Source organism: Mus caroli, unplaced genomic scaffold, assembly GCF_978045245.1.
Source record: "Mus caroli unplaced genomic scaffold, Mus_caroli_1 scaffold_1, whole genome shotgun sequence".
NCBI classification, from domain to species: domain Eukaryota; kingdom Metazoa; phylum Chordata; class Mammalia; order Rodentia; family Muridae; genus Mus; species Mus caroli.
In genome coordinates this window covers 132,460,253-132,603,488 of record NW_028227256.1, presented here as the reverse complement: position 1 = coordinate 132,603,488, position 143,236 = coordinate 132,460,253, and the positions used below count along the sequence as shown (strand labels likewise).

Here is a 143,236-nt window from a genome sequence, read left to right as displayed (position 1 = left end):
CAATTTTAGGATTCTGGACTTTGCCCCATAGGTTTGCTTCCTACTTCCAAAACATTTTGAGTCCCTTAGTAAAGCCGTTCCCTAGACCATGTTTCTCAGGCTGGGAGCAGCAGGAGCCTAGAGAGTTAAAGAGTAGTCATGGGGTGGCAAGGGGTTTAGGGAGGTGAGATCTTCATGGGCACTGTGTACCTGATCTGTTTACAACTTGCTGTTAATAGATGCCATTAATCATAGCCAACTGCAGCTGGCTCAGCCTGGGGAAGAGCAGCAGCCTGCCATCTTTGAGAGGGACGGGCAAGAAGGAATATGGAGGAGGGGACAGGATCCTACAGTTACCACGACACAGGAAAACCAGTCCCAGAGGGACATGGCATGAGGACACATGTATGTTAGTGTCTTGTTCAGCCCAGCCAGCCCTCCACTAAATGTCCCAGCATGAATGAGATGCGAACACAACATCTGTTAAACATTATGTGCTTAGTGGGTGCCTTTATTTTCCTTTGTTAAAAGGTATTTATTGGCTTAATTTTTTGCATACTTTTAAGAAGTTACAGGGCTTTAGTCTGTATGAATGAGGCCCTAGGCTTGATTCCTATCATTGCAAATGAAAAAAAAAAAAAAAAACCTAGGTGCTAGAGAGATGGCCCAACAGTTAAAAGTGCATACTATTCTTTAAGAGGATTCACATTTGATTTGATTTCTAGCATCCATGACAAGTTGCTCACAACCATCTGTAATCCAGTTCCAGGAGGTCCAGCACTTTGGTCTCCATGGACACCTGCACTCACGTACACATGTGCCTCACTATATCTATAATTAAAAATGAGTGAAATTCTTTTTAAAAATAAATAGAAAAAATAAATAAATAGAGCCTGGAATTTGGAAGACCCTACTCTAAATATCAAGGGACTGTGAGGAGAGTTCGCTAGTCTCAATTGCTAGTTACACAGAGGAATCATAATGTGATTTTTTTCCCATATCAGTACAAGCTGTCACTGGGTACTCAGAGAGGTCTTTCCTGGTAAGGGGACAGTGTGATATGAATAGCCAGGTCACTGGGCTCAAGATATAAGTCCCATGTCCAAGATCATACATCTCTTTCTGTGACCTCTGATGGTGTCTGTATTTCTCCAAGTCTTAGACATTCATAGCACCTACCACTGAGATCCTAGATCCTTCTTGGGTCTATTAGGGTCAGGACCAGGATTCTGGTGGGACTAGATTTCTTTTTTTTTTTTTTTAAAGATTTATTTATTTATTATATGTAAGTACACTGTAGCTGTCTTCAGACACTCCAGAAGAGGGCGCCAGATCTCGTTATGGATGGTTGTGAGCCACCATGTGGTTGCTGGGATTTGAACTCTGGACCTTCGGAAGAGCAGTCGGGTGCTCTTACCCACTGAGCCATCTCTCCAGCCCGGGACTAGATTTCTAATACTCCAAAAACTATTAAATATCTAAATATCTGTTTAGTACTGATTATTAACTTAAAGAGATCTAGAACCACAGGAAACAAACCTTCAACATGTCTGTGAGGGATTTTCTAAGTCAATTGAGATGGGAAGACCCAGGATAACTGTGGGTATCACTGTCCTATGGCCCAGGGTCCAGGAGAAAGAGAGCTGGACGTTGGCTCTTCATCTCTTTCTGCTTCTTGGCTGCAGATATAATGTGATTACTTATGTCACGCCTGATGCCGTGACCCCTGCATGATGGATGTGTCCTGTGAGCCAAGGTGACCCTTCCTTCCTTACATTGCTTCTATCAGATATTCTGCTACAGCAACAGGAAAAATAGCTAATAACCAGAGTGAGGTTGTGGCTGGGACAAATCTGACCATGTTAGAACTGGTTTCTGGGAAGAATGTGGGGGGCAGGGGGTGGGGAATGAAACTTGGAGCTGGAAAAGCATTAGAGTACCACCCGCTGAGCTTAGTAAGTCATTCTGATGGGAGTTTGGAAGGCCAGGGTGTTAGAAGAGGTATTCAGTGTGTGTGTGTATGGTGGGGGTGGGTGGGTGGAGGGGTGTTCATGAGGTTTCAAAGGGAAAGAGGAAATGTTGGGAACTGGACCACAGGCCATTTATGTGGCAAAGAACCTGTCTATATCTGCCCGTGTCCTGAGAACTTGACTAGGGCAGAATTTTAAAGTAATCAGCTAGTTGGTTTGTCAGAGGAACTCTCAAGAGAAGATAGCAATAGCATGCCGCAGTGGCATGGTTGTTGTTCACTGCGTTTACACAGGCCTACAGGTAGAGAGGAGTAAAGATGGCAGGAAGAGTAGGGAAGCGAGATATGAGGAATGTGCCCGTTGGCGATGAGAGGGTGGAATTTAACATTGTGGACAAGCCTGATGCTGAGGAAGAAGCTATACTTGCTAAGGAAACTAGCCGTGGTATGAAGCCAGGAAGATGAGGCTTAAGTTAGACTAGAGATGGCAGGATGTTGGAGATGACAGGACCATGGGATGTCTGCCAAAAAAAGCCGAAGGCATGAAGTAACACCGACCTAAGAAATAGGATATCTGTGTGCCCGAAAGGGAGTTGAAATTTTACTAAAGCCCTTTGGAATCTTTTCTCTCTTCCTCTTTGTTTGTTTGTTTGTTTGTTTGTTTCTAGACTTTCACTTTGTAGCTCTGGCTATCCTGGAGCTCACTATGTAGACTAGGTTGGTCTTGAACTCACAGAAATCCACTTGAGTGCTGAGATTAAAGATGTTCTCGAGGATGCTGGGCCTTTTAGAATCTAGATGATCATTCCATTAGGAACCCCAGATAATGGACAGGATTCCATGTTTGACTTGCTGATATTTCTTGTCATGGATTCCTCTCTTCAGAAGTGGGAATTTTACTGTGTGCTGGTACAGAGACTCGTGGTTAAGAGATTGCCTGAGTCTTAAAAAGGATTCTTCACTTTCACATTTGAACACTATTAGAACTGTTAATGATGGATAGTGCTTTCAGAGTGTGGTGGTTTGAATAGGAATGGCTCCAGAGACTTAATGCTAAATGCTTGGCCCAGAGTGAGTGATACTATTAGGAGATGTGGCCTTGTTGGAGGAAGTGTGGCCTGGTTGGAGTAGGTGTGACCTGATTGGGCTGAAGGGGCTGGCTTTGAAGTCTCAGAAGCTCAGGCCTGCCTAGTGGCTCACAATTCACTTCTGCTGCCTGCAGATCAAGATGTAGAGACCTCTTAGCTCCTTCTCCAGCACTATGTCTGCCTGTACACTGCCATGTTTCCCACCATGGCAATAATGAACTTATCCTCTGAAACTGTAAGCCAGCCCCAATGAAATGCTTTCCATTTAAGAATTGCTATGTTCAAGGTGTCTCTTGTAACAGCCATAGAAACCCAAAGTAAGACACAGAGGACTCAAGTTTGGATCCCAGCACTCATGCTGGGTGAGCCATGACTTCCTGTAACTCTAGTTGTGGGAGATCTTCTTCTGGCTTCTGCAGGTACCTGCTCACAGATGGCAGACCCTCATATACACATATACAAGCACGTTTTTTAAAAACTCACAAAAGGACTGTGAGTGTTTATGAAGTTGGGCTGAATGCATTATAAGATGCCCATGAGCCTATGGGGACAAGGGGTGGAAGGTTATAACTTAAAAGTGATGTTTTGATGTCAAGTTGACAAGGAGTGGACTTATGGTTAATATCGATTATCAACTTGACAGAGTCTACAATTATCCGCCTGTGAGAGTTAGTTAAGGTTTGAAGACCCACCCTTGAGGTGGGTGGCACCATTTCATGGACTTGGGTCCTCGAATATAAAACAGGAGAAAGCAAGCAAAGCTTTGGCGTCCAGTGCTCTGCTTTCTGAGTGAGATGTGTGTGACCAGCTGTGTCGCACCTCAGCCGCCACAATTTCCCTGTCATGATGGACGATACCCTTGTAGTATGAGTCAAAATAAACCTTTCCTTCCTTAAGCTGCTTTTGTCAAGTATTTCCTCACATCAAGAAGAAAAGAAACTAATAAAGCCTAGTGTTAAGGAGATGGTAGGAAAAGACCCAAGATCTCAGGGTATTCTACCATCCACACTCAGGGTGTACTTCAGGCAAACTGCAAGCTATTGGTATCTGCCACTTGTTGGAAGTCACGGGGAATTGTGTTGTTTTGTTAAATAGCTATCTTTCTTTTCTATTTGTTCTTGTAGTGTTGGGAATTGAACCTAGGCCCCTTTGTACACTAGACAAGCATTCCGTCACAGAGCATTTATTTATTCTTGACTCCAGAGCAAGAGCAAGAGCAAGTGAGTATCAGTCAAGAGAAAGGACTTAACAACTTGGATGTGCTTAGCAGCCACTGTGTATCTAGAACTAAGCAGCTACCAGTCACTCCTTTATGAATTACACAAATATCCACCCATTTAGAATCCTCCAAACCCCATGAAACAAATATTATTATGCCCTGTTTTATATGCATTAATTACATACTTTCTCCATTGCTGTGATAAAATACCAAAAACAACTTAAGGTAGAGAGGTTTTATTTTGGTTCAAATTTCAAGGACTCAGCCCATTATGCTGGAAAAGTCATGACAACAAGTGCATGATACAGATGGTTACATTGTATCCAAAGTGAGTAAGAAGAGAGCAATTAATTCGCAGCTAGCATTTCCCTTTTTATACAGTCCAGGACTCAAGCCTAGGGAATGGCACTGCCCATGTTTAGAATAGGTCTTCCCACTTGAATTAGCCTAATCAAGATCATCTCTCACAGGCATGCCTCGAAGCTGGCCTCTTAGAAGCTTGTCCTCTACATCTTGTCAAGTTCATAAGCGGTATCAACCATCATAACTATAAAAAGTGATGTGCCCAGAATTTAAATTGCATGGCAAAAGTCATAGAGCAAGTATGTGGCAGAGCTGGCTTTCCAGTCTAGACTCCACAGTCCACTCTCAGAGCCACCTAGAACGAATGGGTCTGGAGCTTTCTACTCTAGGTGTGTGCAGCCCTGTTACAGAGGCCCTTGCAGTTGATCACAAATAGACTCTCTCTCCTTGGGGGATTCTGCCTTGTCAGACTCCACTTGTTTCTCTTTCTACCATCTAACAGTCTTGCCCATGTTCCCTGGTTGAATTTGGTTGTTGCACCAGGAGAGACTTGTACCAACTCTGTAGGATTAGGAGTGCTGAGTACATAGCTAGTAGGAAAATAAAAAAAGTAATATTTGGCAGGGCCTCTCTTCTTCACAGGTCACGACGGAATGTGGAGTCTTCTTGCTGGCCTCCCTGACCTTAGTACTTCTCGTCACCTGACACTTCTTGCTCATAATCTTTTGTCAGACCTTTCAAGTGATCCTTGCATCATCCAGTGTCAACTCACACAGAGCCAGGAGTTAAGAGTCCAGGTCTCACTGTTCTTCAGAATGCCCTCTTGGACTCCCAGTGGACAGCTTTCCTTTATAAAGGGGATTTGGCACAGGCAGTAAGTAAGGTGTTTGCTGCACTTGTATGAACATGTGGGTTTGATCCCTAGTAAAGGAGCCAGGCGTATTGGCTCACACCTGTAATCCCCAAGCTGGAGCAGGGGTTGGAGGCTCCAGGAGGTTCTCTGGGCTTGCTGGTCAGCCAATCTAGCTAAATCAGTGAGCTCCAGGTTCAGTGAGAGATCCCGTTTCCAAAATTAATGTGGCTATCAATTGAAGAACACTCTTAACACCAACCTCTGGCACCTGCATGGGCACACAAGGTAAATCTCCCCAGAAGGTTCCTCGTGTTTCCTGCCCATGTGTTTCAGGGTTGACAGTTCATGAGGTCAGGACATTTGGTAAGATGGAGTTTCTGAGGCAGATTTTCAGGGATTTGTTGGGGACACATACAAGGATTTAAAACACACAGTTTATCTAGCCCAGAGTTCTGCAAACATCTATGAAGCATCAGAGAGTGAATATTGTATGCAGACCATACAATTGGGTTTTGCAATTGTGATGGAACATTTTGTACAGTTGGAGGATGAACTACAAGAACCATACTTCTAGTTTTGAGTAAGTTTAGTAAGTATATAGCAAACCAAAGTAAAAAATAAGAGATAGAGATAGATGATAGATAGATATGATAGATAAGTAGATAGATAAATAGACAGATGGATAGATAAGTGATAGGTGTGTGTGTGAGAGAGAGAGAGAGAGAGAGAGAGAGAGCAAAACTTCTTCAAATCAATCACTCAAAATATCCAGCTGAAATCAAAAGAGAAATCCCTCCAAGTCAATCAGATGGAATTCCCAGGCAGTCCAGAGTGTCCCCAGGGATGAGGCTTCCAAAAAAAAAAAAAAAAAAAAAAGAACAAAGAGCAACAGACAGAGATAACATCATCAAATTGTCCATCCTTAAACATCCAGCAGAAACCAACTAGAAAGTTGAGGCAGTCCTGATTGATCGCTCTCTTCATGGCTCTTCATGGCTCAATCAGCAGTTTTATATCATGGGAGAAACAATAGTAACCTCTGTTGGGAATAGTTTACATTATAGATGCTTTCAAGGGGCACAATGCTCTTGGATTAACTTGGTGTTCTCTTCCTTCCTGTCACTGTTTGAGGGGCATCCCCAGACTTGGTGCTGAAGTATCAGAATATATATCAGAATCAGTTTCTCAATGAGATCAAACAACAATTTATGAATATAATACACATTACACAGAAACTCGGCTATAGATGATGTGAAAATGGCATAATTGGTCTGTGAGCCGTAGTTTGCTGCTCCCTGATAGAAGGTAATTCGGAGTAGGAACTGTGTGGGCACTTTAGCTGGCTTCAGTGGGGCGCCAACAATTTCTGTGTATGATGCTAGCTGGATAAGGTGCATCCTGGACGTGTACCAACAGGGAATACTGCCTCTCCTACACACCAGAGACCATGAGTAGACAGAAACCGAGGGCTAGGATACTGTCTCAAGAGTAAGGATCCCTGTAATGTTTAGGCAGCTATTTCCCACCCACCCACCCCCCAGCCCCTGCCCCGACCTATTTTTAGACAGCTGCCTCCCTAGGGAAGGAGTTCCATGTTCTGTGTTGGAGCTCACAATGTCACTATACCTTTTCTGATGTACCCAGGAAAAAAGTGCCTAGTAAGCCCTCACTAGCCAGTGTGTGGCTGCTGGGAGCTCATTGTCTGGGGAAGTTCCTGCTGGAGAGGAGCCTTGAGGGATCATCTCGAATAGGCTAGACTTGCTTTGATTCCTTTGGGACACTCTGAAGCATCTACATCTCCTTCTCTTCCAACCTCAGCCCTTAGTCTAACCTTTTTCTTTTCTCTTCTTTTCATTTCCTTTCTTTTCTTTTCTTTTTTCTTTTTTCTTTTTTTAAATCCCTCCAGTTCCTCCAGGAAGCTTCCCAGATTGCTCCCTTTCTGAAGTCTTGACTAGGGTCACTGTGTCTGTTCCCATCAGATCTTCCAAGTCCTTTACCACTGTCATTGTCACACCCTTGGAATCACTGTCTCCTCTTGATTCTTGCTTGCTTCCTTGCTTTTTTTTTTTTTTTTAAGGTGCATTGGTGTTTTGCTTGCATGTCTGTTTGAGGGTATCAGATTCCCTGGAAGTGGAGTTACTGATAGTTGTAAGCTGCCACATGGGTGCTAGAAATTGAACCAGGAGCCTCTAAAGAGCAGCCAATGTTCTTTACCTGAGTCATCTCTCCAGCCTTCACTGTCTCCTCTAAATATTCTCCAGGAGAGCAAATTGGACCCTAACCCCCTAAACCGTGTGAGGACAAGGACACCAGCCCTTAGCACAATACATGCCATATGGTAGTTGCTCCGTATTGTTTATTAAATTGTGTCAGTAGGTGAGTAACTGTTCCCGTAAATATCATAGCAATGTCTCCATTATGCTCCCTACAATGCCTCTAAGAAATATGAAGAAGCAGAGTCCCATTCTTGTCATAGAACTAAACTCTCCCTTCTATCATTGGAAACAACTTCTGGTTCTCTCTGAAAGGGGTGAGGACTCACTGTGTCCTTCAGATGGCTCCAATTGTAGTTAGAGTTAAGAGTTTCATGCTTTGTCAACTTAAAGGAAGCCTTCAGCCTCACCTCCTACCATTGGGGAGGACATGGGCCAAGGTTGTACTCTAGAAGCTCTGGTGACATCCCTGGGACATAGCAATGTCTCCTACAAGGCAGGAAGAACTTTCCAGATAAGGTCATATAAACCTATCAAATGCTCCTAGAATAAGGGAGGGACAGAGGTGTCTATTGTAGAGCCTAGGACATAGGTGGAAGGTGACATTGAGGACATGGTGCCCCATCATGTCTCTGCTTAATAACCACCTAGGGAGGGGTAGAAAGGGGGAGAGGTGTGTCTCCAGTCTGCTCTGACTACCTCTCACAAAGCCTATCTCTCGTCTCTTTGCAAACTAGCCCTGATCTCTTTTTACCTCCTCTTTCTTAGGCCTACCACAAGTGGCCATAAGTGCAAGCCTTGCACAGTATCAGGCTGGCTGCTAGGCATTACAGCCTTTGGTGAGACGACCTTTGATGGATTCTTGGGGGCGACCACAATGAACCATCTTGGCAGCTCAGCCAGACTACAGTTATGAGCAAAGCGAGCCTTGGTTACAAGCAAAGCATGTTTATCGATATTAAAATTGCTTGCAAACAAACACAGCATTCTCGTTCTGTCCTCAAACCTCTGCCTCCTTGATCAGCCCTTGGGACAGGGGCTTGATTTTTTTTTTTCCAGGTTTCCTTTCTCTCCAGAGTCTCCACAACTCCATATAAGAATCCCCTTCCCCCACACCCTGATGATCCCAGCTTCTTCTCTCTCCTCTCCTTACAGGTCATCCCTAGCAGAAGAGCTGAGCAGTCAACTCAGCACCCAGACAGCTCATTCATGGCCACAGTCAGAGGTGCTAAATCTGTAGTAGTCAGTCAATGGCAGCTGCTCCAGGCCTGATCCGTCCGCAGGGTAGGTGTGTCTCAAGTTCTGAGATCAACTTTGCTGGGCAATGAGCTTAGCCCCAGCACCTGTGGTGCGGGGTGTCCAGGCTTACTACCCTGCCCACCCCTTGCTGTGCCTCAGTGCTATCATTTGGTAAACATGTGATATGCTTAATCTGCTCTGATCTCTGCCCTTAAGGATCACATTCCCTGGAGCAGCCCTCAAGTCTGAGTAATTCTTGGGCAGCACCCAGGCTGAGGCACTGTGGGGCACAGCAGAGAGAGAAGACCTCATCCTTTCCTTGGGAATCTCATGGGGATCAGGATGAGTATGTGTGGGTGGCAAGATGTGCAACCAGCGCTTGCCAGTGCTCATAGGATGCTTGGGAGGCTGGAGGTGGACTGAAGAGGGAGACAAGGCACAGGGACCTGGACCTTGCAGTTTCTAATAGACAGGCTTTCACCAAGCTTTGAAAAATGAAACTTGGCAGAAGAAAAGATGGAAATTCAGGGCTCACACATGGCTGAGTGGTAGGAAGGGGGTACTCTGTCAGAAGGACTAGAATGCAGTACTTATAGGTTAGGCTGGAGTAAAACTCAACAGTACCAGGGTTTTCTCTCTTTAGCTCAGATAATGAACAAAAGTGATGATGATTAGGCTCTGAGGAATTCTAGTTATATTTTAAGCATTATTATTATTATTATTATTATTATTCTCTTTCTTATTAGCTATTTTCTTTATTTACATTTTAAATGTTATCCCCTGCCCTCATTTTCCCTCTGAAGACCCCTACTCCTTGCCCCATACCCCAGCTCACCAACACACCCACTCCCACTTCCTGGCCCTGGCATTCTCCTATACTGGGGTATAGAGCCTTCATAGGACCAAGGGCCTCTCCTCCCATTGATGTCCCACAAGGCCATTCTCTGCTACATATGCAGCTGGAGCCATGGATTCCTCCATGTGTACTCTTTGGTTGGTGGTTTAGTCCCTGGGAGCTCTGGGGGTACTGGTTAGTTCATATTGTTGTTCCTCCTATGGGGCTGCACACACACCCCTTCAGCTTCTTGGGTACTTTCTCTAGTTCCTCCACTGGGGACCCTGTGTTCAGTCCAATGGTTGGCTTCGAGCCTCCATTTCTGTTTTTGTCAGGCACTGGTAGAGCCTCTTAGGAGACAGCTATGACAGGCTTCTGTCAGCAAGCACTCGTTAGCATCCACAATAGTGTCTGGGTTTGATGACTGGGTATGGGATGGATCCCTAGATGGGGCAGAACACATGGTATGTACTCACTGATAAGTGGATATTAGTTCAGAAGCTTGGAATATGCAAGATTCAATTCACAGACCATATGAAGCTCAAGAAGAAGGAAGACCAAAGTGTGGATACTTCGGTCCTTCTTAGATGGGGGAACAAAATACCCATGGAAGAAGTTACATAAACAAAGTTTGGAGCAGAGACTGAAGGAATGACCATCCAGAGGCTGCCCTTCCACCCCCTGGCATCCATCCCATTATTATTCTCTTAAGATTAAATCTCCATGTAGCCCCAAAGCCAAAAAGGTTGCCACGCACACATTTGTGTGTTTGTGTGTGTGTGTGTGCAAGCACACACATGCACATATGTTCATACCTACACATATCGAACAAAGTGTGGGGTTTTTTTGCATGAGTGAGCCAATGATAGCAGAGTAAACTGTAGCTGAGGCATGAGTGAGCACAACTGTGACACCATGAGCACCTTGGAGTCCTCGACCAGGACAGGAATCTAAAGTGACCGCCATGGCTAAGGATCACTAGCTGTTTGGGTTTGGGTTGGGTTGTTTGTTTGTTTTTTGAGACTGGGTTTCTTTGTGTAGTCCTGGCTGTCCTGGAACTCACTCTGTAGACCAAGGCTATCTTTGAACTCTGCCTTTGAAGATCTGTCTACCTCTCCCTCCAGAGTGCTGGGCTTAAAGGCATGTGCCCCCAACCCTAACCCCTCTTCTCTTCTACCAGCTCTCCATCCCCCAACAGGATTCCTAGTTTTGAAGGAAGAATCTATGGCATGTCTTTCAGACAGGGAAACAGCTCCACTTTCTCGCCCCTTTCTGTGGCTCCCTTGCTTCTCCTCCTGCAGACCCCAGCCACAGTCTTCTCTTGGTTCTCTCAGAAGCACACTCATGTCTGCAGCATGCCTCCCCTTACCAGCTTTCTTCACCCTTGCTCTCACCCGCGCCACTTCGACCCTGGTATCACTACCCTCACGTAGCCATTTCTTTCCTATCCAAGAACTGCCAAGCTACCAACAGAAAGCTGGCATGGAACCTGGATCCTTAGCACCTAGAAAAGAACACATGCCTTCAACTGCACAGCTTTCAGAGGTCCTGATGCAGCCAGTGAGCCAGTGAGCCCACGTGGCTCATCTCAGTGGGGAGCATCTCCACCAACGCTAGCCATGGAAAAAGCTGAGGCTCCATTTCCTCATCTCTGGGCCTCAACCTTGTGACTACTACCCCATCATGCTCTACCACACCCATCAGTGGCACTCTCATCTCCCCTCCCCTCTGCTTCTGTCTCTACGGTTCTCTCACTCTCTGACACCTTTGTCCAGTGGCTGCATCCCCCATGCAGCTGACTGTAGCTGACCTGCATGGCTGTGGAGTCAGACCAATTGGGCTGAAAAGGAGGGTGGAGAAGAGGCCGTTGGTATGGAGACCATTGGTACAACTTGCCAAGAAGCTCCCCAGATACATCATCTTCCTTCACTACGGTGCTGAATTAGACTCCGTGCAGGAAACTCATTGTCCAATATAATAAGCATGTGATGCTTGCCCCAGAGAACTCTTCATCAGTGGGTTAGACAGGCCCTACCAATCATTACTCCATTATAGAATGATAAGCTTGGTATGGCAGTAGATCCCATGGCCCATACACACATGCACCTCATGGCCTGCTCTTCACTTCTGCCCATGCTGTCCTCTCTCTTCTAGACGTTGTGGGCTGAAGATCTACCCTCCCTCTACTTCCCTCTACTTCCATCAAATTTTAGTCCAGAAGCCAGAAAGCTCCTTTAGTAATGTGGTATGTCTCATCATCCTCTGCCCAAAACCCTGCAGTGGCTTTCCATTCAGAGTCAAAGCCAAAGTCATTTCTTTATCAGACCCTATAGTCTAACATGGCTGCCATCCACTTGCCTCTCCCATGAAACCCACTTCCCCCACCCCCTCTGTTCAGTTAAGTCCTCCTCATCCATTCAAAGCTGGCAGGTAGTAAAGTGGAATTCAAATCTGAGGTCTATCCGGTCTAAGTGCCTACACCACTGATGTTGTCTCTTTCCAAGCAGGGCATTATCAATGTGTTTAAGTCATATGACTGGGAAATGTCAGAGACAAGTCTCGAACCCAGGTTCACACAATTGTAAACCGCTCATCATTTCTGGAGTTTCCTGACCATCCACAGTGTAGGTTAAGAAGTGATGTTGCTGCTAGTTCAAGGCACTTCGATCACAATAAGCTTTCTGCTATCTTAATTTCTACTTTGCTTGTGGTCTTAGTCTGTTTCAGCCAAAAGTTGGTTTAAACTGATCTCAGGAAGTCAGCCAGGAATGGAGAACTTCTTTCTTTAAATTCTCATGCCACCCAGGATATAAAGACCAGTTTCTTTGCTATGTAGTTCAGGCTAGCCTAGAACTCACTATATAGCCCAATTTGGTCGCACATTCATGATCTCTGTGAATATTTGTCGACAGGCAGGCTTGATTTAAAAAAATAAACATTTGAAGTTGTAGGGGTTTTGGTGTTTGTTTTGTTTCTCTGTGTTGAGGATCAACCTATCCCTGCTTCCTACAGTGAAGGTGCCAGGATAGAAGCTGAAGAAAGCCTTCATATAGCCATCTGTAGATGCTCCCTGAGGAGACAAAGAAAAGCCAGCAGATGAGATAACTCTTGGGGTAAACCCTGAGGCTTGGGGAATCAGCCCTCATTCCTGTGGGTCAGATCACACTCCACAGTGTGAGCAAATCGGCCTGAGAGTCCTGGGGAACTTCCTGTAGCACAACAGATGAGAAGTACAATCATTAACTCCAGGAGAGACACAACGGTGAACATAAGTTCTTCAGGCTCTCAGTTCTGTGAAGCCACCATGCTGGCACACTGCCAAGTGAGTCCTGATTAGTGGCACCAGTCAGTCACCAGGCACCAAAGTCCTTTTCCGCCATGGGCATTAATGAGATTCATCTGGCTCCTGTTGGTCTCCTGGGAACAGGCGACTAACACAGCAGGTTGATAGGTGGTTCCCAAGACCTACTCTCAGTTACCTGAGGAACTCCCTGGGTACTTCCCAGAATGAAAAGCTGGGAGGTGGGAGGAGGAGCGGTTCAGGAAAGTGGAGAAAGGGACCTAAGAGAGAGGAGCACACTGTGTGTCCGAAATCAACCGATGCAGGCTGGGCAGCTGGACAGTGCAGGAGGGAGGGGTATCACGTGCTAAACAAGGACTTCCTGCCATTGGCAACCAGCACTAACAGCAGTACGCTGCTGATAAAAGATGGTCAACCCCCCCACCCTGTTTCATTTTATACATCGTTGATCCACCCCCAGCAGTCCTGCATCACTAGTTGAGGCTCCTGCTACTCTCACTTCGCCTCATTCTCAATTCCCTACCTACAACATAGGGACACTCAGGGCACTTAAAAACCACACATACTTATTTACTTATTTATTACGTTGGGAGGTGTGGTTCAGCACTTGTGTGAGGTCAGAGGGCAACATGCAGGATTCTCTTCTTGCATCATGTGGGTTCTGGGGGATTTGAACTCAGGTCATTTGGCTTGGCAGCAATCACCTTTACCCCTGAGTCATTTTGCCAGCCAGCCCTCTGTAAGATACTTAGCTTCTGACCTTTAATAGCTTTCAGATCTACACGACCTTGTCATCGCTCACTTGGCTCTGAAAACAGGTCAAGCCTTCAACAGAATGTTGGGTTTGACTCCTGTAAAAGAGACCCAACATCCATTTTGAGTCTTGATTGAGAAATTAAATGAATGGTAATCAGTTATGATGAGGGCATATGCTAAGAATGAAAGAAAACACAGGAATTTTAAGAGCAAGACCTCCCAGAGCTGGCTCTTGCATCTTGCAGAGTCAAATGCCTTGCATATCCCCAAACGTACCCCACATTCTCATTCATACTTTATAGTGACTCACTAGCATTTGTGTTGGGGCAATTTAAATATTTGATGGACTTTAATTGATTTGCCTAGAAAATTCTGGTAACTTAATTGGCCCTGCCTTGTTTTTGCCAAACCACCACCAGTAGAAAGTCTGCTCTCTGCTGTGCCTCTCTGATTCTTCTGCTGCCAATCATCTCTCATCTCTATTCAGGAACTAGGAGGGATGGCTTCCATTGGGACCTATTGTTTTCTAGTAATTATAATTCCCATTTTCAAACACACACACACACACACACACACACACACAATGGAAACTTAATTAAGAGTTCTTTAGAAAGTCAGTCGTGTCAGATGGTATTTTGCTGGGGCAAACACATGAAGGAATGTTTTCCTGAAGCAGACACGGGTAAAAGGATGTTCTGCTAAAGCAAGCATGTGAAAGAACACAGGATGAAGGATTCTTCACTAATGACACCTATGTATTGGTTTGCCCTATATGCCCTGTTGAGCTTCATTTGTCATGACTTCATAGAAAGAAATGCACCAAAAAACTTCCGGTGGTAGGCTGGTAGCTTCTTGCTGCTTCCATAGCCTGGAGTTGATTGACAGAGTGATGCTAGCTGATACAGACTCACATGGAGTTTGGCTAAGAGATTCACATGCTGAGGCAAGACCAGTGGAGGACACGAGATGTTTGGAGCACATATAAATAGGACTCAGTGGACAGTGAGAGGGGCTTGCTTGTAGAGCTAACTCTGCAACACTTCTTGGTCTCCAGTCTTCCCTGACCTTAGTTTCATTAAGAGAGAACTTCTTCTAGTGTCCCTGGTGGTCCTAATCTTCCTGCTGACTCTTACCAATTCGCTGAGGCTTGTCTGTTCCTGCTGGGTCATGTCACTGCTGCTGCTATTCCAACACTACTGAACTGACTGCTGGTTTATCTGTAAAATGTTTGTGAGTGGACTGAGCTGCCGCTGCTGACTTGTGAACTGAACTGCTTATTTCCTGGCAACACAGATGGGCTTTGCTCCAAACAACAATTTCTAAACAGGTCCACTTCCCCCTTATCCTAATAACCTTTCTTTTCCACTACCTCTGGTAGGGAGTGGGCTAGACTGGAGGTTAAAGCATTTAAGAACCATTATTAAAAGTAGAGTTGAGAAAAGTTTAGGCCTATACACACACACACACACACACACACACACACACACACACACACACACACCAGTCTTGTTATACAGTGCTGTAATAGGTACCTTCTCCCCTTGAACATCACAGTTACAGGCAGGTCTCTAAGTGTCTCCAGACATAACAATCACAGAGTCACCATGCAGAAACTATTCTTTCATGCCAAGTTAGAGTCAGGAATGCCACAGAGACTGCTTGCTAGTGCCTTTGTTTTTGTTTTTGCTTCTGTTTTAACTCAATGCAAGCCAAAATCTTTTGGTTCTTACTTCTTAGGAAGTCAATTGAGGAATTGCCTCTATCAGATTGGCCTGTGGGTATGCCTCTGGGACATTTCCTTCATCAGTGATTGATTTTGGAGGGCCAGCCCACTGTGGGTGGTGCCACTCCTAGGCAGATGGGCCTAGGTTGTATAAGAAATCAGGCTGAGCAGGGCATGAAGAGCAAGCCAGTAAGCAGCATTCCCCCCTGATCTCTGCTTTGGTTCCTGCCTCCTGGTTCCTGTCTTGAGCTCTTGTCCTAGCTTAATAGTCATAACGGACTATGACTTTTAAACTGAATAAACCCTTTGTTCCTCCAGGTTGTTTTTGGTCAAGGTTAGATCAAAGCAGCAGAAACTCTCTAAGTTTCTGTTTTCTCCAAGAACTATTTTCAACTTAATGAACGAGACCCAATCCCTCTTGAATGGGCTTTTACTTTGAGGTGAGGAGAGAACCCATCAGCATGGGCCCACATTTGATTTTCTTACATGGATAAGATCATCAGAGTGGTAAGAGCCCTGTTACTTTGCATTGACTAGCAAAGTCTACACTAAAGCTCTGAAAATGAGTGGGATAAGCAGAGACAACATTGTGCAAGCATCTTTCCTCTAACCCACAGTGTAAAGAGAACAAAGGAAGGAGATAACAAGAGATCACAACATCAAATGCTTTAAGCATGCATGTTTAATGCATTTTAGTTTCCATCTTGGCTTCGGAGAGTAGCCATCAGAGTCAACCATAGCTGTAATGGATGCTTTCCTCTGGTGACCTGACAGCAGGATTGTGTCTCCTCCGACATCAAGTGTCTGTCTCTGACATCACACACGGCAATTAGAGGACTATCTTTTCAATCATGGAAGGGTCCTGCTGTCTTCCAGCTCTTGGGGGAGGATGCTGTCCCTGAATTTCTTAGTCAGGGGATTTAACTTCCAATGGCATAACTTCCCCCAAGTCTTTCCTAGCCAGCTCCCTGCTGAGTCCTCAGCCTAAGTGTGTCTCTGGTACCCAACCAACACTAGCCAGAGCTCCAGGGCCAAGCCACTGGACAGGGATAGGGTTTCAACCTGATCTTTACTACCAGTTGCCTGTGGCTGGTCTGCTGGGAATCTGGGAAGTTGGTGCCAGAGGAAAAACAGCTGATCCTATGGGAGAAGCCATGGAAGAGACTGGGGGATTGGGTCATGGACTCTCTCCCATGATCCTGGGTCCCACCAGGTCAGCAGGAGTGAAGGATCCAATGACAACACATGCCCTCTCTAGGCCTCAATATTCATGTCAGGTCTAACAGTCCACAAGCTCCATACCTCCCCTGCATGTGTATCCAGGCTTAAGTACAGGGGTTGGGAGTCCTTGTCCTTTTACCCTTGGTGCCCCCAGTCTGTTACAGAAGATGTTGCCTCTACCTTCAGGACTGTCAAGCCAATAGATGGAGACAGGACAACATACCTAGGGACTCTTTCTGAGACAGTATATTTTCTTTCTCTGCTTATGCACCTCTGTGGCTCCTCAGTCATTCTCAAATGAATACCAAATTCTACCATAAAGTGCAGAGGACACCTCTCAGCTTTCCTTATGAAGTCCCCAAGAGAGATGCAACATTGAGCTCTTTCCTATTGTGGAGGAAGAGAGCTTGAGGCTCCTATATGGTATCTGTTAAGCAAGTGGTTGACCAGAACTCTCTTCTTTATAAATAGAGCTCCTTTGTCCAGAATGGGACAAAGAAAGAGAACATAGCTTCTTTTCATCACTGGGGCTCTGGCCTATGAAAAGGCTCTGTTAGTGAAGATGTCTTAGGGGTACAGTCTTGTCCAAGGAAGGAGAGGTACTTTCTGTCCCTTGTGATATTCCCAGGACTGAGGGAGACAGAGCATGCCTCTAGGACCATTCTGAGACATGAAACTCAAGTGAATGGACACAGTCATGTGAAAATGTCACTTGATATGGGGATTACAGGGCAAGGACAGTTAGCCTTTCAGACAGGAGGGAGGATGAAGTCAGGAGACAGGTCAGCTTGTTGAGTTGGAGAAAGAGTCAGGCGAGGAGGGGTCCGTGGGCAGAAGGGCTTTGGATGCTATCAAAAGCTTGTATAGCCTTTCAGACAGGAGGGAGGATGAAGTCAGGATGCTATCAAAAGCTTATATTAGTTGTATGCTGGATTCTTGTGGTGGGGGCAGGAAGAGATATTTCTCTACAAACTTAGCCCTGGTGGAGTTTGTTTCTAATAGTCTGTCAGGCTGGTCTGCTGGACCAATTCCAGAGTCTCAACTCCCCCACTCTTTGTTTTGGTTGTTTTGTTTTATGTGTTTATTTTTTGAGACAGTGTCTCACTAATCCCAACTATCCTGGAACTCATTCTGTAGACTAAACTGGCTTGAACTTACAGAGATCCACCTGCCTCTTACTGCTGAGTGCTGAGATTAATGGTGTGAGCCATCGAGCCCAGAACCTAGCTCCACCCCCACCCCTGCTCTTATCTGCCTTGGGTTCACTTGTGTTTTACCCAAATCATCCAAATGACCTCAGTGCTTCTTACTCAGCATCCCAAACTCATCTGGATGTAACCTTTCACCTAATAAAGCAGCGTTGAGGTTGTTTCAGGTGTAATTTAGCTAAGAACTAAGGTGAGGATTCCAGGAGACTCACCAGCTACCTCCAGGTAGCTTCCTCCATCATTTCTTCTTGCACACCCAAAGCCTCTCCCTGGGAGGCCAGTGTATCAGAATGACAGCCATGTGGTTGTCATGGGCATGTTGCATGGCTGCCATGACGTCAGATTGGGCTCCATCTGCATCACAGTTCTAGGGGAAGATGGTTCAAGGACACCTTCCCAATAGGCTTGTTCCTCTTGCACCGTGGTCATGGTGAGCAGGGCCTGGCTGATAGTTTGGTCATAAAGAAAGGAAAGATGGCTTCCTAGGAACCCTTGAGACTTGCCTTCCTGGCTTCCTGCCCAGGGGGAACCTCTTCTGGTGTTGATTTTGTGTGCTTCCCCAAGAGCCCCCAACTCTATTTTCAGGGAGCCAGTAACAGGAGTAAAGGAGAGAATGCTTACTTCCACCTGTCATCAGCATCCCTGTATCACCCCACAGGTGGGAACTAAGAACTAACCACCAAATAAACACTGTCACAGTCCATGAACAGCACAATCACATGGGAAGGCATTTTTGCATTTGTGAGTTAAATGTAGCAATTAGTTAAATGGAAATACTTATGATCATTGTCCATTTATAAAGAAGGCTTAAAAATTGCAGTAGCCAGAGCCTTCTCAACTAGTGATGATTCCTGGTATAGTCCCCCAACCCCTTTGTTTTGGCCAAGGATGGAACCCAGGGCCCTGTACCTGCTAGGCAAACTCTCAACAGTGAGTTGCATTTCTAGTATATTTCAGGAGACTTCTTTAATGAATGGGTTCACCACCAGACATGGAAATTGGAAGCCCTTTATCTTTTTATCTCCTTTTCAAGGTTCTGAATATCTGGTCCAGGGGCAAGAGTAGAGGGATCCAGTTGCCTCGTTCGCATTCCTAGCTGTGGGACAGTAGGGATGTAGTTTAATCATGCAACCTCAATGCTTCTTTGCAGATTGGAGGTAATACATGTCTATTTCATGTAGGCTACATGAAGTAACCAGTGTAACGACTGTCACACATACACTCGGGGACACTGCACTGTGCTGTGATTTTATAGGAATAGGCAAGGGTCTCTCAAAATGATGAACTATACAACATCAGCAATGGTAGCAGCAAAGGCGGCTCATGCCCTGTGTAAAGAGAGAACAAATTACCTTTTCAGACTGATGGAGACGGTGGGAAGCAGGTTTCCGAAATGTCTTGATCCCAACCAGGGAAAGGCATGTGTCTGCTTATCACTTCTCCCTACCAGGTCTTAATACCTGTCTCAGAAAAGGAGCTATAGCTGCATTAGAGCCTCAGAATTCTACTTAAGAGTGTAGACTTGGCTGTGGTCCAGACCCACTCACCAGCCATGTGAGCTTTGTGTCTTGGTTCCCTCTTGTCTTACGTATTTGTTGTGAAGGGTTACATTAGTTAATTGGTTTTTAGATTTTTTCACCTGTATTTATGTGTATGTGTATTGTGTAACTATATATTTACAAGGGGGTGGGGAGAGGATCATGGAGGCCGGAAAAGGGCATTAGACTCCTCAGAGTTGGAGTTACAGGTAGTTGGGATCCATCATATGTGGGTGCTAGGATTCAAACTCTGATCCTCTTCAAGAGCAGCAAGCACTCTTAACCACTAAGCCCATCTCTCCAGCCCCTAGATAATATACTTAAAAATGCAAAGGACTGTTTGGCATGCAGCAAGAGTTCTATGAAGGTCAAATACTGTCCTTTTCTCATTGTTGATGCCCTATGAGGTCCTGTCCAGCTCTGATCTGTGACAGTCTATACTGCTCTAATAAATGACCCACAGTGGTTTCACCCCTCCTATAAACCAGAGCTGACCCTTCCCCAGCCTCTCCATCTTGGGGGTGACGAGCCACCCTTGAAGCCTTGAGGTCAGCAAGGCTTGCTTGGCAAGGCCTTTTTAGTTACTCTGTGGCAGAAAGCAGCTTTGCGAGAATGAAAGTGTCCTTGGGGTCTCCAAGGTCTTCATTCCTTTGAAGCTACATGGGATTCATTACACTGAGGTTGGCTTGATGCTGGACTGGACTGAGACAGGGAGGCACGTTGCCCTGAAGTGGAGCTGGGAGACTGGAAAGGGTAGATGGTTCTCAGGAAGTGGCAGCCCCAGAAGCATCCCTGCCAGTGACCTCGGGAGGACAGGTGTAAGGCTCTGGGAATGACATTGTCATCAGCTCTCCTAACTCAGACTTCCCAGAAGACCTTGGTGAGCAGAGTCTTGAGTATGAGCTCGGGCTTCATCCTGTGACGTCATCTGCACAAGGAATTCATAGCTTTCTATTGCTCATATTGCTCATGAGAATCTATCCCTGCCTGCTGTGTGTGCGTGTGTGTGTGTGTGTGTGTGTGTGACAGAGAGAGGGGGGGTATGTGCTTTCAAACTTTTAATTAGAACTATGATTTTTAAAAACCCCTCTCCTTGGACCCATGAGGGTGAGAGGAGAATGTGGAACACCCTGGGTTGGCTCAGTGAGTTGAGCAAAGGCATTTATACCATAGCATAGAGTCATGTCAACCCATGAGTCAATTTAAACTCTCCAAGTTACGTGGTATTTCAAGTCTGTGAAATTCACCCCAAAATGACAGGATCATTGCATGTTAACATTGGTGTGTCAGAGACCCTATCATCAATTCTATCCTATGTGGGTTAAGGTGCCCCAAAAGGGAGCCTTTATGGTGCCCGGACCTCTTGTTGCTTACCATATAATAAGTTACCATACAGCTTCTCTCTTGTGGAGACAGGACTGCTTTAACTTAGAGGAATAGTGGAGAGCGCATGCAAAACCTCTGCCTTATTCTCTACTCAATGACGGCAAAGACTTGGGATGGATACACACACACACACACACACACACACACACACACACACAATCAGGTGATGTGCCACCAGCAATAGTGGGAAAGGTCACCAATGACATCTGTGTATAGGAAAGTCACTGGGAAAGAAAACTCACAACCCTAGATCTGTTGTCTTGAGTGATAACTGGAAGAGTCTGGGAGAGGCTGGTACTCCATCCTTTCCTTTCTGGCTGCCAGCGACAGAGAACACGATCAATGTCTTGCCCAGGGCCTCCTGCAGAGTTGGAGGGTCTCACTCTTACACAGCCTACTTAATATTTCTGCATACCATACTTGAGAATAGGATGTAAGGTCAGGGAGATGACTTGACTCATGTTGTTTCTTGGAGACCTAAACGTCCTATCTTGCTGCAATGAGAAGGATCTAAATGTAATGGGGGTGCACAGAACAGAAACATCCTTAACATGACTCCTCTTAAAACATGGAAGATAGAGGTTAGTTTGTAGTGAAAACAACTCAAGGCCATCTCTAGGCCTCAGAGAAGAGTGCATTATCTCCCTGGGGACCAGCAGAGAATCTGAAATGCCAAGGATTCTCTCTTGTTCATGGCTCCCTCTCCACCTTTTACCATAAGCTGGAATGCCAGGGGCCTATGGAACTTCCCCCCTGAGAACCAGACTATCTATCATCTATTTTCCTCCCGTTCCTTCTCCATGCAGCCAGAGTGAGTGTTTTTTTCAAACTCAAGCAGGATTCTGTCATAACTCAACAGTCCTTTTCAGGTAAGCTAGGATCCTAGAGTGGCTTCTAGACCCTACCTGTCCAGACTGAGCTGGGGCTGCCTTTCGTGGCCTCCTACCTTTAGGCATCCTTGGTTTGCTCTTGGTTCTTTTACAGACTGTTCAGTTTGTAACTGGTCACCATCTTTCTGTCCTATTAAACTTCATGAGCGGAAGACTCGTTGTTTGCTTAAACGTGTATACTCAGGGCCTAACAGTACCTGAGCCTTTGAGCTCCACACTTCAGTCTCCCCGGGTCTTGTGACTCAATCTCAAAGTTTGTTGACTGTTTGGTACCTCTATGGGATACAGTTATCAAAAGGACAGGGGCTTTATGTATCAGTGTGACTTACTGTGTCAAGGGTCCCAAGGGATGAGCTTAGCAGAAGAACTGAGGCTGAGCAATGATGAGAACACCCTCACTCAAAGGGATCAAATAAATGAGGCATCAGAGAGCAAATGTACCCTCAGCTGGTCGGGTAAAGAGCTTAAGACTCTGCAAAACATGAGCTGGACCAGTAGATGCCTCAGGACCCTTCCATATCTGGCCTTCTCCCCAACTGGTCCCTTAGCCCTGGGGGCCTTCCCCTGCCAAGCCTGGGCCACAGGAGGAGCACGAGTAGGTGGGGTGAGTGGGAGGGGCAGAGAGAGCAAGCAAGGCGTCTGCAGTGACCTACATCTGTTCCAGCTCTGCCGGTCCATCGCCAGACCAGACGGCTCAGAGTCCCTGGCAGCCAGCAGCAGCTGGAAACCAAGAAGTAGGCTGGAAGCTGGTGGGCCATGCAGGTGAGTTACACTGTGTACCTGGCTGTCCACCTGGTCTGGGACAATCAGGGAGAGAGGTTCTGGGCTGTGCTTTAGCTTTTCTGAGCAGGAAAGAGCAGACAATGGGTGTCAGATGAGCCCCATGGATATCCGGCTCACTGATCACAAGCTGGAGTGCATTTCTGAAACTTCTAGGGAAGCCCAGTATCTTTGGAGTATCTTGGAGGAGGGAATTTCAGTGGGTCCTGTCCAAGTGGATCCACCCTGGCTCTGATTTTCCAGGCACTGCCTGGTAGAGAATGTTATACAACAACTAAGTTAAAAATCTTACTAGCAGTTCAGAGTATCGACGTCAAGGCCAAAGCAGTTGAGAGGAATCTTGTTTCGTTATTCCTTTCTGTTGAGAAGTTGAAGGTATCAGGGACCTAAGCTGTCAGAATGGAACAGCTTCTGGGACAGCGGGTGAGAACTATGGGTCCTGGGAAGAATTAAGGGGAGACACACCCTGAGATCCCGAACTCAGAGTCCGGTTGAGGTAGGCTGAAATGAGTGCTTTTAAGAAGAGTTAGCAGTCTTCCCAGATGTGGGAATAAATCATAAAGGAAAGAATTAACCCCTTTCCCATTCCTCCTATTTAAGCCTACATGCCTCATCCCTCTGTTCTCTAGCCAGGCATGCCTCTCCCTCATTAGTCTTTGGATTTGTTCTTCTTCCAGAGTATTCCTGAAGCAGCATGACTGAGGACCCTTGAGCATCGCAGGCTTCTACATCATTGGTTCTTAACTGGAGGACCCGCAGGAGGCGAAGGTAAGGGACTGGTATCTGAATTACTTGATGTGGCAAATAGCCACACAATCTACTAGAGTTCATGGTGATGGTGGCTCTGCTGTGCTAACCTCCTGTGGCTGGGTGCCTGGGTGCTTCCGTCTATCCACTACTGACCTGAGAGAGGGAAGAATGAAGATCTTGGGGTACCCACCCCCACTTAGTGTAGCTAAGCCTTGCTCATTGGAGTCGTTTTCTCTCCTGTCTACCCTTGTGACTCCTTTCATGCACTGTCTGTGTCTCCTGTGGTGCTTGTGACCGCCCCAGAACGCAGTTGGCACACAGTGACATTCCAGCACACAGGGGGGCATGACTAGGCTGCAGAGAGGGCCAGAAGTGCCAGTGAGTGGGAAGCTGTTCAAGAAAGCACTGAATTTGCTGTCATGTGTGATTCAATATCAATGACCGAGTTTTGGGGGCAGCAAGTATAGCGCCTCCAAATGGAACCGTCTGGCAGTGCTTCAGCCTCTCAGGTGTTAGGTGGGATTGCTGGAGGATCCTTACAAGTCTCCCTTTAACTCATTCATGGTGTTCATCCAATCCCCAAACCTATCCTATTCCTGAAGGACTCCACACTGGTTAAGGATAAAGGAAGAAGGCTCCTGGGCCCCAGTAGAAAAGCTAAGAGATCACTGGAGAATTTGCATTCCAAATGTGGGAAGTCACTACTGCTGAACGAGATTCCTGAATGAGTTTGGTCTGAATCTCTGACTGGAGATAGGGTCCCACCAGGAAGCCAAGCAAGCAATAGATTAACAGTTCAGGCAGCATGGCTTTCTTTCCTCAGGAACTGAGCAGAACCTACTCCTTCCCTGAGAAACTGGCTTAGTGGAGCCATTCCAGGGAATAGCAGGAAATGAATCATTTTCATTTTAGGGGTTAGACAACTTCTTAGGGGCACCACCTGCCCACCCCCCAACATTCACCTTAGATCATGGCTGGTGTCCCTGGTGTCACGGGAGGGATGGAGTGATAGCAACCTGGGCTATCGTAAACAACTCATCTGTCGCCCTCAGGAGATCGGTTTCCACTCAGAGGAGCACAGAGAAGCTGGGACTATGGCTGGTAAGAGAACTAACTGTCCCCTCCACCCACATTGTGGTTCCTCATGTGGCCAGAAGGCAGGGAGGAGGTAGAGCCCAGAGCTCTTTGGGAACACACCATCTCTGCTTTTTCAGGGTGGGCTTTGGAGTCTGCTCTGCTTTACCGAGCCTCCACAGGAACTGAACTCCTGCTTCCTGAAGAATGGCCCTTTCCTACCCTCCTTTCTCTAGCGACACACCCAGCGTCTTCCTGGGGCACACAAACTAGAGAGGAACCACCACATTTCCACTAAAGCTTAAAGTCTTAAAGCTTAAAGCTGTTTACAGATGGCGGGTGGGCAGGACAAGCTGACCTTGACTTCTAGAGAAACTAGGGACCTGGGTCTCTGACTGAATGGGAGGGAGGTCAAGGTGAACTCCTCCCACTTTCTCCAGCAAAGCCCCCTAAGAAGTCCTCCATCCCGGGAGTGAACATCAGGCAGCTGGTGGACGAGATCCCAGAAGGCTGCAGCACACCAGATTTCAAGCAGAAGCCTGTTACCTTGGCTCTACCAGAGGGTGAGGCCCCATTGGATGCTGCTGAGGGAGTCGTGGCTCCTGCTCTCTTAACTCTCCAGAAAGCACAAGGCTTGGCCACCTAACCTTTCTGGGTACCCAGTCCCTCCTATGTCCATCACCTATGTATCTAGTCTACCTATATTCAAGTGGCGCCTGTCTGTCTGCCTGGATACCTAGGAGGGACAGGAGCCTGAGGAGACTGTGGGGAAAAGGAATGAAGACAGTCCATGCTGTGCTGATGCAGGGAACAAGGGCTGGCCAATACTAAGCAGGGAATCAGAATCCCAGGTTCTCCTTCTCTCCTCTCCTTATCTCAATGTATTCTACAGGAAGAGGCTAAAATCTCTCTTCTCCCTGGATGCCAGGAAAGTGTCTACTCTGTAAGTCTGAGGAGCTAAGCTTGGTTTCCTGGTATCTTCACAAAAAGCTGGGCACTGGGGTACACACGGTCTGCACACGGGGGACTGGACACTGGGGTATACACGGTCTGCACATGGGGGAGAAAGAATTAGCAGGGCCCTGGGGCCTTGTTGGACAACCTGTCTAGCCAAATGAGTTTCAGATCTTGAGACCCTGTCTCAAAAAATTAGTGGAGGGGGCTGGAAAGATGGCTCAGTGGTGAGGATGGCTGTTCTTCCAGAGGACCCGGATTTGGTTCCCAGAACCCATGCCGCCGCTCATACTGCTTGTAACTCCGGGTCTAGGGAGGATCCAATGCCCTCTTCCGGCCTCTGAGGGCATCATGCACAAATGATACTCAGACAAACATTAAGACAACCACCCATATGGGTAAAATAAAAGTGAAGGAAAAACATTTTAAAAAAAAAATGGAAGATGAACAAGGAAGACACATGACCTCTGTGCTCTCTCTCTCTCTCTCTCTCTCTCTCTCTCTCTCTCTCTCTCTCTCTCTCTCTCTCTCTCTCACACACACACACACACACACACACACACACACACACACTACATTTCTTCCAACCTTGCCCTAAAGGGCCACATGTCTAGTGGCCCACTGGCCAGTCTAAGTTCAGGAGCACCATTGTAAAACGCCACAGGGACCCACTTGGAATTGGTGTTCCTTCCCTAGCAGTTATCCCTGCTGTAAGTTTTAATTAACAACATTCTGACATAAGAAAAATAATGCTACCATATTATACTTTTCTAGATCTGAAACAAGGTCACAAGACAGACGATAGGGCACTGGGACCTTCAGGCTCTTCTGCTGAGATGTTTCTGGCAGGAGGTTGCCCGGCTCTGTGAGGGTGAAATAATTCCCACTCCATTTGCCTTGCATGGAACTGTAGGTCTTCTCTGAGCTGGAGTCCTACGTCCCGGCACCAGCTCCTTCGCGTACAAGCCATTGCTTTCTAAGATTGTGTTGCCCATCCTCCTAGATAGGGGGAATCAAACTCATAAAATGTCATTCACTTCCTTGGATTGGGAGAGCCCTTAGCCTCCTAACACATGCACACGCACACGCTCACGCACACACTCCTGAAGAAATCCGACTCCCACTCCATCCCTGCTTACTGCCCTCTCGACCACCACCACCATAGACAACCCAGCCACATCTTTCTCTTGGGGACACCAGGCCTTTGCATGATGGAAGTCAGGCCAGCAACTGCTCCTGGGTACCTGGAAACTATGGTTTCCATCTGGCGTTATGAATCACGAGTAAGGGGATCAAAGTCAGGAACTTCTTTTGGAATAGAGAGCTGGGATGCCTACAGCAGGCAAGGTGATGTAAGGTTAAATCCAAATAACATGTTACCTCTCTACCCCCACGTTGCCTCTTCCCTGCCACAGGGAAAAATGCCATCTTTCGGGCGGTGGTCTGTGGGGAGCCCAGACCTGATGTGCACTGGCAGAGCACCAAAGGAGACCTCAGCAACTCCAGCAAGTACCAGATTTCCTCTGCTCCCGGGAGAGAGGAGCACGTGCTTCAGGTGAGCCCTGCAGCTGTTTCTACCCATGGTTCATGGCTCTCTTCCCAGTCCCTAAAATTCTTAATGGCTCTGGTCCTCTGGTGAAGGAGAGATATTCCCACAGTTGGGACTATTCATCTTCAACCCGTAGTTCAAGGTCTCCTGAGCCAGGAGAACCCAGATGGATTTGTTGTCATCTCTCTAACAATCAGGAGACCACCTGGACCATACTGGACCACAGTCCCAGGCCTACAGCTTTGGCTTTGGAAAGCTGGTTACTTGCCTCTTACTGTCTCAATTTCTTCACCTATGGGATAGCATAATTATAGTACACATGTTAAAGAATTATAAAGATTAAAAGTCCATGGAAAGGGTCTAGTCAGTGGTTCTAAACCTGTGAGTGTGACCCCTTTGAGGGTCAACCAACCCTCTCACAGAGGTCACATATCAGATATTCTGCACAGCATATCATTACATTATAATCCATATCAGTAGAAAAATTACAGCTATAAAGAAGCAACAAAAAATGTTGTGATTGGGGGTCACCACAACATGAGGGTAGAGATTAAAGGGTCATAGCACTAGAAAGGTTGAGGCTCACTAGTCAGTGTGTCACCTTAAACTGAGTACAGACAGCTCTTGACTTACCATGGTCCCACTTGTAATTTTTGATCTTGTGTTGGTGGAAAAGCCATGTGCACTGAATAGAAACTACACATCGAGTTTTCAGATTTTCAGTTTGATCTTTCCATGGGTTAGAAATATGTATGTGTGAGCCACTCTGAGCAATGGCAGCTACCCGCAGCCTCCATCAGTCAGAGGATAACTGTATTCTGTAGCATGTTGTGTTTACTGGCTTACATGAGGTATTTAACTCTCCTTTATAAAATGGACTTAGCCATCTTGCCCAACTGCAAGCTCTGGGATGTGCTATCTCATATTAAAGTAGGCAAGGCTAGGGCAAAATTTAGTAGGCTAGCTGTACTAAATGCATTTTCAATTGGTAATATCTTCAGCTTAAAGGAGGTGTTCTGGAATGCACCTTACCACCAGTCAAATAGCATCTGCACCCTTAAGCAATTGTGGGTTAATATTAGTACTATTCTAGACAATAACCGTGGAACACTGACAAGTGTCGGGCCCTGAACTAATCATTCATGCCAGAGGACATGAGTTAATCCTGACCACTTTCTACTTTGTAAGATATCCTTATCCCCATTTTATAAGTGACAAAGAAATCAAAATCCACAGAGAACAGAGGACTTGCCCAAGGTCCCATAGCTAATAATACATGGCAGAGATCCTCTTCAGTGCCGGATTCACTTGATTCCCCCCAGGGTAAGCTCTTTGTACAGCCCATATTGCCTTGATGGCAAGAACATCTGTCCTCTGTCAGAATCCAGAGTTTGTTTTGATGTCTGTATTTCTTGATAAAGACTGAGAGTCAAAGGGGAAAAAGCCATGTTTGTGCATCCTCGTACTTCTAACACACAATGGTGTGTAGCACATGGAGTACGTGCAGTAAGTGCTAGCTCCCTTCCCCTGCCCTCGGCCTCTCCACAGATCAACAAGCTGACTGGAGAGGATTCAGATCTGTACCGCTGCACTGCACAGAATGCCTATGGAGAAGCCACGTGCTCAGTGAGGCTTACGGTCATTGAAGGTGAGTTTGTCCCATCAGCACCAGCTTTCTCCAGAGAACACTCTCAGAGGAGCCACAGGGTGGCAGGAGAAGAGGGAGGACCCAGAGGCTGTTGCTATGGTTCCCCCATCTCCTGCAGGAGCTTTGGCTCCACCCAGTGGCCCTCAGCTTACATGTGCCTAAAAGGCACACCTTCAGCCACACCCTGTGGCAGATGCTCTGAATGGGGCCAGGATCCAGATGTTGGTTCCTAGTCCTGCATCTTCTACAAAGTTAGTTTCTTTTCCCACCTGGATCTCAGTTTTCCCACTCTAGAAGAGCTATTTTGTGTAGGTCTATATCAGACCCCTCTGACCAGTAACACAAAGACTAAATCCTATCTCAGACATGCTTGGTTTGGTTTGCATGGTGCTTGAAGATTCTTAAAGTTTTGAGTTGTGATAATGGAAAGGTTGATACCTCTAGAGAAAGCAAGCCTAGTCTCTCAAGTACGTTGACATTCGTCTTGTCTTTAAGAATTCAAAAAATCGTAAAAGAAGTCCAAGAAATAACGATACTAAAATTATTTCATAGTAAGAAATTCTGAGATTGGAGTCCAGGGTTCAATAACAGCTCTGGGCTCTCATAGGCGATCAAGTTCTTGTCTCGCTGCTCTGCCATCCTTAGCAGGCTGACTGATCACTGAAGATCCAAACTTATTCCACACTCAAGCAAGAAGAGAGGGAAAGGGAAGGCCCAAGTACACCTGCCTCTCTCATAAACAGCAAAAGCTTAAGACTCAAAAACTGGGAGCTTTTTGCTAACATGTCATTGGCTAGAACTCTGTCACATGATAGCTGTGGCGCAAGGGGAGATTGTGTACTGGGTGCCCCTAGACCCTCCACTGGAAGCAGATGACGAAGAAGATGATTATGAATGTCTGTGGGAACAGTGAAAAGAACAGAATCTGATGTATTTGGCAGTTTGGGTCCCATCCTCTGTGCTGGCAGCTCTCAGATGCTCTTTGGATGCCCTGAGTTTGCTGTGGTTGCTTCCTTTATTCCTGTCAATTATTCCCTGTAGCCACGTGAGTGAGTCTCCCCCTCATGAAATGATGCTCACGGTGAAGCTTTGAGGTGTCAAAGCTCATGGAAGTCCCCACCCTCATCTCTTCCTTTTGCTGTAATGTGCCTTAGAATCAGTGGGTGGGCAGGGCTCTGGGGCTGGGTTCTTTTCCCAGGAAGACCATCCAAGTGTCTTGCTTCTTTCCCTGTCTGTCCGCACCACCTCTCTCCTCTCTTCCTTGGATGGTCCAGTGGGTTTTCGGAAGAACCGAAAAAGGCAAAAGGAACCTCAGGAGGGTAGGTAGAGTGGCTGGAACACCCCTCTGGGGACCTTTGCATGTTGCTCCCCATCTGATATAGCCACACACACATGCATACACTTGTGGGCATTACCAGAAAATAAAAAATGAAAACATGGATTATCACCCCTGACACATAGCCTTTCTTTGGATCCTAGACAGCCCACCTAGGATTCAAGACTTATTCTTTATTTTCTAGACCTCAGGAAGGAGCTCATGGACTTTCGGAAGATGCTGAAAAAAAGGTGGGTCTGGGACTGTTTTGGAAGCTCATATGGTTCCCACCTCAACTCCTTCCATAAGGAAGCTGGGCTCACTCACTCTCCACTTCTGATATAAGAAAGGAGCTAGACTGCCATCAGTGGACAGGAGGGCAGAAGAGCACAGAACTGCATATCCTGGATCTGGCCACTTTAAATCTCTGTAGCCTTGAGTTAGTCTTCTTCCCCACCGCCCAAAAATGGAAGGGCCCACTTGAGCAGTAATTTAAAAAATATATATGGTTTAAAGCAACCAAACAATTCAATTTTAACTTCACTTCTACTCAAAGACCTCTTACCCAGAAATCAACACCACCAATTTTTAGGAGCCCAAAGTCTCCTACAAGCTGATGCCACAGGGTAAGGCTTGCCTCATCCACTCTCTTCTTCCACTTGAGGTAGTGGTCCATGCCAGAGATTTCAGCCTCTGTGCCTGCCCTTGAAGTACTCAGAGTGAAGATTCCCCACACCACTCCGATTGCCAGGATCAGCGGGTCAATACCTGGACACTTCTGACCTCCTGGCCTCTGACCCACTTGCCTTGATCCTCAGGGCCCCACCCCCAACCCCTGAAAAAAAGATGGAGTCTGAGCAGGTGTGGCAGCTGTTGGTGACTGCAGACCGTAAGGACTACGAGAAGATCTGTATGCAGTATGGTATCGTTGACTTCCGGGGCATGCTGCGCAAGTTGCAGGAGATGAAGAAGGAACAGGAGGACAGAATGGCCCAGGTATTCTGGCCCTGCCCCAAACCCCTACCTGGAGCACAAGGTCTGGAAGAACCTCACACTTGGAGCTGGCTCTGGAGAACCCAATACAGTAGACAGTCTACCTCCATTGAGCCCCACCAAGAGGTCCTGCTAAGGATCCAGCCTTCTAAGCTTGCTCTGGGTTTTGATACCTTGGTCTGATGCTTATTGAACTCTGAACTTTAGAAAAGATAGGGCTTCCGGGTCTTGATTTCCTCACATGTAAAACAAGGGCTCTAGCACAATCTGACTTGTAGGGCTGAGAGAATAAGTAAGAGGATGTGTTTACAGCAACAAGCCCAGCTCCTAACACACAGTAAGGGCCTAATGATTGTCCCCTGTCATCCTTGTCATCCTTGTTATCATTGCCAGATGTGGGACTTTATTTCTAGTACTCTGATCCAGCATCTTATAACCTACATAGGAAGTTCCTTCTTGTGTCTAACTTGACATAAGTCTATTTTTTTCCTTCTAGAGTTGAAAAGCAACTAGTTTTTATTATTCTGGAAGTAGCTTTTTTTTTAATCAAGAGCCTTAGCATTTCTTTCAACCGTTCTTACCTGCATCAACACAGGGCCTAGCAAACAATTTAGTTTGTAAGAATTATTTATTTATTTTATGTATATGAGTAGCTAAGACTCTGTAACTGTCTTCAGACGTACCAGAAGAGGACACCAGATCTTATTATAGACGGTTATGAACCACCATGTGATTGCTGGGAATTGAACTCAGGACCTCTGGAAGAAGACAGTGTTCTTAACTGCTGAGCCATCTCTCCAGCCCACCTTAGCACACAGTTTTGTCTAGTGATGTCCTCCTAATGCTTATCAGCAGGAGGAACAAATGAATGGACACCCAGAGCTCTCTCTTGGTTTCCTCCCTCACCTTCATTGAATTTTCCTCCTTGAGGGTTTAAGTATCCTCACTTGAGACCTCCATAAACTCCTGCTCTTCAGGGACATTGTAGGCCAGGGCTGAGACCAGATCCTGCTCTCTTCTAACGGGTTTGTCTGCCCTGTAGTATGTCAGTGCCATTGCCAACTTGAGACACATCAAGGTCACCAAGGAAGGGGTCGCTACGTTTGACCTGGAGCTGGATCTCAAGAACCTCGAGAGCAAGATTTACTTGTACAAGGTAAGGCTCGAGGCCCTGACAGGGGCTGTGGGTCTTGGGAGGGAAGTGGTGGGTCCCGTGGAATCATCTAGAACACCCAGGTGGTAAGCATTTGAGGCAGATCTGTCACTCTATATAGACTCTAATGCCAGAATAGGGTAGGGACAGAGTTCTGAGTATATGCCAACCATGTGCAGTCAGGATGGGTATGTGGGATTGGGGGCTGCAAATATGCATCCCTTCTGCAGCCGAACTCACCCTGTCTCCACCGCCTTAAGCTCGACATCAGACCCGAGCCTCAGCTTCCTAATTTTTGAAATAAAGGATCAGAAGAGCTACCTCATAGAATAGTGCAATGCCCAAATGACACTGCATGCTTGTCTGAACTTGGGACCTGGCTCCTCCCACCCGTCTCTCTTCTTCCTTGCTGCCCTGGTCTTGCTCCTTGGCCTTATGCCTGTTCTCTATAGCTGCTCATGTGCCTAGCGTGTTAACAGCCATGTGGTTAATTCTCTCATCTCACCCAAGTGCTTCTGCTGAGCTCCCTGCCTCACCCTGGTGCTTCTGAGCCCATCGCCCCCTTATTCCGCTTTGTTATTCTTAGTTTTATTTTTCTATAAACAAATTAATTACTTATGCTGCTTATTATTTTACTTTCTCTCCTATGGGGTTTTAGCTTCCTTGGATCAGGAATCCTTGTTTATCGTAATATCTCAAGTATCTGAAATAGTGTCTGGCACACAGTGGGCAGCTGATAAGTGTTAGCGATTGTCAATTCTTGGCAAGTAACAAATCTATAGATGGCTTAGCAAGGATGAGTGTATGTATAAATGACTACATTTTGTGCATCCCTGGAGACATTCTCTGAACGTTTTCCTGGGTGATTGAATGAGCTCATAGCATGACCTCTCCTGCTAACGTTAACACAGATCTGTGTAACAACTCTCTTCCAAGCACAACTTGTATCAGCAATCTCAGCTGTCTCTGCATACAGGGCATAGTTTTCCACTCATGGGAAGTGACTGGACATCCTTAGAACATATATTTCCACCTACCTCATGACCCATCCCTCCACATCCACGCACTGCTCTCTGCCCTGGTTCTACAACCCCACATCATTTATGGTTCTAGGATCATGTTGTCTTTGACCTGGGCCAGTAACCAGATTGAAGCTAGGATAGGAGGCTCTTTGGACCCACTGAGGCCCTGAACCATCCTTTCCTGGCTTCAGGATGGTGAGATGATCCCCTACGGTGTTGATAACCAGACCAAGCACTGTCTGAGACGGCTGGGAAAGCGCTACCACTTCCAGATCCAGGACCTGCGGCCTGAGGATGCTGGCCTTTACCAGGTCATGGTAGAGGATGCTGTGGTCTTCTCCACAGAGTTAGAGTCCAGCAGTGAGTATTCTTCATCCCAGAGGTCTGCATAGGGGAGAGGGGGTCCATGCTGTGTTATGGAGTGGGATACATGCCACAGGCTGCACTGCAAAAGACAACTAGGAAGAGGGGTACACCCAGATCCTCCTGTTGGTACCCAGCTGGGCTCTACAGAGTGATTGAGGGACACAGTCATATATGACATGCCTCTGCCCACAGGCCTTCTGTGGCAATTATTTCAGATCAGACCCAGACCCTTTTGCTACAACATCACCCCTTCTGATAAATGTCCATCTTTCCCACAATTCCCAAGCAAGAATTTCCACCTGGGCCAGACAGGCCCATGCAGCCCAGGCTTCTTCTAGTCCTGCTTCTTGTGTTCCTTCCCCTCCTTGTGCCCCTCTATGAACTCTGTCCTGTATCCACAGGCTCCTGTGTCTACACCAGCTATAGAGCACCTGACCAGGGGCCTCTTAGGAGGACAAGGAGAGACCTAGAGGAAGAACGATCATAAAGAACAAGGTTGAACCAAGCCTGAAGAACAGGAAGGGAAAGGTCACCCAGCAGGCCTAGGGTACTAGGATGGGCTTTGAAAGCCCAGAAACAATGTGACAAGGGCAGTGGATCATGGCCTTGGGAGTGGGACACCTCTTAGCTGCCAGAATGAGACAAGTCATTGTTGGTTTTTTTATACCTAAGGCCTAGCTCATTCTAGGCAAATACCGGTCCCCCAGTTCTTTATTTTATTTTGAGAAATGCTCTCTCTAAAACTGTCCAGGCTGGTCGCAAACCCACTGTGCTACAAGCTGGCCTTGAACTTGTGACTCTCCCTCCTTGACCTCCCCAGAAGCTGGGATTATCAATTTATATACACAGCTACACATAGATCTTTTAATTTCTTAAGCCTCCATCTCCTTGTTTGTAAAAAGAGAATTTAAGTTTTCTCGGAGATCACAATATGATTACAACCCTACATTTTATGTGTGTGTGTGAGGGTACCAATGCTTTCAGTAAGAACCTGGTGGTGGCTATAGAAACTGGGTAAGGAGACGACCTATCCAAGGTGACAGGAAGATTGTGACAAACTGCTCTGGACTAGATTTCTTAATTCCTAACTCCAGTGCTTAGACAGTCCCCGAGTCACACTACAAAGCTGATACACCTCCTCTTTCCTGTTTCTATGGCAGCCATCCCCCCCAGAGTGGTGGTCCCATTGGCAGAGACCCACTGTGAGGAACAGGGTAATGCAGTCTTTGAATGTACTCTCTCCAATCCCTGTCCCAATGCGACCTGGCATTTCCAGCACCGACCACTGCGGCTCAGTGACAAATATGAAGTATTTGTGTCCCCTGATGGGCTAACCCACCGGCTGGTTGTGAAGGGGGCCAGTAGCTCAGACATGGGCCTCTACTCGCTGAACACTGGACTCCATGCCTCCAGTGCCTGGCTGGTGGTTGAAGGTGAGTGGACACACTTCTGAATTCCCCTGCCTTTCCTATGACAAGGTCTCAGGTCTCAGAGTGCAAACAGGAGGGCTTCCTTCCCTTTGTCATCTACTTCTGGATACTTCTCTCACTCAGAGAGAATGAGGAAGGCTCCTTAGATCTATTCTTGATTGAGTACAACCCAGCCTCATCATGGCCTGCCAAACCCAGCTGTGTGTACTCCATTAAACCTCTTAGGGTCACTCAGGAGCCTGAGACCCAGGACTTGGGATAGAGCTTATGCCCGTGGCGCATGATTAATGTGGATGAGAAGCCCCTGGGTGGGCCAGGAAACACTCCAATCCTCGCAAGCATTGGCATCTGGGGGCAATATGATCCCCAGAAACTGAATTGGGCAGAAGCAAGGCAGACAGTAGGACAAATGGGTCTTCCAAAACCCACAGCAGCTTGATAAGTTAACAACTCTGACACAGAAGCTTGTGTGCCAAAACCCCATGACACACGTGGCAGGATGGGGTGGCTTGTAGATACAGGCCTGGGGGAGGAGGTGATGGATGCACCTACTAAATGTGCTGAAACATCCTTGGTTTTTTGTTTTTTGTTTGTTTTGTTTTGTTTGTTTCCTCTAATGGGCAACTTCTCCACTGGGGAGGGTGAGGGCTAGGCAAAACAACCATGTCAGACAGGAGCCTTGCCCTCATTTAACAGGGTCTTTTCTCTTGTCTCTCTATGGGCTAATGACCTCTGTGTAATTAACACCTCACGGAAGGTGGGAAGGATAAAGGCCCTCAGACCACAGATACTGACCACCGGCTGCAGACTCCAGAAGCTCTGGCCTCCGAAGCAGAAGACGCTGGAGGCATCAGCATCAAGGGAGGGCAATCCAGAGAGCAGGGTTCCCTCAAAGAGATTAGTGGGGCACAGCTCACAGCAGGCCCAGACAGGGGTGCCTTTGGCAAACATGGCTATCCCTTGGTGGTGGATGAAGACATAGTTAATTCTACTTGGGGACCTGGGCAGGACAAAAAGAGCTTTCTGGAAGGAGGACAACTCAGGGTCACTCTTCTAGGGGATAGTCAGCCACAAAGAGAGGGAGACTGTGGTAGAAGCCTCCCCAGAAGGTCTCATCTTCAGGGAGAGGATACAGAATCAGATTTGGGCTTCCTGGAGAGAGGACAACAATGGCCTGGTAGAGTTGACAGTGAGAATGGCAGATGGGAGACAGCAGGAGGCCAGAGTGCTGGCTCCAGCCACCCTCGGGATGGAAGGCTTGAGAGCAGAGGAGAAGGACAGGAACACAGTGAGGGCCATGGCAGTGAACTGGACAGATATGGCCAGGGACAACGCTGCGACCCTCAGCTGGGAGCAGGGGCAGGGCAGAGGGTGCCGTGGGGATCCCAGTCTGATGCTGAGGGGCTTCAGCTGAAAAAGAAGGGGACAGAAATGTGGGGCGATTGTCTGGATGTGACGGAAGGGGAAGGTAGGGGTAACCTGAGAAAGGAGAGGGGAACAGCAGCAGGGTCAGGTAACAGAACCCGCCTTGGGGAAGCTCCAGGAGGCAATGGGGCCGGAAGTCCTTTTGTCGCTGAGTTTCCTAGAGGGGGAGCTCACAGCTCCAAGGCAGGCATGGGCCCTGAGTGCTGGCCAGGTGGAGATGCTGGCCATGGAGAAGCTGGGGTGTACTGGGGAGAAGGGGGATATCCAGGACAGACATCTGCGGGCAATGACACCCAGAAATCATCACTATCTGGAGACAGGAAACTTCTGGGGTGCACGAGTCCTGAGGCCAAAGCTGAGGGCTCTTTCCAGAGCACAGGTGGTCATGGGATTGTGGGGAGGGTCTACAAACCCAGCCCTGACGGCCCAGAAGATCTCAGGAGTAAGAAAGGTAGCTTACAAGAGATTCAGGGAAGGAATGGTCAAGGCTCAGCTGGAGCCTTGGGCAGAACGGAGGAAGGTTCCAGAAGCCTCCAATTTCCTCAGAGCTGGACAGTGGGACAGAGGGAAGCAGGGAAGCCAGGTGGAGCAGAGTATGGAAACATAGGTCCTCAGGATAGCACGTGGTCCAATATCAGAGAGATGGGAGGCCACTGTGGGTCTGGAGTGCTGGGGTCTGGTGGGAAGGAAGGAAGCGTGGGCAGTTCCCAAGTAGCTGCCCTGAAGATGTCTAGTCAGAGGATAGATGCCAGAAACCACGGGCTAGTTACATCCCCAGGCCTGGGTGTCCAGGGTTCTAGCAGAACACTGGGACACATGGAAGGATTAAGAGACCCAGAGGCAGTGGGATCTGAAGAAGAGTTCTGGAATGGGTCAGGGAGGTCCCAAGGAAAAGGGTCCAGAGGTGGGATGGGCTTAGGAGGTCCAGAGTGGGCAGAGTCTAGGAATGAGGAGGAATGGGAGTATTCTGAAGGGATGGCTTCTAGGAATGGAGCCACTTGTCGTGATGGATCCAGGATGCAGGAAGGAACAGGATCTGGCCCTGATATTGGTTGCAAGGCCACCTGTGGGGCACCTGCGGAGACAGAGTCTGGGAAGTGGAGTACTTACAGTCATGACTCAGGGGTCCCTGGGGGATTGTGGTCTGGAAGCAAAGGTCAGTGTAGTCCTGCAGGAAAGGTATCTGGAAGAGAGGCCAGCTTCAGAAATGGCTCGGCTGGCCTTCATGGAATGCCTTCTAGTGAAGCTCAGCAGAGGGATGTATTTCAAGGCCATGGTCAGACAGGCCATGTTGGAGGGCACCACTGTGACCGTGGCTTAGGGAGTTCTGAGACAGTGGGATCTGTGGGTGGACATGGTAGGAAAGACTCTGGAACAGCAGGCAAGGATGGAGAGGGATACACAGAAGCAGAACCAGGGCACTCCGGAGGGTTGAGTTCTTGGGGTCACACTGGAGATTATGAGGACTTCCGAGTCCTGGGGGCCTTTAGGGAAGGAGACTTTGGCAACGGCACTGGGGTTCCATTATCCATGGGACCAAGGTCTCTGGGGAGAAGGGACAAGGAAGGAGATGGAGAAAGGATCAGTTTTCTTGGTGCCAGGACCTCTACAGTTGGAACTGAGAATTGGGACAAAGCCAGGCACCCCAGGGCACCATCTCCTCATGAGGCCAGTTCAGAGGGCCACTGGGCTCAAGTGTCTGGCAATGCATTCAGTTATAGAGATGGGTCTGGAATTCCAGAGCCTTGGAGTGCTGGCGACAAAACAGCTTATGGAGAAGAATCAAAGGGTCTTGGGCCTAAAAGAACAGGACCAGATGGTGAGGTGGCATTTAGAGGTAGCTCTTCGGGCCTCAGAGGAATGGGACCAGCAAGTGAGGCAAGTTATAAAAGTGGAACTTGGGGCCCTGGGGCCGTGGGTTCAGGGTCTAAGGTAGATTATAGGAATGAACTTGGGTGTTCTGGAAGTACGGGGTCAGAGAGTAAAGCAGGTTATAAGAACAACATTGAGAGTCATGGGGTCAGGGCATTAGGGGGCCTGACAGGCTATAAGAATGATTTAGGACATTCTGAACTTATTTCATCAAGGAATGAGGCAGGCGGTTTAGAACATTCGGGAGACATTTTGTCATGGAATAAGGCAGGTATAAGGGATGGCTTGGGAGAAACAGGAAGAATGGAGTCCAAGAATGGGGTTGGTTATAGGGGAAGCTCAGTGGGTCCTGGGGAGATGGGGTCAGAGAGGAAAATGCGCCTTGCAGATGGTTCAGGGAGGCTAGGAGGACCAGGGTCACTGGTTGTACCCAAAGAACATGAGTCTGAGGGTCTTGGGTCAGTTTATGAGGGAGCAGCAGAGATTGGCTCCAAAGATAATGGGGAGAAAGTCAGAGTAATGGGGTTTAGAGATGCAACAGGGCCTGAGGTGGGCTCTGGGTTAGCTGGAATGCTGGATATTACAGGTGCCATAGCACACGGGGAAAGTGTTATGGGCACAGAGAAGCTGGGGACACCAGATAGGCCACATATCTTTTCAGGGGGGCAGGGTACCAAGAACAGTCTTGGGGGCTGTGTGTCCTTGGGAATCCCTGACGCCTTGGGGGCTGTTGGCTCTGTGGGGAAACCAGGTATCAGAGAATGGAAAAATGATTCTGGGTTCCAAGGGTCTCTCAGGGACAGAGGGACGCCGAGTGAGGAGATCAGATCTGTAGACCAAGCAGGAGCTATAGGGACATCTCGGCTTCTTGATAGTAGGGGGACAGTGGAGGATGGGAGTGGTTCAGGGCTAGCTGCTCCGGAGCCAGAAAATGACTTTGACTTTAATAAATCAGGCTTGGGGACAACAGAAAGACGTAGAGTTGCTGACCAGCAGGGAGGGACACTTCAGGGATGTGGAGGCTCATTACTCAATGGCAGGAGGAGGGGAACAAGTTCTGGAAGCTTGTCAGGGGTAGGGCAGGAGGTAGACAGAAGTTCTACACCTGGAAGGGAGACCAAGGTAATGTCAGAACCTGGCAGTGGGCGAGCCACAAGCCACACTCGGGCTGCAGACTGGGAAGACCGGGTTCAATGCAGCTCCGGGGCTTCTAGCTCACTGCAGGATACTGATGCCATTTTCAGAGAAACCCATATGGGACAAGGAGCCTTCAAGGGCAGGGGCTGTGAAACTGGCCAAGGGGCTGCTGGAGAGTGTCAAGGACCACGCTCCTTGGAGAGCAGAGTCTCAGAGTTTGTAGGGGGCAGGGCTGGATTTACAGGGAGCTCAAGTGTTCCAGGTAGAAGAGATTCCACTATCTACGGAGATGGTGTCACATCAAAGCCCCAGGAACCCCAGAATGAATTATATAGTCCATTTGGCAGAAGGGACTTCAAAAGTGTATCAGAAGGAATCCAGGAGCCAGGTTCTCAACAAGGAACAGGACAGGGAGAAGGAAAAGAATCCTTCCAGGAGTCGGGGTCCTGGGAGGCTGAGCTTGGCAAGGTCCAAAGATCCAGGGCCTCAGCCAAGTTTGAAAATCAGGGAGGGAAAGACCCTGGCTGGTCAGGCCGGAAGCCTGGTCCCTGTGGAAGCAGGCATCAGGTGCAGTCTGGGACTGAAGTTGGATCAGCAAAGAGAGCAACCCCAGAGGGGGCCCGAGGTCTGGAGCCTTGGGCTGGCAGTGAGGATAGAGGGTCTCTGAGAGAACCTTGGAGTGAAGACAGGAGGCGAGGCCCCCACAGGCATCTTGGCAGCAGGAGAGATACCCAAGAGGGCAGGTCAGATGTCTGTGGCCAGGCACAAGATGCTACCCAGAGCCCCAGATCCAGATACCAGCCTGGCACTGGCCGCTCTTCTTCGGAGGCCCGAGGTAGGTACTCCCAGCTGGTGGCTCTTATAGGGTGGAGCCAGAGGGTAGAGTCCTTGGACACTGGGGTGCCTACTTGCCAGTTCTACCTTCAGCACAGGAACTCATCACTACCAGTGTCTCTATTTCCCAGAATCCCTTGCAAACTCAGGGAGCCTCCGCTCCTTTCCTCTCCCTGTGCAGAAGGGATCCAAGCTATGTGAAACTCAAAGGTCTGCTTGGTATTAGCTCTTGAAACTCCATGTCCAAGGTCCGAGAGTATTAGCTTGCCTCTGTGACTCCAAATGCCTCTCTGTGGGACTCGGGGGTATATATGGGGGTGCTTTATATCTATCTCCCTTACACCCTCATCTCTGTACCAGCCTAGGGAAATGAGAGGCCCAGCATTGCGTCTGACTGAGCCCTGTGGGCAGGACCATAGAGGCTCCCCAGAATTCAACACAGGCCAAAGCTGGGCTTTGGGGACTTCCTTTGTATCTTCTCTAGGCTCCATGGACCACTTCTCTCAGGGTCTGACTGATACAGAGGTACAACTGGGAGAAGCCGCCATACTCTCCTGTACTCTTGCCAGTGACCTGGGACCTGGCACGTGGTTCAAGGATGGAGTCAAGGTACTGACACCTCATAACCCCTCTTGCCTAACTAATGGGGTCAGGGACCATAGCAAAGCAGAGAAGTAGACCGAAGAGACTTTATAGAAGTTTTCACTATATTTCACTATTTTACTGATGTTTCTACTTTGGGAGACATTTAGACAGTGGGTGTGTGGTGTGTTTTGAATAAACTCATTATGAATCGTGAATGACACTCTCCCATCATCCTCTCTCACGAGTTCCACTCAGCCTACAAGGCTTTATACAAGCCCATTGGTCTCATCCTGACCAGCTGGGTTCACTGGTCTCTCTGAGCAGCTTCTCTGAGCCCCATCAAAGCGGTCACACCAGGTGGCACAGCATGGTAGTGTCAGTGAAGTCTGACTCCTGATCCCTGCTCTTCTGTTAGCAATTATGTGACCTTGGATGAGTTGCTCGATAACAGCGCTCATCTCCTAGGGCTGATTTGAGAGTTGATGGCCAGCTGGGCTCACTGGTCTCTCTGAGCAGCCACTGATCTCTGAGAAGCATGGACAGGCATAGTGGCAAGTGATAACAACCATGTAATCCACAGGGCAGTTATTAGTGCTGAACTGGACAGGGTGGGAGTGGCCATCTCCATGGTGATCTTTGCCTCCAGCTCACTGCCCAAGATGGAGTCATCTTTGAGCAAGATGGGCTCACGCACAGACTGATTCTCACCCACGTGGAGGGGACCCAGGCTGGGAAATACACTTTTGTAGCCGGCCGCCAGCACAGCGAGGCCAGCCTGACCGTGCAGGGTGAGGCCCAGCACCAGGTGAAATGTTCCTCGGTGGAAGCCTTGAATCCTTCGCTTGTCTGCAATCTTCTCAGTCTATGAAGATTGTTCATGAAGCCAACCCATGCCTCCCCCAACCCAACATCTTATCCATCTCCTTCCTTACTAGGAAGTTCTCGCTGAGGTCTGACCCTGGCCTTCCCTGCTGCAGACCCAGCCCGTTCCCTTTACTAGTCCTCATGAGGTGGGGTAGGGAGTTCCTTCTCTAGGCTCTTCCCATGATCCCCAGTGGCCCAGAACGTGGTCCTCTCTGATTCTTTTACTCTTTTTTTAAAATCTCCAGATCCCCCCACCATTGCTCCAGATGTGACAGAGACACTGAGAGAGCCACTGGTGTTCAAGGCTGGGAAGCCAGTCACTGTGAAAATCCCTTTCCAGAGCCGCCTCCCTGTTCAGGCTGCCTGGAGGAAAGATGGGAGCGAGGTGGTGGGCGGCGACCACAAGGGCATCCAACTGGCTCTGGCAGATGGCTACACATGGCTGTGCCTCCCCAGCGTGTGCAGGAAGGACAGTGGCCGGTACAGCGTGACGCTGAGGAGCGAGGGAGGCTGTGTGCAGGCTGAGTTCACCCTGCAAGTTATAGGTGCTGACCCTGCCTGTTCTCCAGTCAGGGCCCCAGGGTTCTGGGATCCCAGGACCTCCCTGGGAACCTGGATCAGTCTGGGAATGGACTCTGCTAGCCTTGGTCTTTATTTGCATGAGAGTTAAGATCCTAAGCCACCCCTACTGACCCATTTTCCCTGTCCCCAGACTGCCTAGGAAGAAGAGATAGGCCAAGGCCAGGTACAGGCTGGTGGACACTGTTGTGTGAGCTCTAACACAGCAGAGTCGGGGGAAGATTAGTGGAATGGTGGCCCCTAGTCTGTACCAGCAAGGTCAGGTTGCCTATACAAGAGCACTAAGCAGAAGGACATACTGGCTACTGAATAGGGCTAGGTACAGGCTGGAGGTCCCATTCTATCTCCTAAGGCAGGACTGGGGAAGTAGAGACCAAAGACACCAAGAGACATTTGGAACCTACCCAGGAGCTCCGCCTTGCCTCAGCCTCTGGCTGTGTCAGGAACCATGTGTATCTCTGGGCTGTCCACTCCTTTACAGACTTATCCGATGATATGGGGGTTAAGTAACATGCCCCCTCCCGGCTTCTCTGACTCCTCTCTCCTCCTGTTTCTCTCCACGGGTCCTCAGACAAGCCTCAGCCCCCACAAGGACCCCTGGAGGTTCAGGATTGCCACAGATCAGGTATCTGCCTCCGCTGGCTACCCCCGAGGGACAATGGGGGGCAGGTCATACAACACTATGTGGTGGAGAGGCGACAGGCTGGAAGGAGCACTTGGCTGAAGGTGGGCGAGCCCCCACCAGACAGTACCAGCTTCACCGACACCAGCGTGGAGCAGGGCAAGAAATATGTCTTCCGTGTGCGGGCTGTGACCTCAGTGGGAGCCGGAGATGCCCTGGAGTCGGAGGAGGTGTTGATGGGTCCTGAGGGTGAGAGAACAGATAACATTTGGATACAGAACTCCTCTGCTCTCTCTCTCTACTATGGCTAGAATACAACCTGAGGGTCACTAGCTATGCTTGGGGGATGGGAATGGGGTGGGACTTGAGGCCTTTGTAGAGCACAGTAGACACATCTTACTATGACTTCTTTTGGGAATTTGGTAGCCTTTTACAGTTCTTTGAGGCTGAGACACACAGCCCCCTTCTCTCAGGACCTGCATGTTGGCCAACATCATTCTCTATCACGTGTCCTTGTTCTGGAGCAAGCTATCAGTAGGTGAGGCTAAGGGATCTCAGAACTGGCTCCAACCAAGGCAGGAGAGCATTTTCTGTTCTATCATCTCTGTCCCAGAACAGCAAATATAGTGTGGCAGGAAACGCTGAGTCAGCACTGGAATGCTTGAGACAGCAGAGTGTGACTGTGCCCCTAGATTCCCCGTGCCCTCTCCCCACAGCCCCACCTCCCACAAACTGGTGCTTGTCTCAGCTTCTGCTGACTGGCTCCCTCTGCCCTCAGCTCTCCCAGGGCCCCCTTCTGCCCCATCCATCCTGTCAGCCTCCAGTCAGAGCATCACTCTCACATGGGGGGCACCACAGGGCCCTGGCAGTAACCACATCCTGGGCTACCTGATCGAGAAGCGCAAGAAGGGGAGCAACACCTGGATGGCTGTGAATGAGCAGCCTGTGTCTGGTGAGTTGGTCTGAGGGCAGCTTCTCGCTGACCCCATTCCAAGCTGCCTTAGAGCCCCTCCTGGCCACAGCATCCCTTGGTGTCACTAGTGAGGATCAGTTTAACATAGATGCTGTTCAGCTGATGTGGTTTTGTCCCCATTGTGGGGGCATTTGGCAACGTCTAGAGCTATTTGTGATAGTCACAGCTGGGTGGAGAATACATGCTCTTGATATCTTGTGTGAAGAAGACAAGGATGCTGCTAAACACCCCACCCCCAAACCCCAAAGATTCATCCAGCAAGGTCTATCAGCAGAGGACCCCTAGAATAGAAGTGTCAGGCTGGAAGCCAGCTCTCCTCCCTACCCCCTCACACACGCTTCAGGCTTTGACCATGGGCAGCCCACTTCCTCTGTAGATCTCAGTTTCCTTGATTATAACACAGACAGAAGGGACCCTACTCTCTAATTAGTATCCTAGGAGTTAGCTGCTTCCAGAGATAAGAAAGAATCTGGATGAGACTGAGGCTGAAGCAGGTGCTACAGCAGCCTCCAGAACCCCATGCATGGCTGTGCTCTGTGTGTATTGGAAGCCCAACACCAGGCTCAGGACAAACTGTCAGGAGTCCGGTAATGGCAATGCCACTTAGGAGTTAAGGCTACTTGGGGACCATATCCTCACATCTCTAATGTCACCATTTAGTATTTAAGTATTATGACTCTGTGAGGCAGCATGAATCAGAGACATCAAAGTGCCATCATGACCATCTGGCAAGGCTGAGGCAAACCAGATGGGATGGGGATGAAAACACCTTGGAAGCAGCTCTGTCACACCTGGTTGGTGCGATGCAGGAGGGCTGTGTTAGACCCCACGTTTGATCTTCTCCTGAATATGGGGGTGCTGAGATTTGTCCCCGTTTTCTGGTCCCACAATGGGAAACTAATACGGGATGTGGTCTTCCACAGAAAGAAGGTACACTGTGGTGGGTCTGCGACAGGGTTGCCAGTATGAGTTCCGGGTCACGGCCATGACTCTGTCGGGCCCTGGAGATCCTGGGCCTCCATCGGATGCTGTCTTTGCTAGAGACCCCATGAGTAAGTAAGGCACCGATCCAGGAAGTTGGGGAGGGATGTGCATGGGATAGCTTTGAAACGGTGGGATGCAAGTTCACAAGTCAAGGGCAGTCTGGAGGGAGATATTCTAAGGAGCTGGAAGTCAAGGTTGAAAGGCCACTGGGGTCCTAAAGGATCTAGATTGAAATCAGATGGGTCCAGGGGCCACGCAGGAGGAATGAAGACTTTGCAAGATCATGTCTGGCACTCTTTGGCCTCAGGGAAGGTCAGTGTTAGCCATGCTAGGCCAGTGGCATTGCCCATTCACTAGTGGAGAGTCTCATCCCTGGGGAATAGGCAGCAGGGAAGCTTAGCTTCAGTTTTCCATCCAGTTCACACTGTTCATCATATGCAAAGGGGCCAGCATTGCACGTGGAGGTAGGTTCCTCCATCCCAGCCTCTGTCTTTGGTTAACAGAGCCTAGCCCAGTATTTGCCTATCTGAGGTCTCAGCAGTATCAGAGATGTGAAGAATCATTCTCTAGAAAACAGAAACAGCAAAAACTAAAGATTTGTCATTAAAGATAGGTACGATAGCATCTTCTGGTATGCCCATGCCCCACAAGAAAGACACTTGCCTGCCTAACTTTGATTCAAACTCCCGATTCAAGTAGAGAGTGAGTGCCCTTCTCACAAAACCCCTATTAAATGCTTTGCTCCAGAGCACAGAGTTTAGAAGGGGTTACTCTGAGCCCCTCAGATAAGCCTGCTGATGACAAGCCATCAAGGCAGCAGAATCAAGGCACTTGTAGAATCAGCTGTGTGACAGACTGCGTGTATAACTCCAGTAACAACAGAATATTCTACAAGGGAGACGGGAGGGGAGCCAGCCCATGTGTCCTTGCATTGCAAACAGAGCAAACCTATTCTGCTTCACTGTCAACCACTGGCTCTCTCATCAGTGATGGGGATGGAGGAAACAGAATGTTTAGTGTCTGCAGCAGCTACAGCAGTAGGTCTTACCTTCTAGACCCTTACTACTGTGCAAAATCTGTAGCCTGGAAATATCACTTGGGAAACTTCCTGTAGAATCTCAGGCCATGTGTAGTGGTGCACATCTGCAATCCAACCCCAGCATTAAGAAGTTGAACAGAAGGAGACACACATATTTCAGATAGATAGATAGATAGATAGATAGATAGATAGATAGATAGATAGATAGATAGATAGATAGACACATACATAGATACATAGATATATAGGCAGGAAGAGAGAAAGGAAGGAGAACGGAAGGAAGGAAGGAAGGAAGGAAGGAAGGAAGGAAGGAAGGAAGGAAGGAAGGAAGGAAGGAAGGAAGGAAGGAAATCTTATTCTGCACCTCAGAACCCTTGAGTTGGGATCTTTGTTTTCAATAAAGTCCCCAGTGATTTGAGTACAAATTCAAGGTTAGAAGCACTCCCCTAGACCAGTGATTTTAAACATCATCACATGTTTAGAAATACCAATGATCACACGTTTAGAAATACCAATAATCCCTTACCAATCCTAGTGCCTTTGGGGCTGGTATCTCACAGACAGAATGTTTAATATGCAGCTAGCCTTAACAGCCAGAATATCGTGCTGCAGTGAAATATCCAAATCACACACACACACACACACACACACACACACACACACACACACACTTTTTGACTTTTGCTTATTCCACAGTCCCCATGGGTAGGTAGTGCTGCTGTTGTTCCCATTTAACAGACAAGGAACAAGAAATCTGTGCTGGTGTCGTTCCCAACTAAGAGTTATAATTCAGCATAGAGACATAAAATTCCAGCCCCCAGACATAATGGAGCACAAACGGTTCTCAACTGGAAATACCAACTGTCAAGGATTATGGGATAGTTAGGGGTTGGCAAGTTGGTGGGTGAGTTGAGGGGGTAGCCAGGTACCCACAGTTCTGCAGAAACCCCTAAGTGAAAGAAACCCCAAGACTCCTTGGTTGGAAGACTCCTCAGAGGAAGATGCCACACTCCTGAAACTTCCATGGTGCTTGCCCAGGACCCCCAGGGCCTGTGCGGGATCTACGGGTTACAGACACATCAAACACTAGCATCACCATGAGCTGGATAGTGCCGGATGCCCAGGATGCTGATGAAGCCCAGGGATATATTGTGGAGTTGTGTGGTTCAGACAGCCATCAGTGGAGCCCGTGCCACGTGGGCACTGTGCCAGGCACCACCTTCACAGCCAAGGGGCTTCGGCCACAAGAAGGCTACTTTGTGCGGGTGACAGCAGTTAATGATGGGGGCCGGAGCCAGGCCACTTCTCTAGACACATTGGTTCATGCCATGCCCGCCACTGGTGAGTGTCACCCCCTTTCCCCACCATGAATCCTATAGACCCTTCCTGAGAGGCACTGCTATGCAGTCACCAGTTGCCTTCTTAACAGAGGGGTGGCATGGAGCACTGAGCTAAGTGGACCCCTTTTAGAAATGCGTTCTCATTACAGCTCCAGAGATGACCACAAAGGCCCGAGATGCTTCACCCAGGGTCTCCCCATTGTTATGACACAGAACCATGATTTAAAACAAGTGACTCTGAGGAGTGGGCACTGCTTGGTTTGAGACAGCACATACCCCAGCTCCCTGTTACTGCAAGGCAGATTGTGTTTCCCTTTGGGCCTTAATCGCTAGAAGCAGATCCTTTGTCTTTTCGAGCCATACAAATCCTCTCTAGTTGTCATGTGACAATAAGGAGACAATAAAAAGCCAAGAGCTCCTGAGTCCAGAATCTTAGATTCTTGGCCTGGCTCTGATCTTCAGTGGATGTCACCCCATTAAAAGATGTCACCCACCCTTCCCAGGTGGCAACTTTGATGGTCCCACAAGACTGTTCCTGTCTCATGGCCTTTCTCCCCCAACACACCCTTCCAAGTGCTCTCTGTCAGGCCATTGATTCAGCCTTCGATCTGCATCCTAGGTGAGCTAGCTGCTCACTGTGGAGGGAGGTGACAAGCCATCTTGTGTGTTCTAGTCTGTCCCAGGTTCCTCATGGACTCCAGCACAAAGGATACACTGATGGTCAGGGTTGGGGACAGTATTCGCGTTCCTATCTCCTTCGAAGTGAGTAGACCTGAAGCAGTGTGTGGCAGGCATGGGGAGGGGGGATGTCACTGAGCAACCAGGAAACTAGACAATCGTGGAGTGTTCCTTCTTCCTTATTATTCTTTAACCTTAGTCATAGACTTTGACTTGTCTCTGAAATAAGGTCCAATGTGAGGTGGGTAGGGAGGAAGATGGTTTTTGAAGCCAAGCTGGCATTTGGCCTCATGCTGCTCTCTGAGTGAACGGGGGTTACACACCCCTCTAGTGGTCGCTTCAAATATTACACCTCCAAATTAGAGCTGCATCTCTCCCAATCTTAGTCCGGGAACTGAGGGAGCCAGCAGGGTAGATGATCATTTTTGCTTTTAGAATATATTTTTGTGCAAGTGAATGATCAGGGTCTGACTCAGGATGGTCCCCAGCCAATGTCAATGCCACACAACTCTACGTAGAGTCACTAGTGTGGTAGTAAAACACAGACTGCCTGATGCCATCACCGCTCCCTAATTTAACTCCTCATCTCTCACGTGGCACTGAGTTCTTCAGTCTCTTACCAAAGAGACTAAGCTGACCAAAGGGCTGAGAAAGTGGTGGTCGAAACCTGGATGCTGTGCTCTGTGCTTTCCACGAATCATTGATGCCTAAATCCTTGGGACACCCCCCATGGGCAACTTACTATTAGCATTCTCAGGTGCACACGATGGGGGTCCCGTAGGCAGTGGGACATCATAGGCCTGACACTCAGATACAGATAAATCTTTTTTAAAGATTTATTTTTATGTAAATGAGTATATGGTTGTAAGCCATCATGTGGTTGCTGGGAATCAAACTCAGGACCTCTGCTATTTGTCACTGTCTTCAGACGCACCAGAAGAGTGCGTCAGATCTCATTACGGGTGGTTGTGAGCCACCATGTAGTTGCTGGGATTTGAACTCAGGACCTTCAGAAGAGCAGTCAGTGCTCTATTTTTCTTTCTTTCTTTCTTTCTTTCTTTCTTTCTTTTTTTTTTTTTTTTTTTTTTTTTGGTTTTTCGAGACAGGGTTTCTCTGTGTAGCCCTGGCTGTCCTGGAACTCACTTTGTAGACCAGGCTAGCCTCAAACTCAGAAATCCACCTGCCTCTGCCTCCCAAGTGCTGGGATTAAAGGCCTGTGCCACCTGCTCTTAACCAGCCCTGGCAGCTCCTTTCCTAAGCCTGCCACTCTCCTCTCCTCTCGTCACCACAGTTCCAGGCTAGATGCATAGTCTGCTTCCTGCAGCCTCTCTCTATTGCAGGAACTCCCCAGACACCCCTAGCTTGCCTTGGGGGGAAGGAATACTCTCGTCCCAGTGAATTTCTTCTCACTCCCACCAAGTACACTCATGTAAATCCAGAACCAGCTGCACTGTCCTAACTGCAGCACCTCGCTCAGGGAAGTCTAGATGTCTGCGTGGGGGTGAGGCTGAGGGCCAGAACCGTTTTACTGAGCCTCCCGGCTAAGCTGCTCTTCCTATCCCAGCATCCTTCCATACCTACCAGCTAGCCCCACACATCGCTGCCTCCCTGAGAGCCTATTCCTCGCTGATCTCCATGTGCTCAGGCACATCTCTTCCTGCCTAGAATAGTCCTTCTTGCCCTTCTACACTGGACCCAGCTTATATACTTTTCCTTTTACAAAATTTCCTCCATGGAGAGCAAAGGTCAGGGAGGAAACAATCACAAAGGACAGGGGCAAGAGGGTGACGGCCTTAAGGGAAGAAAGAAAAAAAAATCAGCATGCTTTTTTTTGAGTGCACTCGAGTGCATGTGTGTGTGTGTGTGTGTGTGTGTGTGTGTGTGTGTGTGTGCATGTGTAGGTGTGTGTGTGTAGGTGTGTGCCTGTGTGCACAAGTGTGTGTGAGAGAGAATTGTGTACAATGAAAGCAGAAGGACTATAGCAGTGAATATCAGGAAGATTCAGTGATACATATGCAATAAAATGTCATCAATAAGCCTATTATTCTATATACTGACTACATAATTTATTCGAACAGACACTTTAAAACAAACAAACAAACAAAAAACCTTCCTCTTCTCAATTTGAGCTTGCCCTTGGTTCTCAGGCTGCCCCAATGCCTGAGGTGACCTGGCTGAAGGATGGCTTGCCCTTGCCCAAAAGAAGTGTGACCACTGTGAAGGCTGGCCTCACGCAGCTTCTGATCCCTGCAGCTAGCCTCTCGGACTGTGGCCGATACACGGTGATGCTGAGGAACCTACAGGGGAAGGAAGCTACCCACAGCTTCTTCATCAGTGTAGCAGGTGAGGCCGCTCAGCCAGGGAGCTCTCACCAGGGTGTGAAGGCTGCACCTGTCCTGGGCGTAGCTCATTGTGCTGAGTGTGCAAGGTGACCACACTGTTGAGCCTATACACTTCAAGGCTCAGAGGCCAGATAGAAGGAGAGTCCCTGAAAGCCCCGATGTTCTGACCTATGAACTTGGAGATACCACACCCTTACTTCTAATCTGTGGGGGTGTTTGTTTGTTTGTTTGTTTTGAGTCCAAGAGCAAAAATGGCTCCCAGCATTTTGTCACTAAAGGACACCATGGGAAGAATCTGCCCACGACCCTGGTGCAAGTTAAGATTGTCCCTTCCCCGGAATGACTCTCGTTCCCCAGCCTGGAATGTTCAGAAATGCAGGGAGACTAACCGCAGGCATTTGTGATTTGATTTTTATGAAAACTCTAACTTCTGTCCCTGTCCCGTCATTTTATCTATTAAAAAGGTGAATTAATAAGTAATTTTTTTGGAAGTCATCTGTGGTGGTGGGTACCTATAATCCCAGACATGGGAGACTGAGGCAGAACTCAGCGTTAAGGCTAGCCTGGGTTAATGTGGGTGAAACCCTGCCTCAAAAGAAAAAAAAAGAGCATTCTTTGGGGGATATTTTTCACCATGCAGAGATAATTGTATACCCAGACTTAGTTGGTAAGCCCTCTGGCCCATCGCCTGCCTGACAACAGTGTTCTGTAGACCCCCAGGAGAAGACACTAGCAGAATTTCATGTTCTCTGCAACATGATCTCTCTCTCTCTCTCTCTCTCTCTCTCTCTCTCTCTCTCTCTCTCTCTCTCTCTCTCTCTCTCTCAGCATGCCCACAGGCACCAGGGTCCATCTACCTGCAGGAGAATGTGCCTGGGACAGTGACAGTCCAATGGGAACCCTCTCCTGATGAGGCTCAGGGCATCCCCTTGCATTACACAGTGCTGATGCGGTCCTCATCTCACGGATCCTGGCACGAGGTGGCCGACTATGTCCGCACCAACCGCTTTACCCTCCTAGGGGTCCTCCCTGGCCATGAGTACCACTTTCGGGTGCTGGCCAAGAATGAGATGGGGGTCAGCAAACCTTCAGACACCAGCCAACCCTGGTGTATCCCCAGGCAGAGAGGTAAGGGGACCCCTAAAGGGAGGGAGGGACTTAAGTGTCTGCCTCTGTGCTTTGGGCTGTGAAGTGTATGGAGTTGGGGCCTTCCGTCTAGCCAGACATGTAGTGGGCCTCCCACCTCCTGCTCAGTGCCCACCTGAACTGGTGCCCACTGCACTGGATTCAGGTTGGGCCCCACTTCGATGGGCAGAAAGAGTCAGGCTGTGAGTATTGGACTGTCTGGGGGCCTTTGGGTGAATTCTCAAAAAGAACAGCAAGCAATGAGTTAAAAATAGAAGTTAGTATTTCTATTAAAACAAAGTATATTTTATAAATCAACTAGGTGTAGATCTTTAAAGGGGTCACTAGAAAAGAAAGATTACAATACTGGCTGGGTCATTTTATGTCTATAAAATACAAAAATATCTAGAAAGTGCTACACCAAAATGTCAGCTACAGTCATCTCCAGGGAGTGAGACTTATGTTCTGATTTATATACAATAACTTTTAAAGTTTTTGACCATTTTTTAAAAATCCAAACAAGATTTTAGGAAAAAGATAAAAACAGTGTCAGGTGGTGCAGATGAGCTGTGGGGAAAGGCTCAGCATTGCGATGCACTCTGCAATCCTGGGTCCTGGTGGGGCCTTCTTCGCTTTTTAACCATCCTTCCTTCTGCCCGGGGAATGCACCACAGACAGGTTCACAGTGAAGTCTCCGACATACCAGGAACCTGACCTGAGCCAGAAGCCCCGCTTCCTGGTGGGTCTGCGGGCTCACCTTCTGCCCCAGGGCTGTGAGTGCCGCATGACATGTGCCGTGCAGGGCTCACCCCAGCCCCATGTCACCTGGTTCAAGAATGACCAAAGCTTGGACAGAAACCCTGCGGTGTACAGTACTGACTTGCTGGGTGTGTGCTCCCTCGTCATCCCCAGCGTGTCCCTTAAGGACAGTGGCGAATACAAGGCTGTGGCCAAGAACCCACTGGGACAAGCTGTCAGCACAGCCACCCTCATTGTCACAGGTAACCATGGCTGCCTGGAGAGGACCAAGTGGGAACAGAAGGGAACAGAAGGAGTAGCCTCTGACCTCAGGGAGCCCTCAAGGGCCTGGCTTTTCAAGTAGACACAGATGGTATACCATGAGATTTCTGCCTGCCTCCATGAGCATTCTATTATATATTTAACCTAACCATTACAGAACCTCCTAGGGTTTGATTTGCTCAGTTGTAAAATGAGACCTTGGCTACTTTAGGGGCCTACACTACCCACCTAAGAGTCCCCGTGTGGGCAGGCACATGTCTCAGGGTGAGACATGAGCCTCTTGCTCTGCAAGTCCTTTTATAACTGTGTCGGATAGGAAGAGTTAAAAGGTCATGCTGAGTCTCTCATTGGCCATCTCCATTCATCAAGGTGAATAATGCTGCCAATAATAAAAAACTTAGGTGGCTCTGGGTCATCCCACGCCCAGCATTGCAGACTCTTCACAATGGGCTAGGTGTGAGAGGGCCCACTGTCCCTTCAGGATCATCTGAAAACATTCCTTGTCTTGTAGAATACGACTCCTAGGCCACTTGATTGGAATGCTGGCCTTGCCCCACCCTACAGCTATGAGATGGATGGCAAATCTCTGAAGCTTTGCTGCTGATACCCACACTGGCCTGGGGTCCCAGCGGTCCAGCGTGACAGTGGATGTTCCTGGGTGAGACAGGAACAAGGGATCTTCTAGTGAGAGGCATCCAGAAGGGCTGAAGTCCTTGAAGAAGACCTAGAAGAAGAGTGGAGGCTGTAGTCTTAAGCACCTCTGAACGAAGCTCCAGAGAGGGTGGTGCATGGGGCAGAAGCTGAGCCCACTGTGACCAGAGGAATGGAAATTCAGAGAGGCCAGAGGACCTGGGTGAGGGCATCAAGGATGGGGCTTGCGGGCTATCTGTACTTCATTAAAAGGACAGACTGTCAAAGGTGAATTCTTTGCAGAGTAACTTGGGGCTGCTTGGTTGAAGGAAGCCAAACCTCGGAGCTGAGAATGTCTGGGCTCACGGGAGAGAATGAGTCAGGACTGTGTTCATGTGCAGCAGGGCAAAAAAAGCCAGGGTAGGGGAGACAGTCTGTAAGGTGGAGGCTCCCTTCTCTTGGCTCCTGCTTTCTGCATGCCTCTGCCCTGCAAAAACCCTGGGACGAGCAGGACTTAAGCCTCCCTAAACATTGTGTGCATAGAGACTGTGAGCCAGTTGTTCCTCCCTGGAGCCAGCAGCATTCTGGACTGGGGAGAGTTCTACTGCAATCTATTCTGGGGGCTCCTGTCAGCAGAGCCAGGAGACTATCAAGCACATAAAGATTTGATTCTCATTCCATATTCACGCAGCCAATTTCTCCATAGCTTCACTGTCCCATGTGATAGGTAGGATGGGACCATCTCTATGTGATCCATCACCATCGAAACTATAGGCGCACCTGTATACTTGTATACCTATACCTGTACCCTCCTGTAAGTATGGTCCAATACTTCAGAACACCTAGAGTTGTTCTGGAGTTTGCAGGGAAAGAGAATGAATGAGCCCTGGAGAAAGCCAAGTCCTCAGTCTCCCAGAATGTTGCAACCGGGTCTGAAAGGTTACCTGACTAGCGGGCACAGTCTTCTCTGCCTGCCTTCTGATTATTCTCTCCCCTTCACCAAAATGCATGGCAAACGTAGGCAGAAGAAACAGAAGTCATAGGTCGAGGGGCTGGGGGTGGATGTTAAGAACACCTTCCTACGACTGAGAGTGGTTGAGGTGAGCATTCCACTAGACATGTTCAGTGATTCCAGAATGCCTTTGTATGACAGGCTGTCGTCCATTCCCGCCTCGCTGAGGAAGCTGCCTCGTCCTCCGGATTTCTCTTGCCATCTTTGCAGCAGGACAAGAAGGGAATTCTGGGGATTTGAGTTTAGGTCCCATGCTTCTGCTGCAAGCACTTTACCTACTAAGCCATCTCCGCAGATCCCGAAAAAAATTTTTTTTTCCCAAACTGGACATAGAACTCCAGGTTGATAGCTTTTTGTTTGCTTGCTTTGGGATTTTTGGTTTTGTTTGCTTGGCTTGGGTTGTTGACTTTTTGGCTTATATAAAACAGAGTCTCTTTCTATATATATATATATAGAGAGAGAGCTAGGCTGGCCTTGAACTTACAATGTTCAGCCAGCCTTACTTGCATCCGCCTCCCCAGTTCTGAGATGCCAAGTCTGTACCACTAACGTTAAGTGTTGGCTTGTAGAGTTTGTAGAGAGGTCCTCCGCCATCTTGATTTTCCTCAAGTGCGGGCACTTCTGTTAATTATTCAGTCAAATTGTTTTTACTTGTGAGACCCCAGCTTCCCTTAGGTTAGACTGCCTGATATTCTCCCTTGGCTCATGAGGGCCCAGCTCATTTTTCCTCAGTCTCTCTTTCTATGTGTTGTTTTATTTTGGATTATCTATATCATCACACGTTTGAGCTTTAATCTTTGTTCTTCAAAGCCTAACCTATCCTTTGTCTCACTCACTGTACAATGGCATTGACACGCAGCCTATGTAGCTGAGCAGGACCCTTGGCAACAATTCTCCCCAGCAGCCTCCATAGCCCCTCTGATACTACAAATGCCATCTAGCAAGGCAGAGCCTCCACCTCCAGCCTCGCTCCATTTCTGTGTCCCTTATGCAGAATATACAGCCTCTTCAGCAATAAAGTTTTGGTATGTAGTTCTGGGGTGTTAAGTCACAGTAGCAACAGCATGTCACTTTATTCTTTTGGGGGTTTCCTTGGTGGACAGCTCATCGGGAGATGGCACACCCCAAGCCCTGGGATTTTATTTAACTACCTTTTCAGCTTCTGTGTGTGCCTTTTGTGTTTACAGCCCTTGGCTGACATCCTCGCCTGTGCGAAGGATCGTAGCATTTTATCAGTCTCTTTGTAGGGTATCATTCATGCATTGCCCTTCTAAGAATCTCACTACCGCGCCTAGCCCCGGCACACTGTTTAGGCTGAATCCCTGTTCTTGCTCTGTCATGAGTACTATCCTGCCTTCAGCTAATTCTCTAGATGTGTAAAGCATGCAGGTTGGTTTTATTTGATGAGATCTCCTTATGCACCAGGAAAAGACCCTACTGTTTTTATTGTTGCCTCAAAAAATAAAACAACAAACAAACAAACAAACACCACAGCAGTGCAGGATTCAGTGCTGTGGATGGGAGGCACTCGCTACCTCAGCTGTTTGTAGTCCACAATGATGCTCTTCGAGCCGTCCATCCTACCTCTATCCTGAGATGCTGCGTCAGAGTTGCTGTGCATTTCCACACCCTTGAGGGACTAGGCAGGCTTTACTCTTGCTATTTTGCCTGGCCTGGTCCAGGCTGTGCTCTCTCCTGTTGTGTCTATCACTAAACTGGAGCTAAGTCCTTGAACCATCCCCACCACCTTTCCATTATCGTCCATCCTGGGTTGTTGGAAAGGTCTCAGGCTGGGTGAACCATCTCCACTCCCAGGACACACCTTGCAGGAGAGAAATGGCCAGAGGATGTCTTTGGAGAGGGAGTTCACAACTGCCCATGTCTTCAATAGGTTTTATCCTTTTCCTCTCCACCATTCTGCAATACGCACTGCTTCTGATGCCCCAGGGGCTGCGAGAAACCAAGTCACATTGGTTCCTGTCCAAGCCCAGCTATCCTCCAAGTTAGTAGGAGACTAATAGATCTTCAGTTCAATATGGGGTCTTGTGGGCAATGTGGCCAGTACTTCCTTCAGAGGCGTGGTGGCTGTGGCTCCCATTCCAAGGAGCTCCCTCTTCTCAGCAGGAGGTAATCACTCACACCCTTTGGTTTTTTTGTTTTGTTTTGTTTTGTTTTGTTTTTTATAGCTTTAAAGCATCTGAAGGCTTGCAAGCCCCAACTTTGACACTTGTCACACCCCCAGACTCTCTGCCTTGCTACAAATCTTGCCATATTGGCTTTCAAGAGACACAAATACACTTGCCATTCACCTTTCCTTTCCTCCACCCCTGAGTGCTGTTGGTACCTTAGGGTCCCAATCTACCTGTCAACATAAGTCGTTTGGGCAACAAGGCCTCTCCTACTTTGTAAAGACAATGTTTGTTCTACTATGGGACTCGGTCCCCACCTTTCCTATGAATGCGATTTCTCCAACCCAGTGAAATGGGCATCAGGCTCCACCCCCTCAAGCCCGACTCTCAATGATATCTTTCCTCCCTGTGATGTCTTCTGTCCCTGATATTCCTGAGACTCTCTGCCATCGATGAAGCAGTAGCCTGTCTTGTCGACTAGCCCCGTGTCTCATATGTGCCATGGCATTTTAGATGCAGAGTTCTCCAGATTGTCAGTTTACTATATTGGATCATAACTGTGCCCCCCATCTACATGCTGAATCGTGGGTTTCCCCACCTTTGTGGCTGTTGAAATTATTTTCATTTCTGCATGAATGTATATGTATACTGCATATATGTATACCGCACGTGTGTGGGTGCCCGCTGAGGCCTGAGGGCAATTCTTATTGCCCATAACAAAGTCCACGCTGTTGCAGCCAGTGCCTGATTATGGCGTGCTTTAAGGACTGGAATATATTCTCTAGTCCATCTGCCATTTAGGGACATTCTTCCCCTCACACTGCTGATCTCATTTACTAAAGGGCATAGCACTCCATACTACATAGAGAGCCACCCTGGAGAGCCCCCCAGCCTTACCCAACCCTCAGGTGGAGAAACCTTGGTTATGTACCTTGTTGTAATAGCTGAGGTAATCCGACTGTGCCTCTCAAGCTTATCCATCCCCAGCCCTGTGGTGTTGGGCCTCAGGCATCAAGTGTGGCATGGACGTCCCTGAGGGGTCTGCTTCTATTCGCGACAGAGGGGGCAACAGAAGGCAAAGAAACGCTTCTGCCCACCTATAGCTTGGGAACAGAACTTAACTGGAGTTGCCTAAGGGAGCATGGACATCTGTAGGTGACCACACCGACACAATCATTACCTACTTATGTACTTGTGGGGATGGGGTTTCATACACCTTTGTTCCTGTGTGCCCCGTGAGACTTGTGAGCCCTTCCTTCCTTCCTTCCTTCCTTCCTTCCTTCCTTCCTTCCTTCCTTCCTTCCATAGCAGGTTAGTGTGCCTAATCCTGTGAGGGTCTCTTGAGAAATCATAGCTGTTCTGATTGCAGTATGGCCATTGCTTTGCCAGGCTCAAAGGACAGAGTTCCACAACACACACACACACTACTCAGAGAATTTAACAGGAATCTGAATAAAAGAATCTAACTCAGGACAGTTTGTATTTCTACAACCAGCAGAGATCAACTAGAAAATATCACTTTAAAAATATTACCACTTTGGGTAGCAGCAAATACATGAAATGCCCAAGGAATCAAATGGATAAAAGATGAAACAAAACCCACATGGAGAAATTATAAAACTTTACTTTAAAAATAAGGCATGGAAAAATGAATATGCTATGTTAATGGATGGGAAGCTGGTATTGTAAAGACAGTGGGTTCTCTATAATCACTTTGGCGTTGCTATTTCCCCCACAGCTGAGTGTAGGAGTGGCATTAACAATTATAACTCTAACAGCCCAGCCTTGGTGGCTATTATCCCAACTATTTGTCCTATAGTTAGGTTGTAAGTGCAGCACCTGCTCTCTGCCCTGGGCACTCCAGCTGCCCCTTGCTTTAATCCCTTCCTGGACAGACTCCCAGTGTCTCAGCGGAAACAGGGCTACCATGCACTCCAAGGGTGGTACTAGGTAAACCAAGCATGCATCTGTTGTGTTTTGTAAAAAGAAAGAGAGTCCTGGGATATGTTTGATGGAGGTGTGGTATGGTGTGGGGGAAGGGGGTGCCTCTGCGGGCCCATGCTGAGGCATCCCTTCTCCCTGAGGGACCAGCCACACGACGGTATAGTATACAATAAAGTTTACTCAGGGCATGGGGAGGGGAGTTGAGAGAAAGGCAGAGAGAGAGGAGAGAACAAGTAGCACCTTTCCTAGTGAGTCAGGCACACCTGGCTGTTGCCAGGCAACTGTGAGGCAGAGCCTAGACTAAATGCCAACAGCATCTTCCATTAAGTTCATGAGAAACCCCTTGCTTGGGATGGAGGTGTGTAGCTGGGGCACAGGTAGACAGAAGTTGGTGATGTCTCCAATGGGTAGAGAGGGATAGAGTACTGCTACACAGTCCTGGTTTCAAATGGCCCCTTGTTTGGCTTCTTCAACTGCATATAGGTGTCTTTTCAACCAGAAGGGGCCTAGCAGTTCATTGTGCAGTGACAGGAAAGTTGAGTGCAGGGTGGAAGTGGCCTTGAGCTGTCATGTACTGTTACTATGGATGCTTGGACTAACATTACCACTGAGGTCAGAGAGCAACTTCTGGGAGTGGATTCTCTCCTTCTACCATGTGGGTCCCAGCGATCAAACTCAGGGTGTCAGGCTTGTTAGCAAGCAGCTCTCCCTACTGCGTCATCGAGACAACCCCTCAACATTAGCTTTGTTCAGAGTTCTAAACTCATCTACCCTGACTTTTGGTCATGGCTGTTAGAAAAAAGCATGTGGCTGGCCTGCTGTGGTGACATGCAACCAGAATTACAGGAGGACTGCAAATCTGAGGTTAGCCTAGGCTGTGCACCAAGACCTGGTATCAAAATATAGGGGCCGGGGTCCAGAGCAGTGATAGAATGTCTGCTTAGCATGGTTCAGGACTGAGATTCACATCACAGAACTGCAAAGGTATGCAAAGCCGCACAGTCGGCTGGATGCTGTTAGTTCCTGAGTAGCTGTAGAGTGGCCATGTGTGTGGAAGAGCTGCTCTCAGGTACTGAACCTACTGTGGATCTATGTTGTTGTTTGGGGTTACGTGGACCATGGATCAAAGAGAAGAGGGCCTCTGCAGGATGGATTCAGGCTTCTCAGCGGCAAGGGACCAGTCTCTGAAGGACGAACGAATGCTGACAGCCTCCTAGAAGCTCTTTTCAGTGTTACACAAAAGGCACCTTGAGCAAGTCAATTGCCAAATACCAAAACTTCTTATCTGACCTAGGGGTTATCTTGAAAGACCCATCACCTAAGCACTTCTCAGCCATTTGCCAGGCCAGTCTCCTCAGACTAAATCTTAGGGACCCTTAGAGATGGCCCTGTGTTGCCTACCCACTGTGAGCTGAGGATGAATATTCTTGAGTTGAACTGGGGCCCCCCCGTGCTCCCCTATCCATGCAAATGCTGGTGGCAACCTTTCTGACAAACTAAGGGAGACTTAGAGGCCAGGCTCACTTCTGGCCTTGTGGATGTTTGCCTAGCCTCAAAGCCTGACCCCCAAATGACCTCTTAATTTATAGACTGCCTCGAGCAGTGGTACACAATACTTACTGTATTTGGTTGTTAAGGGAACACTTTAGCCTCTACCCTAGATGGCCCTAACCTCAGGGCACACTGGCCAGAGGCCAAGCAGCTTCAGGACATTGGGCCAGTGGTGGCTTAGATAAGCACAGCAGAGCTATGGGACAGCACCTGTGGGACATCTAACTCACATTAAGGAATCAAGAAAGGCTTCCTGAAGGAGGTTACACCTGAGCACAGCCTTGTAGGACATGTGGGTCAAGAGGACTCTCCCAGTCTGTGTCCAAATCACTCTTCCTATTGGCTGTGGAGGAGGCCTAATGTAAGCAAAAGCCAGGAGCCTTAGGCCTGCCCACAGGTAGTGGAGGACCGTGTGGCTCATCTTCCTGCTCCATACTAAGGGGAATGCTAACTTTCTTTAAACAACACTTTGAAGAAACAGACAGAGCCCTTCCTGCCTCTCACTAGGCAGAGCACACCTCCACACAGGCACCCACGGGAAGCGTTTTGCATCCTTTGGAACCAGCCTCAGTTTGCTGGAAGACAAGGATAATTGACCTTAAAAAAAAAAAAAAGTACAGCAGTTCCCCACTCTGCCAACCCACCCACTGTGTCCTTTTGCCCCAATCCTTAATCAATGGCTGTGGTCTCAGAAGATTCCATCATGTTGGGAAGTGAGGTAGGGCCTCCTGTCTCCATGGAAACCTCCTTCTATAGCACCAGGACCACAGACAACGCCTAAGACGTTGCCAATCTGTGTCTGTTGTTTTCTCTGAACTAAACCTATACATCGTTCCTTCCTGCTGGCTCTAGTTCTGACACTGTGGGTGTGCTGGGACGGGGCCTGGCTTCCTCCAGTGTTTTATGTCTGTCTCCCTGTGCATGTGCCCTCCTGCCCAGAGCTGGCATGGTCTTACCTACTGCCCTGTAACAGGCACTTCCTAGGCATCTGGTGGCCACCAAGACATGCTGGAATTGGTCATGAGAACCACCCAGCAGCAACCTCTTCCCAGCCTTTGTGTGACAAAGTCATGCCTTCAGGAGATGACAACACAGGGCAGGAAAATGGTAAACAGGTAAACAGGCGTGAGGTCACTACTCAATGGTAATAATAAGGGGTGAAATCGCACAGCTGTTCGGGTTTTAGGTTTTTTGTTTGTTGTTGGTTAGTTTGTGTGTATGCCCCAGGCAGCCTCAGATGCTACTTGGTACAATAGCTGCTAGGTGTCCCATTAAGAGGCTCAGAGACCAAGTCTTCACCTTGGGGGACAGTTCTGGCCATGAGGCCATAAGACACAGGAAGTAAAGTGGGTCCTGAGCCAAGCCTGGAGGAGAGCCTTGGGGCCGTAGGTAAGAGCGCCCTCTGGTGACCAAGAAGGAACTGTAGCTTCACAGGTGGGAGAAAAGGCTCTGAAGGCTTCAAGGCTTCAAGGGAAATAAATGCTAGAGGACCTTCCTGGAAGAGGGAAGCTGAAACAAGAAGACTGCTTCCCTGAGCACTCACCTACAGTCTGTCGTTTTGCTTTCCTTAAGACCCTGGGACCCCATTCAGTCTTGTGTGGGTATTGAGGGTGGGGGTTGCAGCCAGACTACAGCTGGGGCAGCAATTGGTCCCTAAGCCTACCAAGTCTATATGTAGGCCAGATCTCAGGGCAGTCATGGAGACAGGGTAGTCTAATTCCCTCAGAGAACAAATAAGGCTCAGAGAGGACCTTGCCTGAGTAAGTGGCAGAATAGACTTCCGTCTCCAAGCTAGTTCTGGATTTGCGGCTATGCATTCTACGGGCACCTCTAGCTCAGGGCTCCCTGGATGCCTTGGTTAATCCTGGCTCCGTCCTTACTGGTCGCATTGTCTTGGGCAAGTTGGTTAACATTGTTGCGCTCAGTCCCTCATCGCAAAATGAAAGTCCTAGGCGAATCTTTCTAGAGTTTCCGTGAGGATCAAAGGTGCCTTTCTGTCAAGGTACTACTGTTACTTCTAAATCTCATATGCCACGCCCACCCACCTCCATCCCTCATCCCGGGGCCGCGCAGGCTTCGGGCAGTGTGGCCCGGCTCTCTGCTATCACGGAGGAGCCTTCTAAAGCTGGTGTAAAGTTGCCAGACCAGACCGCATTATCACGAGGCCCCCGCAATAGAGGAAGGATGCGACGGGGCAGAGGCTGTGGGCAAAGCTGGGAAGGAGGTGCCTTGGGTTTCCTAGGACACTATCATCCATCACAGGCTGTTCCTGGTGTGCCACCAGGGGGTGCTATAGGACTTACAGTTGGAATAGAGAGAGTCTTGATGTTTAAAGTGACAGATGGGGGGAAAATGTGGGAACAGCCTAAGATAGGGGAGCGACATGAAGGTAAGGTTGGAACTGTGGGTACCAACAGATCGCTGTTTGTTCTCTATAAGCCTCTCTGGGGAGAATTGCATGCTGTCCCCATGGGTCCTGTTTCCAGTCTGGAGAAAGAGGTCTCCTTTCTCAGCTCCTGCCTTCTGTAGTCCTCTGTCTGAGCAGTTCCTCATCCTGGGGTCTTCTGGAGGTTGGAGCGTGGTTCTGAGTGTCTACCAGAAGGGACTGAATACCAGATAGAGGACAAGCTCTGAGACAGCCTGGCTCCATCTCCTTTTCTTGATCTCTGTCACCCCACCCCCACCCCTTTACTTAGTTCTCCAAAGTCTCCTCTGAAATCCCTCCTTTCTGCTTCCTTCCCTCGGGGATCCCAGACAGATTTCAGACTTCCTTCTCTACCCCTGCTGGACATGGTGTGGAGAAGACGGTAGACCAAATCATACATACCATCTCCCCATCCCTTCTCCTCAAGGCCCAGAGCTGGGGGGAGGCTTTCTGAGGGTCAGGGAGGGACCCTCCTGGGGCCCAGTAAGAGTGGGATTCCCTCAGAGCCTCGACTCAGATGACCTGGATGAGACTTCAGAGTCCAATCAAGGGACAAGATGACACTGGACATGGCTGGAAAGCAAAGTGAGAAGGCAGCCAGGCTTAACCAGGGGCTCTGGCTAGGAGCTGGCATGGGGCTCCCAGAAAAGACATTTCCCTGAAAGATAGAGTTGGGTTAGCCCATCCCTCCTTGCCAGTCTCAGCCTGGGGAATCTGGTGAGGCTGGCCAGGAGAAAGGAGAGACATTTCAGGGTGTGGTCTCAGCTGCCAGCAGCTCTGTCATACTCCAAGGACGTGATGTCCTGGGTGAGGTGCCTGAGATGTGGGGCACAGGCTGGGCACAGGCTGGTGAGGGAGGGGCCCAAGGGAGAGGCTGGGAGAGATCTGCCACAGCTGCCCTTGTGGAACAGCTGAGCTAGGAGCTGCAGGCTCACAGCAGGGAACTGGGCCCATGCCAGCTCAGGGCAGACCCTTGGGCTGGGTTACTATCTCCTGTCTTCCTTGCCCTTCCTAGTCCCAGGCTCCACTAATCAGAACTACATCCAACCAGCCAGTGTGCTACCCCTGGCAGTTCTCAATGGATGACTCCTGCCTCGTGGGCCTTCCCCCAAACCAGGAAACCCAGGCCCATGTCCCTGTTTCCCCACCTCCTGCTTCCAGTCCCAGGAACATACAGCCAGAGCCTGTCCACATCCAGGGTCTGTCTGCATCTAGTCTTCAGCTCTCATGGGCACAGTCATGGTCCATGCAGTAGGGTCTGGAAACCCATCACCAAGCTGTGCTATAGCACAGAGAATCAACTCATGTTCTTGCTGGAGAGCAGATCCCGATCTATAGAGCAATCAGGTGCCCCTCACACTGTGTCCTGTGCCATCTCTGACACCAGCATCACCTGGTGAAGACCAGTCACAGTCTCCAAACGGGAGTCAAGTGTGTTGACCCGGGAGCTGGGGGGCAGTGATGGACAGAGGCAGGATGCCACAGAGAAGAGGGTGCAGTGTGAACACACAAAGATGGCTCCTGGAGGTCCAGCCTAGTCTCTCTCCATTTATTACTGTGCTGTCCCTGGTGCCAGGAAAGGAAAGGTTCCCAGCTTGGCTGAGATGAGAGTTTTCAGATTCCTGCTGGGAACCGTGTTTGACTTTTAGTGATGAAGGCTCTGGTCCCCAGTGCTCATCTTAGCAGTATTGCAGGTCCTGCCCAATTCACCGAGCAACCCAGGAGCTGGGCATCTCTCTGAGTCCTTTTGTGCTTTCTCTGGTGCTCTTACTATGGATGTGGGTAGTGTTGGCCTCCATCTAGGAGCTGGGGACTCCATGAGCTCTTTCGTTTCCTTAACAGCTGCGGCATATAGGTGCATCATGATAGCCTCCTTCCAGGAACCGGGAAGACTGGACGCCATACGGTTACAGGACAGCTCATAAGGGGGCAGATGGCAGGGAAAATGTCACAGCAGTTATGAGAGGTCAGAGAGGGCAGAAGATGGGTTTGGCCCAGGGAGGACAGAGTAGGGGCAATCTCACCTGTTCCAGATAACACAGGTGTGGCGTGCTTGTTTCCTATTGGCTGTAGCTAGTAGACCTACCCGAAACCTGGCATCCCCCAGGGAGGTGTCACCCGGGAGGCCTCATTTGACACAACCAGGAAGGACTACCCCTTACCTAGGAGGAGACCAGCCTGGGGTCTTACAGGACCTGGACTTCCAGGGGGAAAATGTACCAGGTGTATGGCATGTGTACTGTTGAACATCCCCTCCCTGGTCTGGGGAGGTTCCATAGTGGGGGCTGGTATGTGTTCCCAGGTATGAGTGGCTGTTTCTCTGGCAGTAGCACCGACACTACCTCCCCCCCCACACACACACACACACATTGCCTGCGTCAGGGGAGCTGTCGGCGCTTGCACTGGGCTTCCCAAGCGATGAGACACGGCTCCCAGCCTGCCTCCCCAAGCCGCTGGTGGCTTACACCCTGTCATCTGGGGTGGCTACAGCTCCCTTTGTGTTCCCAGATCCCCTCTTTGCAACTGGCCCATGACAGCTCCCAACTTTCCCTGGGAGCAATGGCTCCAGGACCTGTCTTTCTGTGGAAGGGTGGTGCAGCAGTAGGGTCCTGGGAGATGAAGCTGTTGGCAGAGGAATTCTCTCTCTCTCTCTCTCTCTCTCTCTCTCTCTCTCTCTCTCTCTCTCTCTCTCTCTCTCTCTCTCTCTCTCTCTCTCTCCCTGAGAGAGTGAGAATGCAGACAAAAAGGAACAGGGGACAAGAATATGACTAGATGAGACCAGTTAGGAGATTTGTGAAGATTCTGAGGAAAATGTGAATAGGCAGAAGGGTGTGACTTGGCTTCTGGACAGGACTTCCATCTTGTCCCTTCTAGGGCTCCCAGCTGGAGAGGGAGCCACACCCATCTCTCCGTGCAGCTGCTATCCTCTCTCCTCAGGCTTTTGTAAAGGGAGGGATGTATGTGCTAGGTGGCCCCATCATAACTTTCCTCCTTCTAAATCTTCCTCCTTCCAACAAAGTTGCAAAGCCACTGATACACTTTCTTCCCACAGAATGCACAGGCTGGTGAGTTTTGTCAAATGCACAAAAACCAAAACAAGGCAGGTTCCCCCACCCCCACCCCCATGCTTCTCTGGTACAGTAACTTGTAGCCAGGGCCTGTGTGCTAACCACCTTTGTATCCTTCCAACATATGGTATGGGGTATCAGTATAAGGAAAGGCTTTCCTCCGCTGACTTCCCTTCCTTATGCACAGGGCACGTGCATACACACACACACACACACACACACACACACACATACACACACACACACACACACACATACACACACACACACACACACACACACACACACACACACACACTGAGAAGGAGCTCTGGGTGCCCAGGCTTGGTACCACTCCACAGAGCTCCTGGGGCATAGGCTGGACCACTCCCATGGCCTTAACGCTCCTTTCTGTGTTCCCATGGTGTGCTGTCTCCCTCGTCTGTGCTCCCTGATCAGTGTTCAGAATCCAGGAAGACAAGGAGGTGAATGCTCTGTCTGCACTGGGTGCTGACAGCCAAGGCTGAAGTCTGAGTCCTGCTTGGGGAGTGGGGAAGCTCTGACATCCGAGTATAAGCAGTCCTCTATCCCTAGGCTGCTAGACAGCAGCTAATCTCAGCTAACCTCATCATTAGGGCCTGAATCTCCATCTTACCAAGACTGGAGACTGGACACTCATTTCTCCAGTCAGAGGGTAAGACGATTTTTTAAAATGACTTTAATAAATATGAATATATTTGTGAATATCTATGTAAATATACATAGAGAGAAACAAGCTTTGATTTTTATTACTTTAAAACAATACTTCATGTTTATTTTGCTTTTTTAAAAATATTTTCTTTATTTACATTTCAAATTTTATTCCATTTCCCCTCTGAAACCCCCTCATTCCATCTCTTCTCCCCCTGCTCACTAACCCACCCACTCCCGCTTCCCTGCCCTGGCATTCCCCTACACTGGGGCATCAAGCCTTCATAAAACCAAGGGCCTCTTCTCTCATTGATGTCCCACAAGGCCATCCTCTGATACATATGCAGCTAGAGCCATGGGTCCCTCCTTGTGTACTCTTTGGTTGGTGGTTTAGTCCCTAGAAGCTCTGGAGGTACTGGTTAGTTCATATTGTTGTTCCTCCTATGGGGCTGCAAACCCTGTCAGCTCCTTGGGTCCTTTCTCTAGCTCCTCCATTGGGGACCCTGTGCTCAGTCCAATGGATGACTGTGAGCATCCACTTCTGTATTTGTCAGGCACTAGCAGAGTCTCTCAGGAGACAGATATATCAAGCTTCTGTCAGCAAGCACTTGTTGGCATCCACAATAGTGTCTGGGTTTGGGAACTGTATATGGGATGGATCCCCCAGGTGGGACAGTCACTGGATGGCCTTTCCTTTAGTTTCTGCTCCAAACTTTGTCTCTGTATCTCTTCCCATGGGAATTTTGATCCCCCTTCTAAGAAGGACCAAAGTATCCACGCTTTGGTCTTCCTTCTTCTTGAGTTTCATGTGGTTTGTGAATTGTATCTTGAGTATTCCAAACTATCTTGGTGTGACTCTAACTAAGCAAGTGAAAGATCTGTTTGACAAGAACTTCAATTCTCTGAAGAAAGAAATCAAAGATCTCAGAAGATGGAAAGATCTCTCATGCTCATGGATTGGCAGGATTAATATAGTAAAAAATGGCCATCTTGCAGAAAGCAATCTACAGATTCAATGCAATCCCCATCAAAATTCCAACTCAATTCTTCATAGAGTTAGAAAAAGCAATTTCCAAACTCATCTGGAATAACAAAAAACCCAGGATAGCGAAAACTATTACCAACAATAAAAGAACGTCTGGGGGAACCACCATCCCTGACCTCTGTACTAAAGAGCAATCATGATTAAAAAAAAAAAAAAACCTGCATGGTACTGACACAATGACTGGCAGGTAGATCAATAGAATAGAACTGAAGACCCAGAAATGAACTCACATACATACCTATGGTCACTTGATGTTTGACAAAGGAGCTAAAACCATCCAGTGGAAAAAAGACAGCATTCTCAACAAATGGTGCTGGTTCAACTGGCGGTCAGCATGTAGAAGAATGCAAATCAATCCATTGTTATCTCCTTGTATGAAGCTCAAGTTTAAGTGGATCAAGGACCTCCACATAAGTGGGGAAGAGCCTTGAGCACATGGGCACAGGGGAAATTTTCCTGAACAGAACACCAATAGCTTATGCTCTAAGATCAAGAATTGACAAATGGGACCTTATTTTGCTTTTTGATTCTAGGCTTGGGCCTTTGATAATTTCATTTTTAAAAAATTCTTGGTGAGGAAAGCCCATTTGATCCTGTCACAGACATGTTTAATATATATATGGGCCTACCTTGGACCCTGCCGGTGTGACTTTTTCATTTTATAACCTCACAAGGACTTTATGTCTCTGCAAGACTCTCCCATGTGCCCCAACCTTCCTTGTCAAAAAGTAAACAATTCCCCTGCCATGGGTCATGGGAAGCCTGGATTTTGTAGAGGCTGCACTGTAGAGACGCCAACAACCATATGTCAAAGGCTGCACCATTCTCACCATAAACACCATCCCCACAAAAAGAAAGAAAAGTGGCTTCCATCTTCTTTTTTCCACCCTTTTCAAACACTATCCATACCCAAAGCAACGCAGATAGAAGCAGACCCACGAAGGAGGACTTGGGCTTGAGAAGTTCATCGTTCCCTGCTCCAGGAGCATGCTGCCCCAGCCCCTGCAGCTCGAGATGGCTTCAGTGTGACCCTTGATCTCCAAGACACACACATTGCTGAGATCATGAAACATGGTGGCTGGGCTCTTCCTTGAAGGGCGATCAAGGGAGAAGAGACCAAGTCTTCAGTGATTACCTACAAGGTGTCAGAGTCTTTGGATGCATAAATTCTCATGACCATCTGTAAGCACAGGTCCCCCACACAGAGTTTCATAGATGAGGAGGTGTGCTCCCAGGACAAGGGGGAATGCACCCTGTGTGACACGGCTGCTAGTGACAGAAACCCAGGCCCCCAGGAATGTGTGCCCACGATGAGGAATCTAACAGAGAGGGAAAAGCCGATTCAGCTGGCCACGACTGTGGCGTCAGGAAACTGATGTCACTGGACAGTCACTCAGCAAGCCTTCCAGACATGAAGTGGGATGGCAGTGTCATGCAGTATGGAGTAGATGACGACCAGTGACTGTTACCTTCAGGAGGCCTCACTACTGCCCTTTCTCCTCCCTAGAACAACACCATGCGGGGACTTCCTATCCTTTAGGAAGGTTGTGGGAAGGCAGACAGGCTTGTTGTCTGGGGGAGGGAAACTGGAGGCCCAACTCTGTGAAGATCCTGTGTCACAGTGGTGGGTGGCTAGATTCCTGGGTGGAATCCAATGGCCTCATAGAAGCCACCTGAAGATACTTGGGGCAAAGGGAGATGTTCCTGGCACTGGGGACTGGGTTTCATGTGCCTTATTCTACGTGGGTGGTTCTACTCTCATCTGTTTATATTTTAGGGTTCCTGAGCAAGGAAAGATAAGATAAAGAACTCCTTGGGCTCTCTGGGGTCTCTAGACCTTGAGCTCTTCCAGACTCGTGTGAGGCTTCATGCACATCCACAAATTTGGTTCCCTCTGAAAAGCAAGCTTGTGAGGCCAGGGATTGTCTAGCCCACCCACCATGCCTTCTAGAGCCCTTCACTGGGCTACCATTCTCCATACATGTCAAGAGGAGTCATAGGGAGAGTGTTCGGCTTGTTCCTATGCTCCTAGATCTTCCAGAGTCCCAGAGGGTCTTGTCTCTGACATTCTTAGTCACTTCCCTGCTGCCCAGGTAAGGGAACCCGCTGAGAGCACGGTTGCTGTGCTGTAATTGGCCTTCCTACCACTGTTTAGCCTAGAGCTGCACCTGGATGTGGCAAGCAGGCGCAGAGGGCAGAGGTGGAAGTAAGAATGGCTAATCTGGGGGACCAGAGAGAAGTGGGGAGTTGACAGCAAGTGGCCTCCTGCCCCTGTGCAGGTGAGCAAGGAGATTCCATAGTTATAAATGGATTAATTCATTAGTTAATTAATTTCTCATTGTGCTTCTTTGATCCATACCGATCTCCCTTTCGTTCCTTTGCATTAAAAATCTGAGCTGTGGGCTGGAGAGATGGCTCAGTGGTTAAGAGCACTGGCTGCTCTTCCAGAGGGGTCTTGAGTTCAATTCCTAGCAACCATAACCATCTATAATGGGGTCTGATGCCCTCTTCTGGCACACAGGTATACATGCAGATAGATATACATGTGTGTGTGTGTGTGTGTGTGTGTGTGTGTGTGTGTGTGTGTGTGTGTGTATGATAAAAAAATTTTTTTAATGTTTTAAAAATCTGTGCTGTACAATACCAGACATGGCTAAAGGGACTGGATTTCAATTTATAGGGCTTTAAATAATTTTTAAATAATTTAAAAATTATTTAAAATAATTTATATTATTTTGTGTAATTTTTATCCTATAAAATTTCATTTTATAGGATAAAAATTACACAAAAATAATTTTATATGAAATATATATTGAAATATTATCAAATTTTATTTTGATATATTGACTTCATTCATTCATTCATTCATTCATTTTTGTGTGATGTTACTGGAAAATTTCAGATTTCATGCATGATTCCCATTCTATTTCTTTTGGACTGCCTACAAGTACAGTCAGAGGGCCAGAGCCCAAGAAGTAGGGCTGGAACTTGCAGCTAGTCACAGCCAGTCAAAGCCAGTGAGGAACTGAGCCCAGAGAGAAAGGCTGACTGTGCCAGGCCCCTCAGTGCACCCAGTCGGAGGAGGGCCAGGAACGGGAAGGAAATGGCAAATGCAATAATCAGAAAGGAGGCATCTAGTGCACCTCATACCACCCGGTCTCAACTCCATGACAGACACGTGGAAGACATAATCTTACTTCTAATGTTCGAGGAAACTGAGGCTCTCGGCCGTTGACAAACCACCTGGGTCACAGGAAGTAGTAAGTGTCGAAGCAATGGTGTGAATTGAGCCTCAGTTCTTCACCTCCAGCTTGTCCTATGAGGTACTGTCAGAGCTTCGGAGGTAGAAGTGAGAAAAGAAATGAGTTTCACCCTCAAAGTAGACAGGCAGTCGCTTATTGGGTCCCTCTGCTTTCCGGGTCTAGAATCCTGTCCTGGCATTTGTGGTGGGAATTGCTGAATGGCGTTTCTACAATTGTGTAGGTAGGACTGGAGTTCAAAGCTGGAGCCCTGTGCTATGATAGAAATACTATGTAACCAGGTGCACACAAGACATTAAAGTGCCAGCACAGCAAGGCACCTGGTTCAAAACAAAAACCTTAGGTTGTGGGTCCCCAGGCCTTGGGCTCTGGGGAAGATGAGGAACACTGAGGCCATTTTATTGCCACTTGCTATGTAATTAATGATTTAATGACCTTTTGGAAGGCACAAGGAGCAGGAGAGACATTTATGACCTCAAGAGCATGACCCCAGTTGAGAGCTGCATCTCCATGCCCTGCAGGTCCAGTGGGTAGAGTCATCCTGTGGCCTTTGCCTCAGTCCTTATCTCTCCTCTCTCAGACATGGACACTTCCAGGAAAGACTGCAGGCAAAACTAGGGGGGGCTGCTCATGGTTGCTGGAAGCTGGTCCCCAGTGCCCAGACCCATGGGTAGAGCCATGCAATATTGCATGGGAGAGTGGACACTACATCCTCTTACGGGGTGGTGCCAATCACTGCTTCTCTCCCTCTCTGGTCTCAGCATTATGGGCTAGTTTGAAGCTATCTCGTGTTGCTCCCCCCCACCCACACACACATACACACACAGTTACAGGGTCTACCTCTGAGGCTTTGTCATGGACCCATCTCCCTTTGGCTGAGATGCGCCTCTCCTCAGAGCTCTCGTAGATTACTGATTTGATGGTAGGTCCACACACTGCCTGTTGGTTTCTTTGATGTATTCAAGTTCCCAGGATGCTTTGTGCTTCTATCTAGAAGGTTCTTTGCCTTCTTTTCCTCTCTGGTCTCAGGTTTTTAGTTTTTTTGTTTTTTGTTTTTTTGTTTTGTAGCCACAAAATAGAATACATGCTTCATCCATAGATCTAGAAAGGGTAAAAAGGAAACAAAGCAAAACAAAACATGTAGGGAAAGGGATGTCCCCCACCAACCTGACCTGTCCCACCAGATCCAGTCTAAACCCCACATACTCCAAAAGCCTCCCACCCATTCTGCCTTCAGAGGGTCAAGAGGGCTCGGTGGAGAGTTTGTGTCCACCCCACTCCTTAATTTCACCTAGTCTCTAATATTTCTAAGCAGTGACTTTTTGGCAGTTTGTGTTTAACGGTAATCCTTCAAACAACTCCAACATCTGCCAGGAAAGTAATTAAATCATCCCAAGCCCTGCGGTCAGAGTCAACAGTGTGAATATTAAATGAAGGCCAATTCTCCAAATATACAGGTAGAATGGTGGACAGATAAATGCTCTTATGATTTCGTGATAGTATAGTACACTTTTAAAAAACATGGAAATATTATTTACTCGTACCCATACATAGGTCAGGAAAACAAAAAGAAAATTGAAAGCATTCTTCAGCCTTTGATAGAGGCCTCATAACCACCAGAGATATTTGTTCCTGTAAGATGATGTTTGACTAAAAATTCTTATTTTAAGAAAGCATCTATTTTTTAAAAATAAGCTTTCATTTCCGATGGTCTGGTGGACGACCTACGATGACGAATGAAATGACTGGCTCCTTCCACTTCCCCACACCCACCTCCTTCTTCCACGTCCTGAACTTTGCCTGCTTTTGTGATTTTCGTCTCCGAAGTTTCGCTATTTATACCCCCTTGTATAAAGCTGTGTGCTTAAACAGAGGCGAAGCTCGATGCCTGCCTTTCTTCCCTGGCTTCTCTCTCTACTCTTGACATCCATGATCAAATCTTTCAGAGCTCACGGAACGAACCGGGACCTTGTGCACGCTCCACCATTGAGCCCCACCCCATCCCGTGCGGGGTGTTTTAAGGTGGGTTCCTCACTCCTGAGGGCCTGTTGACCTCACACTACTCACCTGAACTAGCTTTCTTCCATTCTGCTTTGGGGGACAACGCTGTCCTCCAGCACGGAATGAGGGTAAAGTCTGAGTTGAACCTCGGTTTTTCCTCTTGTAATTGTGTGGCTTTCTGGCTGGACCCCTGAGAGATTATGCTTTACAGTTCAAGAACTCAGATCAGCTGTGTCTCTGTTGATCCTCCAGCCTTCTCTGCTGTAACCCGGACGCCTTTCTCTGCACACTCGCTTCTTTATTAACTACACCCTGAATACCTTTGCTGATCCACTTGCATGTCTTTAGGAATAGTAACTGTTCTCACATTACCAGGTCTTCATTCACTTTTGTCCTCCAAACCTACTGTGTTCTCTCCAGTTTTAGACTCTGCCTCTTTCTCTCTGTCAATGATGATAATGGCCCCTAGGCTTTCTGTATTGTCATTTGTTCTAGGCCTCAGGTGTCATTTCTAAACCTTAGTAGACATGTAACTTATATTTCTAATTATTAAATTCGTAATTATATTTGGTTCTTCATTTGTTTTCCTAAACCCGTCACCTGTCTTTGTTTCCTTTAGTGATGTGCTGTTCTAGTCTTTAAAGTCAAATCGAGTGAACTCTCCTTGAAATATGAGTGCTAGGGAGGAACCTGTGTCTGGCTTTGCTGGCTTCTGCTTGTGGCCCCCACCCCCACCCCCATGAGTCCTTCGCTCTGCTCTTCACGCAGAGCTCCTTCCCTGCTCGCTCCCCGCCCCACCGTGTGTTTTTACAGTTGCTGTACCATTTCTTTTCATATTGCTTATGCTAACATGAGCAGCTCTGTCCACGCCCTCCATTTGCTTTGATATAAAGCGGATGAATCACATCTGTCTTGTATTGTTCCCCGGATTGCCTCATGCCTGTAAATCTTGCCTCATGCCCGAGGCCTCCTCAGAAACAAGGCTGTGCTTCACCCTTGCCCAGCTTGAGTGCCTCTCCCTGGCACATGCTGGGCACAGGCACATAAAACTGGTCTCTGAGTGTGGATGGAGGCGAGTGGAAACTGGAGCTGTGCTAGCTAGTTCCTTTCTCAGGCCTTAAAGGCTTTTCTTGTTTTAATGTAAATACAGAGGACTCTGAACAGTTCTGAGAACTTATTGAGGAAAACTTAAATCGATTTAGGAAACAACTTTGTCAAGTGAAAAGAATGGTGTCTAGCACAGAGTAGGTCTAAGGATGGTGTCTAGCATGGAATAGATGTCTAGCACAGAGTAGGTCTACTATGTGTGGTAGAACCACTTAGAAAACATTCCCCTGATAAAATATGATGCACAGGGCTTTGCAGAGCAAGCCACACCCAGAGCGAATAATAGTATAGACAACCCCTTTCCCTGTGGCACAGCAGCATTAGTCTAAGTTAGGGACAGGCAGACTCTTGCAATCAGTAAGTCACCAGCTTCAAAAGATAGAAATTGAGAAAGCATTGCTGGTATCACAGGGGGAAATGCCATTGTGAGGAATGCCAGAGGGATCTGGGCATATGCCCAAAAGAACTGAAATCAGGAACTTGACCAGGCATTTGTATACCCAGGTTGACAGCAGCATTCTTTGCAGTAACCAAGGGACGGAAACAGCCCAAGTGTCTGTGACAGATGAGTAGACAAGATGTGGTATGTGCACACAGTGGGATATTACTCCAAAAGGTTGGAGATGCTGGGACATGATCTAACATGAATGGAGTTTGATAGCATTTTATGTTAAGTAAAATAAGCCATGCCAAGGGGACAGACGCTGTGCAAGTCTAACATTACAGGTTCTTAAAGTAGCCAGATCACAGTAACAGACAGTATTGGAACTGGAGAGATGACTCAGCTGTTAAGAGCTCATGCCAAGGACTGGGGTTTGGTTCTCAGCACCCCTTAGTGGCTCGCTGCCACCAGGAACTCCATTTCCAAGGGAGTCAGCGCCCTCTTTTGACCTTCATGAGCTTCCACACTCACGTGGTGCACAAATATACACTCAGGCACACACACATAAAATAAATGAGTAAATGAAATTTAAATTAACAAGAGAGAGATTAGGATGTAGTTGCCAGGGGCTGTGTGGTATATGGGTGTTGCAGTATGGGATGGCCAATTGGTTCTGGAGATGAGCTGTAGGGATGGCTCATGCAGCCATGGTATTCTTCAAAATGGTTTGGATGGAATATTTTTTCCAAGGTATGAAAATATTCAAAACACTAATTGGACCTGCAGTTTTACATTCTTGAACCTCAGAAGAGACCGGCTAGCAGAATCTTGAAATGCATCCCTTTCAGGAGTGGGTTGCTAAGCATGGAACTTAGAGCCTTGAGCTTGTTCATCAAGCACTCTAGCCCTAAGCTATAGCCACAGCACCTGAAACATACCTCAGGGAAAAAGTCCTGATAGATTTTTTTTTTAATGTTATCTGGCCAGGAAACTACAGAGAGATAAAGACAATTCAAAGGTAACCAGCAACTGGGCCAGAGGCACTTGTGTAAACGAGGAGAAGCTATACCAAAAAGCCATCTGGAAACTTGTACCATTATTATCAATGTGCTGGTCCCAGGCTATAAGATTAGCAGCTTGCCCTTTCTAGTAACCTAGATGGCTGCCCCAGCAGCATCAGCAGCAGCATGATAGATAAATGATCCTTCTGCCCACCCTTGCCACTACCCAGAGCTGTTCTCAGAGTTAGAGGAACTCGTGGTGGGAAATGCCAACCCTTTCTCTGACTCCTTTCATCACCGTAGGATTCCCTCATACCTGGGCCTCCCATGTCTGGGTCTCAATATGATTCATTGTCCACAGAGATTTCAACCACAGGGAAGTGCCCATCTGAAGCACTGGGGAACGGGCTGATGGCCAGAAGGACCATGCACCATCCTGAGAGCCGGATGGATGGAGCCACGTGGTAAGTGAGGGTACCATCATTATTGGTTCTATTCCTCATGGGCAAAGCTCCTCCTTTGCCAGAAAGGGTCAGCTACCATGAGCCCTATGGGGGAGGATGCTGCCAGCCTACCTGAGTGTCCAGCCCAGAATGAGACTTGAAGTCTGGGATCCATTTCCCCATTCGCTTCACCCCTTCTTTCTCTCCTCCTCACTCTGCAGTGGATTCATGAATCCTCGATGCAAGTACACGTGGCAAGCAGGCTGCCATGTGCATAAGGGGTGGGGGAGCCCGATGGGCTGGAAACCTAAAGAATCCAGGGCTCTCTTGTGGCTTGGATGCATGGTTTCTCTGCATGGCATGTTGCACAGTCTGCCCACAATTCACCTCAAAGCACCCCATATCTCTGCCTTAGTGCCTAATCTTTCTGGGAGGCACTAAGGCAGAGTTAGAGACCAGCACAGCCAGGACAGGAACCAGTTCTCCTTACTCCAAGTCCCAGTGTGCCGCTCTCCTCAAGCTTGCCTTGAGTTTTCTGTACCGTACATCGGGTGGCTTTCAAATCTCTTCTGTGTCATCCAGAATTTTTTTTTCCTTCCTTTACCTGAAGCTCTTCTGTGATTAGACTAAGCAGAAAGGTGTATCCTCCAGGAAAGGGTGTTGAAGAAGGATAAGGAAGAGAATGGGAGCTTTACAGAAAGTGTTAGATACAACTCAAGTATTCTGCAACCTAGAAACAGGCCAGGGAGGGTTAGAGAGGAGGATGAAGCCTGCCTCCTCCTCCACCGTGAGGTTCCAAATTAGGGTGAAGCCCTTTCAGGAAGGACGAAGAGTTGGCTGGAGACCTCAGTACAGGGTACAGAAAACAAAACGCCCCTAGAAAGAAGGGGAGATAGTCTCTGCCTCTGGGGACCACCACATCCCTCAACAAAGTACTATAAAAATAGGGCACAGGACAGAATCCCCCGACAGCACTCTCCATGAGAGTTCATCTGGGCAGGAGGAAGCAGGGCAGGAAACCATCAGCTAGGCAGGAACAGTCCTGAACTGGTTACTCACACAGTGACTTAGAGTGGTTCCAAACAAGACTGTTACAAATAATCCCTTACTTACTTTAAACAGGAAAGTTGAGTTTTTTCCCCCATCGTCATCATCATCAGAACTATGAATAATATGGTAATTTGCCCTTCCCTGCACATTTAAGTATATTATATAAAATCTGCGCATCAGCAAACCTGAACCTTCCTACCTGGAAACTAAGACATATTAATCACACCCAAAGCCTCCCAGCCTACTGTGGGGCACGGTGGACCTGGAGCCTTGGACGGACCGTGCACTCGGGTCTACACTCTGGCTCTACCTCTCCAGAGGCTTGGGCCCTACAGCAGGCTGCTGTTCCACGGCCATGGGAATGAGTAATGCTATCCTACTGTCTGACCAATGATGACAGGATAATTAGCACAAACAGCAATTAGGGTAATTGTTCTGTTTAGACATAACCAGACTTCACTGCTACGGGTTGGAAGACAGGCAGTACCTAAGCCCTCTCCACAGGGCTATGCACTGCAGCTTTTGGCTGTCCACAGACTCTGCCTGCAAATGGTTCAAGCTAGGATGGATGGTTCAGAAGGGAGAAGCCACATCTTGGAGGAAGACCCTTAGATGCATCTCCCAGGCCAAGAGCGGGTGGGAGACTAGGCCTTGTGGGGAATCCCACAAGCTTATCATCACCATGGAAACTCTCAATCATTTGTGCCAAACCTCAAACACTTCAGACAGCAGGTGGTTTCCCAGGGGAAAAGAAGAAGTGCAGATCCCCCCTGACTCCCTGCCAGCTACACTCCCAACTATGTTAGCAGCAGAGGCCAGAGATTCTCCAGCTGCAGGAGTAAAGTCATGGGGACTGGGCAGAGAAACTGGAGGTCTACTCTCCAAGACTGTAGAAACTGTAGGGGATCCTGGAGCACCATGGGAGACCTTAGGACCCAAGGAGATGAAGTTCAGTTGTGGGGAGCAAGGGAAGGTGCGGGTGGATGCTTCAAGTTCCGGCAACTGTTGCATCCTCCATCTTGGATCGTGACTCCGGGGAGAACTGATATGTTTGTCATCACACACAGGATCTCCTGCGTCTAGAGTTCAATGGTCCTATCTCATCTTACTCTCTCAAAAGGCCTGTGAGGTTGATATGCTCCCCCCTCCCCACCACCTCACCCCCCTATTCCACAGACATGTGGAGTGAAATGCTCACGGAGGAGTCCTTAGCCTGTGAGAGGTGTTAGGACTTGACCTTGGGCCCAGCCCTCTGGTTTCGAGCACAAAGCCTTAATCATATTATGGGAGCTCTTTTGTGTTTGTTGAAGGTCTTGCAGCTTATAAAGTCCTCTTACACATGTTAGCCTATTTGTTTTTTTTTTTTCCAGCTAGTACCCTGGGGATGGCAGTGACAATGAGTTGATGGCATTTTACAGGCCATGATTAGCTAACTTGCTCTAAGTGTGCAACCTACAGCATGGCCTACTCCTGGGAGCTTGTTAGAAATGCAGAGCCTCAGGCCCCGCCCCATACCTGCTGCACCGCAGTCTGTGTTTTAACAAGATTCCTCAGGGATTAGATGCACCTTAAGATCTAAGAACTACTGACTTAGAGCATCTACTCCCACCTGCTCCTTTTATAAGCAAGCAAACCGAAACTCAGACAGGGCCAGCGACTTGTCCAAAGTCACACAGCAGATTGGTAGCCAAGCCAGGTCCAGAACTCTGCATTGTATAAGGTCAAATGAAGAACAAAGGGCCATGTAGACCAATGCTTCCTACCTCAGTGCCACCTCTGCCCACCAGTCCTCATACCTCATTGAGTTGGACAGGCTGGCTGGACCCCATTCTGGTCATCTCTCAGAAGATACCAATCCCCCCCCCAAAAAAGGAAACCAAACAAACAAAAGATGATTTCTGCTATATGCCTGACAAGCAGGGGGGCCAGACAGGCCTTAAGAACCACATGCACCAATGGGTAACTTGATCAGGCCCTATGCTGGCTCTTGGACAGAACCTCCGTCTCCCTATTATAAAGTAACAAGTGCTCTCCCCAGAGCCTGACTGCTGTCTGAGTTCTCAATGAAAGGCCCATAGAAAGACAAAGTCCTATTATGTCTTGTGTTGTGTTTAATTGTGGCTGTGTTGCTTTGACTGCCTGCAGACATCCCATTAAGTAGGAAAGTATGAAAATGACGGGCCGTCAGGCTGAGAGACTGGCAGTTATTAGAGGCTAGGCCCCTCTGACTTCCTGGCAGAGAGGTGTAACTGCCTTCATAAATTCCTCCTGGTAGAGAAGTGACGTCTCCATGGCCGCTTTGGTTTGCCGAGAGCCACTGGGCATCATTCTTCTCTCAGCACTGAGAGAAACCAAGCATCGAGGTGGGAGGGGGCAGGGGAGTAAGTGGTAGACTTCCTAGTGCTGGACAAGAGCTGGTCTCTATACTGTGCCATTGCTGAGGGATGGTGTCATTCTGGCACCTTCCATCCCTAGTGATGAGTCTCTGTCCCCATCAAGATGCATGCCAAGTGAGTTTGTTGCTGAGAGAGGCCAGTAGCTCATGCTATCCACCAGGGAGTTTCAGGTTCAACAGGAGCATCAATTCCTTGTGCTCCAGCTCCCATGACCTCAGAAGAGTAGGGAATTATTCTCTCCCACTCCTGGGAGCCCTAGGCCCAGAATCAAGGGCTTGGCCTTGTCAGCTCCATCTACAGCTCTGTTTCATTTTTCTTACAGTCTCCAGTGGCTTTTGCATCCCTTCCATGTGGCAACTGAGGTCTTATCATTGCTTCCATCTGCATGTGGTCCCCTCTATGGCTCAGGCTTCCATCCACCCTTCTCTTAGGAAAGCCCTTGATCTCAGCTGTGGTCCTGCAAAGAACCCTTTCTAAAACTCACCATGCTCACAAGCTCCAGTGCTAGGGATGTTGATATTTGTCAGGGACACTACTCCACCCACTAAAATGTCCCCTGAAGTCTATGCCCTTTGGCAGCTCTTTCCTCTCCGAGATGTCTTAAGGCGTGTGTGTGTGTGTGTGTGTGTGTGTGTGTGTGTGTGTGTGTGTGATGGAGGGTAACATATCAAGGACCTTGAGACACCAGCTCTGCCACTAAGTACTGTTAGCTTTGCACAAGTCACAGTCTTTCTCCAAGACTCATCCTTCAGGAAGGGAAAGGGATATGTGTGATAATGATGCAACTTCTCAAGGAATTGAGGGGCACATCCCAAGAGACACAGCACAGGAACCCAAGACTATAAAGCACTAAACAGAGGTGAGAGTTACCTAAACTGACATCCAGGCAAATGCACCTGAACCAACAAGTGGTCCTGAATGCGCTTACACTTTGTGAGAATCCAAATGGTCACCCCTTATAACAATAAAACCAAAACTCTTTGCCCTAAGCTTCAAGCCGACCTTCTCCATTTCTGTGCTTTCTCCAGTATTCTATGGATCCTATGGGTTCTCCAAATCCTGTTTCCCACATCACCAGCCATCTCCGGTAGTCTCCTTGCCCTCAGCCTGAGCTCCACAGTCATAGAGCTGGGATAGTTGCCTAAGCTGTCTCAGGAGTCAACAAGAGAATCCTGGGCTCATGCCTCTTGCCACTCAGCTCCATTTTATTGAGCAGCTTCCAAGAGAGTAGGAGAGGGGACAAAACTCTCTTGTGATAGAGGCCACTTGGTCTTTGTTGGCACAGCAAAGGCTCTTGGAGCATGCCAGCAAGGACAGGGTTGGCAGGTGGGTAGCACGTCCAGATGCTGCTTTGGAAAGGTGTGAGAAGCCCCTTCCTCGGCTCCCCTGCCTCTCTACTCTACTCCCTCAGTAGCTATGAGGACAGTGGAGCCCTGAGTCTGGAGAGGATTGGCAGGTTAGGGTAACAATGGCCCCCCTCAAATCCTCAAGGACGCCTTGTCAAAATAGGTCCAAGCCTGCCTGTGTACTCCAGCAGGACCTAAGGTTAAGGCCATTGTGGGTGTTTTCCAACATGGGGTCAGGTGACAGGGATGTCATAACAGAACATATGAATGGAATGCAGGCTGGCTAGCTCGGCATTTATCAAGCCATTTAAGTATCCAGACTGCAGGAGTGGGTGTACTGGTGACACAGAGAGCTTAGAGTGCACAGAAGGGGGAGTGTGATGTGCCAAAGTGGGCACAGGGGTTGGCAATGTGCTGTAAGACTTGTGCGAGGGAGGGAGGGAGGGAGGGAGGGAGGGAGGGAGGGAGGGAGGGAGGGAGGGAGGGGTTCTCTAGGGTGAAGGAATTGAAGACTGTGGGGTAGTTTGAGATGGAGCCCAATGGACAGAGCTGATTTGGTGGGCTCTAGTGCAACAGCAGCTATGCCTGGCAGAGAGAGCCATAATGAACAGTCATGGCTCCTACTCAGGGCCAGTGGGTGGAAGACCCTTAGTCTCAGCCCACAGCTTGGGTGTTATTGAACATAGGTGGGGGAGGTGCTGTGGCTTATTCCCGGTGATCTGAATAAGCTGCCTGGCTTTCCACAGGAGGCCCTGGGTAGCTGGATGGGGCAATACAGATGGGAGGCTTTGACACTCAGCAGATTCTTAGCCTGGCTTAAGGTGCTGGAGTGTCTTGGCTCCCACCAGTGCCCATCCATGGCCTGGCAGGCTGCCTGACCGGCAGCTCAGAGCAGAAGAAATGCGGGGTGCCAGCTGCTTTGGGTGTGGCTGCCGTCTGCAGGCAAGGGCAGGTTACTCATCAAATCACCAGCAAGCTGTGCAGGCCTGGGGTTGGAACTGGGCAGGTGACGGTGAGACAGAAAGAAGAGCACCGGGCCTTGCTGGGCTCTCAGGCACACACCCCACGCTCCTACCACATGCAACTCCCACCATGGGCTGTGGCTCCACCTCCTGAAAACTAGCAACTTTCCCAGCTAAGACATTACAAGAAAATTATAACAGCAGCACTTCCCAGTTCAGGCCTGTTCTGGGCACTTTACTCTCTTCCTTGCCTCTGAAGCATCAAGTTTGTCATCCCATCCTCACCCCACTATCTACCAAAAAGGGAGAGGGAGACCAGTGCCCCTGAGGTTGGAGGAAGAAGGGCCAGATACTGAGGATGACAACACAAGCCTACCCCTCCAGGCCTGTCCATGCCAACTTGCCAATTTCTATAAGTCAAAGGGCTTTCTGGGTCTCAGAGGGCCCCTACACCTCCCAAGTATCCACGGGTAGTGGCAGGTCACTGATGATAGAAAAAGAATTAATTCTAAGAGGGACAAAGACAAGAGGCAGAGACAGTCAGAAAGAGGCTATGAGTGGACCCTGGAGACAGTATGGCCCTGCCCCAGGGCGGAAGGGGATATTTGAGGGACCTGCCATCAAGAAGCAAGGACCTGAGCAGTGTACCTGGCGCTGGGTATTGTGGGAAACTGGCAGATAGATAGAAGGTGGATGCTACAGGAGGAAGAGGCAAGCCCTTCTTAAACCCGTGTGCTTCCTATTACATACCTACAGCATTCCTTGTAGTGTTTGTGTGTGTGTGTGTGTGTGTGTGTGTGTGTGTGTGTGCGTGTGCGTGTGTGTGTGTATTAATGGCTCTAAGATTCCTGTGAGGAATATGACTTACTTGATGTTACCAGTGAAGAAACTGAGGTACCAAGAGGTTGAGTGGCTTATCAAAGGTCACACAGCTAGCCGTGGCAAAGCTGTGGCGCACACATTGTTCTGTTGGCTCTAGAACCCTGTTCTTGTTTTTCCAGGGTCCTTCCTGGCATCTATTCTGAAATGAGTTTGGGCATCTGGGTGAGGCAGGTAGTGGGGGAAATGACTGAACCCTGAGGTCCACCAGGGAATCACAGAGCGGGAGAGTATCTATAGGTTGAGGCAAGAGTGAAGGTGTGTCCTCAGGAAGACCGTGTTAGGAGGAACTAGTAAAATCTGGGTTGGCAGAAGGGCAGGGCGCAGGACAAGTCTAGTGCTGACAGCGGCTGTCAGTCAGCGCTGGACTGAAGCCTTGCTACCATTCATCATCTTCCCTCCCTGCTGGCAATTGCCCCACCCACCCCACCCAGAGAGACCAGAAGGGCAGCTCTGAGACAGTCCTGGTAGCCCAGGAGCCCTCGGTGTACACCCTGGCCTCGCCTTTTAGCTGGCTAGCCCAGGACGCCCTAGATTCACCCAGGACCTCCTGCCCAGCCCCTTGATGCCTGTCTCCTCCCTCTGTCAGCCCTGCCTCCAGGCTCTTCCAGGACAGAGCTGGGCTGTGTGTCTGCCTACAGGGATATGTCTAGTTTCTAGCCCTGGCCATATGCTCTCTCCCTCCAACTGGAGGGCTTGCTAAAGGGTTGTGGGCATGGCTCCTGCTCTTTCTAGGCTCTCTCCATTCTCCCATCTCCCAGACCATGGCTAGAAGACTTCTGAATGCCCCTATATCTTCCAGGACCAGTGGTCCTTCAGCCTGTTGAAAAGTAGCATCCAGGCCAACCATGAATCAAGGTAAAATCTGGTCCATTTCTGATCCGGTACCCTGAGAGAAGCCAAGGTTGAGAATTCTGAAAGAGTCTCCTAAGGGTTCCTGGGAGGCATGATTTATTGGAATCTTGCTGAAATAACTTCTTAGATGGGGTTTTCTTGAGAAATTCTGGATAAAACATGAGTTAAACAAATTCTGGGTTCCTGGAATAAATGTCCCCCTGGAATTGAAAAAGACAGTCTCCTTGTGTTCACACAGACACGCAGAGACACGGGCTGGGAGGTGAGCATGCTCGGTTGAGGCAAAGACTTGTGGTGCACTGAGCTCGGCTGCCTCAGGAGTCCAGGAAGGGTCTGCATCTGGGCTTGTTTGTGAGCAAGATGGAAGCTCATACCAAACAAGCATAAGGCATGTGGACCCAGAGGATGCTGCGATGAACAGCAGCGTCCTTCCCTCAAGCTGTCCAAGATCATAAAGACCCATGGGTCTCATGAAGTCGGGCAAGGCATAGGACAGGGAGGCATAATGGACTCCAGGCAGGAGACTGAATCTGGCTTGGGAATTACTCTTCACAGATAACAGGAATGAACTGCAATGGGGGCCGAGGTAGGATGGTTTGTCACCGCCTTGATTAACACCTGTGAACGGCTCTTCCTTACTCTTAGAAAGTTCAACTAGACAGGAGTTACAGAATCCAGCTCTTCCCACAGTATAGTGCCCACCATCGATTGTGTGGCTACCAGGTGCTTGAAATGTGGCAGAGTTTTAAATGTCATGTAGTTTTAATTGATGAAAGTAACAGCTACCATAGACAATCCCCCAGAGCGGTGCTGCCTGCCTGCCCACCTTGAGCCTGTTGCCTCCCTGTCACTCATGTACAGGTCCCAAGGGTATGCTAGAGTCAGCTTGAAGCTCCACCAGAGACAGACAGCTGCCTTGGTGCTGCAGGTCTCAGCCTGTGACATTCTCTGTCCCGGAGGGCTACAGTTGTCTCTCTGTAGTCTATCACCGCTCGTGTTTCCCACACGGTACCAAATATAACTTGCTGCCATTTTGCTAGCTCATTTCATAGTTTGCCCTCATGGATCCCTTTAGAATGTAAGCCCTGTGAGATGCAAATTGGATGCTTCTTATTGTGTAACTTCCAGGGGTTGGTGTGGCATCTGGCTCACTTTAGGTAGGACTCAGTGTGCTTAAGCGCCTGACTGAGCATGCTCCGTGCAGGGGGAATAGCTTACATGGGAACAGGCATCAGCATAGTGACAGGAAAGCAACAGAAAGCTGGAAGAGGGATGGAGGATAAGACAGGACACACGTTTAGGTTAGGGAAGAGGTGGCGTGGATGTCTCAAGGAGATTGAGACCTGAGTTGGACAGCGCTTGAAGCACCTGCTATATAGCTGAAAGACTTCAGCAAGAAAAGGCTTGAGAGCAGAACCACCCCCATGGCCACTGTCTTAGAACATGGGACAGATACAGAGAGGTGGGGTAGATAAGGAGGGACCACCCTGACAAGCATAGGAGCCCAGAGAGCAGGAGTATCCCATCTTCTTTATCCCTGGGGATTCTGTATTAGATTGTAGGAGGAGATATACAAGTGGATGTGATTCACTCATCCAGTAGGGCTGAATCCAAGTAGGCAGAAGCTGTACCTATCCCTGTTAGAAGTAGCAAGATCCCAAGAAACCTCTGAGCCTTCCCTGGGCCATCCTCCATTGCTGGGGCTTCCCCATCACACACTAAGTGGTTGTGCAGTACACAATTGTTGCCTAAATGAACTCAGATTCCACCAAGGCCACAAGATGTCCTGCTCTCATGAGGACTGGGAGGGAGTCTTGAGTGTTGAGGTTCACAATCTGGGTCAGTTTAATGCCGGAGGCAAGTGGCAAACAAAATTAGAGGCCCATTCTTACTCATTTCTCTCAATGACTTGGAGGATGCAATTCTGCTTTTGTACTGTTTAATAATTAGGTCAAGATAAATTTCTCCCAGGAACAGACCATTCAGTTTCCAGACTCAAATGGACCATCAGAATTCTCTCACCGTCCAGATGTGCGCTCAACAGTCTCCTGGAAGTATGCTGTAGAACTTCGCTTGAGCCACAGCACTGCCCCAGCACCACTCAGCACCTTAGCAGGGTTCCCTTCTCTTCTGTGTAGCTGCTGAGCTAGGACCTCACCTAAGAGAAAGGGAGATGGTGGGGATAGATGAATACTCCTCCTTCCTCTGGTCCTCGGGGGGAGACTAGAACGTTCCTTTCTCCTTTCTCATAGCACAGGAGACCTTGGCATCACCATTGGCTCAGCTTCTAAGTGTGTTTGCAGCATGAAGAATAATACCTTTCAGAGTGGTTATATATATATATATATATATATATATATATATATATATATATATATATATCCCCAAGGCGTTGAAAGGGTTCAGAGCCCACTGCTTGATAAAGAAATCTTAAGGAAGCAGCCAAGTACTGCCACATTCTGGACCCAGTTGTTCTGCCAAACTTACAGTGCCTCAGTTTCCGAATCTGAAAAGAAATGGTGATGGTGATGGATCATAGGATCATAGGATCATTGTAAGGATGGCATGGGCCACATAGAGAGGACCCGTAGCCCTGTCTGTAAGCACAGGCTTGTAGGAACATACTGCAGATGCTTCCTATTGCTATTGGTGCGACAAAAAATAATGTCAATATCCAAATCAAAGAGCAGAAGCTAGACAAATTGAACTTTACACCCGGAAGTGGTTTTTAAAGGAAATCAGTTTGGGCTTCCACGGACTTGATTTTCATAAGAATATGAGCTACCCCATCACCTGCTTCAGGGCCCTGTGTATTACAGAAGATAGCAGAATTATCATTATTTAAAGACTCAATTAAGGTTTATTATGGCTAACATGTTAGGTCTCCAGGAGTCCAAGTGTATGCTATAATGGAGTTGCATTTTTATAAGCTGTTGTGTGTACTTTATAGTACACTTGGGCCCTCGTGGAACCGATCTGTACAGCATTTAATGCCTATTTTATAGGACTTTTAAGAGAGGCTGGGTAGTGGGAAGGAGAAGCAGTGGCCCAGGAGCCACCAGGCCTGGTTAGAAGAGAGGCTTTGTCACTTACCGGGAGCAGGCTGCCTCTCTTCTTACCATTAACATGTGGGACCAGGCTGTGATGTTGTACAACAGTCTGTGGCTGGATGCAGACTCTCAAACGTGGAGAGGTGACAATGGATTGAAGGTGTCTCACTTTAGTCACTAACAATGTCATGTTTGGGCTCACATCTGTCTCGTTTGTTTGTTTGTTTGTGTGTTTGTTTGTTTTAAGAACACAACCCTCAAGTATACCACTGTTTCTAGAGGAAGCTAAGGTCTGCTTTATAGCAATCTGCTGTGCAGGTGGTTCCCGTGACTGCCGACTGGGGAACAGCCGAGCTGCCTGTATGTGGTACCCACCTCTCTGGAAGAGAGGTGACAACCATCCATGTGGTTGCAGTCAGTTTCCTTGGTGCATAAGTAGCAACCAGTTTTACTTTGTGATTTCTGTGCAGATTAAAGGAGCAAGCAGAAAAGGACTCCTGTGGGCAACGAGGTACAGCTACACCTGAAGGCAAGACCAACAGCATTCAGTCACTGAGACCCTCAGCCTAAGCTGACAAGATGTCACGGCTGCGCACATCAGTGATGGATACCCAGAACCAGAAACCCGAGGCATCAAGAAATGCATAAGATATTTCCAGTATAGCTTCAGTGGGTAAAGCAGGGTGTGATGCCTTTAAGAAAGATTGCCATCAAAGAGCTTTTAAGACTCAGCTGCTGTCGCACACCAAATGCCCTGCTGTGGCACCCTCCATTGCTCAGGAGGGTGCCACGTGCTTGAAACATCCCCCCCACACATCCCAAGGTTGTGTGCACATAGAGGAGAACACACACAGTCCCGGGCACATAGTAGGGAGTTTTTCCAGTAAGGGTCTGAGTAGGTTTCAAGTTAATGTTTATCTCAACTTCTCATTGGATACCCACCCATTGGGCGCCAGGCATTGGTGTGGGGGTAGTACATGCCTTTTCAGAGAAGGTCCATTGTTGACAGGATTTCTGTGTTGGGTGTATCCACATGTGAGTGTTACTTTGTGGGTTGTTTTGTTTTTTAAGTCTTGCCTTGCCCCTGCCCCTGACTTCACTCCCTTCAAGCTAAAGGCCTCTCTTTGGCCAGTGGCCAAAGATCCCTCATCCATTAGCCCGAGAGCTCCCAAGGAACAGGGCTGGTCTCTGACATGACCTCAGTGCTTGAGGGTTGCTTCGCTCTAGGGGGCGAGGGGAGGCGGAGAGGGGGAACTGAGCTAGAAGAGCTCCCTTTTCCTTGACAGAGGTGTCTCCCCCACCCCCACCGTTGGTCCTTAGCTGAGCACGCACTTTCTCCTGGAGGCAGCAGCAGCAGGACCCAGGGGCGTCTCCCCTGGACGTCACCTGGAGAGGAAGGACGAGCCTGGGAGCGTTGCACACCGGGCACTCCCCCGCCGCCCAGCACACACACCCCAGCGCCCTCCTGGCAGCCACAGTGCCCTGCAGCTCGCGTCTGAGCGGCGGCCTGCGGAGTGGGTGGCGCAGGCCAGGGGTGGTATATCCTGTCTGACGGAGGGCGGGTCCGGCCAGTGCCTACTGAGGGACGAGCCGGGGCGGAGGCGCCAGGAGCAGCAGCCGGGAGCCCTCACGCGGACCAGCGCTCTATGGCCATAGGGAGCCGCTGAGAGGAGAACAGGCTCTCGCTCGCACCCCGGCTCGGCTCGCACTCTCGCTCCCCTGGCCCGCACTCGCACTCTCGGCTCCCCTGGCCCGCGCCTCCCGCCACCATGAACCACTCTCCGCTCAAGACTGCGCTGGCGTACGAATGCTTCCAGGACCAGGACAACTCCACGCTCGCTTTGCCCTCTGACCAAAAGATGAAGACCGGCACGTCGGGCAGGCAGCGCGTGCAGGAGCAAGTGATGATGACCGTCAAACGGCAGAAGTCCAAGTCTTCCCAGTCGTCCACCTTGAGTCACTCCAACCGAGGTAAAAGCGCGCGGGCGCACGCGGCGCCCTTGGGACGGTGCGTCCCTCCCGCCGCGCTTCCGTCGCCCTGTTGGGGACTGAATGTCAGCCCGCTCTGACGGAGTCTGTGAAGAGTGCCCACATCTAGCAGTCAGGCCATTGCCACAGGGTGGCCCCCGCCGCCCCCAGCTAGCCTGCTGCTGGGGATTGATGGCACGTTGTGGGTCAGGATGGGTAGCTCACTGGGGGACACAGCTGGGATTAACTCCTGAATCCAGATGGCTCTCTTTTCCCAGTCCTGCTTCAGGGGCACCAGCCTCCGATTATCTTCAAGTGTCTGTCCTAAAGTTTCAGACCCGGGTGCTCTCGCCTACCTCTCTCCACATCCTCTCATTCACGTTCCTCAGGCTTCGCAATCGTCAAAACCGGACTTGCGCCCAGGAGGAGAGAGACAATAACCCTAGCGAAGGTGGTGTTTGAAGGAGGAAAGGGAGCAACTCAATTACTGTGATGGAGTTTGGTTCAGGAGAGGCATTATGGAATGGGGGGTCAGGGAGCGCCCTCTACACACACACACACACACACACACACACACACTAGTCCCTGGGATCCCTTGATATTTTACAGTCTCTAACCAAACCAAAGATGCAAATCTGACTAAGAGACTATCATGGGGCCAGTTCTCTCTTACCAAGGAAGGAGGTGTGAGTGCTCGCTCTCTTTCTCTAATCCTTAATACAGAGCCCCCTTCCCGACCCACCTTAAGTAGAAAATAGTGTCAAACCGGACCCAAAATGGATTGGGGGGGGACCACTCCCAGTCTCAACTGAGCCCTCTTAACAGTGAGTTTGGGCTTCCAGTCCTGTCCAACCCCTGCCCCACCACCTGGTGTGTGAGTGACAAGCCTCAGTTTGGGGGAGGCCAGGAGAAAGGAACTAGGTCCCTGAAGCTGAAGGTGGAAAGTGCACCTGACAAGGTGTTACAGGTGGGAATTTTAGAGTGAAATTTTCACACAAAGGATTCCCAGTAAGAAATATGCTAACCTTTGGTTAACAAATATCATTAGCAAAACTTGTTTTTATTATTTAACCAAAGGCATAAAATGCTAATAAAAGTCCAGGTCAAACAAGCCATGCTTATAGAGACCTGGCTGGGGGAGGGGGAGGGCGATAGGGGAAAGGGACAGGAAAAAACAAAGGAAGTAGACTTCTGCCAACCCTTCAGCGTGCCAGCAGGCCCACACTCTCTGCCCCTGGCATGTGTCCTCTTTCCTCTGTTCCCTAGTGATCCCTTGGTAGAACTAAGGAAGAGAAAATGGCTGTTGGCACACTCTGCCACCTCCCACACCAAAAAGCTCTGCTGCTCCCGGTGCCCTTTGCCCCTGTCTGGGCGCCTGGCACCTCTCCTAACAGATGCGCACTCCCTTGCTTAACTCCCCTTTTATTTACCGCCTTTGTCACTGCTTCATTTGAAAGCAGGTTTGGAGTGACAAAGGGCCTCCTGGAGCCACAGCCCAGGGCACAGCTTAAGGCCACCTACTCCTCTCTGCTTAATGCCTAACCTTGTCCCTTTCCACCCCCCACTTCCCACCCCCTCCCCCCTGCTCTACCTGTCTCAGCTTCCAGATCCTAGAGCCAGGAAAATCTCAAACCTGGGTTCAGGGCCCAAACATCCCTTCTCCCTAACCTATCAGGGTGTTCCTTGACATCTGTCATCTCAAAGTGCTGCTTCTAGCTTGGGCTTTGTGGGTAGCCATCTGATGATGTCTCTACCAAAGGTCCCCCAAGGGGATTCATCCAGGTGAAGGCTTAGGGCTGACCCTGATGCCTCCTAGTGCATACTTGTCCAGAAACTCTCCTGGAACTGGCCCTGTGGGTGTGTCTGCTCTAACCTCAGCCTCTGGGGAGGTTCCCAAAGGGGGCCAGTTCTCCCAGCTGGAATAGGCGGTTGGGGCACTTGGAGCTGGTGCAGCTGGTTTATCTGGCTTTGTTTTCGTCAGATTTCTCTGTCCTCTTCATCTGAAACGCCCAAGTGTGTGTCTACTGCACAGCCATTCTGCACTCTCTTTCTCCTGGTGATTTCCATGCCAGGAGCCTGCTTTCCATGTTGGCAGAGATCAGTTGGCAGCCATGGAAGGTCTCTGCTCCCTGGACAGTTGAATTCTCACATAATCTTCTCCTGGAACAGAACACTGCTTTCGGTAGGGTCTGGAGCTCCTTGCTTCATACCCAGAGCCTCTTTGTTAGAACCCACACTCTAAAGAAAGCTGGCCCCACCCAAGGGGTTGCTCGGCAAAATGGCCACTGTTCCTTGTGCCCCTGGTGAACAGCCAGGCAAAACTTACCAATAGCCCTGGTGCTTAGAAGAGGCTTTTTTTCCTCAGACCCTCATCCGTCAGGCCCACCCTTACCACCTTCTCTTTAGGAAGGGAAATTTGAGCTGTTAAGGGCCGGATAAGGAAGCTAGCACCATTTTAATGTATGTATCTACTTATTCTCTCCTTATTCGTGGGAGGCCAGATCCTTCAACTTTGTCATGAAGTCCCCAAGAGGGCCATAAGACCATGCAGAGGGAGGTTGCTATCTACTCAAGGGATGTCCATGAAGTAGCTCTCCTATATGCTCAGGGTGTTCCTTTGTGTGTCAGAGTGCCAGGTATATGTCTTCCTGATGATGTGGGAAATAAGAAGCAACTGGTGTGTGTGTGTGTGTGTGTGTGTGTGTGTGTGTGTGTGTGTGTGTGTGTGTGAGAGAGAGAGAGAGAGAGAGAGAGAGAGAGAGAGAGAGAGAGAGAGATCTGTTCAGCAAGAGATCTTTACTGGGGAGTATTGATGTTTCTAAGGGTGAGAAAGACTCCTGTGGTTATTGATAACAAGCTGTCTTGTGAAGGTAAAGAGCTGACAGTCTCCTTTCAGATGGGTACACTGCATCTGGAAGCTCTCCCTTCAACTTATCCCATATCTCGTTTGATTCAAGCACAACAACAGCCACCACGACACGCAGATCACACACAAAGTTTCGTAAAAGGAGCTTTCTTCTATTGCTTCTTCCAAAGTATCTACCATGACCAGCATTTTAACCGCATGGTGCTGGCTTCTTAACGAACTGTCTGTGCGTCTAAATCCCCATCTCGGGCCAGAACTTCTTCCTTCTCCCTTCAGTGGGTACTTCCCACTAAAAGACAGAACCTTTACTCCTCCGTGAGCAGAGACTGGGTTTTGGCTGGATTTGAGGAGGTGCCTGCTAACCCTCCAAGCTTCCCGCCTGTTCAGGCTCTGCAGTCTCATGCCCACTCCTGCGTGCCCTGTAAGGGCAGCCTTGGGCGGCCCTGCCTTTGGTGACTTGCGTGTTTGTATTTGTCTGTGTCTCAGCATGAATCCCTGCCAGAGGAAGGTTCTGCTCATTCCATCCTTAAAAGCTGCCCTGTCCTGGCCACGGACTACAGGTAGACACCACTGTGGGGTTGTTTTCTCAGGCACCAAGCTGAGATGAGAGATGCTAAAGGGCATTTGTGTTTAAGCGTGTTCCAGAGGCAAAACATACTAATTAAACTTCAAATGAACCAATTCTGTTTCTTTACCATGTATCTTGGCTTGAAGTTGGGGTTTTAGCCAATATTTCTGTTGACCTGTTACAACACATGCAAAAATGTGGAGTATCCCAGGGCGTTTCATAGTAAGTGCTGCTTGTTTTCCTGGATCCTGTCCTCTGCTCAGCTCCCTGGCAGAGTTTGTAAAAATATATTGGAGGGTAGAATATGGGAGCGGTGGCCACACTGCCAGGTAACCCTGTGGGGGGCTGCCTGCCCAAATTGCAAATACTAGCATGCCATTTATTCTAGGCTTAAGAATCTGAAAAGTGCTTCTGTGATGGGGTATGGCATGTGTGTTGTATACATGTACATACATTCTTCACATGGATATATATGTTGTAGACATACAGTTACTCTATACACATGGACATGTGCAATTACATATATACACATACTACAATACACATGAAGATAGACATATATGCACATACATATATATGCACATTTGACAATATTCATACACAATGTATATATATATATATATATATATATACACACACATACATACAAACACCACACACATGAACTTGTAAACATTTAGCAATGTATATATGTCTATATACATGTATTTTACATTATGAATATATCTCCACATATGAATAAATGCATTTGTTATACATATCTATTCACAGATACACACACAACACATCTCGTGCGTGCACATGTACAAATACACACTAGCACATAGCGTAGGCATGTACACACACCACCCCTTGAGCTTGCACTGTGGCAGGAGCCCAGCTTGGCTGTTACTATTCTCCTCTATGCAGTCTCCAACAAGTCAGTACCTTTCTCTGGGTCTCTGCAGCTGTGAATTAGGTAAGAGCATATCAAAAGTGCTTTGTGCCCTTTGGAAATAGATTTATAATCCTCTCCCTCTGTAAAGACTTTGCCCAAACTGCCTGTGGCTGTCTTTCAAAGTGACTGAAGACTTCCTAACTGTTTCGTCTCTCTAGTAAATATCCTAGCTAGCCTACAAAAATTAAAGTTCTCGTCACCTAATCGCAAACTTGGGTGCAGGTTCTAAAAAAATCCCATTTTTAGAAAACAAGTACCTAGGCCCCGCTGTCTGTTCTGATTTAGTCGGTCTGAAAGCTGGCACTCTAAAACCTTCATTCGCTGACTCTGCCATATATCAAAGTTCAGAATTATGATCCCAGTCCCCACCCTGCACTCATGTCGGACCAGCCCAAGGACTGAACCTGACATGCCATTCACTCATTCTTGCTCCCCTAGAGGAGTGGTTCCGACGTGATGGGTTTTACTCCTGACCACAGCTGAGTTCCCCTCTAACCCTTTCCTACGCTTACCCACCACACTATCTATACCAGGTCTGTTCAACAACACGGGTCTGGGCTCTACCTGAGCTGTGGGTTCAGTTGAAGCCACACAGGTCCTATCAGATAGAACAGGTACCATCAGAGCTGGCTTTAACCATTGCTCAGCAAAGTCTGCAGGAGCCTTATGAGGCTGGGGAGAGGGTGCCTAATGAGGGCAGCATGGTATGTGTGGGCCTTTCTGCTGTATGCCCAGGAAGAAGCCAAGAACCACAGCAGAGAGTGTTTGATGAAGTTGTACTGAACTCTTCGCCCTCCCTGGGATCCTGAGAATGCCAGAGGAGGAGAAGCATTGGTCCTGCTCCCTGTGGCCTGGGGGAGGTTCAGAGAGCAGAGTAACACAAGTCATCCTGGGACCCTTGATCATTTGTTCACACAGGGAGAGTGGGGTTCCTTCCCACTCTCGAATATCTCTTAGGGGTAGTGTCTCGAATATGTCTTCCAAGACGTTCTCTCTATTGCCTCATTTAAATTCCTCTTGTTGTGTCTGCTTGTGGAGTACCATGGATGAAGAGAGCTCTGGGGCAGGGGTGGGTAAGGACCTTTTCAAAGCTGAAAGATTATAGGCTTCTTTCTCAAGATCTTTATAGTGAGGAAGAGATGAGCTTGATTTGGGCGTAGAAGTAGGAAGATGTGTCAGCCGTACGGGAGACAGATAGAGCTTCCTTCTGACGAGTCCGGCTTAGCAAAGGAGAGGTTTGGGAGAAGGGAAATGGAGGCATTTCAGGTGCCGTCTACCCTGAGGGCTGCCTGTTAAGTCAGGCAGGCCTTGTCCTGGGGATCTTTGTGACATAGAAGCTTATCCTGGGGACGGAGGTGAGGTGTCTCTAGTTTAAGTACAAAATCCCTTGCTTAGAGAGCCCCCAGCTTTCTGGAAGAAGAGCATGAATAGGTGCTTGGATGGATAGACACACAGACACACAGACACATAGACATGCACACAGTCGTACAGACCCCACACTCCAAGAAATGTACCAGTCAACATAGATAGAGTAAGTGCAGCCATTGGACCCAGGTCTCATGCTGTTGTGATAGAGGTTTGGAATATTAAAAGATGTATAGGTAAAAAATAAAAATAAATAAATTTTTAAAATAATAAAATTATGTGTGTGTATATACACACACACACACACACATACCCACATATATTTATATGGAGAGAGAGAGATAGGTGGAAACATCTGTAGCTTATTTTTGTGCAGAGTATTAAATGCAGACAGGGGGTTGGCTCGAGAAGAGAAAGAATGCTTCAAGTGCTGTGGGTGTGACTGTTTGAAAGCTTGAAAGGGGAAAAGGCTGAGTTGCCCCTCCCATGCTTACCTGCCTTTCAAAGATTCTGTAGCCCGAAAAGCTTGGGTTGCCCATATGACACACGAAAGCCAGCCAGTTTCGTCCAAGGCACAGAACAGAAGATGAGCACTGGGGGAGCTGCACAGGAGCACAGTACACTGTCTGACACGGTTCCACCCAGTGCAATTCTACGCTGACAGGGGCTGAGACAGAGAGCTCATGTTGTTTGTGGATCAGGGGAACTCTGATATTCTAAGGTGTTGGGTTCTGTGTGTAGGCAGCTGTGTCCTGATGATGTTGCCCACGTGGAGATGGCTGCCAGCCATCCAAGAAGCCAACATCATTTTGTTCATGGCAAGTGAACCCATGTAGAGAAGAGTGGGCGGGCAGACGCTTGTCAGGATGGACAGTATGATTCTGAGGGGTAACTGTACATTCAGATGTCCTCCCTTTACCTCCACACCCAGGATAAAGGATCTTTCTCAAGGACACGGACTTGGGCATTTGTAATTTCATACAGCCTCCTCTCTTGTTCCAGCTAACACTACCCTCAAAGAACATTTGGGGTAGAGGAGGCCCTGGTTGATAGAATTCTAAGACTCTAATCTCATTTGGCATGAAATGGGGGTCTTGAGCCTCTAGGTACCAGAGTACCTTTTCCCACAGGACTGGCTGACTGGACAGGGGAGGAAAAGTGGCCCCAAAATGTCCAGCTCAGGCCAGTTTGGCCAAGCCACAAAGAGAGCAGTGCCTAGGAAAACAGAGCTAAGATTCTGGCCTTGTAAAGGTACCTGCAGTGTCCAGTCCTAGAGATAGTACAGGCATGAGCTGTATAGGCAGCAGATGGGGGTACGGCTAGTCAAGATAGGCTTCCCAGGCGTGAGTTTTGTAGAAGTGGAGAGACCAGGAGGAGAGTGAGCAGTCATGGTTACGCTTGCAGAGGAGCACTGCATTCTTGCTGTAGAACTCATTCTCTAGGGGGCAGAGCTTACCATCCAGGCACCCTGGAGTCAGGAGAGAAGGCTGCCTCCCTCCCTCTCACAGGGATCCAGGCAGCTCCCTAATTGCAGATAGGTTTTGAAGGGTGCCTTCGGGGTTGCCTGAAAGGAACAAGCATTTGTGGATGGGGTTTCACCTGAGTCACTTGGAGGCATGGGGACTAGCTCTGGGGAGAAGAGAGCATCACTTCCTCTGCTTCCATCTGTCCGTGTGTCCATGCGTCCATTTCTGCCTCTGTGGCATGGCTCCTACTTCGCCTGGAGGATGTATAAGAGGACAGCCAGGCTGGGGAAGGGTATGGGAAGGCGAGGAGCTTCATATGACCTACAGGGATCAGGTCACGCTGGTAGATTCTCTCTCGCTGGGGTGGAGGCCTGGGTGGGAGCCTCCAGGAGACTATTCTTAAAGTAGGAGGCCTCCCCGGGGCTTTGTTGAAGTATCTGTCACCACCCCAGAGTTTCCATCTGGAAGTAGCTGGCTGACCCTTACCTGCCCTTTGGGGAGAAATGCCTGCTCAAGAGATGAGAGCCAAGCAGACACTGGCCTGCCAAGCTTTAGAGGAGATGACAGACACAGACTGGATCAAGGCGGGTGAGACCTGGACGTCAGCTCCTTGGAGTCCTGATTGCATCTGTGCCTGGCTAGGACCCCCTTCTCTAGTGACCAAGTCCATAGGCTCCCTCCTGTTCCTTATGGCAACACGGTTTGTCTGAAGGAGCAGCTGCAGTTTGGACGGGGTCAGGAGCAAACCTGCAGAGGGCTGGGAGTGAGTCAGAGGCTTTGTGGACCGGGCAGAATCCTAAGACTTCATTTTTAGGGGAAGGCATGGACCTGGATCCTATGGGGTGGGATTTTGGGGACTCTATGGACAGAAAGCCTCTGGGACAATCCTGAGGTAGGAGGCAGAGAAGGCGGGATCAGTCTCAGTTGTCAGCCCATGAAAGCTGAGCCTTATCTTAGAGAAGTTTCTCTGGATGCATCAGGCATATGTCACTATAATTCCGTAGCCATGAAGCTCTCAAAGTGTATAGACCATTTAGGATACAGAGAAGGAGACTTTTACAGGAAAAAGAAGCTGAGGCCCAGAGAGAGTTTATGAGCCAGGCCAGGACCAATTTTAGCATATTTAGGCTTCTGGGAAAACTACCACCACCAATATTCCTGTCCTGTCCACCCTCGAAGAAGAGGAATTGGAGTCAAGGGAAATCCCTTTGTTATGGATCTCGAGCTGGGACAGAGGAGGTGGCCGCAGGCAGGATGCTGACCCAATTCTTAACCGTCTCACTTGTTCTTGTTCCCAATTCAGACCATCTAGTTCCCCAAAAATGACCTAGAGCTGGGTGGCTTGGCAGAAGTGGAAGGGTTAATGTCAAGGGAGGTCAAGGTCCAGCCCTCCTCCTTAGACAGGGTTTCTGATGGGGGATCCCAAACATCACCTTCGAGGGAAAGAATGTGCACCACTCTCAGAAGGCGCTCACCTGCCTGCTCGCCTTTACTTCCAGAGGCTACATTTAATGAGTGTGAGCAAGCCTTGCTATGGATACAATGGCCAGAGAACCATGGGCTTGTCTGTCTTGGAGCTTCCAAGGTAGCCAAGGAAGCAGGACACCAGGTGGCTCACTGACTTCAGGTACAGCAGCAGGATATAGCAGAGATCAGAGTGATTTGCTCTGAGCAAGGTTGCTCAGTGGGGGTTTCCTGAAGAAGCCTTTGCCTTGACCCTGGCTTTGAGAGATTTATCACAGGGCAATGCTATGTCACTGCAACTGATGTTTCATGACACTAGGATCTCAAACAGACCAGCTTGCTTGAGGTTGAGGCTGTGTTGTAATACCCACCCCCCCTCCTGCCATTCTGAGAAAGAGAAGGAAGATGGGTTCCTACTCAAACCCCAGACCCAGCCTGCTTTCTGTGATTCAAAGCCACTTCGCCGCTAATAACCCTAATGACACTCTGTCCTCCCGCAGAGCCTGTCATTTGTGGGTCCCCAAGCACTGTGAAAACATTAATTAATCCTCACTGGCCCTTTGAGGTTGATCATTGTTCCCCGATTACCAGCCAGGGGACCTCAGAGGAGAAGGAAGGGGCAGGTTACCAGATCATCTGTGGGGGCTGGGCTCAGGTTTGAATTCACAGTCCTGACAGAAGCGGACTCTAAACAGTTTGCACTGCTGTGAGGCTCTGACCTTGAAGCTCTGAACCTGGGATGTCGAGATCTTGCCTTCCTTCCCCAAGTGGGCATCTCCTCTTTGTGGAGCATGGACTTGTGATCCCCTGGGTCGGAACTGCTGTCCTCCAAGGCTCTCCAGGACAGCTCCTGACCTGTAGGTGTCAATGTCTCCCAGGGGGGTCTAAGAGCAGGCTGGTGGTTCTTTGGTGGGCCATGGGTATGGTGGATATGGAAAGAGGTGGCATGGCCATCAGATGATGAGCCAGTCTCCATTCTTCAGCAGGAACTCAGACAGTTTCCCTCCACAGAAGTTGTGGACCTGGCTGTGTGTGCAGGGAGCACAGGAGCAGAGATGGATGACCATCATCCCTGTCCTAACCGTCCTTCTCTGCCCTGCAGGTTCCATGTATGATGGGCTGGCTGACAATTACAACAACTACGGCACCACGAGTAGAAGCAGCTACTTCTCCAAGTTCCAGGCAGGGAATGGCTCGTGGGGATATCCGGTAAGGAACTCCATCATGAAAGATCTAGAACGTTTGTGGGCATGGCCTGGGGTTCCCGATGGAGAGAGCTTTCACTAGTTGCTCAAAAAGAGGAATGCAGACTTCAGTCTGTCAGTCAGGATTGCAATCTGGGTTGTTGGCTTAGCCACTGCCTCAGAGGGGACTATGTGCAATCTCCTTTAGTGCTGATTGGGTATTTCTGAGTATCCCATGAGAATGTTTTAGAGAAAGCATTTTTTAAGAGTTTATTTCCCAATTTTTCTGATTTGATCAGGATATATGAGAAGTTTGTATTCTGGTTCTTTGTAGACAGAGGTTTTCGGGGGGGGGGGGGGGGTCATGAAGTATTTTCTCTTTTCATGTGTACTGGTGATCAAAGAAGTGCCCAGAAATCCCCTGAGATCAGGAGAACATGACGCTTCTGCAAAGCTGGCCTTCTAGGAATAAAGCTTTGCTTGGGTTTCCTGGTCAGAGAAGTTTGGGTTCAGATTCAAGCTCTGCCATTCACTGAGCTTGTGTCTTTGGGGTTCGACTTCCAGGACTTAAGTTTCTCACAAGTCTAGCAGATATAACAAAGACTTCTTGGGTTTGTTGGCAAGAGTAAATGAAGTAATATGCATAAAAAACAGATGAAAATTCTCAAGGTTTAAAAAAAATTAAAGTAGGTGGAGATAATTCTAGACCCTTTAATCCTGGTTCTGGCTCTGTCTTCCCCTCTACGCACCTGTCTATTTCCTGAGATACCTACAGAGCTGAGCTCTATACAAAGCACTGTGTTGTGTGCTCTGGATACAGTCGTGTGAATCAGCATATCCCCGGATATTCCAGAACCAGGGATATCGGGCTATGCAGCCCCCAAGGTTTCCCAGAGTCCTCAAGTTCCACAATTTTTGTTTATTTTTGCTAATTTCAACATTAACCTGCGTTGTCCTTGGGAATCCTTTTGTCAAGCTCCCAAAACATTGAATAAGCCAGGATAAAAGATTCACCCCCACCCCACCCCCAAGCAGAGCTGGGGTGGGTCTTCTAGGGATACAGGATCAGCAGCATTTGTTTTGAACAAATGATCACGGATGCACCTCCAAGTTGCTAAAGGTCCTGGGGTCCTGTGCAGGAAGAGTGGGCAGTTTGTGAATTTTGGGTTCTTTAACGATGGCTCGATTTCCTTTCTTTGTCTGTATCTCTCATGGGTGTTGTGGATCGCAGACAAAAGAAATGCAGGAACTCAGTCCGCTACAAATTCATTTCTTGTCCTTTTTTGGGCCATTTCTATAGGTGGTCACTCTCAGAATAACAAAGTTAGAGGATCAAACTGAAATAATTTGCAGAGCACTCGTAGATTCAAAAGAGCTTTAACACAAAGGGTGATGATGCCCAGAAAGATGCGGAAAACGCCTAATGATGCAGAATAAAGGGGTTGGGTAAAGCCTCCAGAAGGCAAAAAACTGGACCTATTGATCCAAGTGATTAATCATGCCCTGTGTGCCCAGGCTAGAGCTTAGGGTTTTCTAAGCTGTTTCCACTCTCCTCTGAGACTCTGGATAAAATAGTAAAGTCTGAGTATCAGTTTTCCCCTCCACAAAATGAGACTTATACTACCAGTTTTTCTACTTCATTCCCGTGTAACTATCATGCTACATTAACTGTGTTATCAAATGAAGAGTGTAACCATGGAAATGTGGGAGGAGGTGTTTCTAAAATGCCTCATATGGCCCATGACTTTCTAACACGTTCTTATAATTAACTCAATCCTTAGCTGTCTCGCTTACCTTTTATGTTCCCAAATGGCCCCCACATCTCCTTGTGCCCATTTTCTGACAACCACTGAAAATCCCTTTTCTTCCCCGAGCCCCAAGGCCCAACCCTCTTCACTCCTTTGCTGGCAACACTGCAGACATGACTCATGACAGGGTAGCTGCTGAGGCTTGTCCCGTCTCCTCTCAGTTCAGGAGAGGCTATGGGAACGGGGAAGAGCTGAGCACACACGAGGATTTGGCAGAGGGAGGGGGCTGAGTCGGGAGGAAGTAGAGTAATTGATATTGGAGCCAGACGTATAATCAGCCACGCACTGAGCAAAACCAAATGGGGTCCAGATTGAGAGAGGAAAAGAGTGGGAAACACAGCAATAGTGATCTGTGGTGTGAGAAAGCCATGTGCCTGTGGGATTTTTCCCATGGTTGATACAACTGGCATGGAATGTTGTATGTCCCACCCTCTTGTGAAACCAATATGGCAGCCCAAAGAAGGGAATACGGGAGGAGGGTGTGGCTCATCTGGATGAGCATTGTCAGCATGTTTTCAGGAGTTGCTAAGGGCTGGTGAAGGACCATTTCCTACAGATACATCCTATTCATTTAGTAGGTCAGCCAGCTGGCATTGAGTGACTGCAGGGCACAGCATCATGTGACGCACATTGCAGATGATACTGCAAAGACTCACTTTGCCCTCAGTGAACTTCAAGTCAAGTTGGGAGAAGCAAAGGTCAGCAGAAATAAAGACAGTGGTTTCTGTGCTGGAGAATGACACCAGCATCCTGCTCAAATGTTTCTAGAGCCTGTAGACGTTTTTTGTTTGTTTGTTTTTTTGTTTTGGGGATTTTGTTTTGTTTTGTTTTGTTGTTTTTTTTCGAGACAGGGTTTCTCTGTATAGCCCCGGCTGTCTTAGAACTCACTTTGTAGACCAGGCTGGCCTCGAACTCAGAAATCCGCCTGCCTCTGCCTCCTGAGTGCTAGGATTAAAGCTGTAGATGTTTTGAAATGAAACTGTTTTCCGTGTGTCTTAGAAGCCATCTTGGTACCAATATCATTTCCTTAAGATCCTGTTACATCAAACACAGTATTGCCTGCTTTGAGCTCTTCATTCTTCAGAGTTGATTGTGATTCCAAAATATCTCACCATTCTCAAATAACTAAGGCTTTATCCCTAGTGAGTAAATATTCTCTTTAAATATAGAGTAGGCAATAGAATAGGCACATTCTACAAGAAAATTGTAACTATAATTTGAAATTAGTAGCGTTACTTTATAGTCTGAATCATCAACAGCCTTCTAGTTTAAAAAAAATCTTTTGTGTTTTATCAATGACCAATTATATTACAAGTTTTAGGAAACTGAATATAAAGAGTCTTATAATTAAGGGTATGAAGTGAGTCTGACATACAAAAAAGCATCTAGGGGCTTAAGGAAAAGACTGGTCCAAGGCAAACCATTCGCCTCAGCATCACCCTACTGACTATGGGTCACTCCAGCCGCCTTCTCCAGAGACAAAATATCACCTGCAAGACAGTGTTAAGGCCCAAGAGTCCTACAGGCCTCTAGAAGAAGGAGGAATCTGTGACTTGAGACAAAGAATGTCCCCACACCTGACATCTCAGATGGGCTGACTCTGTGCCCATCCCAGTTCTCAGAGCCAGACCAGCAGACAGACAAAGCACCAGTGGATTTTACAGGTAGGAAACTCAGGTCCAGAGATGATAAATGATTCACTGAAGGTCCCACAGATGCCTAAGAGTGTGGTGCCCTAGATCCCTGACCTACGACCCGCTCACCTGGAAGACTGGTCTTCCTTATTCTAGGGACTTACACGTTTTGTGAGGTCGAGTGTAGCCATCTCCATAGATTTCTATGTGTCAACAACGCATCCATGTTTGAGGAACTCACAAGATGTCTCCAAATTCAACCCCTTTCATTCCTCTCTTCCCCAGCCTTTCAGCCAGTTCTCTCCTTGGGAGAGTCTAATGCCAACAGGAGAAGGAAGGGAACGGCCATAGTTTCTCTTCCTAGACTCAAGTTTTCTTCACTTGGCAATGATCATTAATGGGAAAGTCATAGTAAACTTAGGAGGTAAAATACAAACGCTAACTATTTGGGACATAATTGAAATAATTTTTAAAAGATTTATTTACTTATTTATTTATTTAATGTACATTGGTGTTTTTGCCTGTATGCATGTCTATGCGAGGGTGTTAGATCCCCAGAACTGGAGTTACAGACAGTTGTGAGCTGCCATATAAGTGCTGAGAATGGAACCAGGCTCCTCTGGAGGAGCAACCAGCACTCTTAACCGCTGAAGGATCTCTCCAGCCCCCATCTTTGTTGCTGGTGTTGTGTTGTGTTATGTTGTTTTGTTTTGTTTTGTTTTGTTTTGTTTTGTTTTGTTTTGTTTTATGAGACAGGGATTCTCTGTGTATCCTTAGCTGTCCTGGAACTCACTCTGTAAGCCAGGCTGGCCTCAAACTCAGAGATTCCCCTGCCTCTGCCTCTGCCTCTGCCTCTGCCTCTGCCTCTGCCTCTGCCTCTGCCTCTGCCTCTGCCTCTGCCTCTGCCTCTGCCTCTGCCTCTGCCTCTGCCTCTGCCTCTGCCTCTGCCTCTGCCTCTGCCTCTGCCTCTGCCTCTGCCTCTGCCTCTGCCTCTGCCTCTGCCTCTGCCTCTGCCTCTGCCTCTGCCTCTGCCTCTGCCTCTGCCTCTGCCTCTGCCTCTGCCTCTGCCTCTGCCTCTCTGCCAAGTGCTGGGATCAAAGGCATGCACCACCAACACCAAGTGTCTCTGAAAAAATATTTTGTAATCTGAGATTGAAACACAGTTCTATGTCCTGTGTCCTAAGGTCTGTTATCCCAGGCTATTCCTACAATTAAAACAAGTCTCCATAAGAACTCCTCTACTGGGCTAGAAACCCAAGCAGAGTTACCTTGGGCTGCAGCTGTTTCTAGTTGGAAAATAGAATCCTATGGTCCTTCTTAATTGTCCGCATAATGGGTCACTTAAAATACCTTCCTCTGATTCAGGTAGACCAGGATGAAAAGACTAGAGAACTGAGTCCACTTGGAAAGCACAAGTATTTTATTCTAATGCTGTAAATAGTCACTATCATATGGGTCTGTCTCAAATACAGTTGGGGCAGAGGATGACAGCAATCCTCACTCATGTGCACATCAGAGCTGGGTTTTCCTATTTTTAAAGCAAGAAACACATCCTGAGCATGAATTATTTTGAGAGTTTATCAAGTCAAGTGTCCTTTGGAGGTGGTTTGAACTTGATCATCCTTCCCAGGATCTGATCTATAGAGGAGAGAAGTTGTGTTGACAATACCAGCCAGTTCTGAAATAGGGTGAGCCATGGTGGCTGCCATATGGAATCTCAATTAAATCCAGCTTGGCATCTCAATTAAATCCAGCTTGGCATTCCTGAATTGAGACTCTCCAGAAACATAAGGAAAGAGGATCCTGTCTTTGTCCTGGATCTTTCTCCTAGCTGCTTACCTAATTGAGGCATCTGTGCTTGATATTCCCTTAACAGCAGGGTGGTGTGGACTCTTCACTAAAAACCTTTACTCTGAAGCCAACCAAGCCTGTTTATTCTGGACTCAAGGCAACCTGTGGGACCTTCTGGTGCAGATAGCAGAACACTGGCGATCTCAGGCTTTGGTGGGAAATAGTAATTCCATGCTCAGTGCTCTCTGGGTTGGTGGTTCACCTCTATCAGAGTTACAATGTTGGTTACACAAAGGGCTGGGTTGTGAACCATGCAGTGTAGAGAGGTTGCCAGAGAACCATGGCAGGGTGCCTTGTCCTAAGAGTAAAAAGAGGCTGCCTTTGCTAGTCCACAGTTAACAGAGGCTGGGTCTCAAGATAGCATGATGTAGAGGAACAAGCTTGGCTTGTCTCAGGCCCTTCAGTTCAAATCCTGGCTCTCCCCCTTCATTATCTGTGTGACTCCAGGCTTATTCTTAATCCACCGGAGCCTCCACCTCTGAAATGTGGGAAATCTCTTTCTCAGTGTAGTAAGAGGACTGTGTGTATAACATATTCAATTAGCAGTGTGAGGCCTGGATTGTAGTCTCAAAGGCACTGCTACAAGATGGGGGACCTGGAGTGGCATTTGTTCTTTCAACATGGAATAAGGATCTTTTATTAACTCTTTGACAAAGCCTAACACTCTGTAGGCCCTGAGCGCTCACTCATGACTCAGAGCTGCAGGGCTGAAGCCAAACCTGGGTAGCTCTATGGTTGGCGTTGGTGCAGCTCCTTCAGTCCAGAGGCTCTGCTTCAATCCTCCAGGTGAGTGAAGTCTCTGTGCCTCCTTCCTGCACTCATTTGAGCATCTCTTACCGCCAAGAAAAGGAAGTTAGTTAGCCCTTGCCACAGCTGGAAGACACGGTAGAAGTTCATTTAACTTTAGCCATGCAGAGGGGTAACCAAGGCAGAGCATGTACCTCTCTGCTAAGTAACTACCCTGACTTAAAGTTCAGGCTCACCACCTTCCCTGCCCCCTCTTCCCACTCCTAAGTGCCACTCCAGGTGTGCAAGCTGGGATCCTTTGGCGGTGCCTCCTGGCCTTCGCCTTTTCTTGCAAAGTCCAGGTGAGGGAAGATAGACTCTGACATGGCTCCTGCTCTAGGAGGGAGCGATTGATGGATTTGCCAACTCCATGTCTCTTCGCCAGCTCATGACTCACTCCCACCAAGCCTTGAGAGATAGGAGGGTCCCACAAGGGCCCCAGGCTATCACCCGACAAGAAGAGACAGCTATCCTACTTGCCAAAGGACAGAATGTACTTCAGAAAGCAAAAGAAGGTATACAAGAGAGTTGGCGGTGACTGGAGAGGGGTAAATGTGCCTTGTCTCTTGCAACTAAACGCTGCTACAGGCGTGCTTCTGGCACTTCAACTGTGGAACTTCATCTGTGACATATGTCCCTGCACGGGCCCTCCTTGACAAGCCACCATCTATCAGAGTGGCTCTGCTTACACCTGACAAGTCTCTAGGTCGAGCTGCTTCCATTTTATGCTTCTCCCTCCACAGCTGGCTTAGCTTACCCCAGTAGTACACACCTAACTGAGGACCTCTCAGCTAACATCCGGAGCCTGAATCCTTCCCTGGGGAAAAAAAGTGGAGGGTGCTCACTATGCCAGCCCTGTGATCTTACAGAGACAGGAGGACATGGTTATGGTACATACGTACAAATGGCAACAGTGAGCATGAGCTTCAGATAGGGAACCAGACGGGCCTCTGAGAGATGCTAAATGCTGAACTGTGTGAAAAGAGAGGAGAGAGGGTGGAGAACACATCAACGCTCCAGGCTGGGGCAGAGGAGTATGGATGGCTACTGCTCTGGCCATCCCAAAAGAATGGGCACCACCACATGGGGAAGCAACTTGTGAGATGTCAGCTCCAGGGCTCTCACAAGCCCTGCTGGCTTTCTGCAGCCAATCCCTTGGAACCAAACCTCACACTGCTTCTCAGAGTGGATTGAGCATGTCTACCCACTCTCCTCCCTGATCCTCTTGTTCTCATGGAGACTGCAGGATATGTGAGTGGCATTTTGTTAGGGAAGGAGGGGGAAGACTGGGTGTAGCTAGCCCAGGGCATGGCCAGCAGCCCAGGACACTGTCAGCAGTGGGTCTTTCCCAGAAAGTCCTCAGAAAAGAAGGTTACCGTCTCCTGGGACAGCAAAAGCTAGTTTCAGCTTGACGGATCAGCTACGGTTTCCATACAATAATGCAGAGCTCCAAGTTGGTGGTCAAACTGGAAGAACCAAGATTCAGGCTGATTCACCAGGGCTCAATTCCTTCCTTGCTTCCTGACTAGGAATTAGAAGGCATGTAATAAAGGTAGCCACTGAGCACTGGGTAGGGTTTATCTTCTAAAATGGAAGCTTCTAGAAGATGTAGCCATTGCTTTCTTACCCGCCCTCACACATTCTAAGAACAGCCTCTGAACCTTTACAGGAATTATGTGAAGAATCGAGTAGAATCAAAAGTAATAAATGTCTTTAGTTTTCTCCAGAAGTGATTAATAGAGTTTTGTTTGGGGCCTTTTTGGACAGCGTAGAGGCAGGGGGTGGGGGTGGGCTGACAAAAAAGCAATGTACTTAACCAGCATGCTAGTCTTTAAAGTCCTTACACTGTGGTTAAAGACAAAGAACAGATGAAACAGCAGCCTAAGAGAGGATATAATTAAAAGCTAAATTCTACAGCACACATGCTGACTTCAACCTTAGTAGGCCTCTGTTTCCTGGTCTGTAAATGAAAGCTGTCAGGGGTAGATGATTGGCAAGCCTTCTCAGCTGGGGTTGTAGGGTTTGGGGATGTGGCCCTTGGGCTCTGGATTGTAACAAATAGGGGCTTGTAAGACTACCTCACCCCTCTGCCTTCTCTGTCAACTCATATAATGTGATAATCCCTGGGATTAGGGCTGTATTTTAAATTCACACAGAACATTCATGTTTTTGTTCACTGACTCGGTCCTTGGGCATCTGTGAGATGGGTGGGTAACCAAGGACTTTGATTTGTAGAATGAAGTGGCAGGAAAATGCAGGGGCTTGCTCATTACTTCACAGAGAGAGTGGGCAGAATTGAGTCTGAAGCCCAGTGGCCATGAAGGGGGGTGGCAAGCCTGAAGCCTGAGGAGAGACGGGAGCTGGGAGGGGCAGGAGATGGGCGATTTCTCTTCCCTGCCAGGGAGCTCTAAGCCAGAGAGTGGGGACTAGATGAAGGGCCATAGATCTGAAGCCATTGAGGGATCTTCTGGTGCCTTTACTGGTGAGAATTTTCCTTTTGTCACTGAGCCCAGAGAGACAAATGCAGTAGCATTTCCCAGGTGGGTGGAAGAACACCCCACCCTTTGCTGGGGTGAGGCTCAGCTTTCTCCCCCAGGGCCCTGGCAAGTCTCTGCGAGGCCTGCCTGCCTACTTGCCCCAAGAGCGCAAACTCAGCTGAAAAACAAAATCAAATCTGGTTGTGGAAAGGCAGGGCGGGGAAGGGATGCAGAGAGACACAGGTGGGGAGAGGAGCAGCTTGGGGGGCCCCCGCCCCTCCACCCCCACCCTATGTACCGGGGAGTGGCCTTGAAGGGGAGGAAGACAAGGCTGGCCAGGACGTTGTGACTTCAGCAAGGGCTGAACAACCTGCCCCAAACCAAGAGCCTTCTGGGGCAGTGTATGATTGGAGAAACTGAGGCTGGGGAAGTAGACTGACTGCCCAGCATACTCAGTCAGGCAGGCAGTGGGGAAAGAAGACTAAAGCCAGCTCTCCTGACCAGAGTTCTTGTCACTTGGCTGTGTTAAGCCTCTCTTTGCCACCCTAACATTTCAAAAACTCCAGTCATGAGCACTTAGTATTACAGTTTATTAAAACCATCATTCCAATTATTGCTTATTTTTCAAGGAGTCACTTTTAAATTTCAGTGCACTTCTATTGAAAAGAAACTACACACCACTAACGTCAGATGACACAGAAACAGATTCTTTGCTACTAAAGGGAGAGTAGCCATGACCTTAATAACCAATATGGATACCGTGAAACCGAGCTCTTTTTAATGCTAGCGAGGTGTGTCTGCTCCACTGGAAATTTTGAGTTGTTTTTGCTTCGAAAGAGATGTGGATGAGTGACGAAGAAGCATAGGGACTCACCCCTAGGCTTTGTCCTAGTGGCCATCAGACTGGAAATGCAAGCACTTCTCCGTGCTTCAGTGATGGTTACTGCCTGTGTCCTTCAGATCCCTAAAGTCCTCTCACATCCACAGTGCATGCCGAAGACATGTGAAGATTCTGAGTCATGAGATAATCATGCAGGATGGTTTTCCCACAATGACTCCCACCCGGGTCATGTAGAGATCTGAGAACCAAGGGAAAAGGCGCCCGGGTAGAGCCTTGCCACTCAGTAAGGCCACCAGCCTGTGCCTAGATGAATACCTTTTGCTAGTGGAGTATAGAGAGATGGGGTCTCTGACTCAGTGCCTACCAAGGGCCATGTTCTGTGGATTAAAACCTCCTTTGGTACCAGGATTAAGAGGATTCAGGAACAACCCCCAACTTCTCTCACCTTCACCTAAAATCCTAATCACCCTTCTGGAGGCCCCACAGTGCTGGGCGCAGAATGGGAGCACTCAGGAGCAGCCGATGACCCATAGTTCCCTACTAACTACATAGTCTTGAAGTAGGGTGGCCCAAGACACCCAAATCCATAGAAACCCAACAATAGTTGGCTAACTCCAAGAGACTCCAGAGTCTAGCTCCCACTACCCATGTTAGCACTGGTGGCCCTTCTCTCCTCCACATAACTTATGTGACCCAGCAGTGTATTTGGAGCAAGGTGTGGCATAAGGGAATCAGTCCCTCCTCTCAGTTGCTACGCTCATGTTCCTACATAGAACACACCAGCTGTAGCCATCACAAGGTCTCCTTTGTCACTGGTGGCCCTTGGGCCAGAAGGTCTTTTCAGCTCTGGTCTTTGGGCTGTAGACTTGTATGACACCAATGAGCAGCCAAGCTCCTTGCTTCTTTTTCCTTTTCTCCCACACCCCACAGTGCTGAAGATAGAACCCGAACCCTTATGCATGTGAAGCAAGCACTTTCCCACTGAGTTTCCCCCTCCCTGAGCTCTATTCTCTTTTTAAATACATTCAAGACTCTGTCATAACCACCAAGGGATGGGCCTGGAGTCTTTAAGTGTCAGGCTAGCCAATGGCTAGAGACACTTTGCTATTTGCTTTTTGCAGTTGGTTTATTTTTTTGTTGAGATTGTTCTCACTATGAAGCCTAAGATGGCCTGGAATTCATGGCTCTCCTTGTTCAGCATCTGGGACATCGGGATTTAGAGGCAAACGCCACTATACCCAGTGTTCTTTACCACTTAGACTTTGTTCCCATCACCAGATTCTAGTAGCTGGTGGATGGGGTGGCAGGAGACAAATGCTAAGAGAGAGACCTCATATAAAAGAGAGAACCAAGAGGCCTTGGATAAGATCAAGGAATTTTCAAAGATTTTCCTTACCTCTGGAAAAATGTATTTCTGTACAGGTCGGGTGTGCTTGTGCATATATGTATGAAAGTGGGTATTTGTGTGTGTGTGCACGCACATGCATGCGTGCGTGTACATATGCTCATATACATGTTCATTTTCCAAAGGAGTGATCTTTTACCCTTGAGTAGGGGTAAGGATGGCCACTTACTTTCATATGAGGTTCTTGATGATCTAATCAGGAAAGGATTCGAGGCTTTCAGGGTCTTCAGCACCAGAGAAGCAAGTTCTTTAAGATATGCCTTTCCCACAAAGTCCTTAGCCCTCTTCCAGCATTGAGACCATACACAACCTCAGGGCTCACAGTGGTTCTGGGGCCACTCAGCATCCCACCAACATTCCAGAACAGGCTGGAGACACTGGATGTGAGAGATCTATCTATATTCTGCTGGGCAGCCAGTTCACACTGCGGTGCTCCCCTCAACTCCTCCCTTCCTGTGTTGACCCATCGCTGGGACAGCTGAGTTGGCCTCTGAGTTCAAAACCCATAACCCATGACACTGCCCTGTAGAATGACTGAGGCTCCAATTTGTCTTGAGTTCATGGGAAAGAGACAGCCAAGGAAACATGGGGGACTGGAGAGATGGCTTTGCACTTAAGAAAACTCTATGCTCTTCCAGAGGACAGAAGTTTGGCTTCCAGCACTCACGTCGCTTAGCTTGCAATTCTGTGACCCCATTTCCAGGGGATCTGGCACCTCTGTCCACGTGAGCACCTGCACTCACATGCACCTATCCACATGCACACACACTCTTACACATAGTCAACAATGTATTTTTAATCTTTAAAAAGAAACATGAGTATAAACTCTCACATCCTTGTCCCCAAAATCACTCTGACAGTGACACGAGCTACAATAACCCTACTTCTCCAGTGGGTTGGAGGAGGAAGGAGAGGATCTGATCAAGCAAGGAGGAGGATGTAAAGATGGAGGGCACTGTAGCTGCTATGGCGATCAGTTCTGATAGCAGTTGGTGCCTACTCAGTTTCATGCCTCTCACTGTATATGAGGAGACCCTAGGGGCTTCTCACCCCCATAAGGAGGACCCAGAACCTACAGCCAAGGAGGCCAGGTCACAGGAACACTGGGTGTCTCCAGAGAGAAAGACACCTCCCAAAAGCCTCTCGGGCTACTGATCAGAGTTCTGTAGTGCCCTCAGACCTGGGCTGCAGCCATCTAGATGCTTTGGGAGCTCCATCTTCAGTTATCTGCAAATGTCTCTTAATACCGACGAATTGGTAGGTGCTCCCAGTTCATGCTCTTCGGAGATCAAGAGAGACACTGAGTGTTTGTTACTGGCCAGCTTTCTCACAAAGTCTACGTACACTTTCGAGATGGGCACCCAAATGTTTGTTTTTTACATTTTAATGTTTTTCTAAGATGGCTCATCCCTATAATCCTAACAGTTAGGAGGCTGAGAAAGGGTAATTGTGACTGGACAATGAGTTAAGACTATTTCAAACAGACAGACAGACAGACAGACAAAAAAATCAGTAGCAAAACGAATTTGAGCCCTGGAGCCGGACTACAGTGGAGTCTGCCATTGTTGCTCTTCTCAGATAGGAACTGGTTGTCAGTGGGGCAGAGGTGGTGCAGACCTTTAATCCTAGCACTCAGGAGGCAGAGGCAGGTGGATCTCTGTGAGTTCAAGGCCAGCTTGGTCTACAGAGCAAGTCCCAGGACAGTCAAAGATATACAGGGAAACCCTATCTTGAAAAACCAAAGAAACAAAACAAAACTGTTAACCAGACAGTACCCTTGGGATCATGGGCATCTCTTGGGTGTTTCTGGGGTGCCCCTGGGTTTCAGGCTGTGGTGACAGAATTGCAGCTGTGTCTCTTTGCCTTTGAGACTCCACAAAGAGGCACACCCCAACCTCCTTCAAGGCCAAGTGGCACCTCTCTCTGCCTGAATGGACATCGGGGAGTCTGACCAGTGTGTTTGTCCTCACAACTGTGTGCCAGGAAATAAGAAGTCCAGCCCAGGTTGGGCCCTCTGCTTCTCAAGACGAATCAGAGACTGACACTGTCCCCGATGAAGTCCCATCTTTGGTAACTCAGACCTCAGCAGCTCCCTTACTGACTCCGACTGCTAAATAGGCAACCCTCTGTGCCTTCAGAGAACTCTCTATGCCTTGGGTCCTGTGTGCCCCTCTTGGAAGCCTTGTTGGTAAAGGAACAGAGTCTAAAAGGCCCAGGAACACTCAACAAAGTATCTGCATATCAGATATAGCTTGTTACACAGGAGTGGACAAATCCCTAGTAAAATGCAAGATAGCTTGTTGTCATTACTGTGTAAGGGTCCTCAGTGGGCACAGACAGGCAATGGTAGTTGAGAGATTAACAACCATGGGGCCTGTCCTGCAGGGGCTTTCTGGTCAGGTCCTTTCTCTAGAAAGCACTCTCTGGGCCCACAAGGGATGAGGACTCTGTAAAGTTGTATGCATACTGACTTTCATGTGAAGGGCGTGGGGAGATTGCCTTGCTGAACATGGCCCTGTTGGACACTCCACTGGGTGTGTGACTTGCCAGGCAGAGAAGGGTGTGTCCTGTGGCAGAGCCAGTTTGGCCAGCCCCACCTTGTTGGCAGAAGCGTGGTTTCAAAATGGGCTAATAGCTGGGGACACGGACACTCTTTTCATCTTGGCCTGCCTTGCACATACAGCTCCCAAAGAGCTAGGCAGTTTCTGTCTGGTTATGCAGAATTGAAATAGAACTTTCTGGGATCAGCCAGGTATCAGCTATATCCCAGGTCAGGGTAAAGGGAAGTGTCCTGAACCTCAGCAGAGCTCAGGCTGTGCCACCTGTCTTGCCCTGCTCAGAGGCCCTCCTATCCTCTACCAGCCCACTTCATCTGTGGTAGACCCCTGGGCAAGGAGGCCATGGGGAACCCAGTGCTCAACAGCAACTGGAGCCTCCATTCCCAGGAGAAATCCTCTCCTTTCCACCACCGCCCCCCCCCCCCCACACACACCACCACCACCACCACCACCACCACCACCACCACTACCACCACCACTCATCGGGGTAGGCACAGTAAAATGCCTTTTGCTTGAAAAGCTTGGGAGAATAAATGAGCCCTGCTGTGATAACCAGAGAGCAAACAAGGCCAGGGGGGGATTAGGTGTGCAGCTGGAGGAGTCCAGCTGTGGGCATCCAGAGCCAGGAAGGGGCACAACAGACTCAATGTAGATGACAGGTTTGGGCAGAGACTTGAGAGAAATGTAGAGTTCAAAATGTGGGCAGAGAGCAGGTGAAGCAGGGTGCCAGGGTATGTCTGCTGTTGTGGGACAGTGTGAGAGGGGGGTGTTAGAAGGGAAGAAATGGCTGGCTGTGGGGGGTATAGGGGGCTAGAGGGAGTAGGGTCAAGTTGATGTGCTTGCCTGGTAAGTAGCAGAGATACAGTAAGCTCTGTAGCAAGGTTGGGACTGATGGAAGCTTTGCCTGAGAAAGGCAGGTCTGAGTGTCTGAGGAGGCAGGGCCAGGGGGACCCTGGGGTCTTGTGGGAGAAGTTAGGAAGTGCCTAGGACCACAGTCCAATCGGTAGCAATACAAAAGAAGAAAGCAGAGAGAACAGTCAGGTGGGTGCCTCCTCGTCCAGAATGGCTGCTTACTGTCCTGCCCAAAGACTTCAGCAAATACAGGTTTCTTGGGCTGTAGGGGCTTAAGAAATGTATTGGTTTGCTTTGATCCAGCTCACTCTAGAACTCACGTTCCTTGCCTACACAGTGACCTAGTGGGCTCCTGAGAGCTTCCTACCTAAGGAAGAGCCGGAAGAAAGGGAACATCAGTGTGGGTTGAAACACTTCAGGAAGAAGGAGGAGAATGAAAGAAAACATTTGGGGTGTAGGGCAGGGGGCCTTAAAGGCAGAGCCACTAAACAACCTGGGGGCTTCTCTAGCGTAATGAAGAAGTGTCTTCCTCAGGTGCAGGAATAGCCACGCAAGGAAACAAATACAGCCTGGCACAAAGCCTGGCTTCCCTTTCTGAGCAGGTAACTCTCCTAGTGACTCCTCCTACGTCATTAGGAAAAGAGAGGGCAGAGCATAGGCTGAGTATGGGGAGTTCTGGCCCATGCAGTCTTATCTAGCTTGCCTTGGACTGTGGTCATAAGAGTCGCCTCCCAAGAACTTCACAAGTGTTCTCAGTGGAGAAGGATGTTTCTGTGCCCACGTTCTGGGCTTCAACTTACCCGTCTAGCCCAGCCTGTTGACGGTCAATTCTGCTCCCAGGACATGACTTTCTAGTCTGGAATGTTTAGATTCACGGGCTATCCCACCTGAAGTTTGAGTTTCCCAAGAAAGTATGAGATAGTCCTACATGTGAATGTGTGCACTCCTGTGTGTGTGTGTGTGTGTGTGTGTGTGTGTACTTGTGTGTGTGTGTGTGTGTGTGTGTATGCCCCCTTTGTATTCAAAGAGGAGGAGGCTGCCAGCAGATACCTATCTGAGTGTGGGGGTGTGGCTGGAGAGGCATTGGCAGCAGGGCTCTCCCACCTGCTGTGGGCACAGGTGTCCGTTCATTCTCTGGCTGCAACTGTTTGCTGAAGACTTAGAGACAGTGTTTGGAAATGGAAGTGGGATTGCTATCATTTGATGCCCCGGGGGCAGGGCCACCACAAACATCCTGTAGTGTTTGGGCATCCAGACAATGAAGATGTGTCTCCGCAGCAGATGCTAGGAGCACCCATGTAAGGAAAGACTCCTCCATCTTGGCAGACCGCCTGCTGAGTTCACTCTGAGCTCAGCAAGGGGCTCTGAATACTGGGTGTCTCCTTCCTGAGCTTGCCCCCCTTATGGATTATCTAGAAACTTCTTTAGAAATGCTGTGGGTTATGAAAGCCCCTCAGCTAGGGGCTAAGGGGATGGTTCAGCTGGTGAAGTGCCTGTGGTGCGAGCATGAGGACCTGAGGTGAGACCCTCCCACTCACTTGAAAACTAGGCACAGCAGTCCACATCTGTAACACCAGTACTGGGGGAATGGAGCCGAGCAGACTGCTAAAGTTCATCTGCCAGCAAGACTAGCTCATGAATCCATGAACTCCATGCTCAGCGACAGAACTTGTTTTAAGAAATTTAATGGGGGAGGGGAGCAGAGGGGACCAGAGAAATAGCTCAGTCAGCAAATTTAATGGTATGCCAATATGTGGACTTGCATTTGAATCCCCAGTGCTCATGTAAAAGGCCTGGCATGATGGCATGCAAGCCTAATCCTAGCGTTAGGGAGGCAGAGACAGGAGGGTCCTTGAAGTGCCCATGTGTGTATGTGCCCCTCGACCAGCTCCTAAAGGCGGCCAGTGTGAGAGTCAGAGAGATGCAGATGGTCCAAATTCTTGTGTCATGTCCAGTTCTAATTTACAAACATTAGTCTAATAATATCTAATGACCCTGTACGTCATGAACAATTAGGATCTTGGTTATACAGCTGGAGAAACTGAAATATTGGCTTGAAGCCCCTTGCCTAAGGTTGTACCCAAGCAGGCACCTGACACAACCAAGAAGTGGGACGCCAGTCTGTGCTCTTGACTGTCATACAGCCTTCTCAGGCATACCTCGTTATGCTGGGGGTGGGGGGGCGGGGAGTGTTTGGATTCCCTTGAGGCCACTGCCAATTCAGCCTTAGAGGTTGCATCGTGGGCCGCCTGTGCAGGTGGGGTTAGAGGCAGTAAGTCTGCTTTCTCTGAGCCTGGATACTCTCCAAGAGTATCCAGGACTGTGTAGGGTTAGGAGAAGACAACACCCAGCTGCTAAAGTGACAGCCAAAGGCACTGGAGATACAAGAGAGCCATCCTCGGCTGTCACATTCATACAATCCAGCACTGTGGCTTTAAAAGCTAAGGTGGGGCTCCCAGGAATGGATGACACTACTGGGGTGTGGCTGTCGAGAGGGGTCCTCGCCCATTCCCTGGGGGCAGCCCACCTCGCTGAGACTTGCCAGGGCAGCCCTCTGCTCCCTTTCCCAGCAAGTCTTGCAGAGCCCAGAACCTCTCTCAGGCTTAATCAGCAGGATGGCGTCTTTGCTGGGGCTGGGCCAGGAGGGCATACACACTCCTCATCAGGTGTCTGAGATGACGTCCAGGTGTGTCACTTACTGAGAACAAGGGCGCTCCTGTTGCCTTCTCCTCGGAAGCCCAGCCTGCTATGGGGAGTGTTCCGCTCCTCCCCACCCCCAAAGCACCATCTGCCACCTTCCTTCCTTCCTTCCTTCCTTCCTTCCTTCCTTCCTTCCTTCCTTCCTTCCTTCCTTCCTTCCTTCCTTCCTTCCCTCCCTCCCTCCCTCCCTCCCTCCCTCCCTCCTTCCTTCCTTCCTTCCTTCCTTCCTTCCTTCCTCTGCCTGATCTGGAGGCCTCGGTACATTTTGCATATAGTCATCAAGGAGTCTGGTTCACCTCCAAATGCCAAGAAAACCACCAGCTCCTCTGCCTCTGCCTTACCATTGTTTGTGTCTCTCCCAACTCCCACAGACCAGCTCACTGTGCGGCAGGGTGGTTTGACCCAGTTTGAGGAAGAAAATTGTGCCCGTTTGGTGTGGGTGAAGGGAGTATACCTGCCACCCCCAAGGTTAACAGTATCCGGCTTCTTGGTTTTGGACACCACCTTCCAACTGGTAGCTTGACACCGTTCTTTGGGATAACTGGAACATCAGCCCCTCCTTAGTCCCATGTGGCTAGATCCCATGTAGGTGGCAATTGCTGGTCACACAGCAGCCTTCCCTGCAGACACAGTTTGACTACGTTTTCTCTGTTCTCTTTGTCCTTCAATTAGGGTTCGGTGGGCAGCCTCTGAGCGGGACTTGGCAGTTGCTCATCCCAGCAAAGGTGACTCCCAAGTCGGCACCTGTATGGGGAGGTTTAATCAGGCTCAGTGTTGATCCTGTTGTCTGAGAACAAGTTCCAACAGGCCAGACCCGCCAGCTTACGGGTCTGGGAAAGTCTTCTGTGGACAGTTCAGTACCAGAGCTGATTCCCACCAAGCCTCTGGTTTTGCAGGCTCCTCCCAAAGAAATAAATTCTCTGTTGGGCTTACAAGACCCTTAGGGACATCTCATTGTTCACGGTACATTTTCCTTTTGGATGACTTTCTGCTCTGCTTCTCTCCCAGCCAATCTGATGACACAGCCCAGAGATCTCCCGTCACTGACCTCTGTGTGCACAGGATGTCCCTAGCTAGCAGCTCAACTAGAGTAGACATTTCAAACGTGCAAGTTGCTGGTGCCGGCTGGATGGGTCAGAAGCTGCTTTATGGGGTGGTCCAAGTGACAAGGCGAGGGCTTGAGACAAAAGCTCATGGGCAATGTGGCACACGCCTTTAATCCCAGCACTTGGGAGGCAGAGGCAGGCAGATTGCTGCTCACGCTGAGTGACTATTGGAGGACCCCTCCTCTCTCCCTTGCAGCTGCCATCTTAGACTTTGCCCATGTGGCCAGATCTGTGGTATAGAACTTTCTTTCATACATTCCCACAATAAGAAGTCTATTTGCAAGGCTGGAAAGATGGCTCAAGGGTTAAGGGCACTGACTGCTCTCCTAGAGAACCCGGGTTCAAATCCCCAGCACCCACATAGTGACTCACAACCATCCGTAACTGGAGTCCCAGGGAATCTCTTCTGGTGCTCTCTTCGGCACTAGACATACATCCAGGCAGAACGCCCAGGTACATGTGATAAATTATTTTTTAGAGTTTAAAAGTGAAATACATTTTACATTGCAATTCAATGTAGTACAAAGCAGGTTATATCTCTATTGTATTGCCCTCTGTATTGAATGTTTTCCAATTATTTTTCCTTATTCTATACTTTTAATAGAGATGGAAATATCTGCTAAAATGAGCTCATATTCCACAGTGACCTACAACCTGCTAGCAAAACAATGCCCTAGGTTCCTTTCTCTGCAAATTTTCCCAGATCCTCTGAACACTGTAATGGGGAAAGGAAGGGCTACCTTTGTGGACAGCTAGATCCAGGCTCCCAGTCAAGAGCTATACTACGCCTCTCACTTCTCCTTTCCTGCCTAGATCTACAATGGGACCCTCAAGCGGGAGCCTGACAACAGACGCTTCAGCTCCTATAGCCAGATGGAGAACTGGAGCCGGCACTATCCCCGAGGCAGCTGTGCCACCCCGGGCGCTGGCAGTGACATCTGCTTCATGCAGAAAATCAAGGCAAGCCGCAGTGAGCCTGACCTCTACTGTGACCCAAGGGGCACACTGCGCAAGGGCACCCTGGGCAGCAAGGGCCACAAGACCACCCAGAACCGATGCAGCTTCTACAGCACTTGCAGTGGTCAGAAGGCTGTCAAGAAGTGTCCCGTGCGGCCGCCCTCCTGCACCTCCAAGCAAGACCCGGTGTATGTGCCGCCTATCTCCTGCAACAAGGACCTGTCCTTCGGCCACTCAAGGGCCAGTTCCAAGTGAGTGTGCAGGGTTGTGGGGGGGCCAGGTGGGAGGGAGGTAATCTGCAAGTGTGGCTCACTCTGCAATGGTGACTCACTCCCAAGGAGGATGGGAGAAGCTCAGCCTATGTTCTGACTTTTTACTGCCACCTTGAGGAGTCTCTGGTCTGATGGACCACAGACCTAGAGGAACCCTTGGAGTGAAAAGGCCACAGAAGCCAGACATTGTGGACATAGGTCTTCAAGGTCACAAGCTATGAACAGAGGGAGGCAACAGGAGAGATTAGCAGGCTAATGGCTGCCACACTATGTCACTATGATCAGTGGCAACAGCAGCACCCGGGAACGTGTTAGAAATACTTGTTCTCAGGGCTGCAGAGATAGCTCAGTTAGCAGCACTGGCCACTCTTCCAGAGGACCCAGGCTTAATTCCCAGCACTCACATTTGTGACTCGCAATTTGTGACTCGCACAACTGGAGATGCCAGTTCCAGGAGAGCCAGTGAGCCAGTGCCCCTTTCTGGCCTGTGGTACACAGATATTCATGCAGGCACAATACCCATGCAATATAAAATAAGTTTTTGAAAAGAAATATTCATTCTTGGGCCCAATACAGACACCTGGAGGTCCTAACAATGTGTGTTTCAACAAGTCTTCTAGGTTCTCTCTCTCTCTCTCTCTCTCTCTCTCTCTCTCTCTCTCTCTCTCTCTCTCTCTCTCTCTCTCTCTCTCTTTCTCCCTGCCTCTCTGTTTTTCTCTGCCTCTCTCTCTCTGTCTCTCTCTGTCATACACACACACACACACACACACACACACACACACACACACACCACTATGAAGAGAGCCATAGGCACAGGGTACCTTCGGGGCCACAGTAACACTGGCCCTACCTTTTGAGGCTCAAAGCGGCGTGTTCCTTCCGCTGTCTCTTATCACCTAATAACAGCTCCTCGTTTATTTGGCAGCTCTTTAGGGAGCATCTACTCTGTCCAGGCCCTGGGTCAAGCACAGGAGACACAGCCATGCTGACATCCCAGAGCAGCTCTGGAGCACATTCTTGGTGATCAAGGAGATGTGTGTTCTTTCTAATCAACCCCTTTCCAGGCAGACCCTGGGAAGGGGTAAACCAAGCCCAGAGACAGCAGTGAGCTTGCCCAAGGCCACACCATGGGTTCTCTACCTTGTACTCTTTCCTACTAGTCCCACGCTGTTCCGAAAGGAAGCGTAATCCTGTTTAAAGCAGACCCCTTCAAGTATATAAGATGCACCATCTGCCCCCAACTGGAGGTCTAGGATTGAGTGACAAGCCATGCAGAAGGGACATTTGACTGAGGAAGACAAGGCAATGTCCCCTCCACAGAGAGCAGGTGTGCAACTCCCCCATGGCCAGAGAACTCTACCCCTCGAGTGATGTTTCAGAAATGAAGCTGCATCACCCTAGCTGAAACTATGGCTAGTCCTTGAGCACCAGCTACAGCAAAGCATCAGTCTAGCACAAATGAAGAGATGCTAAGGACATCTGTGGGGTAGGGCTGGGTACCACAGAAGATCTCTGGGACCTTTTCCCTCTGCTTAGAAGGAAGACACACTCAGGTGGAAAGGCTGCCTGTGGCTGCACACCATGGGAGCTTAGGGAGTTCCCAGGCAAGGATTCCCTTCCTTGGAAAGGCTTCCTGGAAGGGAGACTCAGCAGGCCTGGGCTGAGCCTTCGTGCCTGAGACTAAGGATGTCTTGCTACAACCAACAGACTCTTGCCAGAGTCTAGGGAACGTGCCAGAGGTTGCAGGGGAGCCAAACATTCCACTAAAACAGTGAACTAATAGCCATTTGCTGTGGTTCAACCTTATGCGTGCACTTCAATGACTGTCTGAGCAGTGGATTTGAGCCTGATGTTTGGAGAAGCTGTGGATGGTTTCTGAGCTGTAGAACAATCTAGAGGACAGAATTTTAGGACCAAGTCAAAGACTGCACTATTTTGGGTAGAGTGGCTCTCTAGCCACTAGCCCCAGAAAAAGTGAGCCTAAAACAGACAAGTATGGTGGCTGTCAGGAGGAGAAAGACTGAATAAAAATTTGTGTGTGTGTGTGTGTGTATGTGTGTGTGTGTGTAGGAAGCTAGCTGGAAGTCAGACCATGATGGCACACACCTTTCATCCCCCCACACTTGGGAGGCAGAGACAGGAGAATCTCTGTTGAGTTTGAGACCAGCCTGGTTTACAAATCGAATTCCAGGACACCCAGGGTTCTGTTACACAGGGAAACTCTGTCTTGAAAAAACAAACAAACAAACAAACAAAAAAAACCCACCAAGCATCTAGCTGGACTTGGTGAGGGAAGGAGAGACAGGATAGACAAGCTGCTCTCTTTTACTTTCCCAGGATCACAACCCTGGGATAGATGGGGAGTTTCATCTCAGGAAATAGGGCCAAGTTTGTGCACAGTATGAAGGTAACTGTTTTGCTTTGGCCTTAGCCCCTGAAAGGGATCTCATACCAAGAGAAGAAAACCCAGTAGTCATCCTTTTTTCTTCCTTGTAGGGAGCTGTTCACAAGATTTTCTCCAAGACAGCCTGCCTTTTCTGTTTCTCTAGAGGGCAGATAGAAGCTGTGGTATTTGAGAGTACAAGGAAGAATTTAGAGCCTGCTCACTGGCGTTCCCATGCTCACCCTGTAATACCCTGCACTCTACTTTTCCAGGATCTGCAGTGAGGATATTGAGTGTAGTGGGCTGACCATCCCCAAGGCTGTGCAGTACCTGTGCTCCCAGGATGAGAAGTACCAGGCCATCGGAGCCTATTACATCCAGCACACCTGCTTCCAGGATGAATCTGCCAAGCAACAGGTAACAGGTTACATACCTTCCTCGCTGGTAGGTGCTGAGTGTGCCAGCCTGGGCCCCACATTTGGAGAAGAGTGAAAGCACTGCGTAGTTGGTTCCCAGACACTGGGATAAAGAGTATTCCTGCCATTTCAAGAGCAAAGCTTCATCTTAACCTGCCGAGAATTGCCTCCTGAGTGGATTTTCCATGGGAGCATCTCCCCCACTGGCCATTGCTATATGAACGTTTCCTATATAAAATTAACAGCTGTTCACCTGATAGTGTACCAGTGACAAACCAGAATACTGATTCCCACCAAACACACAAGCTGGCACACCGATGGGTTCATTGGGCTTATTTACAATGCATAGTCGGTGACTTACAAAAGCACAAGTGACCCCAAGGGAAGTCTCATCCCAGCATAGATGCATAGATGGAGCCGCACCCCAATCTTCATCTGACCTTTCGCACTCTATATACTCTCTTACCTCCAAGACCTGCGCACCTTGGGAAGAATTGCATCTCTCTGGGATGGAGGTGTGGGAAGGAGTGGCTGGAGTCTCAAGTAAAGATTTAATGATTCTCTCCATCTCCACCTTCTAGGAACAAGCCCCAATCTTTTTTTTTTAATTTATTTATTTATTTAATGTATTTATTTCTGTGTGTGTGTGTGTGTGTGTGTGTGTGTGTGTGTGTGTCTTTATGAAGTGTTCAGAGAACAATTGTCAGGATTCAGTCCTCCTACTGTGTAAGTTCTCCTTCCTACTGTGTGCATCCTAGAGGTTGAACTCAGATCATCAGGATCTGTGACAAGCACTTCTACCCTAACCACCAACCCATTGCCCCAGCACTCAGCAAACGCAGTCTTGAGGGTCTCTTACAAGCAGTTGCTGCTTCTGCAGTGATGGTAATAATAGCTGTTCCAGTGGGAGGATTACAGTCTACAGCAGCCATGGAAGAGTCCTATGGCTCAATGACAGCCATGAGTTTCACAGACACTCGCTGCTTCAGATTCCACTAAAGGATATGACTATTCCCCAGCCCTTACCTCCTTCCCTCAGTGAAAACAGGGCTCATTTATGCTCCCCACACTGTTGCCCAGCTAGGAAAACACCTACAAGACATAACACAGCTATGTGTGCCACAAGTGGCTTCCTAGAAGCCTGGGGTGGTTTTCATCAACATTTCTACCATAAGAAAGTTTCTGTGGCACCTTGTGTGTGCCTCACCTTAGGATTCTGAAGAACATGGAAGTGCCTCTTCTCCTCTGGCCTTCACTCTGCCCCAGGAGAGGAAAAGATGGCTCCAGACAGAGGAGAGACTTGCTTAGGTCCCTAAGTAGGATAGGAAGGAGCTAGGCTCTGATTTCAGGTCTTTGGGTTTTCATGCCTGGGTCAATTACCATAGCCTCGTTGCTGTATTTGTTTGTGGTTAACTTGTGTGCTTCTGAACTGATTTGTTGTTGTTGTTGTTGTTTGAGGTTTTTTTGGTCTGAGAATCAGTTACTTTGAGCAGAGAAAAATTGTCTCTCCCTCCTCTCCTTTAAACAATCAATACGGCCTACTCTCTCGGCAGGTCTATCAGCTGGGGGGCATCTGCAAGCTGGTGGACCTCCTCCGCAGCCCCAATCAGAATGTCCAGCAGGCTGCTGCCGGAGCCCTGCGCAACCTGGTGTTCAGGAGCACCCCCAACAAGCTGGAGACCAGGAGGCAGAACGGAATCCGTGAGGCTGTCAGCCTCCTGAGGAGAAGCGGGAGCACGGAGATCCAGAAACAGCTGACTGGTAGGGTGTTACAGACGGGAAACTGGGGTGGGGAGTGGGCAAGGTGGCAGGGTGTGTCTCTAGCCTGTCCCTCGAGGCTAGGTCAAGGCACAGCTGTGTGGGTTTCACTGAGCTATGATTCAGGAACTCAGTGGCACTGGCTTCAATTGAAGTGGTGACACCCAGATGATGACCTCGGTGATGCACACCCTTCAGAAGGCATCTTCAAGGCTGGGGTGCAAGGGAAGGAGCATTGTGTCATGGGCACTGAGATTTGTAGGTGATAGAAGGGGAGCAAGGCCAATGGGTCAGGGTCAGTGGATCTCAAAGGATGGCTGTTGATACTACAGTTACCTTGTGCTCACAAAGTACATGAAGCAATCAAGGTGGGATACAGGATGGAGGAGCCACCATGAAGACCTTGAATTAGACTGGAGAAGACAAGAATGTTCAGAGTAACAAACTAATGAGAATTTCTGGACCCACTGCCATGGTTGATATTCTCTGTGTATTGTTTCAAGTGGAAAACAGAGAATGGCTTAGAACTTAAGCAGTTCTAAGTTCCAAAGAGTATGGTTAAAACCAATGACCAACCAACTGTATTTTAGGAGGCTGTGTCCATGTGAATAACTCTTACCTAGACAGAGAACTCTGAGATGTTCTAAGACCTCAGAGAACCTGCAATCTCTGAGGAGATTGCAATGGATCTGATGGGCCAAGCCTACCTGGAAGGTAGCCATTTGCCAGAGCCTAGACTCTGGGCAGTGCCACTAGAGACCTCAGGTCTTCAGAGCCTAACATGTTGAGCTGACCGTGTCTGTGTCCAGGGCTACTCTGGAACCTGTCTTCCACTGACGAGCTGAAGGAGGAGCTGGTGGCCGATGCCCTGCCTGTTCTGACTGACCGGGTCATCATTCCTTTCTCTGGCTGGTGTGATGGTAACAGCAACATGTCCCGGGAAGTAGTGGACCCTGAGGTCTTCTTCAATGCCACAGGCTGCTTGAGGTGAGAGAAGAGGGCACGTAAGGTCTTTCCGCTCAGGTCCTTCCACAGTCAGCCTCCATTTCAGCCAACATCCAGCCGCAGGAAGAAACATACCACTCAGTCTGGCCCTGCCTTCTGTGGGCTGGCTCCAGGACAAAGAGTCAGGTATTAACAATGTCTGTGAGTCTGGCTATGCCTTGCAATGCCCTGAGAGGATCTAGAGGATAGCATTGGGAATCTAAGAGTGGAAATGGCCTGCATTTGAATATCCAAACTAGTTCGACTAAAACCCCCTCCTCCACCCACAGAAAAATGTACTTCTTGTGCTATCTTGAAGAACATTTTTTTTTATATACAAAAAGTCTACTGACTGGCTGCTCGTGAGTCACCTCCCACCTGAGTGCCAAAACCATTTGCCATGTTCATTGGCATGCCGATGGTGCCTCTTGGCCCAAGGTTGTTTGAGTTCCACGGCAGGGTGTGGCAAAGCCCTGGCGGGATCTGGATAGGCTTGCTCTCAGAGCTTCAGGGTGGGTACCTACATGGAGTATGGAAACCATGGAACAAGGTCCCCTTTAGGGTCTCCCTTAGCCACAGTGGAATTTGTCCCCCAGAACTTCAGAGAACTTCCAGAGTAGGGGAGGAGTTAGTGTGCGCTTTGTGTCTCCCATTGTGCTTCTCCCAAGCAGCCTCCAGACACAGCCTCCTGAAGGCAAAGAGGCTGGGTAAATGAAAAGCCAGAGTAAGTAAGGACTTTATGGGGGCCACATGACTGTTGGGTGTGACAGAACACAAACACACACACACACACACACACACACACACACACATCCTATGCATTCACCATATACACCACCTAGGGCAGGAGGACCTACAGTGCTTGGGAATGAACACAGCTTTATAAAAGATAGCTACATCTGGACCCCAGGTTAACCCTTTGCTGAGTTCTGGTCCAGCACCTCCTCAGATCAGCTTTGCTTCCACAAAAAGCAGTAGCTTCTAACTACTGTCCCTCATGTGGCCACTAGAGGGCAGGAGCTGGGCTGCTAGATGCAGTGGAGCTCTTTCAAGTCTTGTGCCTGGGGACTACTCGACAGAACCAATTGAGTTCAGGAGGAGACCCCTTTCAGCCAGGGCCAGGCAGATGCAGCTGAATCTTTTCCTTCTTCATTTTTTCATCATTTATTCTTCTCTCCTCCCCTCTTCTTCCGGCCACAACTTTCATATTCTGCCCTGTGCTTTCTGCTGTTCTTCACTGTGCATGCCCACTGCACTCTGCCCATCCCTACCCTGCCGTCTCATCACCCCATCTGCATCCTCTTCATCCCCATTCTCTCCCACAGGAACCTGAGTTCAGCTGATGCTGGCCGCCAAACTATGCGGAACTACTCTGGGCTCATTGACTCCCTCATGGCCTATGTCCAGAACTGCGTGGCTGCCAGCCGCTGCGATGACAAGGTAAGGGTGCAGGTCCCTGGTGACACCTCTATCCCCGACCCTGTAGTCTGTGCACATAGCTACAAATCCCAAGGTCATGCTCTTAAGTCGGGGACTCTCCTAGTCCTGACATTTCTCTCCCAGAACCCATGAGTCAGGGTTACACTTCCCAGGAGCTTGTGGACTTTGTCTCAGAGACAGGACACCAACAGAGGTAGTGGAGGAGACATCTGAAACATGCAAGTGCTCTCTGCTTGGGCTCTGGGGGTCACATTGTTTTTGTGGTGCTGGGCACACAAAAGTGCTCTCGGGGGCCCCATTTCCTTCCTGAGATGAAACTTGTATCAGTACTTCCAGAAACACCATCAGAATGCCCCACCACCACCACCACCTTCTCTAGACTTTTGGATGCAGGGGCATGCGCAGATTGAAAGGCAGTTATGGAGAAAAGATAAATGGAGGCAGGGATACTTCCACCACAGCTGGGCACAGCTCAGGACACAGAAGTCTAGTCGGTCCCCACATCCAGGACACCGGGGAGATCTCTATCTCCTGCTTCTTTCACTGGAACTGATAACAGCCCCCCAAGAACAGCCTTGTCTTTAAGCAGCAGGACAATTCAATTTCCTTCCCCTGCTCTGTGCACATCTCCTTTACCCAGATAACCCCAAAGCAATAGAAGTCAGGTTTAGCCTGACCCTAACAGGGACCAAGTGCTGATCAAAGCCTAGCTCTGCCACCCCCGTGCCCTAGCCTGGTGTCTCACCAAAAGCAAATGCAGCCGTGAACCCAAATGGTGCTGTGGAGTGCTAAGGCTCTTTGTACACAGCATCTTTGATGTTGGGAGCTGAGGGGTAACCATGGGAAGAGGAGACAGCAAATAGTGACTAGATGCTTTGAAAACCAGAAGGAACTGGGACTAGAGAAGATGTTTTCAGTCTTCTGCCCCACGTGTGGTCTGAAGCAATGCAAGTGGTCACCACTGTTTGCCCTGTGTGCTATGTGCAAGGTTCCATGGTTGGTGTTTTTCATGTGCAGTTGACCCTCAGTTACCATAGACATGGGTCCAAATCCCCATGCATGCCTAAGTACACAGTCTCAAGCCCTTCTATAAAAGAAGCATATAGAGGTTATATTTGCATATAACCTATACACACTCCTTTGTGTACTTTAAATCATCTATAAGTTATTCATGAAATCTAATATAACATAAATGCCAAATAAATAGTTATTAATAATGCCAAGAAAGAAATCTCTAAGTATTCAGGAATACCTTTTTTAAAAGAATTATTTTCGATTTGTGGTTGGTTGATTCTGTGGGTGCTTACAAAACTGAGGGCCTAGTGCATAATCTACCTACTAGCCAAGAAGGGTGAGGCTAGCCCATTTTACAGTGGAGGAAACTGAGGCCCATAAAGGTGAGGCAAGTCATACAGACGCAGACAGCCAGGAAGTGACAGAGGCTGGAATCATGTCTGGTTCCCAGGATGCACCTATGAGATCTTTCCAGACTGACAGTGGTACAGACCATCTGAATACTCGGGGTAGGTGACAGGCCCAGAAGTCTGTTGGGACAGTACTCAGGCATCCTCTCCTTGCCCCCAGTCTGTGGAGAACTGCATGTGTATCCTGCATAACCTCTCCTACCGCCTGGACGCCGAGGTGCCCACTCGCTACCGCCAGCTAGAGTACAATACCCGCAATGCCTACACCGAGAAGTCCTCCACTGGCTGCTTCAGCAACAGGGGTGACAAGATGATGGTAAGTAGGGTCCACCTCCCCAGTAGCCCTCTTCTTGGACCCGGAAAACAGCCCTAAGGATGGGCCCTTGTCAAAGCCTTGTTCTTGGGAGGACACTGCAGTCCTGAAGCTGGGGCAAGGTGTGCCACCTAGAGTGCACAGGGGACCCACATAGGCTGTAGCAGCCCAGACCACCCAAGGACAAATGTTCCACGCCCCTTTCTGCAGGTCTCCATTCCTCTTACTGTGTAGTGGGGAAACCATCCTTATCTCCCCCGATCTCTGAGCATTGGGGAAGCAATAGAAAGAACTCTTACCATCCCAGGCAACGGTTCCCAGCACCTGCTGAGCCTCCAAAGAAAAATGCTGTAGACGAGAGCCAGGATCTAGAGGCTCCAGTTTAGCCTGGAGATCCCAAAGTTGCTAAAATCCTCGGCATCTTGCTGCCAGACCCTAGTGTGACCTTACGCAATTGGAGGCTCAAAGGTGAAGCTGCCCTTTTTGAGATGCTTCCCAGAGGCCATCTAGAGAACCATGGTCCATTCCCTCACTTTGGAGATTCTAGGATGCACAGAAGAAAGAGATATGGATGTGGGGGGCGGGGACAGTCTTCTCCCATACTTCCCAAAAGAACTCACAACCTGAGATTGGGGCAGAGGCAGAATGCCTGGGTATGTTATATCATCAGCCTCCTCACTGACACGCTGTCTGTCTACAGAACAATAACTATGACTGCCCACTTCCGGAGGAGGAGACCAACCCCAAGGGCAGCAGCTGGCTGTACCACTCAGATGCCATCCGCACCTACCTGAACCTCATGGGAAAGAGCAAGAAAGATGCTACCTTGGAGGCCTGTGCTGGGGCCCTGCAGAACCTGACAGCCAGCAAGGGGCTGGTGAGGAGCCCCACTCTCCCATTTCTCCAGCCTACCCTCTGCATCTCCCACCAGACTATCCTTTCCTGGGCTGAGTCTCTCAAACACATCTGGCTCTGAGTAAGCTTGGAGCTACAGGTGTGAGCATGTTGGGCCTGGGGCTGATCACCAGAGCAGTAACAGGCAAACACACTTCTGCCCTCTGAGAACATTCTGGGTAATGCCCACATTGTAATCTCTTGCCCTATGGTGCTGACCATTTGGGCTCTGCATGCAGTAGGAGACAGGGATGAGGAGTGTATTTGTCAAGAGAAATCCCCGGGCTAGAGAGATGGCTCAGCGGTTAAGAGCACTGATTACTCTTCTGAAGGTCCTGAGTTCAAATCCCAGCAACACCATGGTGACTCACGACCATCCATAATGAGATATGACACCCTCTTCTGGTGTGTCTGAAGACAGCTACAGTGTACTTACATATAATAAATAAAATACATAAAAAAATTTTAAAAGCCGGGCGTGGTGGCACACGCCTTTATTCCCAGCACTCAGGAGGCAGAGGCAGGTGGATTTCTGAGTTCGAGGCCAGCCTGGTCTACAAAGTGAGTTCCAGGACAGCCAGGGCTATACAGAGAAACCCTGTCTTGAAAAACCAAAAAAAAAAAAAGAAAGAAAGAAAGAAAGAAAGAAATTCCCATTTGATGAACTGACAGATAAATCATATTTGAGGAATGGGCAGATTCAGAGAAAGTTGTGATAGAATCAGAAGTTTAAGGACTGGATGGTGTAGGGAAAAGCCAGAGGGTATTTGGTAGATACCCAGCTGTTGTTCCCCAGATATACTTAGAACAAAAGAGACTTGGGCAGCAGTAGATATGGGTATCCTGAGGGTCAGGGTAGCTTCCCTGGTTGTAAGAAGGATGAGTCTGGAGTTTCAAAGGACCCCAAACTGGCCTATGTTAGGTCATACCAGGATGTCTGTTCGAGATCCAGATGAGCTGGCTTACTTGCGAGGGATCCCAGTCCTGCCTCCATACAGACCCAGACCCTTTTAATCCATCTTGATCTCTGGCAAGCTGTCAGTAACTGTGGACTGGATTCTGCAGAGAGTGAAGAGTTTGAAGAAGATATCCAGATTTTCTTCAATTGTCATTTGCCCTTGGCCATGTGGGTTCATATAAAGGATAGGGAGAGAGGTTTCCGAGATAGAGGAGCTGAGGGTGAGAGGGGGGCACTGCTAGTCTGGACACCAATCCTGGGCCACTATGACAAAGAGAAATGACATTCTCTCTGCCTACCCACACGAGTTTCAGATTGACCCCACCAAGCACAGGGACACACAGCGGCAGGTAAAGCCTGACCCTTCATAGTCACTTAGACCTGAGCAGTTTTGTCTCCTCCCGACCTTAAGATGAAAGAGAAAGGGCTCAGGGTTTTTGGTTGGTTGGTTGGTTGGTTGGTTTGGAGTATCTGGGGTGTTTGTTTGTTGTTTGTTTATGCTTGGGACTATCTGCCTTTCTACTCTCTCTGGTGCCTGGAGGCTAGAGAACAACTCCACCCTGGATCTTCTCTCTTAGATGTCCAATGGTATGAGTCAGTTGATTGGAATAAAGGAAAAGGGCCTGCCACAAATCGCCCGTCTCCTGCAATCTGGCAATTCAGATGTGGTGCGGTCCGGAGCCTCTCTGCTGAGCAACATGTCTCGCCACCCTGTTCTGCACAGAGTGATGGGTAAGAGCCCCTATCCTCTCCTCCATCCACACAGGACATGCACACCCGTGCTTTCTAGAGCCTTCTAGAAGGTCATCCTCAAACTATTCCTTAGTGTGAGTATTCTGAGGAGAAGTTGGCTTGAGAGAGGTGTGGGAATAGGAGGGAATTCTCACCTTATAGAGGAGTCTACAGAAATCCATCTGCATTGGAGCTCCTATGGGTCCTTGAGGGGATACCTTGCTTGCTTCCTGAGCCCATACTTCAACTCCTTTCCCTATAGGAAACCAGGTGTTCCCAGAGGTAACCAGACTCCTCACGAGCCACACCGGCAATACCAGCAACTCTGAAGATATCTTGTCCTCAGCCTGCTACACTGTGAGGAACCTGATGACCTCACAGCCTCAGATGGCCAAGCAGTACTTCTCCAACAGCATGCTCAACAATGTCTTCAACTTGTGCCGCAACACGTGGGTAGAGGAGCGACCTACCCCCCACTCCTACCCCACCCCCACCCCCCCACACACGCACAGTTCCACTTAGGGAGCAGAGAACATGTCTAAGGGAGGCAGGAGACAGGATGAGGAAGAGAGTCTAGAGGTTGAATGCTAAAGAGTTGTGGCCTCTGCCTCCAGGTCCTAGAAATGGATGGGGGGGACTTAGCTGAGGACATGTGGACTCTGGACTGTCCGAGGATCAGCAGGAGGCATAAAAGAGTCAGGGCCAATTACATGAGAGTGCTTTTCTTGCTTTGTACGGCTCTTTCTTCATCCAGGGATAGGGAACTAGCCTCAGAACTGTCTCTAGATGTGGTGGGCATGTGAGATGGTCCCATTGGCTAATGGCTCAGGCTCACTGTCCCTCTTAGAGTTCCTCTTTCATGTACTCAGGACCACCCCACATCTCTGAACCCTAAAGAGGTGGGAGGCAAGGGAAGGGTGTTCCTGTGTCACAAGGGCTCTCATCTCACAAACTCACTTCTCACCTGCGTAGTGCCTCCTCACCTAAGGCTGCAGAGGCTGCCCGGCTACTCCTGTCTGACATGTGGGCCAGCAAGGAGCTGCAGAGTGTCCTCAGGCAGGTAAGAGCATCAGCCAGCATCCACATCCTGACCACACCCTTCCCACACTTGTCCTGCACTAAAGTCCCAGCAGATTGGGAAGGGAGAGAAAGACTTGTGTACCTCACAAAGCAAGGGAAAGCTGACTCAAGGGGACAGTCAGGAGCAGATCTGAGCATCAGTGAGTGTGAGCAGGGCTCTGACAAGAAGATCTACCTTCAGGTGTCTTGCAGATGGGGGAGTGGAGGAAACGTGAGAGAGACTCAGCGTGAGAACACTTAGAGCAGTGATTCTCAACCTTCCCAGTGCTGTGACCCTTTCATACAGTTCCTCATGTTGCAGTGACCCCCAACCATAGAATTATTCTCATTGCTACGTGACTGTAATTTTGCTACTGTTATGGAGTACAATGTCAATATCTTTGGAGATAAACGTTTGCCAAAGGGGTTGTGAGCCACAGGTTGAGATAAACGTTTGCCAAAGGGGTTGTGAGCCACAGGTTGCCAACTGCTGAGTTAGAGTAAGATAGCAAGAAGTTTGGGCAAAGGGAATACCAGCCATTTTGGAGCATATTGTGTCCTAGGAAGGTTTAGGGCTTAGTTACAGAGATCTTTCCATTCCAACTCAAGAGTTTGCCCATGTGCTTTTGGGTGCTGGAGAACCACTAGGCCTGTCCTCACCCACCTGAGACCCAGAAAAGCCAACTGTGGTGGCACACAGGAGAATCTCTAGGAAACTTAGGAATTCAAAACCATCTTTGATGTCTTAGTCATTACTGCAATAAAACACCATGACCCAAAAGCAAGTTAGGGAGAAAATGCACACAGGACAGGAACCTGGAGTCAGGAGCTGAGGCGGGGGCCATGAGGGGTGTTGCTTACTGATGTACTTCCCATGGCTTACTCAGCCTGCTCTCTTATAGAACCCAGGACCACCAGCCCGGGGATGGCACCACCCACAATGGCCTGGGCCCCCCACATATCAATCACTAATTAAGAAAATGCCTTAGAGCCAGATCTTGCGCAGACATTTTCTCGGTTGAGGTTTCCTCCTTTCAGATAGCTCGAGCTTGTGTCAGCTGACATACAACTCGACAGGATGCTCGGCTATGTAGAGAGGACTTACACAAGATCCTGTCTCAAAAATGAAAATCTCTTGTTCCTTGCTTGATTTCTGCAAACACAAGTAGGAAGCTCAAATGTACAAGAGAAATTCCAAACACAATTTACTGATTCACTGATATTCGTGGCATTATGATTTCTTAATCAGGTCCCTGTCACCCAGGCATATGTACATAGTAGTCAGAGCATACTAATATGTCCAGAGTCTAGATAAACCCAAGGATGTTATCAAAAGGCTCCTGACCAGGCATCAGTCCCCACGATGCTTGTCCTGTGATGGCTAACGTGTTTGTTTCTCCCCTTGCAGCAAGGTTTCGATAGGAACATGATGGGAAACATAGCTGGGGCCAACAACCTCAGAAACTTCACCTCCCGGTTCTAAGAAGAGACTACCCAAGCAAGTTCAACTTGCAGGTGAGAACTGGCCTGCCCCATGGCAAGGGATGCTTCCAGATCACCACTACAGCCACTCGGAGGCTAGGCCTGTGCAGTTAGGGAGAAGCACCATTTGGCCTGACAGACAGTTGGGCTCTGACTAACAGGGCAAGGAGGACAGCCATGTAGAGCCCTAGCTGAGAACATGGGCTGTCCCATCACAGGACATTAGGGATATGTAATGTTTATTAACCCTGGAAGGGCTGGAAGTCTGTGGAGGCCTACTGAGGATAGCTGTACACGCCAGATGGTGCCGTTCACAGGTGGGTTACATAATATAGTAGTTATGCATCATTCTGGGTTTGGTCAGCTACAGCTTACTTCCCATCCTTATTTCTTTTAACTCTTTTTATGATTTTTTTATGTTATGAGCATCTTGCTTACACATGTATCTGTGCACCATATGTGTGCCACGTGTATTTGTAACTTCTATTTTCCTGTAATAATTGTTGTCTCTGAGGCTTACTGCCTCCATCTGCTAACCTAGGCCTAGTCCTAGAAGTTTCTATCTTCGGTTCAATCTTATCTAGACCTCGAAAGTTTTCCATCTCTGAGACTTACTGCTAAATACGCTCACCCTTTCTTTTTCTTTCTAAGTTCTGACTGGCTCAACTCAGCCATTCTGGCTCAAACTCCTCTCCAAGCTGACTGAGTCAAATCTGGTTTCTTTCAGTTTCTCCTGAATTACTCTTCTTGGCCTCACACTAACTCTAGCAATGCGTTCTGATCTTCTGGCTCCTTCTCATCCTCTGGCTCATTCTGTCTTCACCTGGGTCTAGCTTGTAATCCTCTCTGCAACAACTGTCCCAGTAAAACTGCATTCTGTCTCTGCAATAGTTTTCCTTTCCTCTCTTTTCTGGTGAGAGTTGGGTAAATCCTATTCTGTCAAAAATCTTTCTCTGATCCATCACTTTGTCTGCCACTCAGTTAGATAACACTTTCAATCATAGGTGTTTCCTTCCTCAAGCTAACTTTACCTTCATTGCTTTGGGTTAAAGGTATTTACTAAGGGCGTACCTGTACTCCAGCCAGAGGGATTAAAGGTGTGTGCTAAGGCTGAGCCACACCACAACAAGAAACAACTTTTTCAGTAAATAACACAATCTCGGGATTCACAGTGTAACTAAATATTTTGCAACAGCCATGTGACCAAAGAGACCAGAAGAGATCATCAAATCCTCTAGACCTGGAGTTACAAATAGTTGTGAGCCACCACATGTGTGCTAGGAATCAAACTCTAGTCTGCTGGAAGAACAGCACATGCACTTAACCACTAAGCCATCTCTCTAGCCCCTCCATCCTTCTTGAAACCCATTCTCATTCTGTATATGCTTAGTGTGGACAAGCTTTGTCTCCAAGTGATGCTTCTAGAGACAGGAAACTCAAAGCCAACACTCAGTCAAAGCTTTGCAGGCTGAGCATTCACTAGAATTGATTGGGATACTGGCCTTCTGTCTTAGCAATTCTGCTTTGATAGCCCTTAAGTGAAGTACAGAAAGATTTATCTTTAAATGGGTATCCAAAAGGGCTTCTCATATAGATAAGCCAAGAACCACAGTTAAGTATTGAAGCAGACGCCTTTGAGAAGGTGTGGGTGAGAAGCAGCTTGCAGTATGGGTCAGATCTTCTGGTGTGGCAATGTCTCACTACCTGTAACTCTGCATGTTGTGGTTGTTGGGGACTTAACCTGCATCCTAACACATTCCAGGCAAATACTCTACCACTGACTTCTAACCCCTACCCTCCTTTGTTTATATTTATATTTCAGGTAGGGTCCTCCTGTCTCCCAGGCTAGTCTTAAACTTGCTTTGTAATCTAGGTTGGTGTCTTAGTTAGGGTTTTACTGCTGTGAACAGACACCATGACCAAGGCAAGTCCTATAAAAAACAACATTTAATTGGGGCTGGCTTACAGGTTCAGAGGTTCAGTCCATTATCATCAAAGAGGGAGTGTGACAGTATCCAGGCAGGCATGGCACAGGAGGAGCTGAGAGTTCTATGTCTTCATCCAAAGGCTGCTAGTGGAAGACTGACTTCCAGGCAACCAGGGCGAGGATCTTATGCCCACACCCACAGTGACACACCCATTCCAACCAGGTTACACCTATTCCAACAAGGCCACACCTCCAGATGGTGCCACTCCCTGGTCCAAGGATATACAAACCATCACATTCCACTCCCTGGTAGCAGCTTTCATCAGCATGTATCCCATGGCTCTGGCATTTTCAACATCTTTGAGTATACAAGGCAATTTCAATGTTACAGCTTCTTGTTTCAGTGTCTGGGATTCCACTTGATCTTTTGGACTCTTCCTAAGGGCTGGCATCACTTCTCCAACTCTGCCCTCTGTAGCACTCTAAGCTCAGGTTGATCCACTCCACTACGGCTGCTGTTCTTGGTGATCATCCCATGGTACTGACATCTTCAATGCACTGGGGTGTTTCACTCCAACTAGGCTTCACCAATAGCCTCTCATAGGCTCTCTTCATGATGCCAAGCATCAAATCCTTTGCCTGACCCCTTCAGTCCTGGGCCACCAACTACAGCTGAGGCTATACCTTCTCCAATGGCCTTCCATGACCTCTCACAGTGCCAAGCCTCAGCTGTTCTTCATTACACCTTCATGCCTTCAAAACCAGTACACCTGGGTGACTCTTACATATTACCAAGTCCAGCTGCAACAAGAGGTACAACCTTGGCTATCTCTGGAACACAGCTTCTTTGTGCTTCCAGAAAACACTTCCTAGAAGATTTCACCTCAGTGATGCTGGTCTCTTCTTAATCACTGCTAATTTCTTAGCTCCAACTAACCAGCATATATTGTCCCAGTAGTTCCTTCCATTCTTTACTCTAGAGTCAGAGCCATGTGGTTGAAGCTGCAAAGTTCTGCTGCTTGCACGAACTACAACATGACCCGCTTGTGCTATTACATTGTCACTGGCTTTCTGTTTTCCAAATCCTTCACTGCCTAAGCTTGGCTATCCTGGATTGACCTTGAATGCAGAGATCAGCACGCCTGTCTCCTGGGATTAAAGGTGTGTATCACCACCTGGATCTAAGTTTATCTGGGTAGGATCTTGCCCCAAGGTATCACTCCCTTAATCTGTTATCTCCTAGAACACAAGTATTTGCTCCATTTCACTTCCTAGTACCCCTTTAATACTCGAGCCTTATATTTTATATTTTTCTTTCTAAGCTTACTATGCTTTTTCAAACTTCTCTTCAAAAGACTTAACCAGAGAACAAAGTTTCTGCTGGGCTTTTTTGAAACTTCCTTTGTCAATGCAATTAATCTGAGCCTCTTCACCTTAGCCTCAGGCAGACATTTCTGACAAGGGCAAAAAGTAGCCATAGTCTTCACCAAAATACCACAAAAACAGTCTTTATGCCACATTCTGAAATTCTTCTCCTTTGAAATCTCTTGGGCCAGGTCAACACAGTTCAAATTACTCCCAGCAACAAAGTTTTCCATATCCCTACTAGGATGACCAATTAAGCCCCATTTAAAGCATTCCACTGCTTTCCAAATCCAAAGTCCCAAAATCCACATTCTTTCTAATAAAAGCATGGTCAGGCCTATCACAGCAATACCCCACTCCTGGTACCAACTTCTGTCTTAGTTAGGGTTTTACTGCTGTGAACAGACACCATGACCAAGGCAAGTCCTATAAAAAACAACATTTAATTGGGGCTGGCTTACAGGTTCAGAGGTTCAGTCCATTATCATCAAAGAGGGAGTGTGACAGTATCCAGGCAGGCATGGCACAGGAGGAGCTGAGAGTTCTATGTCTTCATCCAAAGGCTGCTAGTGGAAGACTGACTTCCAGGCAACCAGGGCGAGGATCTTATGCCCACACCCACAGTGACACACCCATTCCAACCAGGTTACACCTATTCCAACAAGGCCACACCTCCAGATGGTGCCACTCCCTGGTCCAAGGATATACAAACCATCACAGTTGGCTTTGAACATGTGACTCTATTGCCTCAGCCAAGTAACTGGTATTACAGGCTTACACTGCCATGCCCAGCTTTCATTACAATCCAACATGATAGTTTCTCTTTCTAGAAAGACACGACCCAGCTGAGAAGACCTCAGGCCTTGAAGATGGGTTACCTGCTCCATCCTGCGTGGTATTTGGAGACGTTCAGATGCAACCAAGAGCAGCCTGAAAACTGTGGATGATGGAAATAATTTTTGATTCTTTTTTTTTTCCTTAGGGGAACTGGCAGGCTATAGGGTTGGGGAGGTTGGGTGGGGGGACTTTCTTGAGTTAAAGGGGCTTACATCTGATGTCAATACTTTCTTCTCTGAGAAACAGTATATATATATAATGTGTATAATGTAAGTATGCGTGTGTGGTGTGCCTGTGTGGTGTGTTCACGCATGTGTTCGTGTGTGTGTGTGTGTGTGTGTGTGTGCATGTGTGTGTGTGTGTGTGTGTGTGTGTGCCTAAAAGCATAACCAACAAGAGAAACAGGCTGGGTGTGACGATCCTTTGCAGTTCACAGGCAGCACAGGGGACTCTCCGTGTCTCCCTTTATAGACATGTGGGCTGCACCCACATGAAAGCTTTAGCCAGCAGAGCCCCAGACTTCAGAGAGCCTGCAAGCAGCTATTGCAGGAGAAAGGAAGTAAGAAGATCACCTGAAGCCAGAATTGTCGGGATGTGCTCACTCATCTCCTCAAGGGGATAGGGTAGGAACAGATGGGCACTGGGCACTGCCTGCTCAGGCTTCTCACAGAACAGAGAGGAAAACTGGAAATTATTTGCAGTGTGCCTCAGACCCAGCTTGCTGAGTGTCAGGTGGGGGGGGGGGTTCCCAGAGGCTGAAGGAAGGGAATTTGGATGAATGGACCAGGTAAAGGAAGTGTCCTGTTAAGGCATCAACTAGCCCGCATCCCAGCCATCAGCCTCTTTCTTCATGAACCCTAGCTGTTCTGTCTGCACTCTGTCTCTGTGAAACAAAATTGCCTAGTGGGGTAGAGGCAGCCAACACCAGGACCCCAGACTTCACACTGCAGACAGAAGTACCAAAAGAACATCTCAGAACCCCATGAGTGAGCCTGTCTATGTGAAGCCCCCTAGGACAAATGACTGATGGACAGAGCTGAGCCTTCCCCCAGAGCCTTCATGTCTAGGCTATTGCTTCTCCACTAGTGTGGTGTGCTGGGTAGACATGAATGATAAGGGTCATACCTCTCTCAAGGAGGATATAGAATGCTCCTTGGCCCACCCCTGTTCTTACCCCAGCAGTAAGACCGAAAAACTCCTGTATGGCTCAGGGTGGCCTAGTAAACGATCTGTCCATTGAGGATTGAGGAGGTCAGCTACGTGAGGACATTGTTCCTGAGAGGTGTCCTAAGCCATCTACCCAGTGAGCTCTGGCACTGTGAGTCTGCAGCATCCTTCCCTGTTTGGCTTATGTGGGAATCTGCCTCCTACCTCACCTCCTCTCTGATACCAGCGTGGGATGCTGTCCCACCACACTGTCCTTGGGTAGGCTTCTTGTGACCTCCTTTGCCAGTCACTGGGATCCAGAACAATCTACTTCTTCAAGCATGCCATTGTCACACTACTCTGCACAGACAGTGAAGGAAGCACTTAAGGCAATAACAGGAAATCAAACCTACCGTACCCCTGTCCCTCCATATAGTGTATGTTCGCCCGAGAAAGGATACCCAGGTCCTGGGCTTCAGGGACTATCCACTTACTCAGTCAATTGGAGAAAATCATGTAGAACGTTCAAGTCAACAAGGGAGACTGCTGTAGGCCCTCAACAATGACATTCCCACCCAACCCCCCAGTATCATCCTCACTTCCTGCAGCCCTCGGGCTCAGTTTTCCTTTCCCTGGGAGGAAGATTGGGTAGATTCACCCTTTGCTTTGGTGATGAAGCAGGTCTTAAGATACCCAGAGGTCAGGCTCAATTATGGGAACTTCTTCCATGATCTCAAGCTGGCCAGATGGGCTGGGCCCAACGTGTGTCTGTCATTCCAGGGAAAAATTAAAGGGACTTATGAGTAAATTCCTAGAAGCAGGAGGTAAGGGGCTGGCTGGACTTTCTGTATCCCAGACTTATCTTCATGTTTTTTTCATCAAATTTGCCTCCTACTTCCATATCTAAAACAAGTTACAATTTAGGACCAAATGAGAAAGGACAGAGGCCCTGTATCTTCCTTGACTTTTGGGCTTGCTGCAGTGTCTGGGACCCTCCGTCCAGCCCTCACTGTCCTTGCTCCATCTTGTATGAGAACCTTGTGAACGGGCCCAGTTTCCTTGTATGATACACCATGTATTTGCTTTGTCAAAATATAGAAAATCAATAAACTACTAGTACTTCTTTGAAGGTTTTTCAAGCCTTGTATTATTTGGGATACTATTAAGGGATGAAGGGCCTTCTCTCCAACATCTTGGGTTACTGACTATGTATCAGGCAAGGGTTGAAAATGCCACCCAAGAGTATTCATAGGTACCTGTTCCACTGTCGTTCATGTGAACACTGTGCTCCAGGATTCGGGGTTTGCTGTCCTAATTTACAAATAAGCAGGGCTTGGGGGAACAAATGTGACAATGTCACCCAGGATACAAGTGGAAACGTCATTGTGAGCACATCCCCAGCCATCCAGGCTGTAGAAAAGACAACTTCAACAGGAAAGACTTAGGAGTTTATGTTTCCAGAATGCCTGTGCTGCATGGAGTTTATGTCAGCTGCTGAAGACTGTAAACAGAAGGATACAGAAGACCACAGGCATGGTACGGGGTAAGCCCCCATCATCATCTGAGAGAACCAGGGGTGCCTGGGTAGAAAAGGGAGATGCTAAGGAAATCCCTGGAGGGACGCTTTCCCCATCCTTCAGAAGTCATGACTAACGGGGTCTCCATTATAGCGTCCTAGGACCATCAGGACTGTGATTCTCTGTGACCCACACTATTAGATGCACTACGCTGGGGCTTCTGGAAATGCTTTGGGGACCTGGGAACTTGTACTGGCTACAAAAAGCAAATCAAATACAACATCAATAAGTGTTACCTCATATTTCCATTAAAATACAATTGGAGATCAAAATCACACAGCTTAAAACGGACACAGCTCTGAACCTCTTTGAAGAGGGGTTTGTCTGAACAGCACCCAGACCAAAAAATGATACAGGACCAGCCGGTGAGCCTTCCTCATGCCTCTCCTTCTTCCATCCCACCCCAAGGAAAACATGGCACTGCCTGAATTTCTAAGACTATATTTTAGCTTGGTCATTTTGAACTTCCTGTTATGGGTGCCAACACTAAGTCCTGTTTCATTTTAGCTTTAACTTAACAGCCCATGGGGTAAGACTCATCCATTCCTGTTGCGTGCCTGGTTGTTGCTGTCCCTACACAACTATGCCAAACCACAGAATGCACACATGACATTGCCGTCATCTGACATCTTTATGTACACTTTATGTATGAAAGGAGTGTATAGATTCGTTGACTCTCTTTCTCAGAACTATTACATACGATTCCTGGGAAATCATAGCAGTGTAGGAATTCAGTCTTATACTGGATGTGGGTACAGAAGTGCCAAATGACCACAAAAGTCCTCCTTCAGCTGCCCTTAGCCAAGGGAGTGGCAGGTCCTGTAGGGGACAGCCTGATGAGCATGAGAGGACCTTGGGTCCAAGATTGGATAGAAAAGAACAAAAAAGACAGGAAGGACACAGGAAGGTGGGAAGGAAAAGGCTTCAAAGACCCGGAGGCCAAGTGTCGTAGGAGCCCATGTCCACACAGGTCCACATGCCTGACCTTGAAGCCACTTCCGCTTGTTCCTCTTGTAACTTACCCGGGGTGGGGCTAGAAGCTCCACCACCACCAGGTTTCAGAGAGCTAAAGCATCGGTCTCTAAAGGGGCAGTGCCTTCTGCTGACAGATCTTGGGCAACAGTCTTCCTCTTTGAAGAGCCACACAATGACCCTTTCTCTTTCAGATCCTTGGGGCATTGTTTTCTATTTGGATCTGCACTTCACCTTAGTAACCCAGGCAGAGCACAGAGCATCATATTCCAGTCAATAGTTGGAAAAGAAAACACTGAGAGAAAGTGACCAGCTCCGTCACCTAGGAAGTTTACAGAAGAACCAAGCCTGGGCCAAACCCAGGCCTCTCCAGTCCTGATATCAGAACATGATAAGGAAGACTATGGAAGAGGCAATTGTACTGCTCACTGTGCAGCGAATCAGGGTTCACAGAGCCCAAGACAGCACAGGATTGCACATCCTATGAGGGGCGGTTGCTGTGCAGACATGCAGGAAAATAAAAGTTCTGATTCACAGACTGGCTATCAGATGCCAGGAACTACCACATGCATCATCTAGCCCAGAGCTGGCTGGTTGGGTTGGTTAGGATAGAGAGCTAATGAGCCAAGGGCTTCAAGGCAAGGAATGTCTCCGTGACCCCAGCATGTCTTCTCCACCCTCACTAGTCATCCTGCAGACAGCTGCTGGGTCAGCGTATGTGTACGTCACGGAGAGATAGGTTGGCCATCTTGAGGAACCTCGTGTGGGGGATCAGCAGCGAACCCCATACCTTATGCTTCTATCATGCTACTACTGTCTCTGTGAGTCAGCCATTAAGAAATTTTACAGTGGCAGGAGATATAGCTTAGTTGGTAGGGGGTTTATCTAACATGAACAAGATCCTGAGTGCAGTCCATAGCAATGCATAAAAGTGAGTGTGATAGTATTTGCCTGTACTCCCAGCACTTGAGAAACTGAGGCAGGAAGATTGTGGAAATAGGCAACCCTGGGGGTAGGAGGGGGGACCCTCCAGAATGTACCAGAGGCCTGGGAGGTGAGAGACTCTCAGGACTCAAAGGGAGGGACCTTAGATGAAATGCCCTACAGTGGGGAGAGGGAACTTGTAGAGCCCACCTCCAGCAGAAAGACAGGGCATCAAGTGAGGGATTGGGTTACCAGCCCACAATCAAAAACTCTGACCCATAATTGTTCCTGTCTAAAAGAACTGCAGGGACAAAAATGGAGAAGAGCTTGAAGAAAAGGAGGTCCAGTGACAGGCCCAAAATGGGATGCAGCTCAAGGGGAGGCCCCAAGGCCTGACACTGTTACTAAGGCTATGGTGTGCTCACAAAAAGGCACCTATCATGATTGCCCTCCAAAAGGCCCAGCAAGCAGCTGAAAGAGTCAGGTGTAGATATTTGCACCCAATTTATGGCCAGAAGCTGCTGACCCCTGTGGTTGAATTAGGGAAAAGCTGGAAAAAGCTGAGGAGAAGGATAACCCTGTAGGAGGACCAGCAGTTTCAACTAACCAGGATCCCTGAGATCTCTCAGACACCAACCAGGCAGCATACACCAGCTGATATGAGGCCCCCAACACATACATAGCAGAGGACTGCCAGGTCTGGCCTCAGTCAGAGAAGATGTACCTAACCCTTGGAGTACCAGGGAGTGAAGAGGTCTAGTGGGGTGGGGTGGGGGTGGAGACATCCTCATGGAGACAGGGACACATGGGGAGGAGGTTTGGGATGTGAAATAATCAGAGGGTGGCCATGAGGGGGTAAAATCTGAACTGTAAAAAAAGATTAAATAATTTTTTTTAAAAATCAATAACAAAAAAATAGGTGCTATGGGGCAGTGGATGTGGCGTTAAGATGGGCCTTTCTGTGAGGTGTTTTGGGGATGAGGAGCAGTCATTGGTCCAAGAGAAAAGACTGTTGGGATGAGAGGTCTTTGTGAAAATGAGAGAGGTTAGGATCTGATATCCAAATGACAGCTGTGGCTAGTGAGTCATCGGCAGTCACAGACACAAGGGTAGGCTAATGTGGTGGGAGCTGATGTGGTAAGAATTTTCAGCCTCTTCTCTCTGTGTCGTTTCCACGTTCTTGATGAGACAAGAAGTCTGATAGAGATCCAGGGGGAGGATAATGGGGACACATTAGATATCTGGAAAAAGGGAGAAGCCATGAACGAGAAGGAGCTCCCTCACCACTCCAATGAGCACCACTGTCTCCCCATTTTGCTGCTACCCAGGTATCGGGGTAGAGCAAGGACAGAGCAATCAGGGATGTTCTGGGCAGGGACAATGAAGCAAGCCAAGGACAAAAGAAAAGGGATGTGACAAACAGTGAGCTTTAATCTGATTAAAGGATGAGAAAGCATGCGAAGGCTGAGCAGTGTTTGAGATTCAGCTAACGGACCAGCTGAATCTTTTACCGTGGGTAAAAGAGCTCGCCACACAGTCCTGACAACCTGGACCCACAGTGGAGGGAGAGAACCGGCTCCCAAGACTTGTCCCCTGTCTTCCACACTCATACGTGGTCTGCACATGCTTGAGCACATACGTTAATAATAGCAAATAGTTAAAATTAAGGTGAGAGGGTGCACAGAGCACATGAGGATGCTTGAGCTATACATTACAAAGTAACAGCCCCAAAATGCACTGCTTCAAATAGAAAATACAGAGATTGTGGTTAACAGTCTCAGACAACTATGGGAGTGAATGGACCAATTAAGCTCTGGGAGAGACTGGGGACCAAGAAAACAGGATGGTGGAAGGATCAGGCAACAACGATAAGAAAATCTTTGGAGCAGAGCAAATATTGAGAGAAAGCGATGGTACATATAAAACTAAACTCAGGGAAATGAGGGGAGTGTGCTGGGATGTCTATTGGTGATTACAGCAGAAGGGACAATCATGTGTCGTGTGCAGACAGAAGATGTGTGTTAACTATTGAAATAAAGGCTCCAGAATAGCAGCACACCTCACCTCCAAGATCAATGTACATCTCCAGGCTGATCACAATCGGCAGCCGGTGATGGGTGGACTCCCAAATACTCCGAGTACCTTGGAGATTAGAGATGGGCTCACATAGCCCATCCCTAGGGTCATCTAAGGCTAAGGCCTGCAGACTGAATAGCCTCTGCTGGCGGCTAGTCTACCTCTTAGTAAGGTGGGTGGGGAAAAGGGGGTCTCTGGAGGCTGGTGCAAGGGACGCCATAAACACACCATGTCAGTTCCCACCTGCTTATGGGTGGTTTTACAAACACAGGTTGAAATGGAGGGAGAAATGCGGGTGTGCCGAGGCAAAGGAGACGATCTGGACCTTTAGCAGATGGCCTGGCCAGTATCTATTGCTGCTGCCTATTCAAGGGAAACGGAGGTCCGAGAGGAGAATGTTCATCTGGTGCTGCGCACGCAACGCGCGTGCTGTGACTCAGAGCCCCACAACATTCAAAACCAGCCTGAACCACAGGTGGTTTGGGTTTGTTTGCCTTTAAGAGATGAAGGCTGGTTGCAGTCGATACACGCCCATTCTCCCAACCTAATGATTCTGGCCTCATCTTTCATCCTCCCTTTCCCATTCGGGTAGCAAGTCTTCTCGTCTCCACACAGTGCTAACCACTGCCAGGGATCGGCAAGCCTGGCCCATTCCTTGCTCGATGCTGCCACCTCCTGGCTGACCTCACTCCCACACCAATCCAAGGCCACTGAATGTGCCTCTGAGGAACTGATCTGTAGTAACGCTAACCGCACCTTCCACCTTTTGGGAAACATCTGCCAACTCTTGGATTTTCCACTCATGTTTCTCTCAGGCCAGCCTCTGTCTTGTCTCCTGGTTCTCTTCATTCTATCCCTGGGCTTCCCCTATGACGGCATCTCCCCAAGGGTAGCGTGGATTCAATCCCACTGTCTCTGTTGTTTCTGAGGCCTGATGAATCCTTTCTCAGTCTGTTCTCTAACCATAAAACCCTATTCATCCTCTGAGAGCTGACTCCCACGCTGTCCCTCTAGGAGGCCTTCATGTTGTTTATAACACTCCAAGGCCCGTGTGGTACCCTGCCTCTTGCCTGTGGGCTGATGACCTACTCATCCCTAGTGTCTCAACACTAGCCTAGAGTCCATCCCAGACTGTGGGCTCAGCACTCTGTGAGCTGAAGATGGCTGAGTGTAGATTCACAGCCTTGCCCAGCAAACTGATCTCAAAAGCCTTCCTAACTCCCTTCATACATGTTGACCATAAAGATCTCGTCCATTTCAGCTGTCTCTCGTAGCCAGCTTCTAACTCTCAGCTCTACAGGGAAGAGACCACAACATGTGCTGATTGCCCGACATGCCCTGCTCCTGTGACATCTCCAGCTGCCCTTGTCTGTCACCACAGGGACCATGGAGAGTCAGTCTCATTTCCTTCTCTAAGGCAGCCATTCTGTGCCTCTGAGTTCAGCCATCCCTTAGAGGCATGGTTCACCATGTTCCTCATTGTCAAGGTCACCTTCTCTGAGCACACCTCGAGCTGACATCCTTTCTCTTAAGAACTGGAGCATTGAATAAAGGAAGATGCAAAAGATTTGATCTACAGGTATCAAGTGGGGCTGGGATAGCTGAGGTTTGGAGCATCCATTTCTAGTGTGCAATGCAATTCAGGGCCAGAACCAACAAGTGGGGACCCCATTCCTTAGAAATTCATGTGAAAATCTCTCTCCCTCCCTCCTTCACTCATTCACTCAATCAACCAATCAATTAATTAATCAATCACCCCTTGCCTCCCTCCCTCCCTTCTTGTGAAGCTCAGGATAGAACCCAGGCCTCTTGCATGCTGGGTAAAGCCTCAGCCGCTGAGTGACACCTTCAGTCACTGAGGGTTGCTTTTGAGGACACCATCAAGCTCCTTCAGCCTTCATTGGCAGCCTCCGTAGAAGCTAATGGAGAGGAAAAGACAAAACGTGTGATAGATGTTGCTATTTAGAAATGGGATTCCTCAGACTTCAAGAATTCTGCTTTGGGATATGTTTATTCTCCTGTTATGAATATAACAGGGAAGAGTCCCGGATGGCACACAAATGTCATCTCAGTGTAACCATCAGGAGATGGATCGCCACAGTCGTTGCCCAGTCTTGGAAACCTC

The 143,236-nt window shown here is 48.6% G+C and overlaps 2 protein-coding genes across 2 annotated transcripts; both read left to right on the top strand.

Moving 5' to 3' along the window:
* Window positions 1-21,863: 21,863 nt before the first annotated feature.
* Window positions 21,864-53,027, top strand: Igfn1 (immunoglobulin like and fibronectin type III domain containing 1). Its single transcript, XM_029481289.2, has 24 exons — window positions 21,864-21,881; window positions 24,780-24,888; window positions 26,695-26,834; window positions 28,377-28,476; window positions 29,751-29,795; window positions 29,997-30,042; window positions 30,610-30,787; window positions 31,827-31,940; window positions 33,151-33,319; window positions 34,486-34,758; window positions 35,513-35,562; window positions 39,907-40,024; window positions 40,508-40,632; window positions 41,255-41,396; window positions 41,718-42,017; window positions 42,623-42,922; window positions 43,452-43,625; window positions 44,570-44,698; window positions 46,708-47,010; window positions 47,683-47,771; window positions 49,835-50,030; window positions 50,858-51,157; window positions 51,829-52,155; window positions 52,686-53,027. Exons 1-24 carry the CDS (start codon window positions 21,864-21,866, stop codon window positions 52,697-52,699), a joined length of 3,759 nt encoding a protein of 1,252 aa, XP_029337149.1. The 3' UTR covers window positions 52,700-53,027.
* A 33,939-nt stretch (window positions 53,028-86,966) lies between these two features.
* On the top strand, window positions 86,967-136,683 carry Pkp1 (plakophilin 1). Its single transcript, XM_021168142.3, has 14 exons — window positions 86,967-87,350; window positions 97,116-97,222; window positions 116,029-116,423; window positions 119,100-119,244; window positions 120,797-121,004; window positions 121,811-121,988; window positions 123,311-123,425; window positions 125,010-125,165; window positions 125,863-126,039; window positions 127,593-127,746; window positions 128,009-128,195; window positions 128,719-128,806; window positions 130,214-130,320; window positions 134,410-136,683. The coding sequence occupies exons 1-13, from the start codon at window positions 87,149-87,151 to the stop codon at window positions 130,286-130,288; spliced, it is 2,187 nt and encodes a 728-aa protein (XP_021023801.1). The 5' UTR covers window positions 86,967-87,148; the 3' UTR covers window positions 130,289-130,320; window positions 134,410-136,683.
* The last annotated feature ends 6,553 nt before the right edge of the window (window positions 136,684-143,236 follow it).

Bases quoted from the DNA above. Each gene is read 5' to 3' on its own strand.
- Igfn1 (XM_029481289.2), top strand. The intron at 30,043-30,609 runs GTGGGTCTGGGA...CTTGATCCTCAG, and splicing joins CGGAAGATGCTGAAAAAAAG to GGCCCCACCCCCAACCCCTG. The intron at 50,031-50,857 runs GTGAGGCCGCTC...TCTCTCTCTCAG, and splicing joins CTTCTTCATCAGTGTAGCAG to CATGCCCACAGGCACCAGGG.
- Pkp1 (XM_021168142.3), top strand. From the start codon at position 87,149: ATGAACCACTCTCCGCTCAAGACTGCGCTGGCGTACGAATGCTTCCAG. The intron at 121,005-121,810 runs GTAGGGTGTTAC...GTCTGTGTCCAG, and splicing joins GATCCAGAAACAGCTGACTG to GGCTACTCTGGAACCTGTCT. The intron at 128,196-128,718 runs GTGGGTAGAGGA...TCACCTGCGTAG, and splicing joins TTCAACTTGTGCCGCAACAC to TGCCTCCTCACCTAAGGCTG.